Below are 144,179 nucleotides of genomic sequence, written 5' to 3'. Positions count from 1 at the left end.
TGTATTGTTACAGCTGTTACAAATACCCTATTTTGTACAATTTATTTCAAAATATTAAGCAAGTTTTGCGCACAAGGGTAAGAAACATATTACAACGTCATGCAAAATCCAGCAAATCACCGTGTGCAGAATTTTAAAAATCATTCTGAAGACGTCGGTTGTCTGAGAAGCATACTGAATTCATCATCATCTTTCATTTTTAGCGTCATGACCTGGTTATATAATCTCAGACGAGCATCAAAGCTTGAAATTCAGGTGTGTCTCGGTGAACTTGACAAAGTAATATCCCATTCAATAGATCCTGATCTTATACACTCCAGTGCTGTAGCAGCATGTAGCAGCAAGCATCTATTATGTTGATATGTTCAAATCTACCATTAAAACCTAAGAGGAAAAAGAAACATCAAACAAGATGAAGGATCAGCTATTTTATTGGTTTTTCCTGTTCAACCTCTGTTTAAATGTGACCTTGCTTCATGTATCCAACAGTCAGTCTCATTGGCTGGGTTCGTTAAGCCACGATTATCTCACCACATTGGACACTGCGCTGGAGAAGTGGCATGATTTATTTTACAATTGTTTATACTGTTGTGTGAAATGAGCAGTAGTCAATGCAGTCATCCTCCTCAACAGCAGGTGTCGCTACTGAGAAAATGACACTGCTACACTCCAAGAATGGAATAAGTCTACTGAAAGTACTTTATATATATTCAATTCAATTCAATTCAATTCAATTCAAAAATACTTTATTTATCCCAGAGGGAAATTAAATGTTGATGTAACTCAATTAAATCAAGGAGTTATTATAGATGCTGATGGCTGTGGGCAGGAAAGATTTCCTGTAGCGGTCCGTTTTGCATCCAAACTGAAGAAGCCTTTGACTGAAGAGACTCTGTTTTCCAATAACAGTCTCATGGAGAGGATGTTCAGGGTTGTCCATAATTCTCTTGATTTTATGCAAAATCCTTCTTTGCATTATTGTCTCCAGAGGTTCCACAGTCGTCCCCAGAACAGAACCAGCCTTCCTTATCAGGTTGTTGAGTCTTTTTAGGTCCCTGGTTCTGATGCTGCTTCCCCAACAGATGACGCCAGAGGAAATGACGCTCTCGACAACAACAGACTTGTAGAAGATCTGCAACATCTTGTTGCAAACCTTGAAGGACCTTAGCTTCCTCAAGAAGTACAGTCTGCTCTGTCCTTTCTTGTAGATGGCTTCACTGTTGTGTCTCCAGTCCAGTCTGTTGTCCACATGAACACCAAGGTATTTATATTCCTCAACCACCTCCACTTCTTCTCCCATGATGGAAACAGGGTTTGATCTGACCCTGTTTCTCCTGAAATCTACAATCACAATCTAGACAAGGATAGCTCTTTAATTGTAGCATCTGTGTTTTGTTTTTAAGCAGTATTTGATGTAGTTGTAATACATTTGAATCAATTTACCGTCTTGGATTTTGATAGGTCGTACAGATGCCTTTAGAGACAGACCTCTCCATTCTATATGTTGTCTAAACATGTCTTAAAAAACTGTGAGGTGCATGACTAACCAAAACAATAACAATGTGACCAGCATACCAGATACTGTTGTGTCAATGTTGGTGTTCGCCCCCAATTTGCAACAACGTAGAGCACAGACATTTAATTATTTACTCACCTGTGATCACTTACGATGCCCCATATCAGCAAGATGACAACATTTGTCTGTGCCTTGGAAAAGCATAACAAATATCTGGTTGGAACTGATTTCAAATTCAAAGGAAAATAAATCTGTTTTACCAGCTGTTCTTCCCTTCCAAGCATCATATAACTGGTTATTGTCAGGACTACACGACACAAAAAATCAAGACAGATGGAAGCTTTTAGCATCACTTTGCATCGATTATGCAAACCTATGTACTTTCAGGTCATTATTCAGAGCGCTGGATTAACATTCTACAGTGTTGTAGTTTGAACCCAACCAGGACTTTTTCAAAAACCAAACCAAATAGTTGTAAAGCCTCTAACTATCTAACTGTGAGTGAAACATCAAGTGAGACTCAAAGTAAACAGGTGGTGAATGAAATCAAAGAAGTAGAAAAACAGCTAACAGATGGTTTTCTTAAACTCAGGTCTCACATTTCCCACTTCTCCTTGAACCACCTACTGAGGACATTGTGGCTTTGTTGCATGGCATCAAACATCGCCAAAAGGCACCTTTGTGTAACTCAGAGACATCAGGGACTTTGACAAAACTGCAGTAATTGACCACTAGTAAGCAATGCTGTAATTAAGGATGGTTGGATGCAGTCATCTATATAGACACAATCAAGATAGATCATGGAAAAAAATGACGGTTTGGGTTTCAATGACCTAAGTCTTTGTCAGCATGTTTACAAAAATTTGTTTAACATAAGGAAAAAATAGCAACACTGATTGTTCCAAACTGGAGATGACCAACAGCTCATGTGTTAAACTGCTGTTTTATTGACCCATCCGCTCATACCACCTCCACATATGCAGGCTTTGTAGAGTGCTATAACAGTGTTACCTCATTTCTACTGGCAAGTCATCCATTCTATGGCCAATGGACGGCTTTGTTGCTTGAATATAAACACAACTCATTTTAGGGCATTTGCTGAAACAAACAATAGGCTTGACAGATCAGAGAGTGATAGCTGGAAATGGCTTTTATGTTTGTCTGGGCCAAAATACCAAAACAACCCTGTTGAAATTATTAAAAGAGGCTGAAAACTACACAAGGAGATAAATGTTGATTCTCAGTGGGTTCAGATCTATAAACATCCACCGCACCTAAATAGGTAGAGGAACAGAAATATGATTTATTGATCATACTGACAAAATTCTGTTCACTTTTGGAGCAATTTAAATCCTCAGACCACATATTCAGATAAACTTACAAGTTGTCTCTGTTGAATATTTTCAAGTTATCAGAGAGTGAACAAAAACCTGCATCATACAGTGCATCAACATACATATGAAGCTGGCCACGTCAAAGAACGAGACAGGCTGAAGAGTATTCTCATACTCTCGCTGTCTCTCCCAAGCCTTTAACAATGAACTATAAAAATAGGCTAACTTCAAGGACCTCACTGAACAGAACTTACATAATCACACACGTCACTGAATTACATCACACACCATCATCTGTCCTGCCAGGCTGTATCTGTATGAATGGGGGTAGGGCTTTGCCTGAGTGTGTGCACTGCATGTGTTGTGCTTGTAAACACTAAATCAGTGCTTCATCACCACATTCCTTCCCCATGACAAACTCACAAATGAAGCGAATGCTCTACATAGTCCTCATGTCTGACATTGCCTCTCTGCCTCCTAGAAAGACCATTCAGTTAAAACACCTTCAGCTCAGTTCCAATAACTAAACTGATTGGCTATTGCGGCGTGGGGGTTTGTGCAGAGGTGATCTGATTGGCCCAGGAGGAGCGCTGATTTGCATAAATGGAACTTGATTGGTTGACTGCAGAGTAAAAGCATTGACCTGTGTTTAGTGCCACAAGAAGTTGGATTTCAGATGTTGATTTGATGGTTCTCGGCCCATAATATGGCTCCAAGTTGGGCGAGTATGTGAGCTTCACCCCAAAGCAACAGTTTAGATTCACATGATCAAATATGATAATTACATATTATACTGTTATATTGTTGGAGTAATCTTGCTGATATTTACCAAAAAACATTAACTGACGTGACGTGGACTTTGAAGCCTGTGTTTCATTACACCATTCACATGTACTTCCACAACCATAGGCTATTTCCATTCTCATTGTCTTTATTTAGTTACACAACAAGCTAAACTATCCCATATCCTCGTTGATATGACACAGAATATAAGTCACGGTTGCAATTAAACACAATTTGCTATAGATAGAACTTTCAAATCTCCATCTGGTTTATAACTTGATAATTTGGATGTTGTATTTCAGTGACCTTCTCTATTTTTAGCTTCTTATTATTCCAAACGTGGCATGTCTGAACTAAAGGTGGGCAGGTTCAGAAAGCAGACAGCTTTTAAAAGGGAGCAATGCTGCAGTACTACAAACAGAATCTGTTTTGGCATTGTCTTGATGAAATAAGCAACATATTCTTTGAAAATTATGTCATTATGTCAAAACCTGTAAGTTCTATTTTGCATTGGTGCCTTCACATTTATTTATAAGCACTAATCCACTGCCATACCTTCACAGATGTGTGTTTTTTTTTTTAAATAACCGTGCACTGATAACAGCCTAGCTTGTTCTCTATCACTTTGGCTGGGAGGACAATGATTCACGATTTAAAAAAAACTCATTTTTGATTTAGATTTGTCAGACCAGAGGACATTTTCGCCTCAGTTCATATAAAATGAGCTTGGCCTAGAGAAAGAGGCAAGTTTTTTAAATTTTTATCTTATTTGTTTAGATGATATATTAAATGCATGAATACATTTGTTTGTTTGCTTAGAAGAGTTTCTATAGCTGCATTTGTGAATGCAGTGAATTGTGTTTTGTAAATGGTTTTCAGGAGTGTTCCTGAGCCCAGGCAATGATTACCATCACAGAGTCATATCTGAAGAGCAAAGCAATTAAATTTTGATTTATTGGCTTGTCAATGATAAACAGATATTTCTATGGGCTCTCTCTTTCCTGTAGGTCAACAAATCTCCAAGTTACCTTTCTCAATTTTTACTTCTGAAAGTCTCGACCTATTTGGGATGCCCCTTTTTTAATACATATTCATTCACGTTACTAACCTGTTGCCTAATGACCTGAATAAATGTTGTACCAGGTATTTTTAAACATTTCACAATTTTTCCTGATTTGTTGCCCTTATTTGAACACTTTTTCTAAATAGAACTTCTTGCTGGTCTCAAATTCAAAATGATTCAATATTAAGTAAAAACAAAACAAAACACACACACATACCTACACACTTTTCTGCTTTAATGTTCAGTATGTTGTCTTTTTTTCCAAACACAATGAATTATAGTATTTAAATGGTTTGTAAATCACTGCATTCTGTTAATATTTCTCTTTTTCCCCTTAAAAAGAAGTTGTAATTGCACCTACTGGGATCCACAAATGGTCTCTGCTCCCCAGTTTGTCAACCAAAGGAAACAGCTCCACCTTTTATTTACAGCATCATAAAAATGCGTAAACGGGCACTTAAAACTATCTAATTAAAACCACCCCCGGCCATCGCCGCGCGCCGCCGCTGGTCCCACAAGACAAGATGCTGTTTTTTTCTCTTCTGATGAATAAAATTAAGCTCACTCTCCCCGCTACCCTCCCTCTACGGCTTTCTCTCGCGCCCTATAAAGCTGCAACAGCTGATCTCGTGCATTACAGAGAGCCGCAGCTCCACGCGCATTGTAAGAGAGACAAACAGAGAAGGAGGAGAGTAGGGCAGAGAGTGAAACGGAGAGTTAGCGACGGGAGGGATTCAATCTTCTGGTCTTCCAGCTGCAGTTTTATTTTTCAAGAGCAATATTTTTGAGGAGCCGCAACTATTTCGTTTGAGAGGCTGATGTTCTGTAAAGGTCTCGAGACGTTTCTTGGACTCAGTAGTTGTTTTTATGAACCCCGTTAACCCGGTTTCTCTGTAGCCGATCGCAGTCTCAACTCGCTGCTCAGTCTTTGTCACTTGTTTTGCAATCTTGCTTTTTGACAAGAATCTTGTTGACTCGCCTGCGTTGGGATTTTCAGTGTGTGTTGCTCACATCTGAGTCAGATTTAAACCATAAAACTGCTCGTTCCGCTTTGGTTTTGCCTCCGGAGCTGAGCGGACAGCGGCGGTCGAGAGGAGGAGAGTCTCGTGCAGAGAGTAGCTGTCCGGTGCTGAAACCACGAGGCTGCAAAGGAGCACATAAGTAACTCTTTGCTGGGAGCTGTCCAAGTGCTGAAGAGCATCAGGAATTAAGCAAACAAGACACGAGGGACATACGTTTCACTTTCCATCTTTAAAAAAATAATAATAATAATTTCACGGAAAAGCCATTAAGGACCTGATTTATATTTTCATTTTTCACCTTTTAGAGCCCCACAAGTCTTCCAGAGACGAGTTGACAGAGTTAAAACAGAGTATTTTTCAGCGTAAAGTCAAAGAATTACACGTTAAGATAGCCTGCATGTGACAAACCTCTGTAAAAGCCAGTATTAGATACACAAAAATACAGAAGCAAGTGAGGTTCTTTAAAAGCCATGCCTCCACATTTGAAGCTATTTGAAGGGAGGAAGCAAACGCACTTTTAGCAAAGAAGAGTAAATTATATGCTACAAATAGACGGATTTGCATCACTAGGTCTTGACTTAATTTAGACTTGGGTTAGAAAAGAAAAAGAGAGCACGTGCTAATTGTATGAGCATAGGAGCAGCAACTGTCCCATCATGCCTCGATCTTTCTTAGTGAAGAAAGTGAAACTGGACGATTTCTCTGCTGCTGAGCTGGAAAGATCCTACAGTCACAGCCGGAGAGAAGAGCTCAGTCTGAGATTCCATCATCACGACAAAGGTTAGTCACCAACACTCACACGCACTCGCACGACAACTATACATCACCCGATGTACATTTTTCATCCCGAGATTTAAAGCATTAGTCATGATTGTTTTAGGGGGAGGAGGAAAAGAGAATTACGGGGTCAAACTCAGGTGAAAACAAAAAAATATACCCATTTTAAGCTCAAGAATTCTGGTAATTAAAAATGCTCTATTCCTTTGAATCAGTGTTATGTGCAGAAATACATCATGGTGCTGGCAGGAGGTCAGAAAAACTTATATTTTCAGTATATTGAAAACCTCACATGTTGATTGGATATATGTGCAATGCAAAGATCAGAGATCAAGGCAGAATTGCATGTAAACAAAACAAGTTTTTGTTCATTCCAGGTTGTTGTGTACTCTTAAGTTTCAGTCTTCTTACTGTACCAGGATGGACTGCATATGTAGTCTAAGCCAAAGAAACTGCATTACTCTGTTAGCCCAGTTGAGCTGAGCATGAAAATATTTCTCCTCATGGAGGAGCAACAGGGAGCCACAGAGCTGGGATGTTTGCAGAAAGCCATGCTAAATATTTATGTAACTTGCACATATGACTGGGAATCTCCATTACTCTGTTGCCAGTTATGGTATTCAGATGAGTATTCTGTTCAGAACCCATGTCTCTACCAATATTTCAATAATGGTCTCTCAGCCATATTGACTGCTGATGGTTCCCACGCACTGTATAATCCCTGATGCTCAGGCTAAATACAATACCAAGTCAGTGAGTCTCAGTCAAATATTCATGGACATGTGTGGAAAAATGGAAAGTATTACAAGTACTGGGAGTTAAATTTATCTTTCTGTGTACTCTGGGCAGGGTATTTGATGAAAATATAACCATGGTTAAAGTTGAAACAGCATTACCTATTAACTTGGATACATAAAATAGATTGTCTTTAATCACAAACTTCGAACAGTGCTCTGCAAGAAATGTGCCTCATGTTGCCGTGGACTTTACATCATTCACTTACCAGGTAAACAACTATACAGTAGACACACATTTATTAGCTCATTTTTCCATGGTACACTTCTAATTTACGCTTGAATATTAATTAAAGGACTATTTGGGTCTTGAAAAGCATCTGGTTGTGATGCTGAGAAATGGTAATTATAGACATGAGCCCAGCTGCCCCAAAAAAGTCCAGACAAAAGAAAGAATAAGCAGAATGTTATCATGCATTGTCACGGGCTTAGACCATCTTGTGCTGGGGCCCCATGCTGATTTGTTACGCCACTGAACAGGCAGCTGTTTTCATAAAAATAAGGTCTGACAAATATCTGTCAAACATAGAATGATAAGCTCAGAACCCTCCAGATAGAGTAAAAACTCGATGATTAAAAATACGAGACTTCAATGCAATTAAAATGAGTAGCCAATTGTTTGCTAAACACTTTTGTTAGGCGATAATTTGCATGGTTTCTGTCAGGTCATCTCTGCCCTCTAGTGGACTAAAAAGAATGACTGCAGTTTAAAGAGCGAAAAAAATTCCCTGTTGCTGCACAAGGACCTGCATGTAATGGTGTTTGTGCAGCCAGGTGGTTTTCACATTGGGCCAAGGTCAAACGAAGATGAAAGGATCCGAGGCTTTCAGATGACAGGTGTGAGCAGAGCAGCATGCAGCTGCAGCAGCAGTACTGTGGCAAGCATGTAAAAGACAGAGGAAGCTATCCTCTGTTATAAATAAAACAAGAATCTGAGGGAAGCAACTGCAGCTTGTTGCACACACAAAAACACACACTCGCATTGCTGTGTTTCTGTCAATTCGGCACATTTCCCAGCCAGCCTGCACAGCTGAGTGCACAGCATCACACACATACAACCCCCCCCCCCCCCTCCCCCACACACACACACACCGAAACACCCACCCACACACACACACGCACACACACAGACACACACTCTAACACGTGCACACACACGCACAGGAAGCAGTCTGTGACCTACAAGTGTCCAAAACACGCAAGTGTACATCAGTCTCTGCTGGTTTGGATCAAAAATAAAATTGTAGCTTGCAGCTTTTTTCTTTTTCTCTCTTTCGTTTCCCCTCCACTTTTCTCTCTCTTTCTAACTCTCTGTATTTCAAAGACACATAAAAGAGGGATGACTTGGGTTTGAGTATTTAATCTTTAATAAGCATTTAGAACAGCTATCAGCTCTAATGCCGCTAAAGTACTTTGAAATGAATGCTGAGGTGACACAGTGAGATAGAGATGGAGACAGAGACAGCCAAACAGTCAGAGACTGAACACAGATGCAGAGACGGACAACAAAATAACATTCACATGTCTTTTTATAAAAATAGAAAAATAGGGAAAAGTAATGGAAAATAGTCTGATCGGAAACAGAAACAGCTCAAGTCTTCTTTGCAACTTATGATTTTGCAACCTAATACCAGGTGCAAGCTTGTTTTTATCTGCCAGTCAAAACAACAGTATTTTCAACAGTAAATTTAGAACAAATAGCAATAAATGTTCAACTTTATTCATATATATTTTTTCAAACCTTATATTTACCAGTGTTTGAGCCCTTAACAAATTCATTGTCAGCGGTGTCATAAGCCTGAACACATCTGCACAAGTCAAAATGTCCCATTACAGACGGGAATTATTTAGTGACAATTCCCTTTTTTTGGCACCGTCATCAGGCAAAAGTACAGCTGAGACGAGCTATGGTTAGAGTTGAGCCTGGCCGTTTAATTGGACCACCATCCTTGTCCCAGTACACATGCACAGGAGGGGCGGAGAGTTATCTAGTGAAGTATGTCCAACGCTGTCACCCTGACCTTGTTAGAAACCATTCAACTGTTCAAGACATTCTCTCTGTGTGGGATTGTACATGTAAGCCAAATTCACTGCACAGTCCTTGTTTTTAAGTTACTTAAATGCTGAGGTAAAAAAAAAATCAGGATTTTAGAGCAGAGCGACAGTCTGAAAATACTTTAAGTGACTACGAACTGACATGTAGTCTTAATGGGCTGATTCGCAATTTCTAGCGCATTTAGTCATCTGACAAAATAAAAATGAAAATATGTGAATGTGAGTAGCTTTTTTGGGGGGGATTTGGCTGTAATGATATACTAACATTCACTGTTTTTATGAAAGATACAAAAATATGGAACTTCGGAGCACATATACATCACATAGGCCCATTTTAGTCTAGTTGTGCATTTACATGCATAAGTCATCCAATCCCCCACTACATTATCTTGGTGTGTTGGTCCAGTTTGGGGAAGTACAATTTCATACAAATTGGTCAGGCTAACGTGCTTACATGAATTTGGATGTAAGATTTTGGTCTGACTAACACAATAACTTTTTTGTTTTTGTTTACTAGTGTCATGTAAACATGCTCATTGGGATGAAACTTGCAGAACAAATTTGTGTTCCCTAAAAGATGATTCCTTTCCAGCTCAAATAAATTAATTCTTCATTCTAGATGCCTTTATGTCAAACTGTCAGTCCAACAAATGAGAAGCTTTCTTTGATCACCATTTCTAGGACAAATGTCCACAAAAACTTGATTATAGATGCTGACTGCTCCATCAAACACTTACAAGCAGTACATGTTAAGATCTCTGAGACTGTACTGTACCTCAATTTGTGCAGCTCTAAGAAATTTGCCATCTTTACTCATTTAACCTCAACTTGAGGTAATAGTTAAAGGAAGCAGATGTACATATATATGGTTCATCTGCACCTTTTTAACTTTTCAGCAGTTGCCAGCTGCAGTTTGCAAGGTAAAGTCTGCCCCAGAGGAGCTGCTCAGGGATGACCAGTTCAGGACTGTAACTGCACCAGAAACTTCCAGTGTCATTATGGATCTGCACTAATTCTTAAAAAAAAAAAACTGATTCTGGTTAATATGGAAATAAATCAAATCTTGTTTCTGTAAAACAATAAATACAAAACACAAAAGGTTTGAGAGTGCAGTGATAGAATATTCATGCTTTTCTATTTTCCACTCCATGCCTTCCCATCTTCCTCTTCCATTTATTTTCTGTCTCTATTACTATGTCTTAATTAAATTCAAAATTCATAAATAAGCACGAGAACGGTGTGCAGCAGTGCCAAAACAGCTAACCACCATCACCACACTGAACATAACATCACTTTATCTCTGCTACATTTTTCTTTCTCTTGTTCTTTCTTTCTTTCTTTCTTTCTTTCTTTCTTTCTTTCTTTCTTTCTTTCTTTCTTTCTTTCTTTCTTTCTTTCTTTCTTTCTTTCTTTCTTTCTTTCTTTCTTTCTTCTTCCCTTTCTTTGTGACTCTCCTTTCTCTGCAACCTGTCTCATCTTCTCATCATATTATCGATCAACATCTGAGCTTTTCTCAGAACTGCATCCTGAAATTATATTACCAGCAATAGTATCTCCTGTACTGTCTGTGTCTTAATGCTCACAGAGTGCTAATTGAAATGGAGAGCTATTGATCGGTAGATCCACGGGAGTTGTGGCTATAGGTTATTAGCTACTAGTCTCTCCTCATGTCTGTTAGAGTTCAGCCTGTTGAGTAGAGGCCAATAATAGAAATAATGAAGCAGCTGAAATCAAAACTTGCCAGCAAAAAAATGATCAATTTTGTCAGGAGGTTGCAGGTTGTTGAGGAATTTGCAACTTACAGGCAAATGCAGGAACTGTTTAGCTCATAAGGGGAAGACTGTCAGTGCCAGTATGCCCACTGAGCACTAGGCCGCCCCCCGGCTGCTGTAATAGAGATGCTCTGTTCACATCAGCCTAAGTTTTGACAGCCCCGGGGTCTGACTTTGTGCAGTGGTAGACCTGTCAGGAAAGGTGCAGCTGATGAAGAGCAAGTGTGCTCAATGAACCCTCCTATGAAAAATAAAGATTTCCCACTGAGGGGAAAGTGTCTCCTTCTTGCTGCCAAAGACATAAAAGCATTTTACTATCACTATAAATACCACACTGTTTCCTTCTCCTTTTTCTGCTATATCACCTCATAAAAGTGGTGTGAAGGAAGGCAAAATATTGTCTTAAAGCACAATGCACATGCTGTTATTATGGTCCTTGATGGTTCATTTAATATTTGGTCACTTGACACCTTGCTGAGCTGTCATCGTAAATATTATCTGGACAAAAAAAATTTCTCTGGTGTTATAAAATTAACTTATCTTTGTTGTTACTAATATGTAAAATCATTTACATCCCACTTTGTCCTGAGGATAATCGGAACTTTTTCAAGATATTAGATCAATATTTTGTGGACAAGCTTGTAGCACTGCTTTCTCTGTCCAACTTTGGGTGTGATAGGATCATAACTCGTTTTTCTTCCACTCAATGCCGGTACAGCTTGTTTTGCAGCCTGCAGTCTGAAGGGCACAAAGGTGCTCAAAAGCTAATTCTCACAACCCCCAAAAAGCAATAAAGTTTGATACATTTCATGATCTAGAAGGCAGATGCAACATAAGTCCTAAAAAAGTATTATTCTAAGGGGTTTGCGGGCTCCATATAATGCTGAAATAGTGATGCTGAGAAAATGAGCAGCCTCAGGTTTTAGTTATACTCAACTGCAGTGTATTCTTCTTGTAGCACTCATCAATCATCTCAGCACAAAGTTTTTAATTTATAATAATCTTCCATTTCATAATCAACACGTTTACATGACACTGGGAAAATTAATTATTGTGTTATACCAACCTAAACCGTATTTATTAAATATGTGTGGACTTGCTAGCCTGACTGAAATCGTCCAAAACTGAGCTTCCCAGATAATGCAGCTGGGTGTCAAATCCCTCCTGCATGTATATGCACAACCCTAGACCCAAACAGGCCTTGTGCAAATAAGACTAAGCTAGTAACAACAAAGAATAACCACATAGAAAATAATAATAATAAAAAAGTGTAAATTAATACAGCCAAATTTCCAATAAAGCTGCTCTTATTCACATATTTTTCTGGTTCTTTTGTCCAACTGCTAAACATGTCACAGACTGTAACTGAATATCAGCCCACCAAGACTCCAAATGGACTTTTGGTCTTAAAGCATTTTCAAACTGTTGCATTGCCCTGATAAAATCCTGATTTTATAACCTTCTGACAAAATCATCATTCAAGTTACTTAAAAAAGCAGTCAATTCAGCTATACTTTACATTAAATGTTGTGAAAATTGTTTCACACTCATCACAACATTATGGCATTTGGACATACTTCAGACAAAACTCAATGCTTGATTAACTATAGTTCGACTTAACTGTGCGTGTTAACATACTAACTGACAGACTTCTTCTTTTGTCTCCTCAGGCTACGTCAGTGATTATCTGAGTCCAAATCCTTATGATGACGTGGTTGGAAGTGACTCATCAGTCATCTCTAAAGTACCCTCACCAAGCCCCTCGTCAATCATCTATAGCCACATTGACAATACCTATTCTACTATCCATGAGGATATCCATGGCGATTCGGATCAGCCGGACAGTCCGAGGTCTGAGGTCTCGTCATCAGCTGGTGAATACATCAATGGGGACACAGCTGTGAGCGAGGGATACACAGTGGATGCTTTTTTCATCATGGATGGGCGATCACGAAGGAAAGCCCCAGGAAACCCGAGAGGAGCTGCCCAGAGGCACTCCTGCAGCGAGTGCGGCAAAACCTACGCCACGTCTTCAAACCTGAGCCGGCACAAGCAGACGCACAGGAGCATAGATAGCAAGATGGCCAAGAAGTGCCCCACCTGTGGGAAAGTTTACGTCTCCATGCCCGCCATGGCTATGCACCTGCTCACCCACGACCTCAAGCACAAGTGTGACGTGTGTGGCAAAGCGTTCAGCCGGCCGTGGCTGCTGCAGGGCCACATGCGCTCACACACAGGCGAGAAACCATTCGGGTGTGCGCACTGTGGGAAAGCCTTTGCTGACCGGTCAAACCTGCGTGCCCACATGCAGACACACTCAGCCTTCAAGCACTACAAGTGTAAACGGTGTAACAAGACCTTTGCACTCAAGAGTTACCTGAACAAGCACTACGAGTCGGCGTGTTTTAAGGGGGCTTTGTCCCCGCTGAGCTCACTAAGTGAATGATGGATTCATGAACCATAACTGGGGTTTATTTACTTTATTTACATCAGAATCTTTTCTGCTTTACCCCAAAAGAAATACTTGAGTGCTACAATGGAGGACTGAGGCATATGACAAAAATAGAGTGAAGACATGTCTGTTTTTCTTTTCAAGAACCCTCCAAACTATCTGTTATTTTTTTCTCTCCTCATCTGGGAGTCAAATGAAAAGTTTTAAATGCCTGATTTAGATTGTCACCTGCTTCGATTAAGATTTGTCCCCTTGAGGCTCTGTGAAGATAAATAAAGCACAGCACATCTAGCTCACCATCTATTTATGTCCATATTTATCCTCATCAGATTTTTCAGCCTATGAGGAAATGACACAAAAGCACAATTGCTCCTCCATCTCTGTCTTTCTGTGACAGGCACCTCACAGAGTCGAAAGCATGAATCATATCATCAGTTTTTGTGCGAAGACATCCAACAAACTTTAATATGTTTTTTGCTTTTAATAATTTGAGGATGCATCTGGTGTCCTGCTTTTAGTGAATAGGGCCCTGTGCTGAACTTATGAGGAGATTAAAAAGTATCACAACAAAGAAAGCACACGTTATCTTCTGCAAGTAAACAAGATACTTGTAAAGATTTTCCTTTACACTAACCAACACTTACAATATCCTTGTCTATATACATTGCTATTGACATAACCACGAAGAACTGTGAAAAATAAGACGAACAAAAATGCCATAAAGTGGTAGCACAGGTATGTGAGTACACATATGTAGGGAAAGTTATGTATTCATAAAACTCTGGACATTTTTTTTACTTCAAGCACAAATGCCAATGTTACATTTGTGCTTTTTTGATTGCAAACAGTGGGAAGCGGAAAAGATTAAGGAGACAAACTGGGCTTCCAGTTCAGAATCAGATGGTTAAATAAACACACTGAAAACACCCACCAGGGTATTCCTTAACAGTATTTTCTTATTTCCCAAATCTAATGTTTGGTTTCTATTTGCTTATTTATGTCTGATGGGGATTTAGACATTGAAAATGTCCTTATTGTCCTCAAAAGGTTAAACCTTTTCCAGTGTTGTATGGTCATTAAGTAGCCAATGAGCAACTTAGTTTTCAACTTTGAGGTTTTCTTATGTGTCTATTTATTGGCGAATTTATTTATTGATTGATCTGTTTTTATGTTTTTGCATTATTTTGCACTTTATCATAATTTTCTGCCTTTGTTACAAATATGCCAAAGCATTTGACACTTTCTAAATACTGAGTACGTTTTTACTTTTGTCTGCCACTTTAATTATAAAAAACTTGCATGCAAAAATAACAATAGCCTAAATGATGGAATCTATGCCAACTTTTGGGGATATTTTGCCAAACCTCTTATGTGACTGGCAAACTGAAGCAAATTTCTGTCTCGGGCAATATTTCATTTACATCTGACAGAGCAATAATGCATGATGTTTTAGAAGAAGAGTCATAACTGCTTGTAACACCTTGATTTTTTTCAACTACTGCTATTCTATGTAGTTGTGATAAATGAAATTTCAGGGAATTAGCAAATGGAGTTAGTGTTGAATGATGGAGGGTTGGGTTTGGAGCTCTAAATTTACAGGAATTTACACAGTTGTGATTCCTTGAGGCTTTTTCTGTGACTTTTGTGATTGGGAACTGTTTGATCAGTTGTAGAAAGATTGAAGCAGAGACTGCAGAGTCAGTTTTCTGATTTTTACCCTCTGCAGCTTTTGTATTTCATATTATCTTTAAAAAATTGCCTGCTCTTTGCAATTATATATTGGCAGCATTAGATTATTGACAATTATGTTTGTACAAGCTATTAGGAGTTGCTGAGGCTTCCAGGGATTCACAAAGAGGGTTCAACTTCTTTAGACAGAGGGCTCTGGGTTGGGTTGGGAAGGGACTTTTTGTACATGGTTTATGCACTGCCTGCCTCGTATTATTATTCTAAAATATTGTAGAAAGTAGAAGGTAGATCTCTGGTGCTGAAACATGGATGGAAACAAAAATCCAGAATGTGAACAGATACAAGTTTGGTTCTTTTCTGCTAAGGTTGCATATTTTCATTGTGAAACACACAACTTAACAATAGCTGAGGTGCTAAACTGAGGTCTGTTTGACCCTCAGGAATCAGAACAGATCCATGCTCACTCCTTGGGAGAAGTTTCGTCACTGAGTTGGTTAGCATTGCTGAGCTCTGTTTATAGCTTGATTCAATCTAAAAATCGCTTTTGCTCCAGGGGTTTACATAAGACATTAATTCACAAACTCTATGTGAGAATTCTAAACCCACCAAAAAGCAGAGTTTCGGGCTGTTTTTGTTCTTGTTTTTTTCCCCCCTTTTATCATCTCCGGCGGTTGCGAGTTTGCTGAGGTGATTCCCAAAACAATTATAAGGATTTTGGAGAAAAAAGAGGCTTGGTCGATATTTCAGCACCAGAGAGCATTGCTGAACACTTAGATTCTATTATGAACTACTGTAGCCTACTATAGCCACAAGCTAGTTGAACTATTCTTATATAAAAGCACTTCCTGTTACGAATTATATCCAACAACATTTTTTCAAACATAGTAGCACAATGAAAGAGTTTAGATTCAGGTAGAAAATGCCTTGTATGTAGAAATAACAACCTCTTTCTCATTTTTCTATCATGATGAATAAAAGGTAAAAACAACAAAGATGCTGACATAACACCTGCTGTGTTGTCCTTAAATAACACAAGAAATATATTCAAAAGAATCACACCTCCAATATACAGAATGCTGTGCCATTTTTGAACGTATTTGTGAAAGCATCTACACCACACCTTTTTTTAGAGCAAATGAAAACGCGACTATTTTGCGGCAAGAGGCCTTGTAAATAAGAACTGATGTGACTTTGGAGTCTGATAATTTCTACAGATCTGTACAGAGTGATGGTGACGATGATTATTTTTTCCGGATCTTCCTGCTTTGTTTTGAGTTCTTCCTCTGAGGTTTTTGGGACCTCCAGTGGCCGGTTTGAAACAATGTAAAGCACAAAGACAACACTGGGCATTTTGTTTCACTTCCTAAATAAAAGCTACTTTTAAAAAATGTCACGTGTTGAGTTTTTTCCTGCTTTAAATGAACACTTAATCACAGAATGAAAATGCTGCCACGGGGCTGGGTCAAGCTTTGAAAACCACTGGATCGTTCTTACTGTATCTCCAGCATCTGTTTGATGTAGAGCCTTCTTACATGAAGATAAAGACCCACATATTTCAAAGGCCTAAGTTTATCCAAGTGGCTTCCTGTAGTTTCAAAGCTTAAGCTGAGATGAGAGGTTATTCCATCAGACTAACCAAAGCTCCTCCAAAGCCATAAAAGACAAACAGCTGTTCCCATAGGCTGAAATGTACTGATTGAGAGGAGCATACTGGGTTTTGTATGTAAATGCTGTGCAGTGACCTTTTTTATAAAACATTCATCCAAGATAACTCGCCTGCAGTAGAAAAAAAATAAAAAAGTATTGTTTACTAATTTTTCTCTATGATTGTACCCCCTGGCAAATTTGCAGAGGTCAAACTCTCTGCTCTCTGTGTGTGTGTGTGTGTGTTTATTTACACTAGTTTCCAGTCATGAACAGGGAGGCTGATGTCAACGCAAACAGACAACAGAGTGACATGTGTATGCATGTATAAAAGGTACTTTATGTGCATATCTGCATATTTTGTCTTTTTAAAGAAGACATTTAATTTGCTTCGCACCATTAAACAGGGGCATAAAGGCCACCATACAAGAGGCAACAGGTTATTACAAGGATGTAGTAAACATGAAATATTCTATGTTTTTGGTAACACAAAACCTTAGTATTAAAGCTTTCTGTGATCTCTGTAATAAAAAGATACAAGTGGATAAAATAGTAGAATTTATATGGCAATTATAGTTGTTACATAAAACCATAGACTGTATTAAGCATGTTCATGTGAATTGCAAGTGTTTTTTTTTAATGAGATCATTTGAAAGGAAAGAAGGTGGTACCTGTCGAGCAAAGAGTGGTTTGTGTTTTAAAATCTCTGAAAACCCATTTTTTAGTATGGTGGTTGTAAATCCCTGTTAAACTGAGTAATCTCAATGAACAGTTGTTTGCATGTGAACTGCAGAATCTGCAGGCAGGGATAAGATTTCGGATCTGTGTTTGCAGCCTGAATAATGTTGCTCAGTCATACTTGAATGAGCTGCAGTTGCTTGCAGGTGTGCAGTCCACATGGAAGGCAAAAGAGGTGGATAACACGCGCTAACACAGCAGCTCACAATCAGGGGCAGCTGCTTGGTAAAGATCCAACAGTTATTGTGTTGAGTCGATGTTTTGTCTTAAATAAGCCTCAATGCAAGCAGCTATGTAAGGGTTTAGTAATGTATAGCGGTACATGGAGCTAAATGCTAACAACCAACCCACCTAATGAGCTGTCTGATTAACAGTGTTACTAATACACTCACAGGAACAATGTTGATAGGACATTACTACTTCCCAGAATTGGGTAGCTGTAATGCTCATCATATATCTTAGCATGCTAGATGCTAATTAGGAGTGAAATTCAGTTGCATTTAGTCAGATATAAGCCACTAAATCCCATATCTATAATGGACCATACTGACTTTAACCCAGCCAAGCCTCGTTAATCTTTAGCTTCAGACTAAATTTAGCATGACCAACCATCACATGCCCTTACTGAATTCCAATGATCTCCATATCAGCGTAGCTTGGGCCACTATTGGCCACAAAACATCACTTAGACACTGTCTGGCTAAAATCTGCTGGTATTTATATCAAAAGATAAATGACCTTCTTTTAAAAGGTGATTGATTTTCTCCTATTACTGCTGAAGGTATTGATTTTTTATGTGCTGCCTTTGTTCTCTAATGATACTAATTCTAGTATTCACTGGACCTGAAAAAGGCTTTCTAGCTATTATAGCTACTATCAATATGTGTGTGTTACACAGGCATGTATGAAAACAAGCTTTATTTTACTTTACACACTACACAGCAGTCTGAACTGGTATATCCCTTCTGCAACGGTCGGAGAATCACAGTTGATCAAAGAGGTGATACAGTACATGGAGGACATGAACAGTATTGCATAAAGTGCATAAACAGAACTCGGCTTTTGATGATCTCTTTGAACTTCCTTGAACATTTCTGAAAGGAAGTTTTCATCATCTCTCCATCATCAGCACAAATTTCTTGAAACAAAAAAGGGGCTTTTAATGATTTCTTTGAAGTTACCCGTTATTTCTGGGATAGAAATATTGCACAGCAAGAGCAAATCTTTAAAATGATTTGGTGTAAAGATTTATTGCTATTTTTTTTCTTAATTCAAGAAGAAACTGGAATAAAAATCCCACTGTACATGTTTAAAAAATATGGCAGCCAGGAGTGGCCATACCTGCAATTATTTACTTTGATACCAATATCTCAGGATAACGAGTTGAAATTCTGTTATCTCTTGCTAACACAGCAGTCTTTTCCAAGATAACAAATTGATTCATCTAATTTTCATAAGAAATAGGCCTGTAGTTTTCTCGAGATCATGACATGTTATCATAACAAAAATGCAGTTTGATTTCTTGAGGTCACAAGATGATTCTGTTGAGCTTGAAAATGTGGTTCCTGTGTTAATACCCTTTTTCATCGTTCATCATTGCAGTCATGACACTTGAGAAGAAGCTTTAACATTGAGTCAAGTTATGCATGTTAAATTCTGTGTAGTGTAATGAGTTCAGCAAATGTCTGAGCATAGATAAGAGTTTAGCCCACTCTGCGTCAGCCACTTGCTGACCTTCATGTTTGCGATGCCAAGAAAATGAACTTTACAAGGCTGTGCTAAAAAACATGTAATATTTGTTATCTCGAGATGACAACATAAATTGTTTCATTATCACAAGAAAACAGTCCTCGTTATCTTGAGATAATGATGTAAATAACTCATGATCTAGAGATAACAACATTAAAATTTGTCATTAAACATGGCAGCTCTTGATTTCTATCAAACTGTAAATAGTCGTGGCACCATGCTGCTGGTTGGTTGGTAAGCAGTGAACAAGCTCAAAGTTTACAAAATCTTAAATTAATTAGTTCAAGTTAATACTTCACCATTTGAAATTATGGACAAAGTTCATAGTCCTAACAATTTCTCACTTTTTTATTACATAGTGCTATGAAATACTGGATCGCAGACAACCCGGCTATATGAGCAGATGAATGTGCATCTCTGCATTTATCTATCGAATTACCTGCATAAAATTTAACTGTGATTTTAAAGAAAAAGCCTTTAGTGCATGGCCTGATTTATCTAATCAAGTTTAACAGAGAGCATTTGAGCTCTGCCAGTCATTTTTGCAGGTTCAAATACAACAACTTTGCCCTCAGAAGTTACATGCATACTGTAATACCACATGTAGTGTAATTACTTTTCACAGACATTTTTCTTTTGTCAACATTGAAGTGCTCTCAATTATCAGAAACTGCAGAGTTCAAATCAGTTTATATACTGTATATCATACATCAATAATACATCAATTAAATTAAGATCTATTTAAAACCATAATGGCCAGTGCCAGTGACTAACGTTTCAGCTGCACAATTAACCTCACACTTAGGTGTGTGGTTTGCTGAACTGCTGCATTGTGGTTACATGTTTGTTTATTTACCCCAATAACCTTTCTGTTGTGGTGCAGCAGCTGTTAGGACAATCATTTTTTAACATGGGGATGGCCCTCATAATGACCATAAAGACAGAGTTTTGTGTGAAGAGTGAAGGTATGAAATTTACACAGCTGTAACTTGACAACAGTTACCTTTAGAAAGACATTCAGTGTCAGACTTCAATAAAGCATGTAAACACAGGGACAGTATATTTTTCAGCATTTTCCAACATGCCAGATTACTAATTTTTTTTTTAACATTAAAGTTTTTATTTAATTATGCATACACACCTAAACAAAACATTCAAACTAGAAAACAAACACTGACACCAACATCAACAGACAGTATATTATAGCCCTGTACACAAAGACCTCCTGCACATAGACTCTTCTTTTGTTTTTTTTTTACATTTTACATTTTGCATTGATCAGAACCATATCTACAAATTTTCATTTTCCATAACTACAAAAAAATACGTTCCCAGGCCCTCCTAACATGTTCCTCTTCATTGTTAACTCTAGCCAACATGCGTTCATATTATGCAACTTCTGACATCATTTCCATCCACTTTTTAACATCTGGGGCGACTGTACTCTTCCATACTCTGAGGATTGTTCGGGCAGCTGTGACCATTCCAACTTTTAAAATCTCTCTTTCATATTTAGATATATTTAGGATTCCTGTTTGGTCCCCTAACAAACACAGTTTTGATGATACAGGTACTGATACCCATCCATTTACTCACATGGTTCAATACTTTCTCCCAAAACGGGTACACTAGTTTACATCCCCAAATCACATGTAAAAAAGTCCCTACCTCACTCTGACATTTCCAACATAAATTATTTCCTATTAAGCCCATTCGATGTAGCTTTGAAGGAGTAAAATAAAATCTATGAATTATCTTATACTGAATAAATTTCCCCTTAGCCTCTCTCATGTGTTTCCATGTATTTGATAAGATATTCAACCAGTCTGCCTCACTTAAATCACACCCTAGGTCTTTCTGCCAAACAATCCTCAGATTTTTACATATATCTTTTCGTAAACCATTAAATGTTTTGTAGAATATGGCTTCTCTGTGTGCTATACTGGGTAGGTCCAAAACTTCCATCAGTGTATACTTATTATGACTAAATTTACCCTTTGTGATACAGTCTCTTATTTGCAAATACTTTAAAAAATTACCTTTATATTCCAGATTATATTTTTGCATCATATCAGAAAACGATATTAATACTCCATCCACACACAGGTCGCTCAGTTTGCGTATCCCTCTTACAAGCCATTGATTCCAATAAATGGGTTTCTTCCCAATACGGATGGCTGTATTATGCCATAGAGCGGCATAAGGTTGTCTCAAGTGGGAAATACTATACATCTTGTGTGTGTGTAAACTGCTTTAGAATAAGACAACACTGGGTTTGAAAAATAATTACGTCCAGGAATTGTTACACCGTGTGAAAAGACATCCAGAGGTTCAAACGGACTAGTTAGTTCCCTTTCAATTTTGATCCAGATTACTATTTTGAGGCACTGTAACGTAAATACATGAATATCAGTTAAGAATGCTTCTGTTTTACGTTGACAGACAACATAAACAGGTTGCAGTTAAGTTTTCTTAGAAAGACGTATTGTGACTATGAAAGTTTTGTCAGACAAACAATTTGTTAAACTTTGTGCTTTCCTCCCCAAGAGGTTCAGTTTGTAGTTTTTAACCCTGTATTGGAAAAAGTTCCATGAAATTTTGGAACAAGCATTCAAGTCCTGCTCAGGATAAAATGCATAGTAACCTCACCTACTAATCCCAACATCACCACTGAGATTTTTTTTTTGTGGCCTTCAAAACTCTCCCATATTCCCATTGGCCTTTACTGTCATTGTTAATCTGAAACCCCTGAAGCTAGCATGCAGAAATTAGATGTTGAACATTCTTTTTAGAAATATCAAGACTTTATGTTAAATATTCAAGCGTAGCTACTTTACAAGATCAAGTTTAGAAGAGCTGTTATTAACCATTCAATATTTGACATTTACGTAGGTGTTCTGCGCTGTAATGTCATAAAATATTACCACTTATGTTAATATGTATCAGCACAATGTAATTAATTTCTACGATAGCAAGTGTGTGACTTCCTCTGTATACACTGGGTTGGAAGAAAGAAAAAGGCTGAAAAAGACATAAAAGAAACGCCACACACTGTGAATATTTTATTTATTGCCCCAAAGCATTTAAATATGTTAATTTCTGTTTCTCATGGTGCCTGACCTTTAAGACTTAAGCAGGTGATGGTTTAAATAGTTCATACATTGTCCCTGTGTACCTATCACCTTAAATCATTCATAAATCAAAAGGACACTAAAACTCAAACCTATCTACTGCACACCAGAATCATCACCGCCCTGTGTTTTAGATCTGTTTGTCTATGAGAGAAAACTGGCTTTTAGGAGTTTGTATCAGTTTGGTGGTTGAGAATACACTTTGTCAAACGTGCTGCAGTAGCGTAACTGTTGTTTATACCCTGAGATACTGAAACTATTTTCATCATCACTGTGTAATAATACTCTAAAGACACTGCTAGAAACTCCCACAGCATTAAAATAATCTAAATTCAGGGGCGGTCGGTGGCGTAGTGGGTTAAGCAGCCGCCCCATGTACGGAGGCTACAGGCCCCGGTTCAAGTCCTGCACCAGATGGCCCTTTGCTGCATGTCTTCCCCCCTCTCTCTGCCCCCTGCTTCCTGTCTCTCTCCAACTGTCCTATCATTAAAAGGCATAAAAAAGCCCCAAAAAATATATATTAAAAAAAAAAATCATCTAAATTCCAAAAATGGTAATGACAGACCAATAATGAAAAGGAACAATTTAGGCCTGCTTTATTGCATCATTCAAACTACCATCAAAATTGAACTTTTTCATAATGTAGGCTGCAGCTAAGAAGTTGTTGTTTGTTGTAGCAAAGTGGGTTTTGAAAACAGTAACATTCAGGAAGGGGAAATTTGAGTGTCTTGCTTCTTCCTCCAACAGCAGTCAACATTAGGGTTTAGACATCTGAATTAGGGTGAATATATACTGTATATATATAAAAAAAACATGTATTTTATGGCTTTGGGGTGGCAGGATGGTTTAATGCTGGGGCCTTTCTGTTGGTAGGTTTGCATGTTTTATGTTTGCTTCTAAGGTTGCATGTTTGGTTAACTGGCTGTAAGATTGATTTTGAGCCTTTATGGTCATCTGTCTCTCCGTGCTAGCCATGTAATGGAATGGAACAATACCTGAAAGCTTGTTCAGGCAGTCAGCTGCTGCTTCATGTGTGGTCTGCCTCACCCCCCACATGTCATCTATCCAACCTACCCCTCCAATCTGCACAGTCTGTTAATGCTGCAAAATTCCTATTTCACCCCATGTTGAATCTTTGCTGTCTTTCTACTCAGCTCCTTCACCAACTCAGCCTCCACCTGTGGACTCCAGGGCAGAAATTCACTCATCACTCCTAGATCATATTGAGAAAACATGTTCAGAGGGCGTAATGTGATCAGAGCCTAGACACCAAACTCCAGTTATATTCTGCAATAAAGATATATAAGTTTTTAAACTTGAGTTGTCTGACTCCACTGTCCAGAGTGTGCCCAATATTTCACACAATATCAGCTGCAGAGGGCTTTAACTGGATAAAGCAGGTATGGAGGGACAGATAATGGTCTTTTGAAAAGATGTCACTTTCCAAATATGGGCAAAAGATCTGACACTGCTTAAAGGTTTAATTATGTTTGGCAATTAAAAGTTAGTGTATTTTTTTTTTTTACAAAATGCGAATAACTTGCTGGAGGCTATTTGTTGAGAACACATTTCAAACACTGTAATTTCATGACATCGTGCTCACGAGACTGTCCTCTTCAAAACATTCTCATGGATCGTATATTCATGTAAGTAAATAAACAAGACCTGTAATTATGTGAAAAGATGATGCAACCTTTTGTGGTTGTGAGAGAAACTGCATGTAAAAATGACATCCATGAAGGTAACGGTCAAGTTCTAAGAAGAATGTGTTATTAACTGAAGCTAACCCAGAAAAGGGTAAAAAAACAACAGCTGTCATGTTGTTGTAAACCTTACATCACACAAAGGTGCATGAGTGACAGCGAACCTCCTTGCAAGCTTCCTTGCTCTTTATGAGGACTTTGTGGCTTAATGAATGAAATACTTGAGAATGACATCTGTCTGATGAGGAACACTCTTACGAGTGGTATTTCCCTCCCGGTGCCCGTAGGCGTGGTACTTTACAAGACGTGTTATGGGTTGTATTTATTGGTATCAACAAGCAATCAATATATGCCAGTTTCAATCGTAAAACTTGTGTTCAGTTTGTAACCAAGCTTAAGGCTGCATGAGGCAAAATGTTGCGAATCACATTGATTAAAAGTACATTATCAGAATAAAAACTAATGAGTATACAAAAGATTTTGTCAGATAAATTAGAAGACTCTGGCAATGTGTGCATAATTTAAGATTTTAGGACAGAACCAATAATTGTTTGGCTTTAAACACACGGGTGAAAAGAGAATGAGAGCTATAGCTATATATTTTAGATGAAATATTTTTTGTCTGCGCAACTGCCCTCGAGCATGTTTACCTCACAGGAAAAAGTGAATGTACATTCTCTTTTTAAAATATGGATATTTATGCCCGATGATATCACAGTGTCGCTTTAATAGGGCCTTGGAGGGCAAGTGACATTCAGTGTCTGTGGGTATATATGTGTGTGCAAATGGATGAATATGTATATAAGCTTAGAGTGTAATATCACGGTTCAACAATCTGATAGAGAACATACTGTATGGAGGGCTTTTATAAGCGCCCACACATATTCATTTAAGCACCTACATGCAAACACCTGCAGCACTAAGGTGCATATTTGTGCATGGAAATAAAAGAAAAAAATCTATTCATGTTTTAAGCATTGCAGTCACCTTTACACTTTGCAAAAACACAGTTAATAAGCATACACCAGAAGGACTGTACTACTAGTTTCAGCAACCACAGCTGAACTGTTTAAGTAATAAGCCAAAAATATTCCCATTGTTGAGTGAAAACTTGCACTCTTGGCTGTTGTAATTTGTGTAATATCCAATATGCATGAGCAGTGTATTTTAGGACCAGCACCAAACAGTAAACATGTGATTCCAGACTGTTTTCTATCTGTAAATAATGAAAAGAATTTGACGACGGGCAGCAAGACAACCGACTGATTAACAGGTACATGATTGGGTTGTGCAGTAACCATGCAGGATGAGAGGATAGGGTCAAAGAAGAGAGAATGAAAGGAGACAGCGAGAGGAAGAGACAGATATAATGAGACATAGATGGAGAAAAGATGGTGCAAGTCAGAGGGGCAGTGAGGAGGAAAGAAGTGTCAGTAAACGCTGAGGAAACTCAACCTGAGCTCTAAATGGCTCCTTAACAAGGGGCTGAGACAGCAAAATTAAATTATGTATCCACACACATGTACTCACAGTCATATTCATACTCACATGCACACACAGACACCCACTGGAAACACTTCTCTTTATTGTTGTGGGCTCGTGGACAAACATGTAAACTCACGTGTTTATGTTGCTCAAAGTGCTCGCTTTGCCCTGATACATAAATTTAATTGCCACAAACATGTTGCCTGCAAATATGTGCACCCTCACACGAACATAGCACCGACACATTTAGATTTAACAAACTCTCTCACACACAAACACACACCTTACTTTGTGTCTGTGGTTAAAATGAGTTGGTATGTGTTGCACACATGAAAGTATAGGCCCCAAGCACAGATTTAGCTTCACACACAGTGATAGGTCTTTTAAAGGGGTGTTTCACACCTCATCGCATTTCAATTAGAAACTAAGACAGACACACACTCACACACACATACATGCACAGAGAGCCTGACAGTCTGTCCGTTGGGTGAGTAAGATTCATTTGGATTCTCATCTCTTCCCTTCTATGTGTGCCCTTTCTTTTCACTCTTCCTCTACTTACTTCCCCGTGTATATTCACTTTCTTTCCTCTCTCTTCCTCCCTTGCTTTCTATCGTTCTCTTCATATCAATGTGAGTGACAGTGATTTGACCTCCCGGGTAGTCATTGGAGGCTGTTGCACAGACGGTAGAATAGGGTTGGTTTTCCCCAGGGGCAAGTCAGCTGATGGCTGGAATACAAGGAAGTCCAGCAGGCACCTCTTTAACAAGGCACAACATTAAGTTATAATACTACCACCTTTGAGTGGTTTCGCTAGTGACATTATCTGTCTCTATCTGTCTTGCATATAGTCTATCATAAAAGGGTAAGTTTGTTATAATTTTTTTATACTGTTTCAACTGTGAGTTGATACAATCTGTCTTTAGACTTCTAAATTTGAAGAAGTTTAAATATGAGAAACAGAAAAACTTGGGGAAGATTTGTTCTTTATAATAGACTAGCATGTCTGTTGACAGTCCGGTTACCTGCCAACAAGAACAAGAAACTAATGTACCACCCCACCCGATATACTTTTCTGGAAGACCACAGATTTCGAAGTATATTCGAGCCATAGTACACTCTACTACAAACCATTCGTGTGAGCACTTAAGGGCCTCCTGCAATGGTGCCAGAGGACCATGGTCATCTGCAAAAAGCAGAGATACCACAACTCAGTTCTTGATCCAATTCTCGCTGCAGCCTCACCTTTAAATTTTGAAAATCAGTGAGAAATAAAACATGCCTTCCAACGAGATACCTTTGTGACTAAATCATGTACCAAAGAAAAGAAGTGTGCTTGTGTGACGGTCACAGTTGACCATTAAAGACCAAGAGTGTGAGGAAAGGAAAAAGACTGAAATGACTGATAGACTGCAACAATAGTCTATAAAGTTAGCTTGACTCATATAACAAAATAATGATGCATAGTCTTATGTTACCTTATCATAACAGTCACAGTGCAGAAATTTGATTTCACATGTGGGTGATGAAGAACCATCTAGACAATCAAATTTGTGTGAGTGCAACCAACAGAGCGTGTTCATATAAACGTAAATAGAGACAAACAGACTCGGGTGCTTCTGCAGTTACGCTGCTGTTAAAGTCCCTCTCAGTTTGCAATGCTTAAAGAGCACCATATCAGTGGATCTCTCCATAAAACACTCCCATATAGCTGAGTTATAAGCTGCAGGTTTTTCTCAGGTGAAATTCATGCTTCGACCAGGCACAGCCATCTTTGCAAAGCATTTTCGTTATCAGTGACAATGATGAGTCTCCACAACATTAATGCAGTCATTGCGGTTTAAAGGTCCTTTTTATGTTTCTTTGGAATGAATCATTCACCCACTTCAAACTGCCTCAGGCCCTGAGCAATAGCCTTGTCAAGTATGACACTGACTGGATGAACGATTGTTGAGAAAAGGACAGTCAAAAGTCACGATCCAGTTGCAAAGGAAATTTAAAGCAAACTATTGAGAGAAGAAAACATATATCATGCTTGTTTCCATTAACAGATTTTGGGTTTGGAGTTATGGCCCTTTCAGACAGAACACATCGATGGCACTGCTTCGCTCTGAAATCCATTATTTATAATGGCTTGCACCAACACAAAGACAATTAGTGGCTGCAACGAGCAAAGCACACAAACAGCGCAGCGGGTAGCTCTGTGAGCTCTTGATGCACCATGGTCTGAGTAGACTGAACTTTGACTGACGCATTGAGATGAATACCTGCACAGCCAATAGACGAGAGACATCCATTCAGGCACGGAAGACAAAATGGAGGAGAAACTTTGCACCTCAGTTCCCTGATATTTATGGCTCAACGTTCTGTATTGGGAGGAAAGCTGTACACTGTAAATATGTTTCAGTTCATTTATGCATTTCAGGTTTGTATTTCAAGGAGGAATTAGATTTAACATGGCCTATGTTCACAGATATATAGAAGTTTTAGAACTAAAGAATGAATATTTAGCTTTGATTAAAAATGTTTCATAATTAAAACTAAATATTTATCCCATTGTTAAAATCAAAATGACGTGCTAATTCTTCTAAAACTCAGTGGCATGCTTGACCAGAACACTTAACCTGCCTGAAAGGGACTTAGGCTGCACTGTGTTGCCAGCTAGAGGCAGTGTAAGCTCCATTACACGTAACTGTAACAAATACCGAAGTCGTCACTCATCAGAAACAAAATTAGGAGCACACAAACAAAATAGATTTTAAAAAAGAAAAAAAAGACAAGTCTTCAGGAATTATTTTCAATGGGCGTGTTAGGATGGGCATGTAGCGGCTGGATACGCAAGGTAGGAGGCTTGAGGCAGAGGTGGTGATGAACCAACCGGGTGTTTTATTCACCAACATTTACATCAGACAGACTTTGATATAGACACATACTGCGGACCAGGAGCACTGTGGTCCTGGCAGCATTTCTAGCAACAGGAAAACTCTCTGGTGTGTGTGGTACAACTGGCAGCCTTATATCCTACTCTGGCTCTACCAACCAAACCCCTAGAGGATTCCTGCTCCTCCCATTATACATCCCCAGAACAACAACACACAAAAACCTTAAAATACATTTACCCTCTATTATAAAATCAATCAATTATACTTCCTAGCATGTCTAAACCATAGTACTAAATCTAAAAAAGACTTCTCCTAACTGATTCTGGTGCACTCCCCCCTACACCAATCAGCAGATGTTATGACCCGGAACCTTCAAATGCTGCAGACTAAATGTAGGGACTCTTTTGCCCGAGCACCCTGGAGAGGAGACATAGGTGAGTGACTTTACACACATATTTCTATTACCAGACAGCATAGTCACAGTTTATCACATCCTTTAGCTAAATGTATACTTATCACAGAGCCTTCAGGCTACTAACAAACTGGATGTTTCCCCTTTACAGGCCTGGTCCCCCCTCATTCCCCGCTGAGGGCAACACAGGACCCGCACACCCACATGTTGTCAATACACACATTCATTAAAACACATTACAATTTGTTTGTGCCTCGTTATTTAACATATTACTCTTGTGACCTCCAAGACCAAAAGTCAGTAATGAACATTACCTTCATTACAGGGCGTATTGTGTTCATTCGTTCGTGTCAGAGGAAGCAGAGGTGGGTAGAGTAGTTGCATTCAAGTAAAAGTACTGTTACTTCAGAATAATATGACTCAAGTAAAAGTAAAAAGTAGTCATCCAAATAATTACTTGAGTAAGAGTAAAAAAGTGCTTTATGAAAAAACTACTCAAGTACTGAGTAAATGTTGAGTAACGTCTGATTTATTTGTTAAATTTGTTAACAACCATTCAATCAGACAGACGAAATTACAAAATAATTATCTTTAGGCAAATTAGAGTTCATCCATCAATAAAATAAGTTTTAATTAATTAAAGCTGCCGTCGGCAGGTTTTCAAAATTCCGAGTCTAAAGTCGGAAAATGTTCGACTGATGCAACTTTCAGGTCCCTCCCCCAACCTCTGCCAAGCTCCAAACCCCTCCCCCTCTGTGGACGAGGTTGTGCACGTGAGTTCACACCAGTGTGCGCGCACACAAGCTGGGGGCAGACCGCTTCTTTTTTTTTCCTCTTCTTCGAAATTTTGGATGTGTAGGCAGTAGTTGCCTCAGCAACCGCCGAGGCTGCGTTCCGCTTGGCCTGTCGGTACCCATCAGCTGCTTCCAGAGTTCCACTGGCCAAAAAGGCCCGATAGAACTCCTTCTTCAGCTTGACGGCCTCCCTCACCACTGGGGTCCACCAGCGGGTTCGGGGATTGCCGCCACGACAGGCACCGACCACCTTACGGCCACAGCTCCGGTCGGCCGCCTCAACAATGGAGGCACGGAACATGGCCCATTCGGGCTCAATGTCCCCCACCTCCCCCGAGACATGGTTGAAGCTCTGCCGGAGGTGGGAGTTGAAACTTCTCCTTACAGGGGATTCCGCCAGCCGTTCCCAACAGACCCTCACAATACGTTTTGGGCCTGCCAGGTCTGACCGGCTTCCTCCCCCACCAGCGGAGCCAACTCACCACCAGGTGGTGATCAGTTGACAGCTCCGCCCCTCTCTTCACCCGAGTGTCCAGGACATACGGCCGCAAGTCCGACGATACAACCACAAAGTCGATCATCGAGCTGCGGCCTAGGGTGTCCTGGTGCCAAGTGCACATATGGACACCCTTATGCCTGAACATGGTGTTCGTTATGGACAATCCGTGACGAGCACAGAAGTCCAACAACAAAACACCACTCTGATTCAGATCGGGGGGGCCGTTCCTCCCAATCACGCCCCTCCAGGTCTCACTGTCATTGCCCACGTGAGCATTGAAGTCCCCCAGCAGGACGAGGGAGTCTCCCGGAGGAGAGTGCCTCCTCCAGGGACTCCAAAAAGGGTGGGTACTCTGAACTGCCGTTCGGTGCATAAGCACAAACAACAGTCAGGACCCGGCCCCCCACCCTAAGGCGGAGGGAGGCTACCCTCTCGTCTACCGGGGTGAACCCCAATGTACAGGCGCACAGCCGGGGGGCAATAAGTATGCCCACACCTGCTCTACGCCTCTCACCGCGGGCAACTCCAGAGTGGAAGAGAGTCCAACCCCTCTCGAGGAGGCTGGTTCCGGAGCCCAAGCCATGCGTCGAGGTGAGTCCGACTATATCTAGCTGGAACTGCTCAGCCTCGCGCACCAGCTCAGGCTCCTTCCCCAGCAGAGAGGTGACGTTCCACGTCCCAAGAGCCAGCTTCAGTAGCCGAGGATCAGACCGCCAAGGTCCCCGCCTTCGGCTGCCGCCCAGCTCACACTGCACCCAACCCCCATGGCCCCTCCCACGGGTGGTGAGCCTGTCGGAAGGGGGACCCGTGTCGTTTCTTCGGCTGTGCCAGACCGAGCCCCACGGGCACAGACCCGGCCACCAGGCGCTCGCCGGTAGGCCCCATCCCTGGGCTTGGCTCCAGGGGGAGGCCCCGGTGACCTGCGTCCGGGCGAAGGAACACGGTGTCCAATTTTCTTCATCATAGGGGTTTTTATGAGCTGTTCTTTGTCTCCCCATGAGCTGTCACCTTACTGTGGTGGGGGGGTTTGCGTGCCCCAATGAGTCTGGGAGCTATGTTGTCTGGGGCTTTAAGCCCCTGGTAGGGTCACCCATGGCAAACAGATCCTAGATGAGGGACCAGACAAAGAACAGCAAGAACAGCTCTCTCTGTCAAAATAAAACATTAAAATGAGGCGTACGCGGGGGGATAAAAATAATGACAGAAAAGTAACGAGCTCATTGTAGCCTAATGTAGCGGAGTAAAAGTACAATTTCTTCTTCACAAATCTACTCAAGTAAAAGTAAAAAGTATCGTAATTTAAAACTACTCCTAGAAGTATAATTTTTTCAAAAACTTCCTCAAGTAAATGTAACGGAGTAAATGTAACTCGTTACTACCCACCTCTGTCAGGGACTATTGGGCAAGTTCAATGTCTAGAACAGGAACAAGCAGATCGTTCATGTCTTCAGTGATGTCAGTAACACATTCGCTACATCAGTACTGTTAGGTGTTTCCATTCCCCCTTATGTGCCTGAAAATGTTCGCAAATGTGAAAAAATCTACCTCAAGCAACCATGAACACCTTTATGCAACAGAATTTCCTTAATCCATGAGTAAGATGCATTGTTTCCAGATCTCAACTCGTGGTGAGCACAACGAGCAAGCTAGCCAAATTACTCATCGTAATACCTGCCAAGGATCTTGACCATCAACATTCTCCGCTTATGATGTTCACTTCAGCTTGCTCTGTAATAATTCTCAATGCACTGGGGAGAAAAAGTCCACATCCTACAACATCGTGTAGTTGCTGTTGAACTGTTCTGAGGCAGATCAGCATTGTCAATCTGGTTTCTTACAACGGACACACAAGTATGAGGAAAAAGACAGAGGGCACACACAAGTTAAGATGGAGTGTACAGGGTGTACGATATAATCTGTGTGTGTGTTTATGTGTGTGAAAGAGGGATTAAGAATAAATGTTTTCCAGAGGGAGAACTATTGTCTGTTCATTACATATAAAACACGCTCCGGCCTCTCAAAAACACAAACATTGAGGGTGAGACAGGTGTTAAGCATGACAGGAACATGGATTTCACCTCTACTCAATACCACTGATCCTGTCTTCTTCTCTGTCCTCCCCCTCTTATCTTTACGCCACTGTCCTCCTCTTATCCACAGTTCTGTCTTTCTTCATCCCCCCCTATTTTTCTCTGATTTTTTTTTTTTTTACTCGTTGCTTGTGCAACCAACAACCAACGATACCGCAGCTCTTAGAGGACACACATCCTCACACTTAGAGAGCGTATGTTTCCTTCTCTGCTTTACAACAAATGTCAGATTCCCGTGCTTTGCATTTGTAGGACTTCTCAGCAGATGCATCATGTGAAGCCTTGCTCTGTTGCTTCTCACGCCCGCACAGATTTGTTTTTTTGGTTTTTTTTAGAGGAAAAAAAATACCATTTATGTGTGTTATGTTTTTTCTGTGATCTCGCTCTTTCTTTAATGTGTCTTTTATTGCACCAGTACCAAACAAAGCCCTCAGGCGCTGCGCACTCACACAAGCACACATCCAATGTACTGCTGCTCTCTACCTCATACACACTCATTCTGAACACACACACGCACACACACAGGCACATGGGACTTATGGAAACATAACACAGTACAGTATGTTTGGCTTAATGTTAAGAGATCACATAATACAATATAACTGTATATACAATCATAAACATGCATTTACTCTTGGGCATGGGCAGAAACACACACACTGGTTCCACACTGTCGACATCATGATTTAACTGTCAGCGAAGGCCTAATTTTGCATCGTTTGTCACTTTGCTGACAGTCACTCACACACAACAATAACTGGTTGAGTGTGTTTAACTGGTTTTATGAGCAAGAAGCTGTATCTTACTGTTAGCTGCCGGCTACAGAGCGGGCACACAGACAAAGGAGAATGGCAGACAGAAAGTGGAAGAGACAGAGAAACCAGACATTGCAAATAAGGGAAGAGAAAATGGCTCCGAGGATATATATATATATATATATATATATATATGTGTGTGTGTGTGTGTGAGAGTGTGTGTACCCTGTTGCCAGTGCTATTAAAGTTGTATTGCACAGGGCTTTTAGAGCATCGACCATCAGCCAAGTAACTTCAGCTAATAATTTTTTTAAAACCTCTGTGCTTTGTGCATGTCAGGGCTCTCCAGTATGTATATTATGTGTGTGGGTGGTTTGGATTGTCAGCCTGTATTTGTACAGTAAGACCGTCACATGCATGCTCAAATGAGTCATTTCATACATTTGGGCAACTGTCTCCTTATTTTTCACTCTCAGGTCAGGTCATGAAAAGACTTGTGGAGTCGCTGTCAGTGTGCTCACTTACAGCACAAACATCCAATTACCCTCATCAGCCCATTGTTCCTAATAACTTACATTGTATGTCATTACACCTTACAGTTTACATTCAGCATCCAAACTTGGTGGCACTGGATGCTGAGGAAATGGCACTTTATGATCTGAAGTCAAGAGTACAGGTCCATAATGCCCTGTTCACACATAGACTCAGAGTGGCAGACTTTCTCTGAAGCCTGAAGTTTACAGACATGTTTACCAATGATAGTTTAATTTACATACAAGGAATCAGCTCTGATTAGGCGGTCATTTTTTCCACTTTCCACCATAGTGGTTCTTGATAAAGTAGTTAATTTCCGGTGTAACGTGCTTTCATGCATTGCTTTCCTTATTAAGTCCAAAGGGCTCATTAAAGTACCTCTGTATGTCAAGATAATTGGGTAAGTCGCTGACCACTAAAGTATGGTCCAATCTGTTTCAAGTACTTTAATGACACAAATCGCAGTGGCTGATTGTGTCAGCATTGTCATGCTGCCACATGAGATTAGAATTTCAAGAAGCTGAAACTTTGTTTTTCATAAAATAACCAAAAAAAAAAAAGTCCTGAGGATGGACCATGGGATGTTATTTGGCCATTCCACTGACAATGAGTGAGAGTCTGCTCTCAGCTGCTTGGAAATACTATGTTTGGTCCTTTTGGTCCTTTTATGTAAGAGCCCTCTTTTTTGATAAAAGTGTAAGGTCAGATGTGAAGAAAAGTAAGAGAGGACAGTGTGCTTGAGTTCTGTCTTTTTCTTCCTTTGGATATTTAAACACCTGTCCAAAAGAAACTCAATGGTGTGCATGAGTTTCCATAGCTTTTCTACCAACTGCAATCGCAGTCGGTTTTTGGTTGCTTTTAGCTCTTTTAGTATATAAACTCAAATATTAGCTCACAGAAAGCTTCATTATAGAGTCATGTGAAAAATAAAGTATTTTCAATTTGTCAGGCACACTTCAATTATAAAAAATCATCTGTTCCTGCCAGTTCTAAAATGAACTGACTCACTGATAGACTGAGAGACTGACAGAGTTACCACAGGGAAACAAAGGCATATACAGTGACAGCAACTACATCCAAAGCAACATCAATGATCTGACAACTGAACAAAGCAACATTATATACCGATGGAGTGATCAGGGGATTAAGGACAGATGAGGCAATTAGTTATGAAGCCAGGTGTTAGAAGACTGCAGTAAATCTAACAGAAATTAACCGAAGCACAGGATCTTACCAAATTAAAACACGAAACATCAAAATATGAACTAAAGAAAAAACAGCACATTGGAAAACGAAAACACAAAAACCCATGGATCATAACACCTATAACCATTCCCAGATTGATGGGCAGCAACAATTACTTCTCAAAGGTCATTGCTGACGTTCTTCCTCCTTGGCATTGTGTTACTCAGACCTGCAAACTGCCAAAACCTCTACTTTTACATGGGTGGTCACACTTGCTGATTATCAAGTTAATTAAGGGCATTTGATGAGTAGCACTTGGCTGCTACTTACCATTTTAATTCCTGTGGAAGCAGTAAGGGTGGATGAAGTTTTTCCACACACAGCTTCTACATTTTGGTTTAGTTTTTGTTCAATGAGCAATTATACTGTGTTGGCTATGAGTTGTTGTTCATCTGGGGTTGTATCTATTCGATTTTAAGACCTCGTAAGGACCAATTGATTTAGGTTTTTATTTTATTTTAATGTCCTGATATGTAAAACTTCAGAATTGCAAGGGGGTGTACTTTCTTTTTTAAAATAAGTGAGTATCTGGCCACAACAGCAAGAAAATGCACACAGATATATCACTTGTGGTAGGGACAGAACTAAAAGTTCAAAATGTGGTTACACTACACAACAGCAAACTAAAACACAGTAAACTTGATGCCAAAACGTACAGCAAGTCTTTAACATGTAAGAGCAGACACATGAGCAATCTGTGGATACCTCTACAAAGTGTATCACATACAGGTGAGGATATACACAGTTCTCCACTCTCTTCATCACTCATCTGTCGATGTCACAGCTATGTTACGCTAGCAGCTGAGAGCCCACACAAAGATTTAACTAAATCACAGAAACTGTTAAGTTCATAAATTTATGAGAATTTTACCTAAACTATTGTTTAGCAATTCGGTTTGAGTGTACAAATTTAGTGATTCTGGAACTGCAGGCAAACACTGCTTTATTTTCAACCCTTGTCTGCCTGAATGATAGTACCGGCAGACCCTTTTTCTTCAATAAAAGTGTTCTGTTAAGGAAATCCTTTCAATGAATCCTTTTACTTATATTAGTGAGTAACGGGTTACATCAGCATCGTGTACTTCATTTGTTTAACTTTTGTTCAAGGTAGAGTTTTAAAAGAGACTGTAATGAATGATAATGCATCATATTGTATTTGACGTATTTTATATTTTGACAGTATAATCTGTAACATTTTGTCCATAGTTCACTATGTTTTTTGGTCAAAATTTCAGTTATATGTTAAGTTATTATAAGTGTGTATGAGAAAATATAATAATGTTCATTTAGTCAAGTCAAGTCAAGTATATTTGTATAGCACATTTCATTTACAAAACAATTCAAAGTGCTTTACATAAAATAAAAGCATTACAGCTGGGAGTGGAAGAAGCATAAAAGTATGTAAAAGAATATAAATAGAAACAAATAAAATAATTAAAATGAATTGAAATGATCAAAAACAAGCAACAGTCTAGATAAGTTCAAAGATAGCGTGCAGGTTTCATGCATAGACACATGAGAAAAGAAATGTTTTTAACCTGGATTTAAAAATGCCTACATTTGGTGAAAGTTTAATCTCCACTGGCAGTTTGTTCCACTTGTTTGCAGCATAACAGCTAAATGCTGCTTCTCCATGTTTAGTCTGGACTCTGGACTGGACTAGCTGACCTGAGTCCTTGGATCTAAGAGCTCTGCTAGGTTTATATTCACTGAACATGTCACAGATGTATTTTGGGCCTAAACCGTTCTGGGATTTGTAAACCATCAGCAGGCTTTTAAAATCTATTCTGTGACTGACTGGAAGCCAGTGTAAAGATTTTAAAACTGGTGTGATGTGTTCACATCTCTTAGTCCGAGTTAAAACTCCAGCAGCAGCGTTCTGGATGAGCTGCTATAGTTGATTGATTTATATGATTTAGTCTATAGTTGTTTTTTGCCAAAGTTGAGTCCTGCCAAAGTTTTGGATTGTAAGAGTATTTTTCAAGGCATAACAAGGATCCTTCAACACTGCACCAAACAAAGACAGCATAATGTTGCCGCTGTGTGCCATTTCAGATTGTGTGCCAGAGTATTTATAGAAAATCAAGCAGTGAATATCCAGGATTTCACATTACATGCACTTATTTGCCTTGTAATTTTCCTTGTAACACACTCTGTAACACATTAACACAACAACTGTTTTGCACAGAAATCATACAGCTTTGACCTAATCATGTTCACTACTTCAGAGTCCAGTCATGCTTTGAATGAGTGAGAAGGATCCCCTCTCCCAAGCCACATGTTTATATATGGAAGCAATCAGATCTGCCCTGTATGTGCCCACTTTCATAATACATATATTTTTGCAGATGGATAATGGCGAGGAAACTCTCCACTGTTCACCTCAAGGTGACTGCCCAAAACCGAGAAACCAACGCTTTGTCTGTTAGATAATGCAGAGGACAGAAAGAGGGAGTGAAGTGGAGGGAAACAGAGGAGAAGAGATTAAGAGAGAGGCAGGGAGATGGAGAGAGAAGGGGGAGTACATGCAGTAAAACAGAAAAGGACAGACTGAAGTCATTCAGGCTTTTCCTCCCCCTGAATAATCCAAGTTTTGTCCAAATTTAGTTTGAGATTGTGGAACATCCAGTCCTTGACATCAGCCAGAAAGTCAAGTAACAGCAGCAACTGAGACTGAGACTGAATCTCTGAGCATGTTTCCATCTTTCATTCAGCTCTCTGGTTTCCTTCCTTACTTCTTTTACTCCTCCAGCATCTCCACCAGATTTTGAGTAAAAAAAGGTATCTAGATCTTTGTGGCACGACAGAGAAGACTGTAAAATTCCTATACTTAATACAGACACTAAACAAAAAAAAAGTCAGATTTCAATAATGGATTCACTTTTCCACTATTTTAGGGTCGACTGGTAGAACTAGCACTACCAGTTTATTTCAGTGAAGCAACTCTTAAAGGTGGGGTCTGTGATGTTTTCTGGAGCATTTTTGATCATATTGTCTGAAAACCTCCTCACGACCCCATTGCACCCACTAAAATAGAATGTTTGGAAAAAAAACAAAATCTTTTAGTCCATTGTAGAGGGTGTAGCCAGAGGAAATGTCTGACCAATAGAAGTAATGATGAGAGTTACTTTTATTGGATTCTGACACACCAATCAACCGTCAGCCCCCCTCCCCCCTCCCCCCTGCGCATTCACAGACTCGTGACTCGGTCATGTGTTTTGAAGGCGTGGTTTCGAGGGGTGGGCTGAAGGGAGAGGCAAGGTTGTGTATTTTCAAAAATATAGCTTGCTGGAACCGTTTTTCCAAGATCTCAGACCTCACCTTTAATATCAAGAAATTATCAAATGTTCCATGAGCATGTTTCTAGCTGGAGGGAACTATCCAGAAAATCCGATTAGACAAAGGGTATGTGTCTGTTTGAGCAAGTTACTTGTTTAGTTTGCTGTGTATTACTCAGACAGTGCACTGAGTTACCGTTACAGAAATGGAGATAAATTGATGTCAGTATCAATGTATTATTATCAGTATTCAAAGTGTAACTAATATGCTCCAGCTGTTGGTAATTGTTCGACTACTTTGTAGCCACAATGTCCACAACTTGTAATGACTTGTTAACTCACCAACACACTCACCAGACAGGCAAAAAGGCACATTTTTTCTCTGCAATGGCAAGCTTTGGGTCAAACTTTGTGTCTGCAAGATGGACGCCACGCTGTCCTCACACAAGACGTCTTCAACAAACTGAAATGTAAGGAACTATGCAGGAAAACACGTCCTGCTCAACGAGAGTTTGATGCACCAAGAAATTTATTTAATTACAGCCAGGCCTGTCTTGGATGGTGGCATTTGGCAGGGCAGTATTAAACAGCCGCAGACGTTTTAGGTAGAGTCCCCTGTCTCCGCCTCTTCCTCAAAATGTAACAGCGGCAAAGCGTCACGGCGGACAGCATACTCAGTCATGTTGGGGAGTCCAGACAGTACGCAGCAGCTTAGGGCACTGCGGAAGATCTCCATATCACACACCTCAGACCACTCATCCACTGTAGAGTCGTAGTACTCAACATTGTAGGTAGTGGTAAAGCCATTGAAGCCCCCAACAACAAGGAGGTGGTCTTCAATTACTTCGATGCCAAAGTTGCTGCGGGGCGTAATCATAGAGGCCACGGTTTCCCAAGTGTTGGTTTGTGGGTTGTAGGCCTCAGCATTGCGCAGACGGTTGTTGCCGTCAAACCCGCCAACCTGCAAGAGCAAAAATGAAGTGACACGACATGTCATGATCCATTGTTATGGTCTGGACTCTATCTTTTTGAGGCTGTTTGTAGATGTTCTCAATCTCTAAATGTTGTAATGTTGTAAAATGTAAATTTGCCTCCTGCCCTCTTCTCTAACACTCGGTTCTAGTTTGGTGCATAGTTACCACCTGTGTTCCGTTAATCATCACTCCCCTCAGTATTGGTTTTCTTTGTTCTTCTCTGCATACAGTCCTTTTTCTTTTCTGCTTGGTCAGCAGTTCTGACCTGCCCGTTTTAGTAGTGTTCTGGATTTTGTTACTTTTTCTGGATACTCTCTTCTGGATATTAGTTTGCAAGTTTTTCTTAATTTTCTTTTTCTTTTGTTCTTATCTGTCAGCGTTCTGTTTGTGTTAACATTTGAGTCTGAAACCTACTCCTCAGCACATAATTGGTCTTTTAAGTCTTTTTTTTTCTTTCTTGATAAATACCAATTTTTCTAAGAGTGTCACCCCATTTATTAGGAGACTAAGATGTGCAACATTGTGTCTGGTTGAACAGAAAAAGAGTTGATGGGACAGTTCAGTTTTGCAGGTGACAGCCTAAAACAGAGCTATTCTACAAACACAGGCACAACTAGCTTATTTCAATTATGAATAAAGCAGTCTACCAGAAGCAAGACGAATTAGTGCAGAACAGCGAACAAGCAGACCTGTTGATAACCAAGATTCTGTAGTTCATGAATCACATGTGTCACACACCACTTATATCTTGTAAGAACACAGGCTGTAAAAGCATTAATCTGATTACCAGTTCAAGTGAAATATTTATGTGCTTACCAAAGTTTAAAAACTTCAGTTTTATCATCTTTTATCCCATCTATTCCATGGAAAATAAATGCTGTTTTTAACACTTTGTTGTACTGGATTAAGCATTTGCCAGCGTGACATATCATTGCACAATGATGGCATTTAATTAATTCGCATTTCATCAGTTTAGATCCATCCATTTGCTGTTTCCTGTGGTGTGCATGCACTTCTGACATACTAAAAGTCCTACTAAGACCGTTTTTATACATTTAAGATTAGATGGAATTTTTATTGATATGGAGCCAGAAGTGTTAAGTGTTTGGTCACAGCTTGTCAAGCTAATTGTTTGTTTTATGCAACTTCCTGGCCCACAATGAGGCCTCTCTCCAATAATCTGAAGCAAAAATTACTCAAAGTACTGGAGGCAAATTCCAGAGGGGGGGAACAAAGCTGTCAGAGATTACAGGAATCATCATTGGAATGAATGGACTTACAGTTTATTCGTATATGAACACAAACGTATGTAGAAATTATATGTAAGTGTTTAAGTGCATGACTCCAGATTTGATTTTGTGGCATTAAAACAATGTATTGTACAAAGATAACAAGTCATACTTAACACTGATAATTAAACATAAAGGTCTCCCTCTAAAACAGGTCTGGTACCCAAAGCTGTTTAAGTAAATGAAGACCTTGGCCTTTATTTGAAAAAGAGCTTTCTGCATACTAAAGAGCTAGAAAACTAAACATTTTCTCTAATTAGGATGTGAAGACACTGAAATTAAAGTTGAGAGTCTGCACTTTAAGCACATTTCATCATATGTTTTTACAGAAAGCTACATGAAGGAAGAAATATTTCCTCTTTTTAAATAACTGTACCACCGCATGAGACTTTTTAAAAATGTGAACAGATTGGCACTGATATCTTTGTACAAATGTTGGTGATTTCCAGATTATGACTTCTGATGAATGAGGTTAACAGTTTTGACTCTGAGTGAAAAATTCTCAATTGAATGGATGAATACCCATCAAATTAGGTTTCCTAAAGCTCATCATCTTTAGCGGAGCTAAATGGTGAATAAATGTAGCCAAAACATCAATAATCAATCAAATTAACAGTTAACTGTGGTCGGAAAATGGATTTGACCATTACCACCAACTTAATGCTGGTAGACCCCTCTGTGAGTCTGATTGGCTTAAAAGCTCTGCTGATGAAAGCTTTCAGACATTATAGAACGCTTTCTATGTACCCTGTGTGTCGGCTGTGTTTCCTTCACTTACTGCATAGACATGCCCTGCATATGCAATGACTCCTACTCCACTGCGCCGCTTTATCATGGGGGAGATGATTGTCCACTGGTTGGTCTCTGGGCTGTAATACTCCGCTGTCTGTAGGCACTCTTGTCCGTCAAATCCACCACAAATGTAAACCTGAAAGAAGGGACATTAGGTAGTTTTACTTTGTGTTCAAAAGCTTTTGTTTTCTGTATATTTTAGCAGTACAGACATATGTTATTAAATTAAAATACCATATAAGGGTTGTGGTTTGTATTTACAAAGTTCCGTCAGAAATGATGACCATTGTGGCACAATGTTACTGAAAGTAATTGAAACTTTTCATTATGTGGACCTTTCTTTTTCACAAGAAATAACTTCTGTTCCTGGTTGTTTAATACATTTACTCTGACACAACTCTTTTTCAAAAAGTTCACAGACTGTTTTTCTTTACTGTTCGTGTTATAGCCTTATAGGGCAGTTTTTTTAAGACACCAGGAAAATCTCTCACTCTAATGACTCCCAGCAGCTCTTTCAGTCCACTCACCTTGTTGTTGAGGGCTGTGCAGCTGGCGTCACTTCTCTGCTCATGCATTGATGCAATAACACTCCACTGGTTGATTTCAGGTCGATAGTACTCTGCAGTGTTGAGTCGTGTGTGTCCATCATAGCCTCCCATTGCATAGATGCATCCGTTCAAGACAGTCACGCTCACATAGCAGCGGCGGTAGTACATAGGTGCCACCTCATGCCAAGTGTGTGTCAGCGGGTCAAACCTGCGTACGCTGTTGAAATGCTCGACCCTATCAAAGCCACCAATGCAGTACACATACCCATCGAGGAAGGCAGCACCATGATAGGCACGAGGACGCTCAAGATTGTTTGTCACGTTTGTCCAGCGGTTAGCCCTGATATCATAAGCCTCAATGCCGTTGGTTGGATCACCACCGCTCCAGCCCCCAATGGCTAATAGGATGGTACCAGGCAGGCGGGGGCGGAACATGGGGTTACAGATCCCAAAAGAAGAGAGTCTGTATGTGACGATGTGGGATATAGTTCTTGTGGCATTATCAATCATAGACAGGCATTCGGTGTTGTTGTTCACCAGCTCATTGGATAGCACATTGGTCCTGATGTACTCTGCACCCAACAGGGCCATTCTGACCTACACAGAGATAACAATATAAAATCCACAAATATAACTTTATGGGCTGTAGCATATAAGGTAAAATATTCAAGTGATTAACCAACATTTTAGCATTTCACACCATTTTATAAATATTCTAAGCTCCATGTGTCCTGGCCCCATCTATTCTACAGACCCAAATTTGAAAAATATTTATACCCCCTCAAGGTAGGGTAGCTGTATCATCTAATTTTCTCATTGTGAGCAAATTCCATGACATGACCAGAATAAGCTTTCTTTTGTCTGCCTGTCTACAGAGCTTTAAGCCCTTTGACTCCTAATCAGTACTACATCTTAAATTCAGAGTAAAATCTAATTCAGATGCTTGCATGTGTTATGACTAAAAACAAATTAAAACTGAGACTGAAGGCTATGTTGTATTGATTTGTGGAACTGGACAGTTAAATAGATAATAAATAAACCAGCTAAAGAGATAAAATAAAGAAAGAGATTTTCATATATTTCCTGTTCAGAATTTTTGGGGCATGGCTAAAATCATGGCTTCCTTTAAGGTGAGAAAAAGTCTACCCCATCCTAAACACTGTGATGTTATAATGGACATAACACAGCGCAATGGCCTCACATAAGCCAACCATGCCTATAAACTGTATCTAAACTAATCAGATAATTGTTCTGCCATCATGGAACAGTATCTCTCTTGGACTATAGAAGACTGGGGTGCCGACTTTATAATGTCAAGAAACAATGGCGTGTAAAAGAAATGGCTTGATTGTGTGAAGAGCAATATTGAAACGCAGCACAATTACAGATGTTGGACGGGCCACAATCATCTCAGATAATCAAATTAATGCTTTGTGGGTTAAAGGGCCAAGAAAACTGTTTTGTTCTGTGGTTGTTCCAGGACTGTAGCTACACTTAGTGAAGTAACACTTAGTAAAGCATTGATTTTACATTTGTAAGGATCTAACTCTAACCCAAGATTTGAATACTAAATTAAGCATATTCACAGAAGTTACTGTACCTTAGATAAGAGAGCTGCGGTGTGTTTCTCGCGCTCTTCTGGAACATGGGCGATCCACCTCATGATAGCCTCGTACACAGTGCTCTCCTGCCTCACAATGAGGTCATCTTTATCCACGATATCAGTGAGCTCCTCCATGGAAAGCTGCAGGAACTCTTCACCGGCCACAACCTCCTCAAAGTGTTCAATGATGTAGTGGTAGGCCTTGTAGCGCAGTTTGAGGTGGATGCAGATATTAGTGAACTGCCAGATCCCGACAGAGTTTTCTGGGCACAGTTTCCCCTCGAGGAAGTCACAGCAGGTTTGTATGACATCCATTACATTGAGCTGATCAGCAGCTAGAAGAAGTTCCTGGACATTGGCCTCTGTGACAGAAACAGAGCCGGTGTATGCATAGTTGAGGATGAGCTGCATGATGTCAGCAGACAGGCCAGGGATGTGATAAACGTTCTGGTCTGGGTTGGACCAGCGTGTGAAAAGAGCTCTGAGAAGACGACACAGAGGAGAATTGCATTTTTGAAGAATACAGCATGCAATATTTTCCTTTCTTTTCTAATTTCATTGCACTCAAAACAGATCCAACAAAGTGACAAAAGTGGAACAGAGACACAGAAAAACTGTGAAGCTTAACTGATGAGTAGTCATATTGGGTCTTAAACTCTCATGAGATCATAAGTCATGAAATCAACTGAACAATTGACTTTGAAAAATGGAGATGTTAGAAGATTGGATGATAGATTAGTTCTGTGATTTCCAACCTAAAAAGTCAACCTAAAATTTTTCTCTTCAAAATGTTTCTCATCTTTACAACCAAGGCATTTCATGTAAAAAAGCTGGAAATGTACAGTCAAACCCTGATGATCCCTTATACACATCAACAAAAATAGGACTTTATTTCCCTTGTGAGGCACGTTCATACTGCAAGTAAATTGCTGCATAAAGACTGGGAGCCAGTAGCCTGGTTGAATGAATACAGAGTAAACTCTGTACAAAGTGTATTGAATTTATACATTTATCATACAAAAAAAACAAAGATACATCACAGTTTTATGCAATGCAATACAACAAGCACTGCCACTTAAAGGGGATATATGATAGAAAATCATTATTTCTGTGCTTGAGAACATATATTAGTGTGTCTAACATCACTACCGATAAAAAAAATCACAACCCTGGCATTTTGTTTTAGACCCCATTCCTTAAGTGAGCCAATCAGACTTGCATGGGAAACATACGTCGCTCTGTAATGTTATCCAGCCTCCTCCATCTGTATATCCACTTAGCTTCAACTTCAGGTGATGCTGCATTAGCCGTACCTTAAAAATAAGAAGCTGAAACGCTTTTACTTGTGTTTTTTTTGCTTTAATATTTACTACAAATCTCACTGTTAGGGTGACTAACACTCAAGGTAATTTAACTAAAGAAATAAATTAGTTAAAAATGTTTTACCAGTCCTTTAATGTACCAATACTTTTATGTTTTATATCCAGACAAGCAAATTGGACTTCTAATTGGTATTTTTCTTAAATTGTTTTACTAGTTGAAAGTTCAAAATTAGTTTAAAATCAGTTTAAGATTACAATTTCCATTTGTCTTTGAAAGCACCATCAGTAACTTACTGCTCTAACAAAAACAAACATTTATATGGCATTTCAAACCCGACACTGTTGGTCTCAAACCACCGTTTTTCAAATGTAACGCTTATTTACTTCCTTATGTCCACCAGCTCCGTAATATAATATGTGACAAATCAATTTTATTAGAAATGATTCAAAATTTCAGTTTATTCTTTATTCTTAGACTCCCAACATTAACTTAAAAAACAAAAACATGTTCTGTGCAAGTAAAGAGATAAATCCATCAGATTTCCTTACCGAAAGTACTTGGTAATGTTACAGAGGATGACCTTGTGGACCTGAAATTCAGCATCCTCCACTTTGATGACTGCATCACATAATCTTCCCTCCAGACGGAGTTCATTAAACACCGAGCTTAGCGTGTGCGAAGACTGACCTTGTTCACTCATCTTGAATTTTGACAACATGAGAGTCAAACTGGCCCAGTGAAGGCAGAATTGTGAACACACTCATAAATCATCACAGGATTCCAGAATGGAACCACATTACATCACAATAACATGACAAACCGAACATTCCTTCATATTTACATTAAAAAGTTCTCTTATCATGTCTTTAGCATGACACTGTACTGATTTTTACTTTTACAAAAATCACAGAACAACATTGTTTAACATTCACAACAAGTACAGGCAGCTTACTTTATGTTCCCTATCATATACAGAAAAAAAATATTAGTATTTTACTATTAATTCCAGTTGCAAAAGAGCAGCAACAAAACTATTCATTTTGTGTACAAAAGATATGCTGTTGGTTGCATATTTCAGTGCAGATGTTTCCGTTTTGATGGTTGATATTTCAGCAAAGGATCCTATAGACCACCATGGGTTGAAAAAAAAAACATATTTATTATTCATTTTCAGCTATTTGGTCTCCAACATGAACATGCCAAATGTACCCTGAGTAACCGATGTGTCTGTGCATGCCTCACTGGTGGAGCCATGAGTCCCTGATGTGCCTGGCAGTGGATGACTGTCTGTGTCGGGGGCTTCAGAAACTGATGTGCCTGGAGCGGCCCCATTGTCAAGTGGAGTGTCTAACTGGACACCTGTCAGTGCCACCTCCCTAATTATTTCTTGAATTCTTAGGTCTACTTGTAAGACCGCCAACCTCCTGCTGTCCTCCTCCAGTTGTCACTATAATGGGGATTGTGGCTCTTTTTAGTGTTCCAGCTCAGCAATAGGACTGTCCATTTATTATAAAATCTGGCTTTTTAATTTAGTTAGTTTTTGCTCTTTGACCTATGATTGGTATGTGTGTAGGAAAATCAGTTAAATTATTAATTGGAATTATATGAAACTTTATAACTGCTGGTAAATTGTTATTTTTACAATATGTGTAGCCTATAATCATTAATGCTAAAAGATAAATATCAAATGTGGATTGAACATTTGATTAAAATTGATAGTTACAATTTTTATGGTACTTAGATGACTAAATTAAATAACATACATTTGGAGGGAGATCCCCCCTCACTACCCTTTTAGCCTGGTGATATGTTGCTTGTCATCACACGCGATTGGTTGTACATCTGCAAACATTTCATCCGTGCATATATGGCCCATGGCAGAGCAATGTGGCAAAAAAGATGATAAGATAATTCTTTCTTGAAAGAAAAAATAGGAGAAAAGAAGCAGGAAATCATCGCTCAGGCAGGAATCGGCTCCCATAATTCATGTAAAGGAGCCAGCACACAGCTCATTCGGCCGTGACCGGCAGACTACTAGTTCTCAATATGAAGACCTTCGCTCGGACTTGTGGTTTTTTTGTTTTTGTCTCAGTTACTCTGCATTCCTCTGTTAACATGGCATTTACAGCCTCCTTGATGTACTGCATTTGAGGTTTATTTTTATGTATTTACTGACACTCTGACAACTTCCCTTTTCACTTTCTTTGGGTCTAGTTAGCATTGGAAATGGTACCAAAACTTGGTAGCCTATGAAATAGGCTCCAGGCCCAATTTAAATTCTTATTTATCCATCCATTTTCTATACCCACTCAATCCAGAAGATGGTCATTGGAAGGCTTCAGCCTATCACAGCTGCTTTGGTGAAAGACAGGGCCACATAGAGACAAACTAGACAACAACAACCATGCATACATACCAGTGGCGGGCCGTGCATTTCACACATGGGCCTTCAGTATGGTCGGCAACTGTAATAGGGACACCTCATTTTTGCGGGGGGTCAGGGGGTCCTCCCCCAGAAAATTTAGCATTTCTTAGATGCAATTTCTTGCATTTTAAATTGTGTCCCGTTTCAGCTCAATACAGAACCGTACTTTTGTTTCTAAATACGGGACGATTCCGTATTTCAAGGGACTGTTGGCAACCCTTCAGTGGTGCTCTGTCTGAATCAAATCCACCCCTTAATAAAGCCTATAAAACTACTACAGCAACGTGATTCATAAAATCATCAATGACATCACATTACAATATTATTAAGTAAAATGTTCAAATCTACTTGTGAAGAATTAATGCAGCAGGGAACACGCCCACACCCGTAAGCCAGGGGTATCGTTCGTAATTTGCTGATTGAAAGTGGCGAACAAATCCTTTACCGGCTTGTGTCAGGTTCGCTAACTTCGGAGTTAGCTGACCTTTCTTTACGATGTCCAGCTTCTCAGTAAAAGTCCTCTGGGCAAATGGCTGCAACAATAAATTTGCCACCAAATCAACTTCTCCTCCTCCTTCAGCCATTGATGTTTTGTATAAAACGGAAATCAGACGTCATGTCAAAATCTACCCAATCATCGAATGTGATTAAAATGACGTTTCCATATGTCTGCTTAGAGCCAATCAGACCACCTACGCCTGCAATGGGCTGTTGGGGGCCGTCAGAGACAGTCTAATAACATTGGTTCAGGGTTCGCTACGCTGTCTTCTACATTCTAGATGTAGTTAGGGCCAGCAGACCCGATTGTTCTGGCCTCCCGGCAGATTTGTTTGCCTGGCAACCAATGATAGCTGAAATATGATTGGTTAAATGCGTCAATATGAAAATATACGTCTGGCAGCAGCGCAGCCAGGAGAAAGGAAATGGACAGACAATAAAATAGTAAGATATGAAATGAAATAAAATATTAATTAAGAAAATCACAAACAGATGTTCATTTTATTTTATTTAAGATATTGTTTAGGCCAGCAGAGAAGGCCTTGCAGGCCCTGACGGCCCACCACTGATACATACATAAATTGACTCCTAGGGTCAGTTTAAAATCACCAATTAACCTAACCTGCAAGTTTTTGGACTGGAGGAGGAAACCGGAGAACCTATGCATACACCAGGAGAACATGCAAACTTCACATAGAAAGGCCCCAGCCGGGATTCAAACCTTCTTGCTAACCACTAAACTAAAAGTAAAGTAAATATATGTGGGCTTATTATCATTAAGTGAAAAATAGTAACTAATTTAAGTTTGTTCGTACTTTGTTCCAGATTTTATCTCTTTATAATACCAAAAAAACAAATTAAAACACCAATACCCATCTTTAGTGAAAAGTTTGTGAATTTTATCACTGCTAAATTTTAGTCCACATTTTCTTAAAGCCTTTTTTTGTCACATCTCTCACAGCCTTTGGTATCTGCCAGAGAATTTGCACACAACCTACAACATCTGCGTGTTTAGTAACAACAAAGAGTCGTAAAGTCCCTCCATTTTATAGTGAAGTGGGATTCATCACCCAGCACACTGGTTTGGATGGTTTCAACTTCATTTAGTTTCCCTGAAAATAATGAGAAAATATATTGGAAATCTTGATATTGATGCTGAATGAGAACAAATTACTCATATTCCATGGTGGAAACTGCTGTACAAACTGCTGGAATATACTTCACTGATTAAGCTTTTAAGAGGAACTTAATGTTTATTCATGTTCAACAAACAATTCAACATCTTGAGTATCAATATCTTGAGCCAAATGTAATACTGTTGGGTTAATTCATAGAAGAGCCATTTACAGGGTTCATCAGCAAATTAAGATTTATATAAGCACAAGTTTTTCCCAAAAGCAAAAAACACATAAAAAAAAAAACATTACTAATCCAGCTTGTTTTTGATAAAACATACTTAACTCACACAAAATGATTGTACATTGATCCAAACATATGTGTAGGCATTCATGCAGGGTGATAATGTGCACAAAGTAATGCACTATAAATAACATTTATTGCCAAGAAAGCTGGCCCATTGCCTATTTTTAAAGAGCTATCTTGCTCAAAGGCGAGCACAACAGGTAGCCAGAAATGTAATTAGTTAATTAGTCATTGGTTGACTGAGTAAGGACCCCATCCAAAACTAATGTGAAGTCTCAGTTCATGACATTTTGCTCCAATAAACAGGAAATATTTGCATCTGTGAACAGTGGCATGAGAGAGGGCATTGTGTTGATGAATGTCTGCTGAATACAGAAATTATGATACACAGGATCTGAGGTATTCATGAACACATTTCATCAAAACTGAACTTATTTACAGAGGTCACTGAGCTTGTTTTCAAATCACTGGCCCACTAATTTGTCTTGAGGGCAAAACAACAGATTAGAATGTCAAAACATTCATACACATGGCATGAGTAGAAATTAAGGCAAATTAATTTTTCACTGTTCCACACAAGCAAAAACTATCACTATAAATAACTGCAACTGACTGAGTGGTACATAAATATCAATGACTGACAGGTGTGTCGTGCTTATCATGAAAATTTTGTTTAAATGGAGCCATTGAATATTAAATTACAAAAAAATAGGAAATAAGAAGAGAAGCTTGTGCACGCTAATTAGAAAATGTTGGCATCCTGAACAACTCCACGATCATTGTACAATTTATACCAGAAAAACACATCTCCTTAGCATTAGCCCTAAGTTAAACCACCCAAACCACTTGCATTGCAGTTTTTACTGTGTATAAGTTATTACACTGGTCAAAATTTCTTTTACTGGTCAAAATGAATATTACAAGGTCCAGCGTGTTGGGCGGAATGACAGATGCAAAAGGTCTACTTTAGAGCCAGGGGTTGTCCCTTCTGGGCCACAGTGGTAAATGGCTGTGTAAAATGGCAGAAGGGCAAGGAGGGCAACATGAGGCAATTTTGCAAATAAGATGGTTGATTGATAGTAATGAAAACAAGATTCTTATTTCAGTGCTATTCAAATAAAATAAAGCAGGATATTGTAATGCTCTGAGAAGCTAGGCGCGACTGGAAAAGTAATGCTGTGCTACAAGAAAATAACCAACACACAACAAAGTACAAGTGAAATACAGCATCTCCATCAGAAAAGTATATACCCTCAAAGCACAAACTGTATCACACACAGCAATAAAAGCCCAATCACATCGGCATAATCCAACAGAAACACATTGTACATGGACTACGATACAAATCTGCAAAAACACAGATAGGCCCACGCAGTAATTACTTAAAAGATCAGTGATAATAAGAAAGTTTGAAGCTTGGTTTCAAACGTGGGCACAGTTGTTATTGATCTTAGCAGACAGCTTGCTGACATGATAACGTGACGACGTTGGCTTAATCTGTGGGCTTTCCACTTGCAATTCATCACTTTTCCACTTCACCCTCACCTGTGAATGGTTAAAGTTAAATGTTTACAAATTTTTCACAGTTTCATGTTTCACAGTGGCGGTGACGTAGCCATCTACAAGTAACAGCCTGGTGACACTCATGTCACAGTGTTTAAGCTTGGATAACCTTGAACTGCGCTTATCAAATTATGTGGTTGAGAATATATACAAATATATGTAAAAAAATAAACATGTCATGACAAACAGTGAAAACACTCATCACTCAAGAGGCTAATTCTTTACCACAAGTATCTCAGCAATGAACTAAAAGCTGTCTGTTTTTTAGTTTTTTTGTCATATTTCCAAATCACCTGAGAAATCATACCTACAAACGTGATCTGCTTTGTGCCTGAGCTATCTGGCTTCAAACTCAACATTGCTCAGGAGAGATTGTCGCCATAAATTTTGCTTCATGCAATAAAATGGAAATGCAGCCTTATTTGAAGTTTATTTCTCTCTTTTTTTCTCTGAGATTAATCAAGCATATGCATGATTAACTGCAATTTTCACTAAACAATCCTCGGAGCTTCTCTCAGTCATTATCACTGTCAATAGGACAGTGTTAACAGTCATGAGGGAAAAACAAAGAAACTGGAGCAACAGAGTGTATGAAGAACAGAGATCTGACTGGACACTAATGAAGATTTATGTTGCCAATATGAATCGTTGCAAGTATATTTATGTGTGTCTGCATACTTTGAGAGAAAGGACTTCAATGGCTTACCTCAGGAATAGCTTGATAAATGCAAGTCGAAAAAAATAAATTACACTTGTCAATTACAATTTATTCAACTGCTAAAACCTCAATTGCTCTCTCATCCACGTCATGTCTGTGAGTCTTGCTCACATAACATCAATCTGATGAATAAATGATCTCCTGCTGACTGTAATCACCTGGCTGAGCTACAGCAGTTTTAAACTGTGTTTAAATTAAATATATGGACTATTACAAGCAAAACGTGTGTCCATGTGTAATAGTCAAGCACATTTCTTAGCAAAAATTCACACATTTGTCCATTCCCTAATGCCTGGCTGTCCCTGAATCTGGGAACTATAAAGCCCCTAAGACTTTTGACCTTGATGAGCCTCAACCTAACCACCAAAGTAACAAGGCAGAAATTAACCGTTAATTTTCCACTCTTCATATTCTGAAAGTAAACAGGCATGCTGTAAAAGAGGCAGATGTATATTTATTTATTATGTTTTATTGTATTTATTTTATTGTACAGCACTTTGGAAACCTTTGTGTTTATTTAAACTGTGCTTTATAAATAAAGTGGATTGGATTGGATTGGATATTATCCCTTTATCATATATCCATGGCAACAGGTTGCTATTTCTTTACACAAGTGAACATTTTTCATGTGATATTTTTCACAAAAGCTTTGATAATGAAACTTACATTCAAATTTATTGCAATAAATCAACATCCTGTTTTGAATGTTAGCAGTTGCTGCTATAGATAGAGGCAGTGGGTACTTTCATTCTCCACCACTTGATAGACTCCACAGCAGTCTTTTTAAACCAGTCTTTACACAAGCAGAGCCTGCATTTTGAAGCATAAGGTATGATGGTAACATACAATGAGTCAGCTGCTTGAGTTTGAGTCTTACTTGAGAATATTTTTTGCCTACATGGCAACCATGATGTTATATTTTTGTTTTACACTTCTTGTTTTAATGAGTTATTTGCTTAGAATTGTGTGGCAAAGTTCCTGTGCAGGCTTAGGAAAGTATCTGGTTTTGAGATACCTTTGAGATTTTGCACGTACTAATCCAGGTCACCTGCATTGCTTCCTATTTGTAAGTAGTCAAAAAAGAGGAAAATGGCCTACTGAGCTCCTCTGAAGCTGGAAAGGGGCAATTCCTGGCCTCATTGATGCAAGTGAAAACAACTTATAACAGACATTTAAAGGACAGATATAATTCAAACCATGCACTTAGAGTCTCATCATTACAAGTTGTGGATCTTGTATTTATCTAATCTATAATCATTAGAGATGAGTCGTGATCATGATTATGAAGGTTATGTCTCTATGTTTTTTAATGCAATAGGTCTCTGTAACTCCTTTTCTTTAACCAAAAGATTATTTGTTAACCATGGCATGACAATAAACGGATAAATTCAATAGAATTTCAATATCAATCTGAACCATCACCATTAAGGAAGGCAATGACAGATTGTTCTAGGGGGCTGCACAAACAAAGTTTTTGATGTCAAATTCATCCGAGGTATCTAATGATCACATTGTGTTGACAGAGAGGAGGAAACACAGTGAGCCAAAGAGGAAACAAGGCGACACAAACAGATGGACAATGTCTGCAACCAGGATAGAATATTTGAACTATTTTAGGATTTTATTGAATTAGCCATTCCATATTAGATCCACCTGCACTGCAAAGTCTTCTTTTTTTCAAATATGATAAAGCAAAAATGTTTCTATATGTTTCTTTGCATGTTTTCTGGCTTTATTTGTTTAAGCCTGTTATTGAAGTGACAGTGAGTTATTTTAAACTGGAAGGTGCGCAGTAAACAGGAAAGATAAGCGACACAAACGTGTACTTTCTATGGATCTTCTTTTTTCTTTTTTTTTCCGCTCAGAGCAATTTCACATGTGTTGAAAAGACTCGGTGCGAAATGCAGCAAAGTAGGAAGAGGAAAAGTAGGTCTGTGGTGCTGCAATGTCCTCTTTAAGAAAAAAAAAGAAGAGAAAAGCTGATGGGGCAGAAAAGGCAGCACTCTGATCCATATTCATACTTCCATTCATTTAACTGAGTACTCTCCACAGCTGTTGATTCATTTTGAAGAATCACTTCCTCGTTTTCAGGAGTGTGTGCAGTTGGTTTCTTTTGAATAATTACATAGTTAAGGGGTTTTTCCTGTGGCTGTTTGAGTGCATTGGTGTGACTTGTATAGAAAAACACACATAGGTATGGTGTCTCTCTACCCTGTTCCCACACATGGGGGAAAATACGTATTCACTTTTAAGGGCTCTTTTTCATTAACCTTTATTTGTCCAGGTTAAGCTGGCTGAGAAGACGAAAGCTGTTTTTCATTATTTTCTATTCATGCACACTCACACAGGGGTTGAGCTTAACTCAAAGAAACCCTCAGTAATATTTGTTTCAAACAACACTATTTTGTCCCATGTTCACACCTTACCCCCAAGGCAGTAAACCTGAAAAACAAATCTGAAGCTTGGTTCTATGGAAATGTGTGATTTCAGTAGGATGAATTATGTAAATATGGTAGCTACATGACAAAATACATAACTAACATATACATATTGTTCAGTTTTAAAGACACACAGTTTAGAAATAGAAGAAAACCAGTTGTTCTTCTCTGAAAAATCCTGATGACTCGTTATAAATCAAAATGCTGTTGCAGCCTCCGAAAGGAAACAGCAGCAGTAGCACTAACCTCAGAGCTTTCTCCTCCAAGCAGATCAATATCACTGTAATGAATTGTACTCAAACACACACAGGTATTTTTCATTATTACTGTGCTGTGTTGCCTTTTGAAGTGTAACAGAGTCTACCGGAGAGCTAATTTAGCAACACTGAGGGGAAGAAAAACCCAACAAAGAACATTTTAAAGGGTGATCTCAACCGATTTAAGTCTCAGCTCGTGCAAGGTTAAAAGGAAAAAGCTGGAGAGGCTGAGGTATCTGTGTGTGAGAGTATGTGTGAGCCTTGGGCAGAATCAGCAGTGCATGTGCAGGTGTGTTGTCACAGGTGTGTGCGTGCGCGTGTGTGTGAAGGGGCTCGAGGGGATGTAGCAGCGGCTTCCTGCTTCTCTCCGTCACTCCCCGAGAAATCAATTCCAGATGCAGCAGAGCTTCTCTCCTCCTTTTGCTTTGACTCTCTCACAAGACTTTTCTCTCAAATTTCATACACACATTACTCTTCTTCATCGCTTTTACATAAAAATCAGCTACAGTAATTTAAGGAATAATCAGACATAACATAAGGTTTTCTCATCTGGTCCTTACATGCATTTAAATGCCATCTGAGTAGATGGTAATATTTTAGATAGAATAATGCAGTGGTAAAGTTTGTAAGAATTATAAAAAAAAAGTTAAAAAAAGAAAGATTTACTGTGAGTGAAGAACAACCTGAGGTAAACCAGATCTCCGCCTTTAACTAATTTTCTGTGGAATGATTTTTCAGCACATCCTCGTCCCTAAGCTAGCTAACAAACTGTTCCCAAGCCGACTAAGAAACTGTAACTTTGGCTTAACAGGCAACAAAACAGCTGACACAACGACACACACGCACACACAAGCACAGCACTATATTACCGGTCCACGAGGGAACTAAACTGCTTACAGGACACTCTGAAGTCCTTAATGACTCGGGGTATGAGGGTGTCTGTGAGGACAAACAATTTTCGTATCTGCATTTCCACAAGTGTGTGTGTCCGTGCTCCCGAGAATAACTTAGTTGCATGCAGGTGTTGAGTCTCTGAGTGCCAGGTAGAAGCGCATGCATGTACGTGTATGCCTGTGTTTATGTGTGTGTGTGTGTGTGTTTGTGTGTGTGTGTAAATCAATAAAGCTATAGTTGTAATAAGCTGGCCAGGCTGTTGTGACAGTATTGCATCTGTCTCTAGAGAACAGATAATGTCTTGTGTAAATTACTTCGACAGCTAAATTCAAGAGTGGTTCATTTCCTAAACGCACGCACACACACACTGTGTTATTGTTTCATAATTGGATATTGGGATACTGAGTTGAATAAATAATCACCACAAAATTGTAACTCAGTATCTTGACATCAGAATATACTTGAGCTGCAAGATAATTAGACACTAAGCAATGAAATGATGATACAAAACTACAAACTATCAATTCTTTGAAAATTCATGATGGAGACCCTCTCTGCAGAGCTTATGGACCAATATTGATTACTTCCAAATCACTTACAAACTCATAGCTTACAAAACCTTTAAAAACAGTTGGTGAAGCAGAACTTTTAGTTGAATTCTTGGGCAAATCCTTTGGAGATAATGAAATATTAAAAATCTGTGTCAAAACAAGAAATCCTAATAATTTTGTCTTGTTTATTTTGCTGTGTTTACAGCACCTCATGCAAGGTCAGACATCCCCTACTTCCACTGCATGTGTGTAGTAGTGGTTTTACTGCACAACATAAAACAGAAAGTTTGCTATTTGGGCTCAGAAGGAAAAAGAAATTAAAACTGCATGTTTTAAACTGTTTTTGCTTTCCTACTCATCGACAATCATTAACCTGTAAACTATCAGCCTGTAGATATCACAGCTCGGCCAGGTGTCGGGGAATGAATAGAATGTAATATTTTATTGTCTGCCCGAAAGAATAAAAAAGACATTTAGTGTTGTATAAACTCCCTGTTATACCAGAAGTTGAACACATTAATGAATTATCTTGATAAGAAAGTGAACATTGATGTTTCACCCAAAATGTATGTAGTTTTGCAGAGTTTGTTTCTCTTTCAACCATTTAACCGATTGAAAAGGCTGCGCCTCAGGTACAGCAGGACAACAGGTTCTTCTCGAATTTGAAAGTGTGAGTGTCCTTGGGTAAAACTCTGAACCCCAGACTGTTCACAATAGCAGGGGGACATCTTGCCTTGCAGCTCTGCCACTACTAGTCTGTGAAAAATGAATGACACATTTGCTGTGTTTCCATTCAAATTTGAAGTGAATTTGAAGTGAAATTTTGTTCAGAACCAAGACTCCCCACTGAAGATTGGTCCCGTTTTATGAATTTCTTCTTATAATACACTCCAGTGCATATCAAGATAGTTTGGGTCCAATACAATTCAGAGACAAAACATTCTACAACAACAATCCCTGCAATTTCTTTTAACGTAGATATGTTGCATTCTACTTTTCCATTTTTATTTTTCATTAAAGAAAACACATAAATACATAAGCATTTGATCACTCAGGCATCCATACAAGTTATATATTTATGGGGATATATGTCAGTTTATATAGAAGTGAGTCTGGAGTTGCCATATGAGCAACACAGGCCATTTTCCAAGCACTGCCAGAACTCATGATTCTGCAAGTTTAGCAGCAAGGTCATTCACTCCATACTTTGCACCTTAATGACTATGTTTATCCAATCAGTCTTTGTTGGAGGATTAAACTGCAGCGTTTCATGTTACAGCTTTCTTAATGGCTGACAGCGATATCGTAATCAGATAGAGCCCCTATCTAATGGAAGTATTTACCCACTGAAATCAGTCACACCAAACCTGAAGCTACCTTCAGATCCCTCCTTAAAACCTTCACCTTTCACTTGTCTGATACCTTTAACACACATTTTATTTTTGTGTTTTTGTGATCATCCAACTGGCTCAAATTCACCTTATCCATTCTTGTAAAACACTTTACAGTATTATAAAAAAAAAGTATGAAAAGTCTTCAATGCACATTATTTGTTTTGATGCTTTGGTAAAACCACACAACCACCTGCTGCTTAGTGGTTACTGTGCTTCATATGGACAGTTATTACTGCCACACAGTTTCCCCGCTATGTTTTGATAGCTCGGTGGAAAGAACAGAGGAGCAAAATGAGAGAAAAACACACAACAAAATGTCAGAAATTTGGAACATTTCCAAACAAAATAAAAACAAAAATACTGTAAAACATATCCATTGTAAAACCGAATTAATTATCCAAAAACGCACAATGTAAGTGATTCAGTTTCTCCAAATCCCAAAGTAGCATTTCATGTTAGCCTTTTAACATAAATCCGTATGATCGTGAGTTAAAATGGATGCTAGTGAGGTACATATGTTAACTGTGGTCTGGGCAGTGCCGCACTCGTGATGACATCTCACAAAGTGAACACTGAGGTTAATCCGGCAACCGTGGTGCTTATTCACCTCACAAATGGCTATAGTTTTTTTCCACTTCACGTCCTTCTTACAAAATGTTGTTTGTTTGTTTTCAAGAATGTTGATTTTATGGCATATTGTGAACTATGTCAGCATCAGTTGTTAGACATGTTTGGTTTTACTTTTCAAGCAATAATACTCTGTGCAGAAACTATAGCAAACCATTATGGTGTGAGCCAGTCCACAAAGAGTTTTTCCTGGCAGAAAAGCACTGGCAGTATGTCGGGGCAATCCCTATCCCTGCATCCTGTCAAAAAAATACTCCCACTCATGACAGTGTTGACTACGCAGCTCACAACCTGCTCATATAGTGATAAAAGCACAACACACATGTAACTTAAACTATGTGGGCAATCTGCTCTTTCGTATGGGCTCTTCTCTTATTTCTTTATTTTGTGTCCAACATCATTTATATTAAAATCTGGATATGACAAGGCCATATACGATTTTATTTTTTATTTTTCGGGTTATTAAGGTGACAGTTTCAGCCTATCTGATTAATTACTTGAAACGCAGCAAAAAATAATGGCACTGGCACCTAACTGAAAAGTTCAGACACTTTCAAATGCTGCCATACAAAAAGAAGACATTATGGCACTATGGAAAGATATGATTTTCTATATGTGGCCATAGGCATCACACTCTCCTCACTGGGAATTATTTTAAAAACTATACTTGGATGCATAAAAGCCGTTAGTCAGCTGACATTTAGTCATAAAAGTGAGCCATCTATCGCTTTATGGAATGTTTCAGTCTATGTAGGGGGGCAGGTAATGATATTATCACATTTTTAATGTTTAAATAAGGCTTAGATTTATATCAGTGAATTTTTGCACCCCTTATTAATTCCAATGGGATAGTTGAATGTGAGCACAGATTCTGACTGACCCATTTTGTAACCTGTTTTTTACAACAGACAGACACATTTTTCTCATATGAGCATCTAAAAACACTACTACCCACCAATGATCATGGCTCATCATTCAGTTTAGACATTTATCCAGAATGCAGTCATAGATGTTGTTTCAAACTAACTCTTCAGCCTGCCGTTGAGTTGACCTTCTTCCAGATAAGCTGCAGACTTTGGATCCATTAGTATTTTGTTTCTTTCTTTCTGAACAACTAGTGGCCCATTCCCACCCCATGGCCCTGTGGTTTGAGAACCCTGGCTTGGAGGACCTTTATTATATGGCTGTAATAAACAACCTAATGTTCGCTAACCAGAAGTAATTATTTATAAAGGATCTAAGCCAAGAACTGTCTACGTTAGAAAAAAAATGCACAGATGCAATATCTACAAGAGAGGCTGCATCCTCTGCTCAAAACTAACTTTTAGATAAACTGACGGATGAATGAGGAAGTTAAACCAAACAGAAAGAAGACAGGTGTGCCCAAACTGTGACACCTGTGAGAATGTTCATGGAGAGTGTTAAGCTTAAGGAACGCTCTCACATGTGGGTAAAGATAATGCAGAGGGAGATAAATCCACAGACAGTTCCCTGGACAAGAGAGATGAATGATGAAATGATAAGAAATAACAGCTCAGGGTATCTAATGGCTTGTTTCCTCTTCTCTCCTCTCCTTTCTCTGTCTGTGCATTATAGTGTTTATCTTAAGGCTTATCTTGGTCATAGCTGTCTATTTGTGAAGGTGAATCATCCGTGAGTAGTCTGGTGGTTTATTATTGGAACAACCATTAGTTGTCTGTTTGACTCCATGCACTCTTTCTCTCACAGACACACCGTTGGACACTCTGGCCGGCCTGTTGTTACTCTCCTTTGCTTTTATCACTCATAGAATATACATGATGTTACTATTACTGTAGTGAAGTAGAAGAGATGAGAAGAGAAGCCAATTTCCTACTGCATACAAGTGTATCTGAGAGACACAGAGACAGAAAGAGTCTGTGTATGTGGTCTTATGTATACATACAATCATTTATACACATTGATATATGTGTATTTTGTGTGTCTAGAACTTGTCTTTCAACAAATGTGCCTATATCTGTGTAAGTGTATAGATTAAGTATAATCTGTTTCATTATATACTTGAATGTATCCACATTCGCTGAAATCTTATATCTCTGAAATGTTTTGAATCCACACCAGGCTTTTCTTCAGTCACTTTTCTACATCATCATGAAATTTGCATCTTGCCTACCTGATGTCTATTTTATCTGAGCTAAAACAAAGAAAGAGCAGCTATTTTAAGCTCTTTTCACACATGCACTGTTTGTCATTAATCTAGTGTAAACTGAATATGTTGTTGTCAGGTGTGAATTACTCCCCTGGTGCTTTTCAGTGAACATTTTGCCACAGCAAATTGACTGGATCAGACATGGTAACTTAAATGTATTACTTTCAAAATGGCAGAATTCTGAACTGCTGCAGTCACTGTTATTGACAGACATGCACAGTAGCAGTGGGTTAGCTTGGATTATGACAGCAAAACAGAGGAATCTGAAATTGGGTTATTGGGAAAAAGCGTTTTTTACCTACAATGATTAGCTGAAATACTGTCTATGTTTCACAGTGTCTGATCCAAATGAATGAGGGAAGAGCTGTAAGTGAAGCTTCTCCTCTATTTCTCTCTATATATATCAATATTTTCAGCTGCTCCCAAACACTGGTAGTTGAACACAATCCTGTGTGTTTGTTATCCTAATATGAATTTGTGCTGCAAAAGTATTTTTTGTTGCATGAAATCAAACTCTTGAAGGACTTTCAGAGTTTTGTGTTGTGACTTCTCATTCTTGTCACAAGTTTTCCACGAGTTTATGACAATGTTACAGTGTTACTATAGCACAATGAAACTACTACAAGTACATACTTGTTACACAACATTAAACATATAGATAAGCGAAATTTTAAGCTGCTTCCATCCACTGTTTTACACAACCACTGCTTATTTGTCAAGCCAGCATGAATTGTTATGGCAGCATGACCTGTTTTTGGGAGAAAATGTGACTATATAAGTACAATAATGTCATACCGTACTAGATGTACATTTTGTATAGTGTGCACACCATGGCTCTATCTGACACACGGGAAGCGATTGGCCGTCCTGAATCATATAATTTAGCCTCCGAACGTCTGTTTAGTTTTTAAGACGTGAGGGCTAACCGTGTAATGTCCTAGATCGTTGCCGCTGAGATTCAACGGACATAATTCAGCGAAAAACCATCTGGTGAGTACTGAAATATTGACTTCTAAATTATTATTTCAAATTTGGGTTTTAGCATTTCCATTTCTCATGATCTTAGCAGGTGGCAAAGTTTTTTGCTGCTTGTGAACTTAAGAAAACGAAGCAGGGACGTTAAATGTTGTAAATGTTCGTCTAATGTAGTTTTTTGCTGCTTGTGAACTTAAGAAAACGAAGCAGAAGGGTGAATGTGTTTGTTTGTAGTTTTTTGCTGCTTGTGAACTTAAGAAAACGAAGCATGAGGAAAGTTAAATCAGTCGTACGACGCTTCCTATTTGGAATGGGGAGCAGGGTCCCCGTTGAAGGAGCGCAGCCTCCGGGGAGGGCCACTTGTTGACGTTATGAGAAAGAAATGTGGGGGGAAAAAGGTTAAAATATCTAAATGTTTGGGTTCCAAATAGGGGGTCCCTTAGTTTAAAAGACATATCAAAGTTAGAAGAAAAACTGAAGAAAAGGGAACGGGAAATAATAAGACAGAACAAAATTCAAAGAGATTGTTTACAAAGGACAGAGGCAGAGACACGAGGTGAGAGATATTCACAGATACAGATTCCATTTACATGAGTTGAAACCAATGGCGGCTGGATTCTAATCTCAACGCACCAACTCCTTCACACACCTCGTCTACCACACCCTGAACATGACTTTTGCTAACCAATGGAAATTGCAAACTTTAACATGCTTCTGAGTTTTGTTTCAGCCAAGAAAAGCAAACGACTTTAAGACACCAGAGGACCTGGAATGCATTCCACCTGATGAGGAAGGCTGCAGGAGAGGTTTGACAAACTCGCATTGAAACACATTTATTGGACACAACATAAATGTGCTGCACTAGTCTCATTCAGGCCCACACATCCCACTAGAAGAACACACATCATATAGTTGGGAAGATTTAAGCCCCGTTATGAAATCATGAAAGCGTGCAGCCGATTAGCAAGAAAATCTGATCAATCTGGTTTATGTTTCTCACCTACACTGCAGTGGTACAAAAAAAAAAAAAAAAAAAAAAAAAAGAGAAAAAGTGACATCTGTGTGCACACCCAAAAGAAAATCCAGCTGGTAACTAAAAGCACTTCTAAAAAACTTTTGTTGTTTGTCCAAAGAAAACACTGTACTCAAACAGCCTTACAGGAGGTCTCCAAGTCACTGTGGACTGTCGTAAGTATGATGTTTTTCAAAGTTTGTGAAAATGTTGTCATCACTCCAAAATCAGACTTTAAACTTTGTAAGTCAGTTAAACAAGAAGCCATAGATTCTTTGAGCCTCTTAAGACAGCAGGAGTCATTGTCCCGGATGATGATTCTCCAAAACACACACCTTTATTTCCTGATAAGAAGATCAGAGATAAAAAATCAGCCAACACAGTGGCGTGTTTTTCAGGGTCTGCAAGCAGGTAATGCAGCCAATTAATACAATATTTGTTTCAATGGTCAACTTTTTCATACATCTACTCTGAGGCTCCAGGTTTACACAGGAAGATAATTCTGGTTTGCTTTCAACTTCAGCACACGAGGCCATACATTCACACGTCTGTTTCAAGAATACTGTGAAAGCCAATGAAGCGTTCAGACAGTCTTGAATCCTTTGTTTTCTCTCCAGACACTACTTCGTTACAATATGCTGATGACCTAAAGATTTGCATCCCACTTTGCAGGTCTATTCTGATGTTGATATTCTATTCTCACACTAACAACTCAGATCCTGTCTCTCTCTAGGAAATGCAAGCGAGGATGCCGCTGGCTGCAAACAGAGCGTCATTCCAACACACTGCCACTGATTTGTATCAATTCCTGTTACCATTCCCAACTTTCTTACAGCAACACAGCCCTTCGCCACACCACAGGAAAAGATGCTCCAGTGCCACACAGAAAAGGAAGCTGTGTCATGTGGACCTGACGATAAATCTTTCCTGCCTGAACATTTCTTTCCTCACTTTGCATAAGTGACACATGGGTTGAACCATGTGTCAAAAGGGGGGAATAATGCCATAACCCAACACTGTTTTCACTAAAGGATTTTCAGATTTTCTTCAAGTTTCATCAATCATGAATGGTTTGTGCAACGCATAACAGGTAAAACAAAACGATCACACCAACTCACCCACCACAGAAGGACCATTAGAACACCTGATGATAGATTTAATAATTGCTTAGTAATAGATCGACGTGTGGTTGAACTGAATTGAAGTATTCCCAGCAAAATACCTAAAGAGGCTCTGCTAACAGAGATTATTCCCAGCTCACTTTGTCAATTCTGCAATAACCCAAATTAATACATTTCTTGCTATTAACCTCAAACAACATTGTTTATAACACCCTGCCAGAAAATGACACTCTAAAATCAAAATAGGGTAGTGTTGTGAGGAAACAGGACTGCCATGGACAAAAGCCTATTGTCCTTATGCATATTGGAATAAGGAAAACATTTAACATACACATGAGACCTTTTGCAATTCTTTTACACACGGAGTTTGTAACCAGGCCACTCCATTCCACTCACACAAGGAAATATGTTACAATATCGCAAAACTTATTCTGTCTCTCTGTGTCAGCAGGTAAAATCACCACCAGCTTCCACTTCACGCCATGATTTCCAGCCTGACAACTGAGTGGGGGTGGAGGGCCTGAGAAGGAAGCACCGGCATTCCAAATGGTAACGAGATCCATTCCAGGGCCTTCTGATGACGCATACCGCTGTGAAGATGGCAGAGAACGACGCGGGTTCACGCCAACCACTGAAGGAAGATCCCCGAGCCAACGGAGGAGCCAAGCTGCCAACCGGAACGACAAGGAGGAACACACGCCGAGGAGGAACAACACGAGGACGAACGGTGCAAGGACGCACAGACGCCAAGGAAGATGGATGACATCAGGAACGAACGGTGCAAGGACGCACAGACGCCAGAGAGGACGACGCAAGGAATCAACTCAATAAACACCAACTAGACGTGTTTCAACAAACTTCACCATGGCACGTATTGGTGTGGAATTAAATATCCAGGCTCGGATATGTACAAACAACTCAGTTATAGTCAATGGGTCACTCGACCCACATGGCTCCCAATTTAACATGCTGGTAGATTTTAAGACGGTCAAGCGGACCTCTGGAACTGAAGACAACCATTCTGATGAATATGAGAACATTACCGGCATCATCAAACATATGCAAGATGCCATTCAACCCCCACCAGCAGTGAATGACTTTCTAGGCTAAAATCTTAGAGCCAAGGATGGCCATCACGGTTTTTAATAATAATTTTCTTTTTGCTCTGCATCTTAATTCCATGCGTGTTAAAATGGCTGTTTGATGTGCTCATAACAAAGATGATTTACTCCTCCATGTATGTTCATGTGTATGCCAATAAGGCCGACCAAAATTCAACCCCTGTTCACATTCCTGTCACCAAATCAGACTCTGATGATAACATTTTGTAAATGTTTATTTTTATTTTCTTTGTTTTGCTTTGTGTTGGTTTGGTTTTGTTTGTTTGTTTTTATATTCCCATTATTTTCTCTCTTGTAGACAACCGCCAGGATGATATATTTTTCAATCTGTGTGAATTAGTGATAATAGTTATGACTATTTTTAATTTTGTTCCCTTTCATTTTTTTAATTCCTTTTTATTTTTCTTTAAGGTTGTTTTGTTTTCTGTTAGTGATTAGTTCTACTCAATTGAAAGAAAGTGGTTGGTGATTTCTAAATTTTATCTTTTTAAAATTCAATTTCAATATTGTTTTCCTTTAGTTTTTACATTATTTCATTTTATTCTTCTTATTTTATTTTTTTTATTCTTAAGGTTGTTTCCTATCAGTGATTAATTTTAATCAAAAGATGGGAATGTTATGGTAAATTTGATGTCTGCTAACCACTTGTCTTTTAAAAGACACCTTGTTGTAGACCCAATGTCTGCAGACCATGTGTCTGTTGATTAACACATTGACAATAATCATTCAAATGACCATTGTCTCCGGATTCTGCATCTCCCCAAAGTGCGAGACTTTCCCCCAGGGGGTGTGGCAAGGAGACAGTTGGAGAATACACACGGTGTGTTCTTTCAGGTGTCACCTGAAAGAACCAAACCCTCCTCTTTCTGTATAAATGCATCGTATTTCCTTTGTTCTGGGTCTCTTCTCACCACGAACGCTGACTGGTGAGGACTGACCTCTTTTGCAGAAGAAAATAAACACGTGGCCGGCCGGCACAAACATTGAAAGTCTATATTTCACTTCTCATCAGATGTAATAGGATGGTAAGCAAAATCTTAGTAGGGAGTTAAGACAATAATTCCATAACAACAGGCACGTTTAAATGAGGCAAGAGCAACATTAACGAAAATGTGAGCAATGTCTGAATACTTAAACCTTAACAGAATGATGGAGCTATAAATATTACATACAGTATTGCGTGTCTGCAAAAGGTGGGATAATCCATTATTTTGGATCTGTCAGCTGACCAATCAGGGAAGACTGGGCCTTTGGGCCTTCAATGTAGATGAGCCTAAACAGAGCATTTCAGATGGACGGTAGCGAGATGCTCTGCAGCGGTGTACATTAAGCGGTAATGTACAGTACTGTATTAGTTTGTCAATAAGCACTGTTACAGTGGTAACTACAAGTGTCACTAAATTAACCAGGTCTGAAATTTCACCCTTGAATCCACAGCGGGCAGGCCTACAACATCCCATAGTATTTTTACGTTTACACTTGTGTCTTGTAATTTTGACTTACTGTGAGTTTTGTCCCTGTAATATTTTTGCCATAGAAAGTCCATGTTAATTATCATGTACTTCACTTTGACTCTATCCATGCCAGCAAAACACCTTTTAGATTGAGAACTCTAAGCTGTGAGCCAAACGAGGAGACAGAGACTGTAACTGTCAGAGGCTTGGAGACAGTGTGATCACATCTCAACAAGATGGCACCATTGGTGTTAAAACATTTGTTTTAACACAGGTATAACGAGATGTACAATGTACAAACGAGAGTTATTAAGTTTTTTTGTTTAAAACACTAAAGTGTTGTCAGCAACTGGTCAACCCTCAAGGATCAGTGAGGTTCTGCCTGCCTTTTTTATCTAATTTCCCTTCTGTAGCACAAAGACACTGTGATACTAAAACTCTCCCCTGAGCAAAGAATCAAAAACACAATGTGCAGCCCACAGGCAGACATCTGAAACTGCCTTGATCAGCATAAACCGTCATATTCTAAACTGTCGGTCACTCAGATACATTGTTTTATTTCAATTTAAGTTTCTGCCAATTAAAATTTACAAAACAAGGCACAAAGGATTTTCATTCCTCAAGTTTATTTTTACACTCCACACTCAACCAGCTGAAATCCATGGCGCTGTGCCAGGCTCACCTCTCCTCCTGACAAACACATATTACCAACACTGAAAATGCCTTCAGTGATATCAACCAGGTAAACACCTGCACTTCAGCCTGTGATTTTTTTTTTAACCTCCTATTTCTCCTCAGCTTTTTGACAAGGAAAACAAAGCTTTTTTGAGACTGCTGTCTACCTGCTGAGACTGTGCCTACAGCATTAACCGGTGACACGATTAACTCATTTTGAATCTGTGAAAGTTATCTACGAAGTCTTCGACTTGAGTAATCCTTTTCTGTGGAAAAACCGTTGTGTGATACAATAATCCATAGTAAATGTTCGAACTTTCCCTCTTGTGGACACTGAATGAAATATATTTAAAGCCGTAGAGAAATCCATCAATCCATCCATTTTCTGCCTCTTATCCAGGACAGGGTCATGTCTGCAACAGTCTGAGCAGAGATCCCCAGACCTTCCTCTCCTCAGTCAGCTCAGCCAGCTCTTCTGGAAGCATGCTGAGGTGCTCTGAAGCCTGCTGAGAGATATAATCTCTACAAGTGATTCCTGGAACCACCCTGATACCTCCTGCTGGTGGACATGTCTGAAGCACCTTTCTTGGGAGTCATATGGATGGCAACCTGATGCCTAGAGTAACTCAGCTGGCTCTTTTCAGTGGGGGGGGGGGGGGGGGGGGGGGGAGTAGTGACTCTACTCTCAGCCTCTGCCTGTGGGCTGAGCTCCTCCATCTTTACCTAATGACCCACAGCCACCCTTCAGAGGAAGCTCGTTTCAGTTGCTTATATTTTTCAGCTTATTCTTTCCGTGGCTACTCAAAGCTCATGACCATAAGTGCAGGTTGGAATAAAAATCGACTGGTAAATCGACAGCTTCGCCTTTTGGCTCAGCTCTCTCTTCAGACTGTAACAGTGTGCACATTGCTGCAGGCACTGCCCCAATCCAACTGTTAATCACATGCTCCATTCTACCCCCACACTTGACTAAGACTCCAATACAATCCACTCTTTTTCCAACTCAGGACCATGGCCTCAGACTTAGAGGTGTTAGTTCTCATCCCAGCTGCAAACTAGTACATGCTGGAGGTCTCTGCTCAATGAAGCAACAGGACTATGTCATCTTCAAAAAGCAAAGATGCAATCCTAAACCAACCAAACTTTAAACCCTCCAGACTTTGGCTGTGCCTTGAATTTCTGTTCATAAAGGGTTATGAACAAAATCAGTGGAAAGGGCAGCTCTGGTGGAGTCCAACATGCACTGGAAAGGAGTCTGGCAATACCAACAAGCTCTTTCTTCAGCTGTGCAGGGACTTAATGGCCTGTAACTGAGAAACCATATTTCCTGAAGCGCCTCCCACAGGACACCCCAAGGGACATGATCCAAAACCTTCTCCAAGTCCTCAAAACACATCAAGACTGGCTGGGCGAACGCCTACTCACCCTCCAGTATCCTTGACAGGGAATAGATCTGGTCTGATGCTCAACAACCGGAATGAAAACTGCTCTTTTGTGCAAAAACAGAAAAAGATTTTGTCTTGAAAATATGAATTAAGATCACATGTTCTGGTAGAAACTCACACGAAATGGATATTACATTCACCTTATTATGCTTAGAGAAAACATAATCGGGCTGCATTGTATTTTCACTTTAAACATATTTGCTGTTACTAATTAACTGTATGGAAACTTCATAGAAACAGGGTTGATTTACTCAATTCATTACTTTGTTTTACTTCTAATGGTCTAATGTTCTTTCTGGGGTATATGGTTATGATCCTCCTGACAGGAGAAACCACCAAATGTTTTTATCAGCTTGTCAGTACCGAGAATTTACTTCACTCATTTATTTTGACATCATACTTAGTATAATCCTTGTTTACAGTTTTCAGCTTTTCATGATTTAATTTAGTCCTATATAGTTTTCATATTTTCACAACAACTTCCAGATAAACTTTATTTATCTTTGTTTAAATGATCATTGATTTGAACTGGATTTATCTCGCCGCATAGCTGCACGCCCAAGAATCAGACTGGAAATAAGTCTTTCTCTTTTTATGTTTGACAAATAAGCCATTCATTAAAGAAAATTAAGGCTTGTTGTTATTAACATTTATCTCAGAGGATGCATATCTGCATACGTATGTGCAGATGTATGTGTTGGAGATCTTGGATCGCACTGATTGCGCACACAAACACAAAACACTCTGGTGTGTGTTCAGTGCAGAGCACAGGAGACTGTTGCTGTTAAAAAATGCACATCTTGCTCTGTTGCACAAGCTGCTGCCACTGCTGCATGGCAGACAAAGTGGGTCAGTACACACACTCACAATCACATGCACATGCATTTGCACACAAGCACAAGCTCAAACACACACACAGGGATCTAGGGACATTTACCCACTTGCACCAATATGTGCTCTCTTAATAAGTCTACCCATGTACATATACACACTCATCAACATCCCAATGAGAGTGTGCTCCTCTTGCATCTGGAAATATTCACTGTGCTCCAGCTGTTCCAGCACATGGAGCCAATAGTGATGAAGAGGAGAGGAGAGGAGTAAAGAAAATTAAAGGAATGGGGGATGAATAGAACAGAAGTAAATATGAAATGAAATATAGGAAAGGACCAATGAGGTGTACACTATTAAAGTGGATGAAAAGCATACAAGAAGAAAGGAGAAAGGAAAGAAGTTTATTTGAAAGACCATGTGGGAGAAAAACGAAGGGAGAAGGAAAGGGAAGAAGTAAAAGTTAAGGGAAGAGAACGAGCTAAGGAAAGGAGATTTATAGGGGAAAAAATAGGGAAAAAAGAACAGGATGAAAGAAGCAGAAAGGCTAAAAAATATCAGAAAAGGGTAAGAAGAGGGGAGCAGAAGACAGAAGATGAGGATGACAGGAGAATACATTTAGGATACAATGGTAATGGAAAAATGAGAGGACAATAGATAAGGAAAGTAGGAGTGCTGGAGGAAAAATGAAAGGATAGAAAAGAAAAATACCAAATTAGGAGAAGATAAAAGACTCCAAAGGTAAGAAAAAGAAAAGAACAAACTAGAAAGATAGGGAAATGTAGAAGAAGGAAAGCAAAGAAAATCAAATAAAAGTAAAGGGAAGGGGGAGGGATGGCACAGGAAGAGAGGAAAGGATATGAGAGAAAAGGAAGTTAAAGCAGAAGAAAATGATATGAGAATAAACTAGGGCCAAGATAAGAGAAGAGGAGAGGAACAATTAAACGGGAATAAGAGAAGTTAGGAGAAAAAAGTAAAGCAAACTAAAAGACGAGAAGAGAGAAGACCATAAAAACAAAGAAAAACTGGAGGACAATGGATTTTTGTATGTATCGTTGTTTCTTTATTTTTTCTGCCAGATGTGCCTCTTGACTTATTGTTGTGTAACAGAGGAGCTGATGGCAGTTTTCAGCACTGAGTGTCCAGTATCTAATTAAATCACAAAGATGCCTGCGAAAGCTTTGGCACACTAATAGTGTTTATTGGACCTTAAAAACCAGTGTTGCGTCATCTAAATACTCACACACGCACAAAAATACAGCCTTGAAAAGTCACAGAATGATCTCCAACAACTAAATTGCCAGCCTCCACCTTGAAAGACATAACTGGGGGATGCGTTCATATATGTGTGTGGTGACACCACACACGAGCATTTGAACGCACACATGGTGTTGTAAAAACACACAGGCACGGGTAAATAGATACAGAAAACTGAATGTGGACTCATTTCTTCTTGAAGAATTTAGTTCCACGTCACATTATTACACACACAAGCAGTATGAAATCAAAAAATGACTTGACTTCTCAAGGCCACCTGTCAGCAAAAGTAAACCATCTGGTTTTGAATCAATCACATTTGTGTTTTCACTCAGATCTATACACACATTAATTTTACCAGTGATCATGGTAGTGATCTAAAACCTTTAGACATACGTATGAATCCCTATTCAGACAGAAACACGGTTTCCATTGAAACCAGCTCTGATTAAACTTCTGGAAATTCTTTGATGTCTTCAAATGTGTGTATTTAGTCTGTGTTATAAAACATCCATGCTTTGAACCCAATACTAATAAAAGAAATGAAAAATCTCACATTTGGAGAAACTGCTTCATACAGTAAGTCACAGACACTAAAGCGTGATACATTTATTTATCATAGATTCAGTGTCAGAATTTTTAAAATGCAGGTTATGCATGTTCACCTAAATAATGCAGTGAGGGCTTCTTTGTGATGCAGGAAAAGTTCCATTAAATACAGAAATGCTTTTATGTGGTATCTCTGTGTCCCTGAATGTAAAAAAGTAATTATTTTCTATGTCACAAACCCACATTTGTTCTCTTCTTCAGGATGCATTTGTAAACTATGTCCCATTCTTAGAAATCTAAAAATAAAGATATTAAAATATAACAACAGATGGGCAACCAGCTGCATCCAGCAAAAAAAATAAAAAATAACTAAGCAAATGTGCAGTTCATTTGCTGTTCAGTCAAGAGACATTTATAGGAGGAAAAACTGTGCAGTGACGATGCTCTCCATGAATCTGTGCATCTGGGCGTGAGCCCTCACACACTGTCCTGTAGATTACCTGCCACAGCTCATCTGCAAATTCAGCATCAGTCTGTTGAGATGCTGTTGCACAGTCAGCTACAGAACAAATAAACTAAAGGAAACCCTCCAGTTTTTAACCTAATTAATGTGTCAACATTCATATTTAATTAGCATTTAACCTTGTAACTGCAACATACACTGCCTGGACCCCCCAAAAAATCACTCTCTAATTTAATGTTGGACCACTTTGATAAGCTTCTGCAGTAACAGTAAGAGTAGGAACACGGCATGAAGTCTTTCCAGCACATCCCAAAGATTTTCAGAGGGGTTAATATCTGGACTCTGTGGTGAGAAATCCATTTGTGAAAAATGATATCTCACATTCCTTGAACCATCATCAGGGAAGAAAAAAATCAATTGTTGGAAAGACCTGGTCATTGGGTAATATTCATTCAGCTGACTTCATTTTTGGGGGGATATGTTGCTGAACCTAGAACTGGCCAACTGAAGTCATCACAGATCATAATGCTCTTGCCACAGGTTTGTATGCTGGACACTGTAAGCATGATGGATGCAGCACCTCTTCCATTTTTCTTACCCTGATGTGCCAATCACTCAAGAACAAGGTAACTCTTGAGTTAACAGATCACATGACCTTTTTCCATTATTCAAGAATCCAATCTTTATACTCTAGCAAATTGAATCCTTTTTATCTTAACTACCCTCACTGGTATGAAGTTTTCTTAAAACTACACAGCTTTTTAGTACCGGCACCTGGAGTTCTTTTCATTTATTTAAAAAAAACATAACATTGCCATGAATCCGATTGATTGTGTTTGGCTTGATTTCACCAAATGTTTAAGTGATCTCCAGTCATGATCATTGAGGATTTTCTTCTGACCACATTTTTTTCTCACAGGGGGATGTTTCACCACCATACTTCCAGATTTTAACTAAAAATTTAACCCAGTTTTGATAGTTTCAGCATTCTGAGTTGGCTTGTGGCTTGTTTGCTTGCTACATCTTTTCCAGAATGTGTCCCCTGACATGGTTGTTTAGGAAATTAATGCTGTTCCTTGCATCATTAGGCTTCAAATAATTAGTTGTAATATGAAACATATACATCAATGCAGTACATTTCCAATGACATTCTCTAAGATATCGTTCTCAGTTAGATACTGGTGAAGTGAAGTGAAGTGAAATTTATTTATATAGCACTTTTCATCAACAAGGCGATCCAAAGTGGTGGTGCTGGGGTGCTTTTTTGCTGCCAGGCATGGAATTTCTAGTAGTCTCAAAAACACAGATTCTGACATCTGTGTCTTAAAATGTAACAAATACAAAACCAATAACATCATCTTGAAACTTGATGCTCAGAGATGCTGATCCAACCAGTCACATGGCAAAACCTGACATAGTCGTGGATCAATAGATAAACAACTTTTGTTAGGCCTATAACTGTCCTTGAGTGCCGAGATACCGCAGTTCACAACTTTGGTTCTCAGCCCCTCACTACACCGTTGCCTTACAGTTGCATGACTTTTTTGTGGCTTCTTTCACATGACAACAAATTCATGCGAATAGCTGAACATTTGCAGCGCCCACGTGGAGATTTTATTTCTAATGACAATGGTGTTCCTCTTTTGTTCAACATTTACATGCTCCCACTGACTCAGATTATGTGAAGCTACAGAAAATGTTACCACAGTTATGTGGACAACATGCATCACCACATCACTCAGGGATTAAGTGCCTCAAACAGCAGGCTGATCCAGAATTTCCTTCTATTGAACAAACGAAAAAATGTGGTCATTGTCTTCGGAGCCAATGAAGAACAGTTAAAAATCTTTGCTTAACTCCAGTCTGTAATGATAAAAGCCACAAACCAAGCCAGAAATCTGGGTGTGATTACATGACCTCCAACAGCCTGCTATCACCTGAAGAATACTGTGAGTGTTCAGGACTAAAGTACTGTTACACCCCCCCACAAGCTATGAAATGTGCTTTCTGTTGCACAGGTCAGCAGCTTGAGGACCAGCAGAGTTTACAGAAGTCTCTTCCACGAGGAAAGCCACCAGCAAAAGAACTTCAGACAAACCAGAGAAGTGACAGTGGTAATACATTAATCAAACAATTGTCCTTTAGATGTACAGAACAGTCTAAAGTGACTTTGATGAATGATACTCATTTCTTAACTTTGATTTTATACCAAGATTTACTAAACAATCTTCACAAAAGTTTCTAGCAGCTGATATGTAGGACTCCACAACCAACATGATCCAGACTTATGATTTAGATGCAGGTTTATGTTTACAATTCTGTTGATTTTAAGTTTGAACGTTCAAACACATTTTGTCTTGTGTGAAAAGTTTGTCATAAAAGAGAAAGCCCACATCATAAAGAGCTGAGAGAGTATGGAAAAAGCACCCAAAGGAAAAAGAAATGCAGGGATTTTTGCATTTAATTTGACTTTTAATTATAATTATACTCTGTGAGCCCAAAATTTCATGTTTCATCTCATCGGCTTCATTTTGTTTGTTTGTACTTTTTTTTTAAAACCACATTCCAGTCAGTTCCATGTCAGGGTCGTAATGTTTGTTCATTTTAAATTAATGTTTGAAATTGACAAAAAATAAATAAATAAATGTTGAAAATGAAAGTCTGATTTTAAGCTTGAAATTTGAAAATCCCCAAAATATATTCAAAGTAAAAAGAAAATAAATTTTATTTCAAATTTTCACTTTTATGTAATTTTTCTTTTTCTTTTTCCTTCAGTTTCAGAATCTCGTTTACTTTGTTTTCTGTTCAAAATCTATTTTTACCTCTAATTCAAGGCGAGTTAAATAGTTTAATCTGCTCTACTTTTCTTCCATCCTTTGGTAAAACGTATTATACCTTTAACCTGCACACATACACGACACCTGCACCATAAGAGCTTAAAGGAATGCATTTAACACGGACGCCGTCGGGCTGTTTTTAGTCCTTCAACATCGTGTTCAGTATTTTTTACACATTTAGATTTTCATATTTGAAAAGATGTAAAAAAACATTAATTAGATTTAGATTTGTTTTATTTTTGTAAAGGATTTGTTTAAGGTTTTTAAAGGTTAAAGTTTTATGGTTGGGGGTTTGGGAAAAAGACACTCAGAGGTCAGAGGTCAGACTCTTTCAGGTCATTTAAAAAGCTGGAGGAATCTTTTCTGGACAGAATTCTTCTTTGCCTTCTTCGTCTGAGTCTTTCCCATCTGCTCTTCCAAGCTCGTTATCCTTTCCATCAAACTGTCAGCAATTTCCTTTCTTCTGCTTTATTCTCCAGAGTCTCCTTCATAGCTGATAACATTTGTAGAAGGCCAGACTTTTCTTCCTGCCACTGTTTTCTCTCATTTTCCAGCGATTTTTTTATTTAATATCGCAGCTTCCTTCATGCTGGTGGCTGTTTTTATTTGTTCTTCCAGAAGATGGGTCTTGTCCTGCTCCCACTGTCGTTTTTGTCCATCGAAGTCTTTCTGGATTTGGAGGAGACCAGTCTTCATTTTGGAGTTTTCCTCCATTTGTACGGCTAAGCTGGTCTCGGCTTCCTTTGTCCTGGACTTCTCAGTCCGGATTCCAACTTGCTAATTGTGCAGGTGGCGTCTGCATTTAGCTTCTCTTTCTTTAGTAGTTCTACGTGTAGAACGGCGGTGGCTTTTTCTTTCTCATCTTTCAGATTTTGTAGCTCATTCTTCAACTGCTGCACTTCATTTGAAAGTGCAGCGTTTTCCTTCATGGCGTCCCTTTTCTGGTCCTTCACTGATTTAGTCAGTCCAGTCTTTATTTTGCTGGTTTCCTCCAGTTTCTGAGCTAAAGAACTCTCAGCTTCCTCTCTCTTAATCCTTTCTTTTTTAACTTCTTCTAGCCGTCGGCATGCAGTTGATGAATGCAATTGCTTTGATTGGTATAAATGGGCATGAAGCCTCTCTACCTCATTCAGCAAAGATCCATTTTGTTGTTGGAGAGTTGAAATCTTCTCATCTTTGTCACCCAAGGTTTTATAAAACTCCATTTCTGGGATGGTCAGAAAACTTTGGGTGCCAGTTAGGTTCCTATTTACAGTTTTTGTTTGGGCAGCTTCCTGGTTAGTAGATGTCGTTACTTGTATGAGTTGTAGAATGTGATGTATATCAAATGTAGAGGCTGTTTTTTTTGTCTCAGCAGCTTGTAGTTTTTTTTTAGTAGACTCCATTGTGTAAAGATCAATTTTGTTTTTGGTGTCTAACGATAGAATTGATATGCGTTTGTGCTTTGAATCAGTGTCTGACTGTGATAACAGAGATATACGGTGGCCGACACGTGCAAACGCGCTGCAAACAGCGAAACAAATCCAACAGTAAAATGCTGCAAGAGAAAAATGCGGCAATCACAAAAACGACCGGAGCACACGCGCTGCAAACATCAAAACACATGCAAGAGAGAAACGCTGCAAATTTCAAAACACATGCAAGACAGAAACGCTGCAAACATCAAAACACATGCAAGACAGAAACGCTGCAAACATCAAAACACAACGGAAGTTCGCCAGGCCACTAGGCGGTCTCGACCTGTGGGATAGGGGATATCTATGGGAGATCTACCATATTAATGAAAGAGAAGAAAGTCAAAAGGTACGTTGTCATTTATGTCTTTTTTAAACACTTGGCCGTAATCTTTTACCTTATAATAGCGACGTAACTCCGCTGCTCTTCTATATTTTTCTCTTGCAGCATTTTATTGTTGGATTTGTTTCGCCGTTTGCATTGGTTTGCACGTGTCGGCCACCGTAGAAAAACCTTGGAAAAACAGAGAGGAGACAGTGCTAATGGCATGTTTTTTCCAGCATTGAGTCTCCTGGTGTGGACACATAAGAATGTGAACAATTACGCCCATAACGGAACAAGTTACTTAGGTGAATGTGTGATTAAAAAGCAAACATATTCCGGGCCTAAAACCTTAAACCTAAAAACTGACCTGAAATCTGACAGAGAAAATTCAGATTCTATTCAGACCACTTGATTTTTTTTTTTTTTACTAAATACATCTGTAAATATGTAAATTAGCTCCACCTCCATCACTTGTCTGGTTGCAACTGCTCACCCTCAATTCGTTTGACTGACTCCAAGGATCCCTATTATTGTGCTGCTCATGTTGGATAAACCTTAACCTAAAGTAGTTTGTAATGTGTGAGAGATTAAACAGTGAGTGATAGCAGAAATATCATTTCAAAGCACAGTTACTTATAAAACAGCACTGATCAGGACAGGACTCTATCTTGACTCTCCCACTTGACAGTAATGTGTTTAGCGCCATCTTTCAGCCCCTCCAACCATTAAATTATTGTAATATGTAAAGCAACAGTTGATTTGTGACTATTTCACAAAATGCTGTGCCACTGCGTTCTATTATGGAGTTTTGGAATTTTCATGTGCAGTAGCATTAAAAATCGGCGTACGGTGGCCGACACGTGCAAACGCGCTGCAACGACGAAACAAATCCAACAGTAAAACGCTGCAAGAGAAAAATGCGGCAATCACAAAAATGACCGGAGGACACGCGCTGCAAACCCCAAAACACATGCAAGACAGAAACGCTGCAAACCCCAAAACACATGCAAGACAGAAACGCTGCAAACATCAAAACACATGCAAGACAGAAACGCTGCAAACATCAAAACACATGCAAGAGAAAAATGCGCTGCAAACTTCAAAATACAACGGAAGTTCGCCAGGCCACTAGGTGGTCTCGACCTGTGGGATAGGGGATCGACTATGGGAGATCTACCATATTAATGAAAGAGAAGAAAGTCAAAAGGTACGTTGTCATTTATGTCTTTTTTAAACACTTGGCCGTAATATTTTACTTTATTATAGAAGAGCAGCGGAGTTATGTCGTAAAAGATTATGGCCAAGTGTTTAAAAAAGACATAAATGACAACTACCTTTTGACTTTCTTCTCTTTCATTAATATGGTAGGTCGAGACCCCCTAGTGGCCTGGCAAACTTCCGTTGTGTTTTGAATTTTGCAGCGCATTTTTCTCTTGCATGTGTTTTGAAGTTTGCAGCGTTTCTCTCTTGCATGTGTTTTGATGTTTGCAGCGCGTGTGCTCCGGTCGTTTTTGTGATTGCCGCATTTTTCTCTTGCAGCGTTTTACTGTTGGATTTGTTTCGCCGTTTGCAGCGCGTTTGCACGTGTCGGCCACCGTACTTTTCTCTATATGCTGACATTTACAAAATAGTACTGATCTCTTGCCAGCAGTTTTCACAAGCATACTTGTCAATCTGCAGTGGTAAAGGTACATCATAAAGATGCCGGCTTTCTCCACAAGCTTGTCTTCAAAACTCCCCTCCATTTTTACTGCTGTCGATCCTATGACCCTATATCTGGTCAAATTTGGACCAACACTGCCCTTATCAGTCTCCCACATATTGCAGCTTGTAAACGTTTAGCTATAATTTCCAAGGATGTGTACAACTCATGCTCTAAACAAACGCAGGATACGCGAGGCATCTTTTATAAACAAGCTTATCTGTAATCAAAAGCAGGTATATTCTGGCATTAGAAGAATTTTCAGAGAACTTCACTGGCCAATCACAGGTTAAATCAATCTGATCAGGTGATTTGTTAAAATGACTTAGATGTGAAGAGTAAATGGATTAGGCAGCTCGCACTCACCCCGAGGAACAAGGATTTGATCCCTGTTGATGTTGTTTTTAGCACTTATGAAGCAGGTACCTATATCTGCGTAGCTTTGGTTATTTGATCAATTCCTGAGGGAGTGTTTAAAAGTTACAAGATATCTTAGAGTAAAAAAATATATTAGGTATTAATAATTATTTAAAAGTAATAAAACTACAGTTTTTGATTAATCTTTACTGTGTAGTTTTGAGAATTATTCAGTGTTAAGTCATACTGGTGAGATTTCTCTCACTGTGGTCATATTTTTTTGCCAAACATGGTGACAATTACTTTTTTTTCTTTAACTCATCCCTTTAAAATCAAAGTCATTGTCAACTAGAAGTCCCAGCAGACACCTAAATTGGCTTTTGTGGATCTGAGAGGACCCCAAAAGGTTCATTTGATCAGTGTCCTGTTAAAAATGACATTTCCACCATTCATGTTTCTTTCATTCTTTCTCACTCCCTTCAGGTCTGCAGAAGAGGTAGCAATGTGACATCTTATCCGAAGCCAAGGGGGTGAATGACATTCCCAATTAGAAGCCTCTGATCCTCCATCTCTTTGTCTCTTCTTATTTTATTTCATTGCCCACTCAGTTTCAGTTTCATTCTCCCTTCTATCACATCGTAAAACATGTTCCTTAAGTAGTATTTCTTTTTGTTCTTTCAATCTGTGTCTCAGCTCTTTACATTTTCCTGTGTTAGACCCTGCCTGTCTCTTTCACCCCCATTGCCACCCCTCTGTCATCTGATCAGTAGAATTAATGGCTTTATTTCCATCAAATCGCCATGGTGATGAATCGTGTCGTTAATCATCATATCGCTGGGGTGATGGATTGTGTCATTAATCAGGGTTTTTTCTTTCTCGGCTACACCAGCATGTTAAAGAAAGCAAACGCAGACATTGGTGATTAACAATTAACACACACACACGTGGCACCCTGCAAAGCTGGAGCATAGCCAGGCTGCACAATGACTTCGTCTCTGTTGGCTTAATCAAACTGTCACTTCTGCGCTCAGACCAAACACATTATACACACATATTATTTACAGAAACTCATGACAAAAATGCACTGTAAACATCACATAAACAGAGAACGTGACCAAAGTCATGTGAAAACTAAGAATTTCAGAAGTCAAAGCAAATTATTAAACAACTTGAACAGTCTGGGTCTCAGCACTGAAGGTTTTTACTTTACTTACAGCGATGCGAGGCTACATGTCCCATCATTCAGTTCAAATTGAGGGGTCTACAAGAGGATAACTGAGGTGATAATAACTGCTGCGCCAAAAATACACGCAAGTGTACTTTTGCTTTTGTTAAACACTGTATATTTTTAGTTTGTCAAGCTTCTAAAGCCCAAATCAGTCAAAAGGTTGATTTATAACTCTGACTTGTGAGTAAATAGCAGTTTCATACAGCTTATGCTTGAAGAAGCTGATGTTAATTATCTAAAAAAGACTGCAACAAGCAAACCATATGAGGACAGTACGAACTTGCTTTTGTTATTTCTAGTGGAGAATGACTGGCAGAGGTTGTTGTTTATGAATGAAGAAACATGAAGTTTGTAAAGTTTGTAATAAATAATATTTACTCCTTTTTTTCTGTTTTTGTTTTCTAAGAGAATAAAAATTTGAGTGCTCATCTCTCTGACCCCAACACGATGTCACAGCAGTTTCTGGAATAAATACAATGTAATCTAATAATTCTTTTCCTGGGTCATGACTTTTTTTCTTTTTTATGTGTGGGTACATGGACATGAAGATAACATGTATAGGAGTACAGTTTCAATGAAATATACAAAACTGTCACAAAAGGAGAGTTTACTAGTTTTGACTTTCCTTAAGTTCTCTATTTGGAGGCTGGAGGGTGTTTAGTTGTACACATGACCATCAACCAGGACACCTGAGTTTGTCTCCTGTCCAACAAAATATATTGTACACATCTTTAATTTCATGCTTCACTTTGGATTTCTTCTACTCTTTGCTGTGGTTTCAGCTTGTTGTTTTAAGTTGAGGCACCTATGCCAAACTGTTAGGTTTTGGCTTCAAAAGCTACAAAGTATGGGTTTGGAAAACATAATATTTTGCCTGATAATAAACTCTTAACTAACCCTCTACACATTTAACACGTCATAAATCTTATTTTGCTGCCCCATTTTCAAAGATATAAATGTGGTATAGGTAGAAGAAAAACCTCCCAATGCAAAATATATTACTCTAAAGTCGCGCACAATTCATATCCATCTACATGGATAGAATGATTTTCATTAATGCCTATTTCAAGATTTACTTTAAGACTGAACTGATTCATCAACCTTTTGCTTTTAGTTATTTGGCGATATTTTGTGTTGGGCACATTGAGATATGAGAACCCTAACCCTTTACTGAAAAACTCTGAAAAAGTGCACCTTATTTCAGTGCACACTAGGGAAATTACACAGAAGGTATGGGAAGTCAAAGGCAATCACAGATAGATCTGAAAGATTATTTCAGAATATTTCATTATTATCTCTTTACCTATTACTGTTTATCACTGTGTCCTTATTCTTGGACACTTCCTCCAGCTCCTCCTAGGGGATCCCAAGACATTCCAAGACCAGAAGAGATATATAATCTTCTCGTATAGGTCTACCCCGAGTTTCCCTCATAGAAAACGTCCCTAAGGAGGCGTCCAAGAGGCATTCTGGTCAGATGTCTGACCCACCTCCTGGCTCCTTTTAACACCAAGGAGCAGAGGTTCTACTCTAAGCTCCTTTTTCGTGTCTTCATGTTTGAGCTTAGCACCATTTCAATGAGTACGAGCGCACAGACCTTGCAAAGGAGCTAATTTTGGCAGCCTATAATCAAATATCTCATCAAAAAACCTAGAGCGGATGACCATGACCAAGGAACTTAGACAGCGTGGTGAATGAGAGCTTTGCTTTCAAATGAATATGAAGCCACCGAGACTATCAAGAGACTCATTTCACTCAAGACAAGCACCCACTCAACAATCAAGTGGCTTTATTTGGCCTTCCCTGTTGAGTTTTTCAAATTCACATGTCAGCAGCGTTATTATGGAGCATCATCACTCTGCTGCTGTGAGGACGTTTTCTTTTAATTGCTCCCAGCTTCATCTGGAATGTCCCCATTGTTAAAACATATTATTCAATCAGAGACACTAACATGAGCAGGTGAACATGCTGAAGTGTCACCATTTGATTCCATGATAGAAATCAGGACGAATAATGTAAGAAAAACAGAACTGATGAGTGTTTTTGTACAGTCAGTGACAAAAGGAAATGCCAAAGATCTGTCTTATACACCTTGAATCTGTCTTTCTTTCTCAGCCTCTTTCTCACTCCATCATCATCCATGTACTTCATGTGTCTAACTTTCTCTGAACCAGCCTGACTGTCTCCCACGCTGCTCTACAAAAAGTAGGAATTGATGAGAAAACGTGCTATCATATCTAAATTGCTGATTAAAATCAAAATGTGTGAGACACACATACGCACACACATCTGACAAACACACATACAGGCATTCTTTCCCTCAATGATCTCAGATGAATTTCATCTGAGATCATTGCTTCATTAGTGAAGCTCTAGTTGTTCAGATTGATTTAATTATTAAATCATCTATGCACTGCGTGTGTGTGTGCTTGTGCACACGTGTTTGACTGTGTCTGTTTATTAGTGTGAAAGAGAGAGATTATGCAGTGATCTTGGCTGACATTGATCAGCCCAGTCTAATTGGGAGCATCTAGCCGTGTAATTGATTCTGCTACACTTCACAACTAGATGAGTTTAGCAACATCAACACGAATTCACACTGATGAACTGAACTGAACCGAGTGGTACCAAGCTAAACTGTAAACCAGAGATAAACATACCCCAAACTGCTACTGCGATGATGTTTTTGGAGTTTTTACCTTTACAATCACCCATGTAAAAATTCTGGTTGAAATTCATTCATATCAATAAAACTTGCAAAGACATGTGCATGTTATCCAAGTGACTTGAGCTGGTATATTAGCAGCCATGTGTAAAAATGTCACAAATGTTGGAGCTCAGAGTCCGTCCCTCATTTCAGTGTGTTAATTTTTGTGTGTTTTGCCACTTTCTACTATCATTTCCATATGTCAATAGTCTGTTATCCACATTATATGTTTGCCTTAGAAAATGCTAATTTGTATTGCCCAGAGGAAGTGCATTATTGCTGGATAACTGCACGTCGTGTATAAAAAGTTGGAAATCAATATGACAGCTCACTCCCAACACATAGTACCACTTTAAGCTGTAGCATACTGGTTGTCCGTTGGGGTTATTCAGGAAAATCGAACAGAAATCTAACATATCTGTGAAACCTTTCTTTCAGTATCTGGTGTGATCCACTAAAGCAGTGGTAATTTGAACCAAAAGTATCCAGTAACTGTTGATCTGATCAGTCCTGCAAATCAGCCTGGAGGATATTTACTCTGTTCTTTTACATTTACACATTTAGAAGAAGCTTTTATCCAAAGCCACTTACAATAGAAAAAAGGAGAATTATCAATTGAGTATATTTTAAAGAACAATTTACAAAAACAACAACAGAGGGAGCAGAACGAAGGAGCCATGGGGTAATATGGGTCTTTTGTACAGAACAGCTTCACTTCTTGGACATTGATGGATTACTTCACAAGCACATCGCTTCAGGTGCTTCCACAAGATTTTTTACTGAATTAACATTTGCCATTCCATAACATGAATTTTATACTTCTTTAACTATTCTTTGGTAGAACAACTTGTCTGGCTGCACGGCTCACTTTCTCTTTAGATTAGGTTCATCAATTCTCATTTTTCAGAATTCATTGTCCCATCAATGATGAGAAGCTGTTCTGGCCCAGATGCAGCACAACAGACCCAAAGCACAATACCATCCCCACTATGTTTTCCAGATTGGATAACTTTTCTAAGCTCAAATGAATTCCTGATAAATAATTCCTTTTCGGATTTCAGGTCACATCAGGAAACTGGAAAAGATAGAGTCAGTAAGAATAAAAGAAAATGGCAGGTTGTTTTTCAGTAAACAGCAAACTGATCTTCAGTATTTCAAAGAAAGTCCAAACTGGAATATTGCAATGTGCCAGCATTCACATCTGCTTTGCAATTTCAACCAATATGCTGGAATTGCATCGTGGGGATGGGCTGAGACTGCCTTTTCAAGAGGCTGCCATCTTTATGCACCTGGTCAATTTGAATGAAAAATTACCTGGGCAGCAGCTAAGTACACTGGCAGGTCAGCACAATGCCGGGAAAATGGTATTCATGGAAGTGCCAACTTTAGTGCGTGTGTTTGTGAGTTTTAATCTGTGCATGTGTGTGTCCTGAAGATTAGTCATGCTCTTCTGCCTCTGCAGTACTTCCTGCCTCTCTCTCACACACACACACACACCTGCATCCATCTGGCCAGTCCCCTCTGTTAGCAGAGGTGTGAAACAGAGAAAATCAGTCGAGTAAAGGAAGGAGTGAAAGGAAAAGGAGCAGAGGGATGGAGGGTGGAGAAGACTGTGGGAGGAAGAGGGAATATTAAAGAGATAAAGAGGGGGATACATGCATGAGCAGAATGAAGAAAAGGTAAAAGAGCGGGGAGCGAAAGAGTGGGAGACTGATATTAAACACCAGGGAGCTAAGTGAGCAAATTCACCTGCCCACTCCCTCTTTTTCAGTGTCTGTCTCCCTCCTCTCTCCTCCCTCTGTCTTCCTCTATCATCTGTTTCTTTCCTCACCTCCTACTATCCTAATTAGCTCCAAATCCTCTTACATCCTTCGCTCTGTTCATCTTCCTCCTCTTCATCACTGTCTCCCCCCACTCTGACTAAAAAAATCAGGTTGACCTTAATGAACAGATGAAGAGAGGAGGGGAGTGATTGCATCCAGGGAGCCCCAGAAAGGCTGGATCAGCGCTTTCTGGATCAGCGTTTGTTTACTCAGGACTCCCCCATGAAGCTGTCAGAACAGCTTTTTGCCATTTTATTCTTTTTTTCTGAGGCAAAACCATTAGGTGTGAGGATAATTTTGAGGTCCTCTTCTCTTTTTCAAACCTTTTTCTGCTTTGTTAAGAGGAAGCACGGGAGGGGAGTCGTTAGTTTTTGCATTTTTTTCCGCACTGTTTGACAGTGAGCAGTGACAAGAAAGATGAGAGGAGGCAGGGGGAGATGACACAACTCAGGAAAGACTTGAATCCACAAAACAGAAATAATATGAATCAAAAGGATACAAGCCAAACTGAGACACCTATATATACAGTGTACAGCATAACTGTAAAACTTGTTGGAATTCATCTGAATTGAAAACAGTTGCACACATTTCGTGTCCTAATTTTCAAAGTCCCATCCCTCTCCACCACTCCAGCGTCCTCTCAAGTTGTACTATTGATTTAACTAAGACGTTAATTTATGTTTTTAATAAGAGGGGTTTGGTGCGTTGGCAGAATTCTAATTTGAGATCCCCTGAAACGACGTCCTTGTTAATAAAACATCATCCTTCAAGTTGCAAAGCTGCATCCATTTTTCCTTCTCTTCCTTTTCTTTTTTTTTGTCCACTTGATGGTGCCGGGAAGAAAATTAATTAACAATAAATGTCTCTTTCAAACTGGACACCAACCAGCGTCATGTTTTGTTATTTCAGATGGATTTGTACCACCTCAATGACACCCAGGTGGTCTGACTACTTTTTGCCAATTTACCAGCACTAGCATGGGACACAATGAAAATTGTCACCCTCTGCCACTCTTTGTCGTATCAGCTGAAAATTCCACTCATTTCTGTTAAAGCAGCACTGCAGCAACATGTAGTCAGAGTTGACTGGTAGAAAAGAATTAAGTAAAAGATACAAAAATGTGTCAAACACAACATTGCTGCAAACCTCCAAGCTGCTTTCTACTGTTTCCCAACAGTTTTTGAGGTAAAACTTGATGTCAAATGTGACAAATATTAAGTAAATAAATACATCAGGACAGCTAACCCGTTTTCCAACACTGAGCAAACCATCAATGAACACTATTAGCAGGTTAACACGCTTTAAAATAGAAACGTATACACACTCGCATAGGTGTTGAAAGAGAAACAGTCTGTTAAAAGTTTCTTTGGCAAACTTGTTAGATGTTATCAGTTTAAATATCCAGCAGAGCATCATTAGAAGTCTTTTGCATTGTGCTTTTGTCGGATGTTAACACACCTTTACTTCTATTTTTGATCACTGCTAACTCCTGAGGAAAATTATCCGTTATGTTCTGAAGCTACAACAGTTACTACCCTTGTCTGCTGATCAGTGCTGAGCAGATTTTGCACAGTGGAAATAATCAGAACCTAAATATTTATTATCTGAATAAATATAAGCATATATTATACATTTATAAAGCAGAAAAGTGGTAGCCCTGAAAAATAAAGCTAGATTAAAAGTGTTTATGTGTGTGGAACTCAGTTTAGTAGTAAATCTTTGTGTTCATCCCTACAAGTAACATAAAAAAATAAATTATACATTATAAAGATAAATATATTGATTATAGAAGCTTTTGGAAATTGCATATCTGACATTTAAACATTGGCTATTATTGTAATTTACCAGTTTTGCCACAGATCAGCAGGCCTATGGTGTTATAAAACCCCAAAAAGTAAACTGCTAGAGCTATTGACAGGAACTTCAAAATTTTTACTGACGAAGGTTTAAACATTGTTTTATAAACCTCTCAGCCTTTTGCACAGTGAAGCCAGGCGTCCCCAAAGCAGCTGAAACATGGACTCATATGACCAAAGAACACATGTCAGCATCTTCCTGTCTGTCTGAAAAGAGCATCTTTCCAGAAAACTCCATGACATTTTTGTGCAGTTGTTACATGGCTCCCCTCTTGTGCAATACAGTTTTAGGTATTTATTTCTGGATGCAGCAGTGGACTCTGTTATTTGGAAACTGCTTTCCAAGGTATCCCTGAGCCCATGTGGCTTTACTGATCAGGACAGCATTGCCATGCTTTTGTCATGCATTGTTACCTGAGGTATAAAGGTAGCATGCATCCAACTGTGGTTTTTGCCTTTAGCCTTTAAACACTGAAATCGTCCCCAAACTTCCTAGAATATTTGTGAATTATTACATACACATGATGTTGGAAGACCATGGCTCTTTGCAAGTTTGCATTGAGAATTTTTTTAAACATATGGATACTTTTCTGACAGCGTTTGGCACACAGTGTTGACTGTGACACATCCTTGTTTGGAAAGACTATGAAGTTGATACTTCTTTTATACCCAGTCCTGACACCAATCACCTGTCACCAGTTAATGTGCTGATTGTACAATTTTCAAGTGCAGTGTTGCTCTTGTTTTCTGAAATGTTTGCCTCTCTCGCTACTTTTTTTGTTGCATTGTAGAAAACTTCCAAACATTCTTGGAATCAAGGTTTATATTTTCTTTGTGAAAACCTTCAACGTAAGAGGTTTCAAATGAAAAATGCCAGTTTCAAACAGTTTGTTTGTCTATTTGTTTTATCCTTTATTTGGCCGTCGGAGTAAAAGTAATGATGCAACATAAAATTGAAGCATCCCGACACAATTATTCATTGGTCATTTTTTTCGCCTCTACTGAATTGTCAGTAAATAATAGCGTTTTTCAGTCCTTCTAAATAAAAGAAAACCGAGTTCTTTCCAGATTCAAGATTTTTACAAATGTTTACCAATTACAGGGAGAAGTCTGTTACAAGACAAGGAAAAACATTGTCTATCAACATTTTGCCAGTCAAGAATACAAGTTAGCCACTGTCTGTATTTTTGCCAGACTTGTCATTTCTGTAACATCTGAAAAACAACGTCGCATTTGAGCATTTTTTTTACCAGTTTTGGAAACTTTGGATAGTACATAGAGTCACTATCTCATCACCCTTACTTGTTCATCACTCCACACTCTCCTGACTCCAATCCAATCAAGCATCAGAGAAATGTGCCAACAAAAGCTTGATCCAAGGAGGCCCCAAAGGGTTTTCTGCCACCATCCCTATTTTAGACACCAAAGGACGTCCAGAGGTCCCGTGTTAATGCCCAGACAGGGCAGAGCTGCTCTAGTGACAGAAAGGAGACCTTCAAAATATCAAGTAGGCTGTTTTCTTTTTTGTCTTATTGCTGCAGTTGAAGCAGAGTCTAACTTCTCTATTTGCTGCAGAAATTACTTGAACTGTTAAGTTGATTGCTTAAAGACATTTGGAGAGATTTGAGACAGTGTTCTGTCAGCTATTTACAGAGTAGAAGAAGTCTGCTGTCCCACATAAATTCAAAAACTATCAGTATTCAGTTTAACGTGTTTAACCTTTGTAAGTTTGTGTAATGTTTATTCTCTGTTGCAGATAAAAAGCATTCAAAAGTTTGTAACTTTTTTTCTCTACTACAGCATCATTCGGTGGAATAGCTTCACCCTCTTGTTCTGTACATCCAACGTCCTTAGTCAGTCTGCAAAGTGACCTCACAGAAGCCTGGCCAGTGAGATAAGCCCACACCTTTCTCTCTCATCCAGCTCTCCTCCTCTTCCTTCCCACATTCATTCGTCCTCTTCTTCTTTCCTCTGCCTGTAAGATTTCCTGCCCTGTGTCTCTCCTCTCAGCATTTTGTGTTTAATTTGACACTTTCTCTCCTCTCATCCCTGTCTTGCCTATTTATTCTCTTCCCCCTTTTCTGCTATTTTATCTTTCCAGCTCCCTTGTTCTCTATTTGTCTTTTTACCAGTTAACATACAGGGAATCACAAAAGTGAAAAAACACCCCCAGGAGCTGTTTTTCTTGCCAGCTGTGTGTGTGCATGTGTGTGTGTGTTTGTCTGTCAGAGGGGGGATTTGTGCTGACTGGTAAGGGTAAAAGATTCATGACCCAACAAAGCCTGTCAGGGACACACACTCGCTCACACACACATAAACACATACTCAATTTTGAGACCAGGTGAGTCTGCAGATTTCGCTCGTAGGCAGAGACAAATGGAGAGGAAGGCTTAAAGAAAATGTAAAAAGGAGAAAATGTAAGAGCATAGCAGGTGGAGAGAAAAAATAAGCAGACCGGGGTAAAGAAAAAAGTAAGAGGAAGATAAGAGAGAAGAGACACAGAGGAAGAGGAGGTGGTTCGTGAAGCATAAAGGTCTTTGAGCCATTTAATACATGAGGGATTTCTTGGCTGTGATGACACATCAGAAGAAATAAACAGAGGAGAAGTGGAGGAAGCACAGTAGCAGAAAAAGACTGACTCACTTTTCAAATCACGACTCTGGTTTACTTTCATCTGGTCACATTTGGGAAATCCTGCATTAATTTGTTGGGAATTCCCAGTGAACTGATTCAAAATATCAACAAGGTTGAGGCGGGTATGCGCAAAAGGGCTCTAAAACCAATAGTGAGCATCATATGTTGCATTTTATTTATCTAACTAGCAGCACACAGCAAACAAATTCTAATGAGAAAAAAGATTTTTATTCTCTTAGTGGGCATTTATTTACGCTACAAACACCAGTTGCATGTTTTCATCATGTTTTCTGATCTTTCTTTGTATGTTAAGGAATGTGTATGTCCTTTGCACATGTCCATAAATGTACAGGTGTGGCAGTGTCTGAAGATGCACCACCTTCTCCGTCGTTCCATCAAACAGCAGCGGAGAGGCTCAGTGCAGCATTAGAGACCAAAGCATTATTTTATCTAAATACATTCACCACCAGCTCCGTCTCTCTGCTCCTTCAGAATCAATAGTCATTACACTCAGAGTGAATTGATCTCTCAGCGCTGTTTGCGGATTTCTCCGACTGAACAAACAACAAATGAATTCCGGGCCATCTGTACGAGCAGATAGTATCAGGTGAATGAATGTCGAACGAGAATCAACCGGCAGGGGAAGTCGAAGAGAAGTGGAGGTCACATGTAATCTGATCTGCTTGCTTTCAGGACACCACATTAGTAATACTGAGATCTATATTGTTTACCTGGTTAGTATGTTGGAAATAAACCACAGGCAAGACTAAACAACAGCCGATTTACTCAGTTTTATGTGGTGGCAATGGAGGGAGGATTGGAGGGTCAGAGATGAGAAGCTGAGATACAGATGAAAGGGAATGAGACAGAGAGGAGGTGTGAGTGAGTGGGAGAGTGAATATGTATAATTGAAAAAAGACATCACAAGAAATCTTAGCATGGCTTTTGAAAATAAGTATATACAGAGTGTAGATTCTTGGTACTTCACAGAAACCTTGCTTTAAGCACTACCTCAGCTGCTATTGCTTTTAGAGGCGTACAGTTATGATTTAATCCCCCAAAACACGTTTAATGCAAGATACTGTATGAACTGGGCAAATGTGTGAGTAAACCACACAAACCAAACCAATCCATAAGCTACATTTTTAGATGTTTTTCCCTTAACCATGCTGTTTAATTTCATTTCACAAACAGGGTCATTTTAAGTCAGATGACCCTCAAGACAAATGATCTGTTAAGGTGTGTTCAGACTAAACATGAAACAAATGTTCACCTCACATCACCCTCATGAGTTGGGCCACGCAGTGTTTGTTGGAACAAGCAGATATTTGTTCATTGGAGAGGAGTGGCAGGGGTTGCCTCTTGGCAAAGTTTATTTCCACCATCAACAATGTGTTCGTTAGCAGGTGCAGATTGTCTTTGTCTTTGTGAGTATTTTGAGAAGGAAGGACTAAGTCCTTCAAAGGATTTTTGACATCGAGACAGTCTTTCAGTGAGATTTGATGATGTGGCATCCTAGATATGTAGCCATTAAATATCCTTCCTTGACTTTTAGAAGCATGTAACTCCAGTTGCTGCATGGCGCCAATCATAGTAATCCCAAAAACAACAAAAGCACAGTTGTTTCTCGCTAGTTCTAGTCCAAAGTTGGTTCATGGTAAAGTGCAGCTGACAGCTGAAACAAACTAATAGATACAAATTTTTTAACCTTATCCATTAGTCCAAGAGATCCATCAAATCCATCAGTAACTTTCGCCCCTGGTGACATAGGAAGAATCTCAGGATGAAGAGAACGTCTCAACAAACCATTATGTGAATTGTTTGCTCAAATTAGAAGATATGCATTGACATCCACTTGCATTGCCTTACGTGAAATCGATTTTATCCATATCTTTCGAATTGCAATTCCCTTTGCTTTTGGTCTGAACACATCATTATCTATTGCATCGTTGAAAAATCGGATGAGAATCAGCACCTCCAAATCTGAGACCATGGTCCTCGGCCGGAAAAGGGTGGAATGCCCTCTCCGGGTCGGGAATGAGATCCTTCCCCAAGTGGAGGAGTTCAAGTATCTCGGGGTCTTGTTCACAAGTGAGGGACGAATGGAGCAGGAGATTTACAGACGGATCGGTGCGGCGTCTGCAGTGATGCGGGCTCTGCACCGGCCCATCGTGGTGAAGAAGGAGCTGAGCCAGAAGGCGAAGCTCTCGATTTACCGGTCAATCTATGTTCCTACCCTCACCCATGGTCACGAGCTGTGGGTAGTGACCGAAAGAACGAGATCGCGAATACAAGCGGCCAAAATGAGTTTCCTCCGCAGGGTGTCTGGGCTCTCCCTTAGAGATAGGGTGAGAAGCTCGGTCATCCGGGAGGGGCTCGGAGTAGAACCGCTGCTCCTCCGCATCGAGAGGAGTCAGATGAGGTGGCTCGGGCATCTGGTTAGGATGCCTCCTGGACGCCTCCCTGGTGAGGTGTTCCGGGCCCGTCCCACTGGGAGGAGGCCCCGGGGAAGACCCAGGACACGTTGGAGAGACTATGTTTCTCGGCTGGCCTGGGAACGCCTCGGGGTTCCCCCAGAAGAGCTGGAGGAAGTGGCCGGGGACAGGGACGTCTGGGTCTCTCTGCTCAAGCTGCTGCCCCCGCGACCCGACCCCCGGACAAGCGGAAGATGATGGATAGATCGTTGAAAAAAACTTTTAGATGCACCTCTGATCAGCTGTATCTATCTATTGTGTTCTATAGAAAGGTTAGTTGCTATCTCTGATATGTCACTAATGTTGCTTTATGAAGGAAATTATCAATAAAAGATGTTTGCATCGAGAGATAAAAAAGCTAACAGGGCACCACCACGAATAGATGTACAGAATTTTACCAACTTTACCTGTATTTCATGGTGTTACACTCATACACTTTGATCATATTACATATCATTTACACTGAAACTGCATCAGTCACAAAGGCTTATGAAGCTGAACTTCCCCATGAAGAGGCAAAGACTCACACACACATCTCTCTTTGGCTGCTGCTCTTTTCTCTGCTCTCTCCTCCCCTCAGCCCTTCACTCCGTCATGGATCAGAGAACATGTCCCAACCTGCTTTATAAGCAACACACGTGCAGCATGTCACCGCATGCTGATGTGACTTTACAGCTACAGCCTTGTACAGTGTTTGTAACCATCCAGCAGTGATTTCAGAGGGGTGTGAAAGCTCACTGGTGGTTGATGTGTGTCCTTTCCTTAGTTGAAATTGTGTGTGAATATTTCAGATGGGACAGACACTCGTATTACCTTGAAATAATGGTGAGAGTGAGAATATGTAGGCCACATGCTTTTCTATATAGGTTTTGAATTATTGGAAAAAATAAATGAAGTGAAAGACATTTTTTCAACACTTGTAGACAATAGCAAGACAGTTTTTTTAGTGATTACTTTCATCTTCTTGTTGGTTATGTTATTGTGTCTGTCTCTTGCTGTAACATTTTGGTCCTTGTTTCTGCTAGCTTGTATGTCTTATCCAGAGTACTGGGATTTGTAAACAGGTCATGTGCCATCAAGACTCAAGAGACAATGTCTACAGCGCCTTTATGTCACTTATGCCATGCAAAGACAAAGCCATAGGTCTAAAAAAGTGAAGCTAATGAGTACGTGCTTGAAGTATCACACCAATTAGTTACTATACTCTGGGTGTAAATAAATATCTGGCTCTATTTGACTTCTTTCAAAATGCATAAACTTTTAAATTAAATACTAGATCAATGCCTTTTTTCTCCCACTAATCAGTGATATTATCAGCTACATTGGTGCTCATCAGTGTGTTGGAGAACATTTTAAAAAGACTAATAATGTTTGACAAGATGTCTGTATCCTCCAGTCTCTACGCAAAGTTAACATGTAGAACGGAGGGAGGTTGTGTTTCACAACAGTGCAATGATTTGGCATTGCTCATCTCTTCAGAGATGAAGGTAGAATCTGCCTCCGACTACTCAGAGCTCTATCCTGCATCTCCAGTCACTCAGATAGATCTCACAATTTAATTTCTCAATTTTCTGTGACAGAAGTAGCCAAACTCTTTACTCACAGGTAGAGGTACTAAGGAGATGTATTTTTAAACAGTGTTGTGTGAAGTACTTATAAGTCATCAGTGTTTTACCTGCATTAGACAGCACTAAGGGCACTTTCAGTTTGGAGAATCAGAAATTAATCCTGACAGGCGAGCTAAGCTAAAAGCTACTCAGAGGGGATTTGTGAGAAGAGTGAATTTTTTACCATCTAAAACCACTCAAACATGAAAAATTTCATAATGTTGAGTGACACCGAAACATGTGACACATTTTGGCCAAAATAACATAGAAACACTTCAGCGACTTCTTTTTCTTCCTGTTCTGTACACCTCCATTCAAGCGGATCATTTCATGGAGTGGACTGACCCCCAGGACTCCACTCCGCTCCTCTCCTCCTAACTATCTGCCTCTTTTGAGATCTGCTGTACTGCACATTATTAAAGTACAAAAGAGTATACAGTGAACAGTCTGAGAACTCAAACCACACACCGAATTAATAGAAATATACTTAACAGGCAGTTTTATTCTCAAATAGTTACATTTGTTTGTCTGCAGGATTAACCATGGACAATTGGAAGGCTACTGATCCCTCTTTTAGGCACAGTCTCATCGCAAGTCGTGTGTTGAACTGGTCCAAATTGTTAAAACACACACAGCAGAACATAGCAACAGCTGACCGGTTAACAATACCATTAATAACTCACGTCACGCGTCAGCTTAAACTTCACTGTCGCTTGTAGATTATGAAGGCAGCTGATGATACTGAGAGAATCAGAATACAGTCTATATAGTTTTTTTCTTGAAGAGGATCCATCTAACACTTATCTTAACACAAAAATTTTGGTAGCACCTAAGTGCTGGACTCGCATTGTGCTGGGAGCCCAATTCAAGGATCAGAAGCAATTTAACAAGAAAAAGAGAGAATTTTATTTAGTTAGATTAACTGCATTTTGCTTTTAATTCATATGAAAGCATAAAGTTAAAGTTTTCATAAAATCTAAAAAATATAAACATCAACATATTGTAGAAGAAACAAGAAAAGTGGCAAAACAACTAGACAACTAAACTAAACACCCTGTCTATACTAAGGTCAATGGTAAGATCAAATGTATAGGTGTGATTCTACAAAGGAGATTTTTAAAACCTGAACATGTCATATCGCTTTCAGCCTCTCGCACAGTACAGAGTGTCACATAACTGTGCATCTCTGATAACCCCTGGGCCTCATTAGCCCAAAACGGGCCCAATCCATACAGCTCTATTAATACATAATACTCATTACTCTATGTGTACATTTAGGCTGTGTGTGTGTATTCATTGTGTGGACACTTGAGACTGACCTCCTGTGCTTTTCACACCTGACCTCTCATCCTCTCTGTCCCTGCTTCCCATTGGGCTCAACCTCTGCTGACCTCACTTCTGTTTCCATGGAAACCAGAGGAGTTAGGAAGTAGCCAAACGAGTCTTGGGGTCCTCTGATCAGGCTCACACAGTCTGGCTCTTTGGGTTCACGGACCTTTACTGCTTGTTTAGCTCAAAAGTAATGAAAAGATTGTTTTACAAAAAACGTACAAGAGAAAACACTCAGAGGTCTGAGCACAGCAACTGTTGTTATTCTGTCATTTTTTTTGTTGTTGTTTTTTTTTTTGGACTTTATTCAACAATGGGTACACAAGAAAAGGGGCAGAGAGAGTGGGGGAAGGCATGCAACAAAGGGCCCGAGTCCAGGACATCCAACCCGAGCCTGCTGCATCGAGGAACTACAACCTTTCTCAACCATGCTCAATCTGCTGAGCTAATGATTAGTTCCACATTATAACAAAAATAATCAAAATCATGACCAGGCACTGACAGTTATTATATAATGTGAATCATATACACATGAGGGACAGTCCTCCTCCCAACAACCCAAAGGGTCATTCATTCATTCAGGAAATAATGACCTATAATTACATTTAAAGAATAAGCAACCTCAAGTGGCCAAAGAGTAACTGCATGTGAAGAGTCAAAATGGTATCCAATTTCATGGTGGTGACTTCTGGAAAGAATGTGTTTTAGTCCTGACCATGATTATTTTTTTAAATCCTGACCAATTTGTTTTAAATTCCTCATGCTAACCGAGTGATGTTAGTGCCTAAACCCTACCGGGAAGGGACAAAGTGTCAATGTAACATGTTGACGTATCACGAGGACAACCAGCAAAATGGCATCCATGAAGGCAATGATGGTATTGTAATAAGAATGTATTTCAACTCTAACCATATTTACTTTCTAACTCTTATAAAATAATGTTACTGGCTACTCTTTACTAGAATGTGACAAAAGTGTTTATGTAAAATGTTACTGACTCAGTGTAAAACAGTGTCATATTTGGGTGTTAAACTTACGTTCCATGGTTGAAAGTTGGGATGTACCATCAATCCATCCTATTTCTAAATGCGCTTTATCAAATAATTTGGATTTGGTGGGAGTCTGGAGTTTATCCAAGCTGCCATTAGGCAAGAGACACCCTGGACAGGTCGCCAGTCCATCGCAGGGCCTTTAGTTAGTTTTTAAATTCTCGGCCCAAATCAACACAGATAGTGAAAATAATTTGGATAAAATCATTTATTTTTTCATTTATTTCTCCTTTAAAGCGATACAATGTAACTTCTCAAAAATCCCACTATGGAGCTCCCCCTACAGGCTTGGAGGTAATGTACGGTTACACTGTCGTAAATACAACACCCTTTCGCTTTCACATTTCATGTTTATTGACGAACTGGCGAGGAGTCAGAAGGTGCAATCTATGTCGACCGAGAAGGTAAGATTAATCAAATGTACCTGGGAGCGTGAGAGGGGTCTATTTGTTTTTGCGGTAGGTGTGCCAGAAAGCAAGTCGAAGTACTTCCGCTCAGCTCCCGGGCCGGTCCAGCAAAGTTACACAGCGCAGTTTTTCCAACTCAGACCCCCGAAGGGCATAGGAGACAGGCCAATCGTAATATTAAAACTCATTCTAGCCGCACAATTTTTTTCAAGCTGTTATTTTAAGGTAGAAATGTTACATAGTATTACTTTAATGTAAGAGAAAAAACAAGATATGCTTTGTACAAAACAACCTTATTTTAAGCTTGTCATAACATTACGTTTGAGCATAAATTCAGTCACATAAATGTTTCCAATGTATCCGCAAACAGATCCTCTCTGTAAAACAAAATATAAAAATACTGTTTCAAAAGACTTTTCAGTTTATTAAACCAAATACCAACTCAATTACTTTTCAGCACTTACACAGCTTAGCAATTTATTTTCTGCCCAACACAATTAAATGTAAATTAATCGTGTCAGTTTCTTGCCAAAGTGAATGCAACGCAACAAGTACACACCAGAAAAATATCAGAACCTGCTATCCTATTTGCTGATTATGAGCTGAATACTGGCTGATACCAATGTCAGGTCGATATATCTGTGCATCCCTAATTGTTATCGAATCATCCACCCCCTACTCCTTCCTCCTTATAAAGGATTTTGTGGCTTGTTAAAGGAAACACTTGAGAATTACATCTGCTCCTATGAAGAAACACTATAATTCCCTCCTGACGGCTTTAGAAGTGGTAGTTTGGAGTAAACCCCTGTGGCGAGTATTTATGTTTATAAACAAATAACTAATTTGGTTGTTTTGATTGGAGGAATTGTTGGGCATATACCTATGCCCATGATTACAGACTCAACATGTTCAACTTTAATACAATGAGGAAAGTAACATTTTAATCCAATCCTGACCCCAAAGTCATGTGATATCTACAGATTTAGTATTTTCCTAATAGGCATAGGACCTCTTGGTGCATCCTGTGTCGTTTGGCACCAGAACCCTGTGGACAGATCCTTTTGGCCTTATGAGCCAAACAACATGTCTTCAGACTCTTTAGTATTCAGCATCGTAACTGACTGGTATATATATATATCATGCAGTGAAATAAAGGAAGTTGAGCTTTGCTGCAGAAATCCCCAGATTTTGGGCTTCACTGATTTTATTGGCATCAAAGGAAATGGATGGTGATAGAAAACGTTCTGACTTGTACCACCTGTCTTTATTCCGAAAGGCACAGAACTGTGTTTTATTTTAAAAATAAAAAGTTACTTAAGCATGAACATGCTTGAAAAGGCAAATATGCTATCAGATTTGATGCACTGTATAAAAACAGTACATGCCTCACTGACTTGGTATAAACACAGTGTGAGAGTTAGTTGTAATGAAAGATCAGTTCAACCAGTGCAACCGTATGTATGCCAATATGGTTTTAGTTTTTTCAAGAGAGGAATCAGTTATATTAGGCTTCACATATACAGACAGTAATTGCCTGTACAATCAGTTTATTGCTGCTGTTAGTTTTTGACATGGGACCAATTGCCAGCCTTATCCTCTAACAGTCACTCAGGGTGTAGTCCATCCCTGTGCTGCTTTTACGCACAACACTGCATATCCTACAAAGGTTAACGAGAGCTCCTGCAGTGAAAATGCACTTGATCTCCACAAATATGTTGAAGAAACACGAGGTTTCGCGTCACTGAAGGGTATTGCCCATCCTGAGGGTCTAAATAATTACTGTGCAAAAGTTGTTTTCCAGTTGGTTTGATGTGATTTCACAGTTGCACGTTGGGTTAAGAGTTTCTCCCATTTTCCCCTGTACTAATTTAACAAGTGTCATAACTAAGTTATGATGTCTTGTTAAGCTTAGCTCTCAGTGGTCTGGGCCTGCTCAGTCCCCGTCTATTATATTAATCACACATAATCTGATTAACACACACACTTCATAGAAGACACCAACAACGGATAGCAAGTAAATTTTACGCTTGAATTGGATCCGTCTGTGTCGAGTGTGTGCGCGACACAGCAAAGTACTTCTTCAGAGGCAGTGGAACAAGTTTTATAGCAGGAACGGATCAATCTGTCTTAAGTTGCTGGGATCTATCTCATGTCCTTCATTTGAAAATGCCTGGCAGAAAAATGCGGAGAGCTGGCAAATGTCAACAAGCGTTCAGTGTTTGTTGCTGTGGGTGTTTGTGGGTGTACTTCTACCATAGTGAGGACCAACACCATGACTGAGTGAGCGTCTTTTTGTGTGTACGTGTGTGCCTACAAGTGTGGGTTTGCGTGAGAAATAGGAATTTGTTGGCAAATGTCAAGAAGTTGGCATTCTAATGGCTGGGCTGACAGATGATCCATAAAGCTATGAAGTGATTGGTTTGGGGATTCTCATTCATTCTAATGCTGCTGTCATAGTGAAGCTGTGTGTGTATAAGTGTGACATTGAGTGTAGTGCAAAGTAGTGAAGTTGTGAGGTTGCAATTAAATGAAAACTCTGTATAACTATGTATGTTCAGATGCATCGAGAAAACTCTGATGGTGTATGAAGTATGTCTGTCTAAACTCACCCTGTATCTCCCTCCCACTGCCTAGCCTTATCTAAAAACAGTTATTTTACTTGATATCGCTTAAGCAATACATGAGCAAGGAGCCTAATTCGTGACATTTGAAAGCTCAATTAGGTTTGTTTGTGAAACTAAACTTTTTTACATTTGGCATGTACTTCATTACATGTTCACATTTCTTTAAAAAAAAAGTTTAAATCAGCCATGTTATCATACTTAGCTTCTATTCTCAACTGATTTGTGCAAATTCAAGATTCAAAATGGGCCTCTTTTTCTGCGCCCAAGAAGCAAAGTAAAACAGCAGCTGTGTCCAAGTAAGCTGGAGAAGGTGAAAGTAAACAATAGTTTGCTTCAATTACAGAACAAAGCAGTAAATTCAGGGAAATAACATTTAAGTCACTCCTTGTTTCATTCCAACACCTCCAATTAACACTGCCTCGGGTCTGACTAACAGATCTTCAGCCAGCCAACAACGACAGACAGAGAAATTTGGTAGAAAATTAAACCTTTATGTTTTATAGCCGTTACACTCTGCAGTGTTGTTGGCTAGTCTGTGCTCACCTTTTATCAGTAAGTAGAGATCGGTTGAACGGCTGTAACAAAATCTATTGATGGACATGAGTTGAATTAGAAAATGTATTGTTTGGCAATTAGACTCCAATCCAATCATCTCGTATCTAACTCCCAAAGCGAATACAACATAAGAGAGGATGGAAGCAAGATTAGGGAAACCATGTTAGTTGAGACTGAATTCAATAAATGCACCTGAAAAAAATGCAAAGAACAAAAGCTTAAAGGTCTATTGAACGTCTCGAAAAGATTCACCAGAGAAAAGTCAGACCACAATGCAGGAAACGAGAAAATATGGCAAAGAGTTTGACAAATGGACACACTTTGGGCAAGTAGAGAAGCACAGTCCGGACATGACTAGATAATAGATTGCTGAAAATATGATTGTGACTGCAACTTAAGCACAATTACAACGAAAATTATGCTGAAGAGGGAAAGACGGAACATTTTGAGGAACAAGGATCAGACTGATTGGCTTAAAAAACCAGCAGGCAAGAAAAGATTGGACCAGAGCAGCGACAACAGATTAAGAATGAGGAAGGAAGAAACCATCGCAGAATGAAAAACACATAAACTTCATTCCCAAAACCTGCAGCTAAAAAATAAGAAGGAACAAATGAAAATATAGGGAGGGGGCAGTAGATGCAGATAAATACAGGAACTTCAGGTGGATCATACGCGATTATTAGCAAAGTACGTGTATGCGTTTTGGATGTTGTCAGAAGTCATGAGCATTAAACGAACGGTCTCATCCTCTTTCCCCCATTTTTACTGCAAACTGAAAAAAAAGGGGTTGTGACTGATTTGAACAGTTGAGTTATGCCATAATACGTACAATTACATTTATCATTTTGGATATACATGGGAAGGAAAACAAACAAACTCAAAAAGCCTGCAGACTGCCTTGAATATTGGAATGGATTTTTCCCATTGATCACAGATGTCAGTAGGGGTACAGTACAGGTTTACCTTGCAGAACAACCTGGCAGTTGCTGTTGCTGCCTCCATCAGTCAGTTTGTGTTTGAGGATGAGTCCCCGTATACTCGTTTTCATTGTCTAGGTAAGAAATATGAAAGCCAGGATCGGTTTCTCCTCCTTCATTTACATCTTAAGTCATGTGTCTTTCTTGATTTTGAGGGCTCAGTAAGAAAGAAGGTAAGATGATGATTGCTGCTGTATTTAAAAAAAATGCCCAAACTGGTACTTTTTTCAGCTGCAAGAACGTGAGATCGAAGTGGGGAAAAATTGCTGGATCCTGTCAGAATTAACATTGAATTGTGTATGGTTGTGAAACAGCTGCTTGGACAGTGTTCTTTACTGTGTGATTCAAGTATTTTTAAAACATTAAGGCAAGGCAAGTTTATTTGTAGAGCACAATTCGTACACAAGGGAATTCAAAGTGCTTTACAGCTACATAAAATCACAAGAAGGCAAATAAAATCATTCCATAAAACATAAAAAAATCATCATTAATTAATTAAATTAAAAGCGAAGAGTGGAGATAAAATACTTATATAGAACGGTTTTCAGCCTGGATTTAAACATTGTCAGAGTTGAGGCCTGTCTCACATCTTCTAGAAGACTGTTCCAGATGTTAGGAGCATAAAACTGAAATGCAGCCTCGCCTTGTTTAGTCCTGACTCTGGGCACCAGCAGGAGACCCCTCCCTGAGGTTCTCAGAGTCCCAGTTGGTTCATATGGCTCTAACATGTCAGAGATGTACTTTGGCGCTAGACCATGAAGAGACTTGTACACAAGCAGAGCTGTTTTAAAGTCTATTCTCTGAGCGACAGGAAGCCAGTGCAGGGACCTGAGCACTGGACTAATGTGGTCGTATTTCCTGGTTCTAGTCAGGACTCGAGCAGCAGCGTTCTGGATGTACTGCAGTCCAATTAATCAAATTAATTTGGATCTGAACTAACCCTACACTTTGGGGACAGAGAGATACAACAGCTTCAGTTCTCCATGTGAAAGGACCGTCTGCTGGGTAAAACAATAAAAAACAACTTATATAGTACACACCAAAATATTCTAAATATGCAGTTTCTGCTGATTTAAGGGGTATTGCTTCAAACACAAACCACCATCGACAGAACTTAATATTTTATGGATAAGTATATTTTTCATAAAATTAAATAATGAACTACATCTTCTATCATGAATTGAATATTGGTTCAGGAGCTTTGCAAAGCATTGCATTCTGGTTTCAATTACACTTTACCCAGAGTCCCAACTTTTTGGGAATTGTGGTTGTCAAATCGTGGAAGAAAATATAAAGGCAGCAGATGTAAAATGACACCGGTGCTGCAGTCTAAAACTTGGATGTAGTAGGCGGCTTTACTGTGGTGACTCATGACTGAAGCACCTTCGACTGCCAGTGTTGCTGTCGTTTTAAAACACAACCTTACCTAGAAGAGGGTTGTTCGGTTAGTTTTTCCACACTGGCCATGTAGCAGAATGAAACCAGGACTTTTTTTTAACATCACCCTTTTGTGTTTGCAACAGGACAAACAGGAGAAACACTGCTGCAATGAATTTTTTAAAGCTTCAGGTTTTGTTATAAATGAAATCAGACAGGAAGTTAAACCACCTCGAGTCAGAAAAAGGCTTAGTTAAAATCTATCAAAGACAAGCAGGAGGCCAGGCACCAAGAGAAACAAAAGATTCAAATCATTCCTTCCCTCTGTGCAAAGAAGTCAGTGTCATCATTGTACTAAGAGGATCCAGAGCCTTGAGCTTATATCCATGACCACAGATTATGTTATAAATAAAAAGCTAAGAGTGGGCATGTCAACATTTGATTACGCTGTCACAACTTTGGACATAACATTAGTTGAAATCCAGTTTTAGTCTCATTCCACAGCAGATCCTCTCAAAGTTGGAATTGACTTTCAGCTTAAGTTCCACTCTGTCATATAATCAAATAGTTTAAATGCTTCAGATGGAACATGTCAAAATATCTTCATGTTACACACAAATACAATTTCCTTCTTTCCACACTAAAGATGGATGACTATTTATATAGAGTTCTCTTTCTCTCCTATATGGCCTCTCTATTTCATATGTATATATAGAGTAAGAGTGGTGAGTGGTGGGGGTCTGTTGCCTCATGTGCTGTATTGGGAAAATGATGTCTGTCAATAAAATATGATCCTGAAAGTCCAGTATGAGTCAGAGATCAATAAGTTTTAAGGCCTATCAGACCCCAAAACAATAATTTTTTTTATCCTGACTTAAGGTTCTTCTCAATTCAGTTAAAAGTTTGAGATGCCACATTTTTATGAAAGATGTTTAACTGTACAGTCAGCTCTAAACAGATATGTAACTATGTCATGTGTTTTTCAAAACTTTATGAACAATTGCATGATTTAAATAATTCCTGGCAGAATTTTTGTCACTTTGAGCACATATGCTGCAGCCCTGAAATTTTCAGGACATTATCTATTGGGGCTGCATGTGACCCCTTGTATCTAACAGACATGGTGGTGACATGTTTACATTATTTTGTACAAGAATATACTCAGCAATCCACCCCACTAAAAATAAGAACCAGCACAGAGTATATGAATTAGACAGAAAGTCACATACAGGAGTAACATTGAGAATCCAGTTATTTTCAAAGTTAAAAAATCTCTCTGCAGACTCCCGATCATAACACATATATCACTACACTGATGTAACCTGCACCATAAAGACCAATAATCAGCCGGTCAGATGATTTTACCCATGGAGAGTAAGCGGTTCGGCAGTTGAAGAAAAACAAAACTGGTGTTATATGTTATTCTCTGGAGAATCCTTTGATTGTGGATAAATCCAAATGTATGTTGTGAAATAAACACTCAAAAGCAGCGTCACACGTTTTGGCCCCAGCTTTGAACAGACAGCTCACTTTTAGTTTGCAGTAAGGTAAGGTAAGGTGTTGTAAGGTAACCTGTTTCCCTCTATGTCCATTCTTTTTGCTAAGCATGCCATGACTCACTGCTGTATATACCACATAGAAATGAGGTTGAAATAAGGCTTATAAACGTATATTCCAAAATGTTGAACTGTTTCTTCAAATTTTTCCTGTCTTGGACAGAGTGCACGAGAGTAAAAAAGGGTGTCATGTCCCACTTTGTCACCGAAAAAGCAAAGCAAACACACAGCAAGAAAAAGTTAATGAAAAATCCAGAGGAAAGGAAAAAACTACATGCACCGTTTCAAATGTGTTACATTTCTCATACACTCGATAATGTTGTATGTCATAATCTAATTTTTCACATGTAAAAGTGTTCTTATTATTGCTGTGAGGTGGCCAAGGTTGTCTGACAGTTGTACCACATGAATGCAGTGCTGGATGTGAGGATTTTCTGCACACTAATAGTTAAATTTGTGTTTAATTATATTGAGCTTTTATAAATTTGTAACACGAGTGTTGATGCAAGCACTACTCATAACCTTCTAATTACATCAGCTTTGAAAACATGGATTTCTGTGTCCAATGTCATGAATTAATCTAACCACTCAAGTTATTTTTCTTGTGTCTCTTATGTGCTTACATGAGAGGGATACTGATAACATTCATTTTATTTCATTAATTTTGAGCCTTAGCAGACCGATCATCACAACTATTACTTTTGTCACGATGATTACCATTGATTTTCATGCATTTCTTTTTATTTGGCACTGTTCCAAACACAAACCTTAGTTCAAAGAATCAGCACTCAACTTATTTTGTCAGTAAAACTAAACCCAATGAATGAACTAAAATAAAAGTAATTTTGTTATGGCCCAGTGAAAGTGGAGGTGCCGCAGCTCCTTTTATAGACAACACTGACTGTGTGTGAGAGAGTGTTAAAAGAGGTGAAAAAATAAAACCCATCAGACAGACCCCTGGAGCAGCTGTTGTCCCCTATGTGCCCAATATTTAACACACGCATACACAGATATGCAGCACTTTTCCTTCATGCATGTTGCTACCCACCTTACCAACGTCCCCTGTGTTTCCTTATGTATTTCAATTATAAGCTGAAGTATGCACATAAAGACCAGAAACACATATTCATGCATACATTTTTATCTGCAGCTTCACAAAACCCAGAATCAAATGTTGTGAAACAAATCTGTTCTGTTAAGTGCGACTCATCTCAGACTGTGAATTTAGTGATCTTGGTCATCATTCAGTGTTGAAATTATGGTTTTAACACCTCCAGACAGCTGTGAATTTAAACCATTCCCCTCCACACCTGCTCTCTCAGCCCTGATCAAACCCAAATTTACCTCCACCGTAAGCTCATTAGAAGACCTAAGGGGAGTGTGCTTAAATGTGTGTTCATGAGGACCTCAGCTACCTCTCTTTTACCTCACACAGCTCCAACGGATACACACAGTATCAAATCTCCCCTCTCCTAACCCCTCTCTTCTCTACAACTTTTACCTTTCTGCCTCATCTTATATTTGCTCTCCTCCGTTCTCAAACTCTGATTGTCTCCCTGGGGGTCAAACGGACAGATGCGCAGTCCTGTCCTTTCTCCAAACACACATAAGAACACATTTCCAGAGGCCAGTTTTACAGTGCCTATGAAAACACAAAACACAGCTGTAGAGTACAAACAGAGAAAAGGAGTATGAAAGGAAGACAGGAAAATGACTGATTTATCTTCATAACTGCACAAAAAAACAGCAGTTGGTTTCTAAGACTTCAAAAATCAAATCAATCTATCTAGGAATTATCTTATTTAGATATTGTAAATACAAGATAATCTAAAATTAATATAGCAGAAAACAACAATATGCTATGCAATAGTGGTATAATCACATTGTTAGCTGAATATGAAGTCACATTCCCTCTGTGTATGTTAATCCAAGCCTCTCTGTGGCAAAAGAGGACGGACAAAAGACAAAAATCAAGGATGAGATTGGATTCAGCACTGATCTGTCCTGTGATGAGGAGCCAAACAATTTGCTATGGGCTAAAAGTTTGTCTCTGGTTTCAGTTTTGGTTTTGTCTGCTTTAGACTGAGATGCTGCTCTAGATCAACATATTTAGGGAGTTGGATGCCAGACATAAATGGAATGATCAGTCACTTCTAACTAATATACCCCATCAGCATTGTGCAAGTGCATCGAGGTGTTCAAGTAATCAGTCTTTGTGTTCTCCAAAGCAAATCAAGAGGTGGTGTTTGTTAAATATGGAGCATGCTAGCATGAGCGGACTTACCAGCAGTATTTCATTGAAGTGCCATCAAGCATGTTTATACGACACTAGAAAGGCTAGAAAGGCTGATATATTGTGTTAGTCTGATGAAAATCTGACTTTCACTGTGTATGTCAACGTACAAGTACAACCAAAATCTCTCAAAACCGGAATACCACACTCAGATAATGGTTGAAGCTTCATTTAGCCCTGCATGTCTACCCAGAACTACACTCAGATGGGTCGAGGTGCTTTGTACCAAAATTTTTATTTGGTGCATGTATTTTATGAAAAAAAGAATGTAAGTGTAAATTAATTGAGCTAAATTCCCAATGCTGCTCACATTTAAATGTTTTTCTGTTTCTCTTGTCAGGTGGCTAAACGTGTCAGAAATTGTGACTGAAAATCAGCCCCTTAGGACTCTGTGTCAACTCTCAGTTGCTTTAAGCATTTCCAGACTGACACCCGATTTTATAACCGCAGCATCATCGGACAAAATCACCATTCGAGTAACTTAAAGAAAAAATTTCTGTGCAGTGACTTCGGCTATACTTATAAGTACGATGATCTCCCACAGAGAAAGTTAGAAGCAGCTGAATGTCTTGAATGTTTTGTCACACAATCCACAATTTCACAGACGTACTTAAAAATCCATTCCCCTCCTGTGGTTGCATACTGGGACAAAGAAAACACTAATTCATGATAAAAACTGAAAAGCACGATTATGGATTAACAATGCACAATTAAGAACTTGTTGAAGTCAGCCATCCCACTGAACATTTTTTGGTTACAAAGACATTTAAATGGTCCATAAAACTCTAGTTTTTTCTCGTCATCTATTTGAAGGCATTGATTAAATGTCCACATTTAGCCTAAGACTTCACCAGAATTGGCAACATAAATAGAAATAGTATGTCCTGGAATCAAACTCGACTCCCTCACTTTCGTAGTGCTTCTCATAATATTCTGAGCTTCACAGCTGTATAATTACAGGCCCCACACTCCAATACTGCCAATTTCAGGGAACATTCTGTCTGTGCAGTTATTGAAGTTCCATCCATTCATTTTCTCTACCCACCTAATCCAATTCAGGTGGCGGGGGGGCTGGAGCCTATCCCGGCTGCCATTGGGCGAGAGGCAGGGTTCACCCTGGACAGGTCGCCAGTCTATCACAGCCACACAGAGACAAACGAGACAAACAACCGTGCACACTGACTTCTAGGGTCGATTTATAGACAACAGTTAACCTAACATACATGTTTTTGGACGGTGGGAAAACTGTCACCGTCTAATGTGGCCTCGATATGTTTTAAAAAACGTCAACTCAAGGAGGCTCGTTAAATCACTCACATATTTGAAGTTTAGAGACAGACGTTCTCAGCAAAAAGAACCTTAAAACTACAATATGTGGTAGAAGGTACAGTGAAGCTCACTTTTGACAGCAGAAATAATTCTGGCGAATGGACGATGGTGTCTGTGGAGGTCATCATGCAAAAAACACTTAAATGTCTGAACAAGCAAAACAATTTTTGCAAACCATCGCTCTGTATACTGAGAATCGTGGTGTTAAAACGTGTTATTGGGAACTTTGCTACTCAAAAAATACTTGGTCAGGCCTCCAGTTGTTGGCACAAGTTTGAGAACAAGGTGGTTTTGGCTAAAAACTGTCAAGAGAATTTTTTTTAAATGTCCAAGACATCGGTGTTGCATCACATCAAGAGATCACCCATCAGTACTTTAAAAAGTTTCATGCACACTATACTACTTGACCTCAGTTGTGTCAATGGATTTTTTGTGGACAGACAGTTTTTTATGCTTATTTTTTTTTTTTTCAGAACAGTAGAGTGGAAACCGGTGTTTGTCTGCTTTATAATTTGTTCCTCTATTACTTCTAAAAAATAAATAAATAAACAAACTTTAAGGCTGATGCCAAAAGAGTTTTCTTTGCCATTTATTCACTTCTATTCTTAAGAGACATAGATGTTAATTCAGATGTGAAACACAGTCAGTACAATAAGTGACAGTCAGCAAAGAGAGTGATATAGTTTATGACAGCCACCTAAAAACACATCACAAAACACATGCATGGAAAAACCCATGAACCACTTGTATTAGCATACAGCTTAAGGCTCGAAATCACTGTAACAAACATATGACGTTAACAAGTCTTTCAGGATATTTTCAGACCGGAGGGAAGAACAGCACAGTCGAATTTTCACTTAAAGCTCAGCTCCGGGTTTTATAACTTAATAAATAAAACATTTAGATTCAATTCACAATCTGACATAAACAGTTTGTTATTTTCGATTTTGGCATTTATGCTCTGTGTTAGGATTTGAAAAAACAAGACTAGTTTGGATTAAAACTAATATCAGGTGAAAAGTCGGTAAAGCTTATTCAGGTAGGGGGTTATGTTTTGGAAATATTAGGTGGAGTAAAAAACAGCCCTTAAGTATTTGCAGCTGTGAAGTGTTGCATCAGGGGAGATGAAAAAATAATAAACCAGAACTGAAAAACAATGAAAGTGGGGCATAAAAAAATCCAATATATGAAATGTTTAAAACATCTGAATCATGTTCAACATCTCTCATTAGTAAATAGTTGCACTACTGAAATAATGTGGCTTTTACTTTATATAAATTCATAATAATATCAAATAGAGTATATAAGTTTAGAAGCACTGAAGTCCAGAAATCACTCAGGAAACACTTCTGGCGTTTGTAATCTTTCTACAACTTTTTTCACTCAAACCTGGTAATGTGCTTCGATCATTTTTTAGGGCATGTGCCAGACAGAGAGCAGGGGAGGTGCTGGTGTAGGTGTTGCTCAAGTTGAGCATGTTTTTCAGAAAGAAAAGACAAAAAGATGATGAGAAAGTGTCTTAGCATGCCAACAGCCAGAGGCAGGAATTAAATCCTCATTAGGAGCTGGCTCCACTACCACTCGCTTGTTGAATCTGTGCTTTCGTGTGTTCATTTACGTGGCACGAGTACAACTACACAGTAGCATCAAAGGCATTGGTCAAAGGTTTCAGCCGGTGATTAGTAAACAAAAAACAGATTTACAAGATTTTTTTGATTTTTTTTTTCTAAATCAATTAAGCTTGTATGTAAGCACCATGGATGCAGAAAATAAAACCACTTTATAAGTAAAGCCAATGGTCACAGACACAAAATACTGCAGAAGGCCAGCAATGCACCACACAACAGGAAATGCTCCTCTTGCAATGTCCTTTGTTTATCATTTTGGTACAAAGATTAAAAGGAGCAGCAAGCTGCTGTAGATGTGAAGGCTGATACCACTCATATCAGTCCAAGCACAGCAAAGCATTTTGCCAGTAAGTAGTCCAGACAGTAACCTTCAACAAAAGTGCAATTAGTCATGTGTTTATCTTGGCGCTTTAGGTGTGTTGGTTGGGAGCTATCCAGCTACTATAAGTTCAGCATCGAGGTACTTCTATGTTTCAGACATTTTAAACTACTACTTTGACATTGGTTAACTGACCAGACACAGCATTTCATTTGCAAAAATGGGATGTTTAGGGATGCTTTGTCTACATCTGGTAGGCCAAAGTTAATCAATTCATTTTGGTTGATTCTGGAAGTATTAAAGTTAATGTCATTATTGTATTCTGTGTAACTGCCTAATTTGTGCAACATTATTACCAGATTATCCTGGTTGTTCTTCCTGCTGGCATAAGCAGACATATAATCCGCTGCTTTTCAAATCTACACATCCTTTGGGCATATGAGGAAACTACTCAAAATGAAATGGAAATCAGATTTATTCGTTTGTAACATTTTCAAACAAAACTATAAACTCTGGGTGCAAAACACTGGATTCTTGCCAGTATAGGAATGAAAGTCCTTCAAAACCTTCAGATTGCCGCTCATTGCGAAAGACAACAATTTTTACTGTTCCATTTACTCAATAATATTTAACAGACATTCATACTATCCAATAAATATTTAATATTTAAATTAACAGCCAATCATACTGTTTCTCCTACAATAAATAGCTGGACTGTTTAATGTTGATAATGAGGCGATGGAAGCACTAAGACCTTAAATAAACCAAGACTTTAAAAGAAGATAAACCACTAGCTTGTTTCTAAAGCTAATATTTTCTCTGGTCTAACGCACACATACATTCAGTGAATTCAATTACATTAGATAAATACGCTTAAGGAGTCCTAATTTGCTTTTGGGTCAGCTGACAAGATACCATCTTTTGATTTGTTGATTAGTAATAATAAGACATTTGATTTCAGTAATCAAAAAAAAAAAAAAAAGAGGCCACGAGGCTATAAATGTGTCTCTGACTGCCTGTCAGTGCATTACTGGAGTATTGCACACAGCAGACGGTTGATTTCAGTGCTGCAAAGCAACAAAAATACATTTTCAAAAAAAAAAAAAAAAAAAGGGCAGACTGCCCAGTGAGTTGTGCAAACATGTGACACATTTATATCTGATGACAGAGCATGGGGAGTGAGGAGAGTGTTGTGACTCCAGTGAAGTTGTGTTAACAGCAGCAGCAGCTTAGCTACATGCAAGTGAAAGCTGATAAATATTTCAGAGTGTAAGTCTACACACAGGACATGCATTGCCGTGTGGAGAATACCCCCCACTTCCTGTACAGCTGGGTGTACTTCAGGTGGAAGCAACCTCTATCATTAATATTCACTTTTCAAGTTATGAAACTCTGTGATTATGATGGATCCAACAATAACTACAGCATGTGCAACGCCATTTGGGAAGGCAACTTTTTCCTCATCAAAAACAAAAAAATTGTATTAAAAGAAAAAAAACTTGGTCAATCAGAATATCTAAACTAATAACTGTTTCTCCATCAAATTAAGCCTTAAAAATGATTTCAAACTATAAAACACTTGAAGGAAACGTGATGCAGAGAAATCTATGTACTCTAGCTCTGTTGACGGCAGTTCAGGGTGGATGTTGGCCCAAAACTGCTAAATATTTCAAGAATGTACATGTACTAGTGTCTTCCCTGTATTCATTCAGCAATGGTGGGCCATAACGGCTTTAAAAATGCTGTAGAAAATATTTTTCAAAAAAAAAAATCTAAAACAAAAATGTCAATACCTCAATTCAAGCAGCCGTGAAAGCACGGCTGCTTGAATTGCTTGCCAACAGTGTGTAATGATCAGGTTTCGGGGAGGTAACAGCTCCTTTTGTGTGTCAAGCTCTCGCATAAATGTAACTCGCTGACACCTGAAGTAAAGCAATTAATACAAGGCTCACAGGCAAAATCTCCCACCCCCGCTGACTGTCCTCCTTTACTCAAAACCAGAAGCTTTCAGCAGAAAACACCGGTCTTTAATAATTTGTATTCGTGTGTCATCGTGTTGGTTATGTGCACTCTTTGCTTTTAGATATGGCTGCTGATCCAACAAGCGCACTGAAACTGTCAACTGAAATGCACGACACAAGTGTGACATTCTGAAAACAAGTTATCAGCAAAAATAATCAGCTGACAAGAAAAAAAAGACACGTGTGAAAATGGGATGACAAAAGGAGCACATGAGAAGCAGCCGGAAAAAGCGAGATGTGTTCGTGTCTCAAATGCATGGACAGATTCTGAGATATCGGGCCTCTGGGCGATGACATGCCTAAACCCCTCACCTACTTCGTTAAAGAGACGTTAAAGAAACTTTTCTTTATGGTCCCTTTTACATTTCTTTTTGGTAATTTTGTGTCGCTCAGTAGCCCGTTTTTATCCACAGATTTTTATTTTTATTTTTTTTTACACTCATTGTGGTCTTTTGACTTGATTGACATGCTGTGATATTACCACACAGGCTCTTAGTACTTTGTTCAGTTGGTTGCACAAATCCTGAGGTTCACTAGTGTATAACATTTGTTCACTGTTGTAAAGCAGAAACAACCTGTTTGGCATTGAGACAGCTCCAGAATTCCACCACGATCTCTGCAGGTGAGAGGATCATCAAGTCTGTGTTTGTGTTTGTGTGGATGCATGCTGTTGATCCATCATGGCAGCAGATGATTGTTGTCATCGTGTTTTGCACATCAGAACAGCTGAAGTAACACTTCAGGTCCCCAGTCCATGGCAGTCTGAGCCACAGCGAACACAGCTGCCCCGAGCGTAGCCGACAGCCCCCACACGGCCATTTTCACCATCCTGTTCCCCGTCCCCCACAGCTGGCCTCGGTCCCCGGGCAAGGCGGCCTCCAGGCCAGTGTGTCGAGAGGCTATGAGCATAAAACAAGGGGAAGTGGTCAGACTGCGAGGAGCAAACATGCAGGGGCAAAAGGATTAATAATGCTCAACGCAGAAGCTGCATTTCATAATGGGATTGGAGGCAAAAAGGGAACTGAGGGGTGGTTAAACACCAGGAATGAAGGCAAGAAGGGCGCAACATATCAGTCCATTACTTTAAAGCACACAGTACAATCTAATGACCTCTGCACAACAAAAATCTGAATACCAACTTTAACTAGCGTCATAGGTTTGTTCCTAATAGGTATGCAACGTGAAAGCAATACACAATTATACAGACATCTCCACAGGCTACTGAGAGAAGGATCATGTGACACCCCGTTTCCAAATATAAATAATAAAATTGAGAATTAAAATTGTTTCTATTTTGAAAAACACACACACAGTCCCAACTTTTTTGGCACAAAAGAAATAGTTGTATTTTTCCACTTGTTTTATTTCTTTATATCATTATTTTTAAACCAGCCAGGAGATAATAAATACCAGACTCCTCTTTTGGGAAAAACAAATGAATTATAGCCTCCAAAACGACCATGAAAGCAAATGAGTTTGAAAACACTTTCAGCGATAAATGAATGTTGTAACCTTCATAGAAGTTTACTGAAGTGCTGCATTAAGGCTTGTTAGTTTTAGCATTTAGATGCAGCTCGTGAGTGCAATTCTTAAATCTGGAATTTCAGTTCATTTCATTGTGGTTTTACTGTCTAATTTAATATCCATGTTTAATGGCCGTAACAGCACGTGCATTACAAAGCTTGGCTATTTCTGTTATAACTGGGATGCATAATGACGGTCAGAGGTGTCAAAACTTTTAGCGAATGTGACAGAAATCGAACAAAGTAAGAGAAGCTCATGTACATGTGTGCAGTGCAGCTAAACACAGGCAGCGCTGAGAGCATACAGCAAAGCAACATGAAGATAAGTTTAGTTTTTGTTGGTCTTTTAACCAACATCTCTACATAAAAGTATCAAATTTCTTTCACCTGGAAATCTGTCATTTCAAACAATTCCTTAAAACTTTCTCATCTCAATTCTACCTTTGTTCTTTTTTCCCTCTTAGGAAAGATTATTCAATACGATTGATAAAAAGCATGGATATCCTCGCTGAGATGATGTATCGAGCCGCTTTAACAGCGGATGGCTCCGATTTACAATTTTTATCTAAGTTATTGAGCAGGCCGAAGGATTCGAAAAGGCTTTTATGAAATGTTATATACCTACAGTGTTATGAGGACGTGTGTTCTTGGTCTACAGAATTCAACAGCACAAAAAGAAGTAAAGACATTGTTTTTTTCTCTTTGTTGAAAATTAGTGGGAATAATATGCAGAGGGGGCATTATTTATTACAAAGTAATTAGGAATTCTCCCCTTTTGATTTGCATGCTTTAGATTTCCTTTAACAGAAATTCCAAATGCAGGATGCACAGTTAAATGACCTTATTTATCTTATTTTCTGTAGTCAGAGGCATACGGCTGTAAATCGTGCCTCAGTGAGGACACAGGATTGAACCACCTGCTGCACACAGAGGAGAAGCTGAACTGAACTTGTGACTCAGTGTCAGCATTGTGGGAAAAATGTGAATGCACTCATTTTTGTGAGCAGGCACATAAAGGAAGGTTAATAACTAAAATAATTTAACTCCAACTGTGAAATGCTGATCATAAATTGTTTCAGGAATGGGCCTCATGGCATAAAATTGTTTGCCACAGTGGAATCAGGGGGTTATATAAATCGATCTTTTCTAAGTCCAATATGCTTTTCATTATTTTCTAATTGCATTGGCCTGTGGGAATAATTCATCTCTTCGTTTTTTTTCTGCCATATTCAAATTTGCACTTGATTGGTCAGACGGGGGTGCTACAACATTTGTTTACTTGTTATAGATTGGCCCAAAGGGGGAGGTGTTTACTGTCGTCTCATTCAAGAATTACGTCTTTATTGTGAGCACCAAAAATGCCCGAAAGTGGAGGAACCGAAGCATTTTGGTTGGGAGTTTCACATTCAATATACATCTTTGTTTGCCAACCAAAAAACACTATGCAGCGAGAATGCACTTCTACCTCACTCATCTACATGTGTGTCTGCACTCTCTGTATGTGTGGAGTCAACCTTCAGAGAGTTTAATAAGATTATATTGACTATTTTTACCATGTCTGGAGGTGGTGGAGCCCTGGGCCCTGGTGAGGCGTTGGAGAACAGAGTCTGGCCTCTGGTGGAGAGTGGAAAGCTGAAACGCCTGGAAAGTGCTGATGGACAGGCTGGAGAAAAAAAGCAGAGGAAGAGGGGAATGGAAAGGGAGAGTTAGCGAGCGATGAAAAACAGTTAGCTCTGTGAACATCTGGAGCGACATGGGAAGATGGACTGATGGGTAAAGTGATGGATGAAGGCAGGTGAGGAAGAGAATGGGAGACAATTTGAGAGAAATGCTAGCTCAGTAGTTCCTGTGTACAGGAGGCTACTGTATGTGTGGGAAATGAATATCTTTCAGTGTGTCAGTCAAGGTCTTGTGCCACTTCCTGTTGTAAACAATGACAGTAAGCTGCACTGAAGGACGCTGACAGACAGAAAGAAACTGATAGCTGTGGATACACAGTGGGAGTGTGTGCTCATTTCTCTGAGGTTTCCCCAACAATAATGATTAAAAAAAAAAAAAAAGGAAAGTGGGAGCAGGATCACTAAATGAACTGTTTTGGGAGCACCTTTTGATGACGGTCAGGAAATGTTTTTAGAGCGCCCCCCTTTGGTCCTTCCAGGAATTACACCACCATTCCCAGCTCAAAAACAGTTTCTTGTGGTAACCTTGAGTCGTGTTTAAATTATTTCACTAAACAAAGCAGAAATCAACTTTAATCAACAATTTCTCATGCAGAAATACTTAAAATCATTAATTTTCTAGCATCTCAAAAAAAGAAGTTGTGCAAGCTCTCTTTTGTATGCGATCAGAAATTTAATATCTTAAGATTTTAGATTGAATAAGTAAAAGGCCTCACCTTGTGGTAAGGAAAGGTACCTTGGGCTTTTAAATTTAATGTCAGACCCTGAGCTTACATTGGTAGTTTCATGTGAATGAGAATGCAACATAATGTTTGAGCATGAGATTTTTTACAACAAAAGGAAAGCACATGAAATCTCATTAAGTCCCTTTAAAAATACTTCATGATAAAGGACAAAAGTAGACTCAAACATATATTTATTTGAGGCTGTGGCCTGAAACAAAGCACTGTTCTTTGCAGCATTTGGATGTAGATACAAAAATCTTTGTAATTAACCCTATTGAGCAAAAACACCATGACTGGCAACGGTAAAAAAAGCAGCAATACAATAACATGGGGCAATCATGCTTTGCAATGTACAAGTGCTTGTCTTTAAAACTGACAGAATGAAGTTGTTATTCCAAGTGTCAGGCAGCAATAAAGCAAAGATTTTTTTACCAAAGTGTTACTGTGGGAAATAACCCGCTCTGAAATCGCATGGGAGGGGAGTTGATGCAGGACAAAAACAGCCTACATGAGAGTGAAAGGCAGCTCCCCTGAGAAGAGTGGACAGTACACAGTTGGATTAAAAAATGTGCCTCTCTAATAGCAGTGTAGCAGTGGTTTGTGCTTTTTCAAACTGTCGAAAGAAACAGCACAGATTTCACAGACTACCATTGGAGCATGCTCAGGTTGCAGCTAGTTGTAAATACTCTTTGCTTCGCAGACCATCATCTTCATAATAAACACCAATCTTGATGCCTACTACAACTCAAACTGCAGAAGAATCCTTATGTGGGGTTTTTTCTGAAATTAAATGCTGTAACAGTGGAGGGACCTGATGAAAACGCTAGAGCTCACCCTGCTAAATATTTTCTTTCTAAAAATTTCTGGAGGCTTTTCTTTGTTTTACTGCAACTAAAATAAAATTTGTATGCCTTGTTCAAATATGGGAACAATTGCAAACATCTTTATGTAAAAAAAATGCTTTATACCAATAAGTTGCTGGTTGAAAAATCCCTGAATTTTCTTTTAAGCAGTATAACCACATCAGCCATTTTTTAATTTTAACCGTTCCCTCACCTCTTGCGAGACTGTAGCGCTGCCCGTTTAGCAAGCAATGATGGAGGGTACTGGTCAAACAGCTCCTGGGCCTGGCCAATCAGAAGTTCATAGGGTAGATCCTCGGGTATGCGGGAGAGGAGGTGGTGCACCATGGCCATGTCACACTCTGTCTTCTTCACCTCCTTTTCTCTGTGCAAGACAATCTGAGGGGGAGAGGAAGGAGGATTTAAGAGTTTTTGATTTAAATTAGATTCCACATTTTGTGCTGCTTCTGGTGCTACAAATATGGCACAGCAGTGAAACAGGCAGATGTAAAGTTATAGCTCCGTGCTGGGCCCTGAACTCAGCCTTGAAGGAAACATGCCCACATTTTACTTTGTTGTTTCACACACTTCAAACAGAGCCCTCCCTCTGCACAGCCCCTAAACACACACACAAACACACACACAATATACTAAACCATCTTCAGCCACAAACAAGAAAAATGTGCACAGTTATACCTACTGTTAAACATGCACAAAGTCTATAGTTAAAAAAGCCTCTTCAAACATAAATAGATCAGTGAAGAACAAAAAGATGCATGTATAAAACCAAATTAAATTATCTCCACAAACACATTCATGTTTATAATAATGAGAATAAAGCAGGGCTTAGTCTAAATGTTTGTGTTCTTCTCACAAAATCCCCCATACCCATCAGCTCTCCTTCAACTTCTATCCTCCATCTGTCCCTCCTTTTCTCTGTACTCCTCTTTCTCATCTGTTCTTTAGGAGGCATCTAATTAACCAGCCTGGTGACTTCACAGTACTCTGCCTCATTGTGAATAGGAGTGTGCGTGTGTGGCAAGAGGAATTCGTGTGTCTTGGATTAATGAGAAAACTATCCCACTGACTCTTCTGTTTACCGTAGCAGCGAGGTAGATGGGCATCAGTGGATGTGACGCCAGGAAGAAGTCGTACAGTCTCAGGGTGTGTTTGAAGTCCGACAGGACATGGCCGTACCATGTGATGAGCCAGGAAAGTGCAAAGATGGTTCCAACTTCCGCTCTAAAGAGAAAAGGCAAAAATACAAAGAGATGTAAACAAAAACAATCCGCAAATGCTGAAGGAAACACTTATTTTTCATTTCTGTATTTTAATCTCACAGTTCATTTCCCCCTTCTTAAAACTAATGACATGAATTAAAAAAATCTTTATCCATCCCAAAGGGTAATTATATGACATTAATATTTATAGTATACATACAAGCTTTTTCTTTAATTTGGATTATTTTAACTGTCTTTTGTGCACCTTAAATTGTGATGCTGTTGAAAGGTGTTAAACTTCAACCAGTAAAGCCTCCCCCTTTGTGAGTGTGTTTTAGCCAAGATAGACAGTGTAAACATAATTTGAAGCCTACAACCATTTAACAGCAATATACATCGATCAGCCATAATATTAAAACCGATGATGAGTAAAATGAGTAAGTCCACTAATGCTGAAAGAAGCCCTGTGCCACCTAAATGAACTAAAAAAAACAAACTTGCCTGTAACAAAACGGATGAAAACCAACAGCTGATTGGAAAAATGAAGATGTCAAAATGAATAACTAATAGCATGCTTGAAAAAGAACTAAATAAAAATATGCACGGTCTAAAAAAAATACCACAAGATTCCTATTATTTTATTTTTTTACATTTGGGCAAAAAGGAAGTCGAAAGAACCAGAGAAAGGAATAAGTGCACGTTAGCATGCGACATCAGAGGCAGAGGTTAAAAAATCTCACAGTATCCGATAGCCTGTTATCGAGTACATCTACACTGTGCCATGGCTGCAGTGGATCTGAGTAAAAAAATGTGTCACTCCAACTGTTTATTTTAAGGTGCTTGACATCTAACATTTTGGCGCCTTTCCATGAGCATCTGTTGACACTTAGGACATGCATTTAGTTGCAAAACCAAACACCCGAGCGCTGCTTCAGGCACAAATGTGGATTTAACCCAAATGCAAAAGGAAGTCTCAATACCTCGTTTCAGATTTGGTGCAAAAAGCTGGCAGTCAAAGATGCCAATACTTCTATCTAAGAAGAAACAAAAACCATCAACAGATCCACCAATCTACTAAGTCATCAACCTCAAAGAGAGAGCTGTAGCTGTTGTTCCAGGTTATTATCCATAGCCATCAAATTATGAATTTTCTATTCACAAAGCTTGAGTGGCAAACATAATCTTTTGTGTACATATTCCAGTGCTCACTAAATAGAAATTGCTGTTCTATGTAAGGTGTATGTCTATTATAAGATAACAGTGGTATAAAATAAACAGGGGGGGGATGACAGTTTTACTTGCAAATAAATGAATAACAGTGTGACTATTATCAAATATTTAATGTTCAGGACCATCTTAGTGGCATGTTTTTGCTCAATTCTGAAGTAGATTAGAAACTGAGAGGGTGTTGATGAATATTGCATTGGAAGGAAGAGAAATGACTGCTAGAAGGAGGCAGTGACAGATGAAATAAAGTCACTGGGAATGATGAACAGAGGGGCAACAAGCATGTGTGATGAGAGGGGCAGGAAATTTAGATGAAGTAAGTGATAATGCAACAAGAAAGAAAGGGAAGCAGGAGGAGGAGAGAATAAAAAGGTAGAAAGGAAGTGAGAACTAAAAGCAGCAATCCAAATGCTGAAGCAGGATGTTATTTTATCCTGCTGTCGTTCTCCAAGTGCAATGTCTTGTTTCAGCTGCTCCGTATGTTTTTATTTGAAGAGACAGGTTTTGCAAATATGCGAGATGTCAACAGAGTATCAATAATGAACAGGCAACAAGGGACAAATGTACTGTAGATGCACACAGGCATAAATATTAAAATACTTCAAAGTTCAATGTATTGACTTTTAAACATTCCCAGACCCAGTCTTCACTGAAAATATGGTTAACCTGCAGTAGCTGGTTTCATCTAAACAAGCATTATTTGTTGTTTAAATAAACTTTTTTCAGCTGATTTTCCAACAGGACCTCAGACATTTGGTAAATAACATAATATGCAGTCCTGATGGGAAAGTCAAGCCTCCACAACAGCTGTAGAACAATAAGATGCTGCAACTTCACAGTGAGAACACTATAGATGCATTTGTAGTAATATTTCAACACAATCCTGGACCCTTCCTCCGGCTGTAAAGCTTATTATAGAAAATCAGCACTGTGGTGCCCTCTAGTGGCCTTCACATCTAATCAAAACGACCCAAGAGATTTTCTCTGTCTATGAGTTTCGACCTGATCATGAAGTCATGTAGTTCCATATCGACCTGTTCCAGTATCGGCATGAGATAGTTTAAAATGTGCTTGGTGCTGTCCATGGTAGGGTCCATGAAGTCCCTACACAGGGAGAAGACGGACAGATGTTAGATATATTAACCAAAGGCATTTTTTGTTAAATAGACACTCCAACCTAAAATTCTTTGGTTCAGCAGGAAAAACACACAACCTGATGTGATAACTGGACAGTATGTCCAGCATTGCGATGGCCATCCGCTCCCCAACCACCAGCAGCAGAGTGACAGCCACATCGTGGTAGCCTTGGTAGTAGTGGAGCTGAGAGTTGCTTTTCAACACCTGCAGTATGATATCAATTAGCTGCTCCTGAAGCACTGCCCTCTCTGCAGCTGGCATCCCTGTGAGACGGCAACGAAATAATACATTCATAACATGCAAACTATAAGAGGTTTAGCATAACATATTTGATTCTAGCCCCCATTTTCAGGCTTTTAAACACACCCCCAACTGCGCTGTTTGGTTCATTTACAAAGGATATGTGCATAAAATACAGATCTAAAATTTCCTCGGGTGTAACTTCAACAGACCACGTGTTTGTATATACACATCGTGTTTGAACATTTATCACACCTTTTAAAAGAGAAATAATGTTTTGAGTTCAGCTTCTGTTCAAAGGTTCTTTTCAAGCAGGCTTTCCACTGGTTGAAAAAAAAAAAATGAACCCAGTCATGACTATAGTCTGAGTTTGAATTAAACCAGCCTCTGAGATGATTTTTGGCTCACAACACATGAAGCTTTAACTCTTTTAACACTTCATTATCTATCTAGCAGATAACTCACCATGCTGTTGGAAGTACAGGGGTGGAGATTGATAAATGGCACACTCACAGCAGAGATAACACACACACAAATATATATATATATTTATATATATATTTTTATACAAACGGTCAAAAGTTTTAGAACACCCCAATTTCTCTAGTTTTTTATTGAAAATTATTACTTTAATGTCTCATTGCACTCTGAAATGAAATAAAAGCATAATACAAATAAGCATTTGGAGCTAAAAAAAAAAAAAAAAAAAAAAAAAAGAAATCATGGAATCAATTTATGGAGCAAAATGTATTTTGCCACCTTTGGCTGATATAACAGCTGAACACACTCGTGGCATTCTTTATACATTAGAAATAAAATATTCTTCATAAAGTTCTTCCCAACTCTGTTGCAGAAGTTCCCATAAATGTGTGGCACTTGTAGGTTGCTTTGCTTTCTCTCTTCTGCCCAGTTCATCCCAAATCAGCTCGATGGGGTTTAAGTCTGGAGACTGTGCTGGCCACCCCATGTTTTCAAGTTTAGCATCTTGTTCTTTTTTCCTGAGGTAGTTCTGGCATAGCTTGGACTTGTGTTTTGGTTCATTATCTTGCTATCGGATGAACCCGTGACCCACTAGATGCATACCAGAGGGTATTGCAGTGTGCTGCAGAATGCTGTGATAGCCGTTTTGGTTCAGGGTGCCTCTCACTCTCTCACCGACCCTGGATCCAGCAAAACAGCCCCAGACCATCACACTTCCTCCTCCATGTTCGACAGTTGATGACACACTGTGGGATCATCCTTTTGCCTACTCGACGGCGTACAAAGATCCTGCGTGATGAACCGAAGATTTCAAATTTTGATTCATCAGTCCATAATACCTTCTTCCAGTCCTCAGTAGTCCAATGGCGGAGCTTCATGACCCAGGCCTCTTTGTCTTATTCTGACATCTGAGCAATGGCTTTCTTCTTGCAACTCATCCTGTCAAACCTGCAGCTCGAAGTCTTCTCCTCACAGTTGAAACTGAGACTTGCTTACCACGACCTCTATTAGGCTGTGCTTGAAGCTGTTGTCCTGTGAGCCGCCTATCACGCAAACTGTTAACTCTCAGGAACTTGTCCTCTGATTCAGTTGTGGCTTTGGGTCTTCCAGACCTCTTCCTGTCAGAGTTTCCGCCAGTTTCTGAGGGCCTTTTGATGGTGAAGGAGACTGTACTCACTGACACCTTGACTTTCTTTGTAATTTCTCTGTAGGAAAGACCTACATTTTTAAGTCTTATTATGGTCTGTCTCTCTTCCATTGTTAATTGCCTTCTTCTCGACATTTTTGTAGCAAAACACTACTTTCTGCAGTACAATACTGTTGAACTGATGCTAACGAGGGTATGGTATCACAGTGTGTTCCAACACTACTTCTATGTAGACGGGGTACTCAAGTAATGTAGGAACACCTGTAGGAATTAGTAGCACCAGCTTTAAAGGCTTGATCAACCTTGATTGTCAAAATTGTTAACCCATTTCGTTCTCTGAAAATAATTAATTCTGAAATTTACATTATTTGTCAGATTTGGGTAACCTAACCTTTTGTTTTAATCTCTGGCACTTCACCACTTACCTTTGTACAATTTCAAGCTATTCATTGGAACGACTTGCATTGCAATAAATAAATGGGAAAATTGGGGTGTTCTAAAACTTTTGACCGGTAGTGTATATATATACACATATAAAGCCACCTTTAGGGAACCGCTTCATGGACCTCCTGACATCCAGGACTACTTGGTTATAATCCTTGTGGTTTTCTCTCACATCTCGACCTGCAGCAGGAAAGACAATGCTGCCTTTATTACCACAGTTACCATATTGCTTACACTAGCCACACACTGCATTATGTAGTAGCTGTTGAAAAGTAAATATTACCAATTGCTTCACTACATTCGTTATTAAGGTATACAAACCAGGTTTGTGTGGTAGATCATACACATTTATGTTCAGTAATTTGGGCCACACTTTTCTCCTCAGTTCATCAGTGAGCAGACCCCCTTTAGTGGCTGCAGCTCTCCTCAGGGTCTCGATGTCCACTGGATCTCTGTTGATCCAAAAGTAACAATTGCATCATGTTCAGAATGATGCACGACAAAAAAAATTCAGCATCCACTCCAAAAAACATACACCTGTCCTCAAATCCCACCTTACATTTCATAAATGGACCACACAGTTTACAGTGTACACACAAGCATCTTCTCAACACAGTTTTAAATGGTTTAAAGAACAGTCCCACCATACAGAGAGCTAAACTACAATAATCTGTTAATCATTTATTTGCCTTATATCTGTCAACCATGATGCACAATGTATGATGGCAGCATGACCTCCAAATGTCTTAGCTGAGAAGACAAAAAAAATATTGTTTTGTTGTTGTGCAAAGCTTCTCATGCAGTCTCAGCTGCTTCCTTACTAAGGATATCATGAGTGGTGTCAAGCTTCTCCTCTGGACCCATGTGACTTAGTCACCAAGTGGGAAATTCTTTTAGCATATAGTGACGAAAGTCACCGTCTGCAGATAAATGCATACCATCTAATTGTGGAGCAAGAGATTGACCAAAAGGTGTAAGAGGGATTCCCATTAGATATGACAGACTCTGTGGCCTTCAGCTGTAGGAGACACTTTATAAAAATGGAAATGAAAAATACTCATGACTCTAACAAAGGTGGACATTTCCAGGAAGATTTTCTACCAGTACCAACTTTATCCACCAGTACTTTAAGTACTCATCACCAGGCATCACCACTTTTATTCAAGTTTATCCTGTGTCTGACAAGGAATTTAACTAATTGAGCACTGAGACACCAGCTGGTAGGCAGGATGGGTCTGAGATATAAGGCAGGTTACCAAGACGCTTTATGTCTCCTCTCCAAACACCTGCAATGTCTGGGCTTTGACAAGAGCAACTGCCACCAGTGCTGTAGCATTGGACTTATAAGACAATCTTGAGGAATCTTACTCCCCAGACCAAAGAGCTGGGAAACTAATTTGTTTGTCTGAGGATATAGTTTATCCCAAGCTTTAAAAGATGGCTGTCTGAATCCAAATTTTCCCATAACAGCCACTAAATACTTCTACTTGACTCTATCAAAAGCCTTTTCAGGGCCAATTGACATAATACAAATATGGGAGTAGTTTTGGAGGCGGCATTAAAATGATCAAAAAGCCACCTGATGATGAAAAAGCAGCAACCAGTTTCAATAAAGCTGCTCTGGTCAGGATCAATTACGAGAGGGAGAACTTGTTCCAGCCCATGTGCCAGACGCTATAACGGTTTTTAATGTCAAAGTATAATTAGCTATATAAGAGTTCAAGTGAAAATGTCCTGTGAATGAAGAATATCAAGCACTATGTGTAGCAAGATCACTTTCACCTGATCAAAGCCTGATGGATGTCAGCCAGCTTCTGTTTCCTCCCACAGTCTGGTTCTGTGAAAAAAAAACGACAGATTAAAAGATGAGAGAGGGAAGCAGCAGGGATGGATTAGAAATAAATGTTTGAGGAATAAAAGAAAGAGTCACAGGAGGGTGAACAGAAAGGGGATATTAGGACACAGAGGGAAACCTGTAAAAGGTAAAAAGAAATGGATGGAGGTGGAACAGACAGATAAAAATGTCTGGGGAGAGATGGATGGAGCAGAAAGACATCAAGGAAGGAGAGATCACTTTGTGGTTATAAATAGAGGGAGTAATACTATGCTTTAAACCATTATACAGATACAAAACATGTGAGGTTTCAGAGGGGCGGACAGATTATTTTGTACTGTGTCAAATATCCCTGTAATCAAACATTTTATGTATGACTTTTGCAGGAAGTCAACAAATATGCCCTTTGTTATTTTATTCTATTGGTCATCAGACAAACATTATGTTTCAGGATTTTTCACGATAGAAAGACATTTCTTTTCTACCAATCATTAAACACATCAGGATGAGTGACAAATAGGGTTTGTCAAGTTGAGCATATCAAAAATCTCCTGTTTTAAAAGCACGCTGTTGTTGGTTTTCCATTGTCTAAACGCTGTGAGCATAATTTTATTTTTGCAAAAGGTTGAATGTGCCCAAAAAAATGCCAAATGATGCAAGCAGAAAAGAATGAGAAGAAAAACTCATCAGAATAATTAACTTTTTTTGCATTTCTGAGCAACATGTCACACTGAAACACAAGATTACATATTATCCAACATAATTTTACTGCATATTAAGACATTTTCTCAAAAAAAATGCCAATTGACTTAAACCAGTCACACCATGTGACAATGTTGCCTCAACAAATGATGACAACAAACCATTATTCTGAACTCGTTCTAACTGGATTTTAGTTAAGAAATTATATGACTACAATGAATGAGAATGAAAGCACGTGTTCAAAAAGTGTGTTTGTGTGTGTGTGTAAAGTGTAGGGTGGAAAAGACTGCGCGTACTTAGAAATGTCTCCAGTGAGTAAGAACTAGCAAAATAAAACTATTCAGCCTTCACATTTCCACATGACTGACTTGAGTTTCTCCAAGTCACAGTAAAATGTGCTTGAGAGCACGCTAATATGAAGAGTTACTGCATGTAAGTTGATGGGGAGTGTTTTTAAAGCAATTTTAATTATGTGGCACAAAGTTTTGACAGTTATACCACATTCAAATTTCTGCTACAGCATGTATGTTCTTTCAAAATTAATTAATCTCAGGAATTTAACACTAGATCTTTTTGAAAAAAAAAAAAAGTATGTATGGTAATCCTATATAAATTCAACAATGTAATCAAATGAATCAGAGACTGATAAAGAAGTTTGATTTATATGTTTGGGGTGCTTGAATGACTTGAGTAGTTAAACAGAGTGTTGAATGGAGTTATAAGACTTGACTATGACTAAAATAACCATTTCCGTCTTTCCTCTGCCTGGCTGACAGCTGTAATTTTCTACGCTGTCCGAGTTTACCGAGCGTCCTATCTGGCTGACAGACTGCCACGCAAGCAGCATTTGGAGTTCACTCTGACAAAACCTTGTAGACAAAACGACATTGGGTGGCAAGGTACGGGTTCGGTGTACTGAAGACAACCCGAGATTCATGTCTAGACTGTCACCTGGCCGCAGAAATGTTATTACATAAAATTGGATGTTGCTGGAGTCTGAGGCCATTACAGTTTCCGTTTATACAGATACTATGAATATATAAATAAATTAGCTAAATTTAAGTTGTAACAAAAGAAGAAAGCTTTGTGGGCTGAATCTAATTGTCTTTATTTAAACACTAACGTTAGCTACCTGTGCTTCACTTACCTCTTGTGACAAATCCATTCTCATTCACCTCAACTCCTCCATTTTGTTTCTTCTTCTTATATTTTCTCATCCCTTTTAATAGGCTAAAGAACGGCAATGTTTGTACAGTCCCATACGAAATTAAAGGAATAAAAAGTGATTCTAGACAGGTAAAAAGGTGCTGATATTATCTGTAACGACTGAGCTTCAGTCAACAGCTGTCGCTGAGTGAATCAACCTAGCAAAGCTCGTTACTACGCTTCGATTGGAGAGAAATAACACGTGACCTACTAGTACGTACACTATTGGTCCAACACTGACAAGCATCGCAACCTTACTTGATTGTAGTTTTGTAGTCCTGATATGCGACTAGTGGTGGCGATGTTGGTTTCACAAAAACACTGAGATCACTAAAAGTGGCTCAACGACTAATTCTAATAGTTTAAACCGTTTTAAACTATTTCTTACAGATATAAATAAATATAATTTAGGGTATAATAGGGTATAATTTCTGTAAAGTAATTCATAATTAGAATTACATCAATGACAGAAATAACACTGTTTTGGAAGAAAATCACACGCAGAGCAATCTTAAATTCAATGAGTGCTATTGATCAGTTTGTTCAATCTGGATCGAATTAACGCATACTTAAAGTATTCTGATGACAAATTAACAGATGGATTAATACTGTAAGTAAGTAATAAAACAAATCAATTATCACAATAACAAATTATTATTAGCTGTTGGTGTGTATACATGCATGTAAAATATCTCAGATATACATATTTTCTCCAAATTATGACTCCTTTTCAATAACGCAGTGCTTGTACAGTCTCCAGAACCAACGGTTTTAAATAAAATAAGGACATGGTTTCCAGCTCAGGCACATAAAGTCATCAGGAAGTTTGATCAATTTTTTCTTGAAATAAAAAGGCAATACATTTTTCACACAAGTCATGATGATGTTATTCTATTCTAAGTTTTTCTATTGTTTATTTATTGCTTGTTGTTTATTATATTGATTCTAAAATATGCCACATCATGGTGGCAGCAATGTGCAGCAGCTACAGTCTTATTGTGTGTATTTTGTAGTTTTATAGATTTATAGATTTTATAGATTTGTGTTCAGAGAGGTTTCTTTAGCTCTGTTGCAATTAATAAAATAATGTGCAGCAGGTCATTCCTGCCAAAAGCGATACGCAGCAACATTTTACGATGAAGAACTCTGAATTAACAATTAATGCAAAAGAAATTACTTTCTGCAGCATTATGATTTCCCTTCTGGGATTAACAAAGTACTTTTTCATTCATTTTCACTCCATTTAATTATCATTTGCTTCGTCTGATAAGTGTGCTGAAAAGTCATTTTGATAATAGTCACATGATTAGTCAGATAAGAGGCCTAAAAGCAATATAATTATGCTCAATCAGAAGTCCATCATTTAGTAAAAAATGGTCAATTCCTGCCCCAGATATGCCATTATGGTGAGAGCCAAATGCTGCGGTGAACCTTTAAAATGGCCTTTTAGAAAGCAGTGGGTTACATCACAATGTCTACCTTTTCTTGACAGTCTATCAACACAATATTGGTTTGATGGTGTACATCAGAATGATTGACAAAGTGCACACCAGCTGATAAACAAAAAACACACAGATGGCATTTGTGTAATGCTTTTTTTAGAACCAAAACAAGCAACTTTTAGAGGAATTAGGTGAAATACTGAAACTAGGATTGAAAAACTTTATTAAGGTAACTTGTTTGATCAAATTGTTTTTTTTGCTTAGGAAGTTTTCTAACTGTGTGAAATAAACCAGGACCATCTGAGGGGAATACAGAACAAAGGTAGTAAAAATATATGTATTTAAATATATGTATTTACGAATACGAATACCTTTATTCGTCCCACAATGGGGAAATTTTCATGTTACAGCAGCAGCAATAGATAAAGAAAAATACCAAAATAGTAAAGGAATTAAAATAACAGTATAAACACTATAAATAATAAACAATATGGGACATATATACATAAGTATATACAGTGTTTTAAATTGCACAGTTGCATATATATTTGCTTGATTTAGGCTGATTCTTGTTGCAGTACCGTTGTCTTTTCCTTATATCCTATTGGATTTCCCCTACCACCTTTCCTTGACCTTTTTCCATCGAGGTTAAAGCAAGGTTTTGTGGAATAGGTATAAGAGGTATCTTTTTTTGGACTATTCAACCACATCCACCAACTGGGGAATCTGACTAGTTGATATTTACTTACCACATAGCAGAATTTGTTCTCCAAGTTGCCAGGAAATGTAGAATATGGATGTAACTACAACTGGTTCCATATTTCCACCTAAAAAAGACAGGGCCCAATTTCTTGATGGAAGGATAAAGTTGTCTCTGTGTCTTGTTTTTATGTTTATGCATTTGGCAGACGTTTTTATCCAGAGCGACCATATGTTTCTTATGATGGGAGATGCTTTAGAGATGCTTGACTCTTATGAAATTTATTTTCAAATATTTAAAAGGCAGTTTTCGCAATTTGTTGGTTCTAAGTGGTCTAATCTTATCCTCATTACATATTAAAAGAGTCGAGGAATAGCCGCCAATCCGGAAGTTGATTAGGAAAACGTCTCGATAGGGGGATGTCTGCTGAAAACACAGATCTGGCAACCGTACTGGCAAATGCACCTTGAGCCTCACTAGTGGTGAAACGCCTTGCTCATTACCAGCACTGACAGGGCAAAACTTAAGGTGTCCCTCCACTGTTCGTTTACCCCTCACTGTGAAGCGACGGAGAGAACCCGAAATAAACGAGTACTAGCAATGTCGTGCAGGTAGAAGCTGCGTGACTGAAGCCGCATAAATGAGCGAGAGGGCTGAGACAAGAGGGCCCGCAACGCGCAGGAGGACAACCATCTCCGGCTCTGGCGGTGGACCGGCGAGCCTCAAACAAGCCAACGCGGGCAAGTGGCACGATGGTGGGGCAAAACCTTCCCAGTATCCCGCTAAAGTCAAAACGGTAGCAGACGTTTCTGAGCATGCAAGTCACAACGGGAAAGTGGACAGAGAGGTGGGGGTGTCAGGGAAGCAGCAGCGCACTAACAGCCCGAAGAAACAGAGGAGTGCAGTGGAAGATATCAACGACAGACTCAGGTAACCCTTCATTTTATATAGAAAAACATTATAACGGTCCAACGTTAAATGCGGAAGTAAACGGTGACTGTCAAGAGCAGCTTTTGTTTTATCTCTATAGGTCTTGTTAAAAACTCTGTTTTTACATCCACTATTAAGAAGAGACTGGTGTTTTAAAATGAAATTAGCTTCCTTTGCTGTTTACTTTAGCTAACTGCCACATTACAGAGGTTTGTTGGTTCACACTTCCTGAAGCCGTCTATAAATGAATTAGGACTTATATTTTCTGACACAGACCCAGTTACAGAAAACCTAAATGCTGCCATCAGTGATAATCCTTTTTATGATAATCCTCTGCAGACTAACATTTCACCTTCCCCTCATTAATTCAGGAATTTCAAAATATAAGCTTTGCATATTTCTTTTGAAGCAGATCATTTTCTGTCCACTTAGGCACAATGTTGTGTAGCTATTTGCTGAGTGCCCCTCATTTCCACCTCATATCCAAGATGTTCTAACATCAGTTTGTTGCATAGTCACAAAACAGTGTGGTGGAACTGTCAGTACTTTAATTTGGATGACTCTGTGTTTTTGATTCATCAAGTTTTTATTCGCCCAGCAGTCAGATTACTAAAAGAATAATCGGTAGATAAATGATTCACGAAATAAGTCGGGTAATATACGAGCAAGAATAGACTCGGTGGTAGAATACACAATAGCCTGACCCTTACACTACACATAACCATTAGTTTTATTGTTTAACACCCTCCGATAATTCTTTGATAAGTCTTTGAAACTGTCATTTCGTTAGGTTGAAGCTACACCTAGTAATTCACATAAAAGAGTGGAGCTTGAATTTCCACATCTATTTGACTCAAACTAAAAGATGTGACGACCAGCGTCCCAACAGCATGTAACACTCAACATGTGGAAATCAACGCTCTTAATGAGGCACTTGTGAATCAGTGTGTTGTCCTTTTCCTGGGAAATGGACTGTCGCAATGCTGCAGTTGCACACAACTGCTGTCTGTCTGCACGTTCGTCTGCTGGTTTGACTGAGTGCTGTTGTTATCGTGAAGTTTAAGCTTATAACTACAATGCAGGTATTTGTTTTTTGGTCTCATTTCATTATATGCTACTATAGCCTTCTGTAGGTCGCCATATGCCCCTTTAATGATACACATGCACCTTATGAAGTTGAGCTGTTTATTGGCAATTGACACTGTAACCTGTGATTTAAAACATTTAATTTCCCTCTTGCCTTTAAGGCTTTATAAACTACAGAAATAATACTTGTTTATATGATTTCCTAGGTTTTCTTACCCTCATTTTTTATGTTCCTATCTTCTTATTATATGTTTGTGCTGTCCTTCCCTCCAATAGTTTTCATATCTTTTTCTTTTTTTTTAACTCTCCATCATGCATGGTTGTGAAAAATTCCTGACTGATGAACACACTCAGTTCTTTCGCAATCCTGACAGGGATCAGTGCCTTTAACATACATATTTACTACCCTTTCTTTGCCCGGTGGAGTTTTTGAAACAAACATTAGCTCACTGGATGTGATTCATTTATTGACTCAACCATGAGTATCAAATTTGGTTCATGTAAAAATAAACAACATTCATCATTCGCATCTCTTAAATACTGAAAAGTTGTGAGATTCACTTAAATCTTAAATTCTAACGTGCATCCAAAGTAAAAGTTAACCTACAGTAAATTCTGGGCTTTTGAGGTTGAATGTAACACGGATACTTCTAAGAAAGTACTTTGAAACTATGGCTGAGGATTTAGTCACTTTTAAGTGTTTGATTTACACAAAGAAAAAAGTCACCAAACTCTCCTCTCTTTTCCTCAGCTGTCACGTTCTACAGGAGTCCCTCTTGAGCCCAGCCAGTGGCTACAGTAACTACAGAGGAATCCTCAACTGGTGTGTTGTCATGCTGGTGAGTAAAACTGTGCATCCATCGAATACAAAACGTTCCACTCCACTCGTGGCTTTCAAAACATCAGACCTCTAGCAGCAGGCGAATTTGGTGGTTGCTTCAACAACAAAAGCAAAAGTGCCGGCCCACGCTAGTGTCGTACACGCCCAACTGCTCGTTTCTGTGACACTTTGAATTGTTGTGGTGTCTGATATGTTATCTCTCGTAACATAAGCAGATTAAACACATAGTTACTCACTCGTGAGTTTTGCTCCAGTCCTGTTCACTGTTTCCTTTGTTTTGACACAAATTCATTTTATATTTGATGGGAGTTTCCGCAGTAGACATTTTAGTAGCTTCATTTATATTCATGGTATTTTATGTACATTGAGATTCTGATATATAATCATATAATTTTGAGTTCCTACATAAAATATGGCTGGTATGGGTGCAGGGAGATTTCTGGTTTCTCATATGTACAGGAAAGAGAAAAGTGAGGCATTTTACCCACATCTATTGCTACTATGTTATTATTTTATTTGACTATCACTCACATCTAAAGATCAATGGTCCTCTGATCGATAGGGCACACGCATTAGCTGTCAATTTTTCTACTTAATGATTTGATCAGTTGTCACTAAAAAGCTTGATCAAAAGAGCTGATCTTTTTTTTTTTTTTTTTAGTAGAGAGGAGAACTGTAACGGCTCAAGAAATGCATGTTGGACGGCAACGTGAGTACTCAGAGCTGGAGTTAAGTCAAGTTACTTATTTATTTTGAGCTATTGAGGCTTCATATTGAGGTCGGATCTATCTCCAGCTCTCACACACAAATAAATAATGTTCACAAGAAATAAAACAAATTATCCTCACTTGATCATGTCAAGCAGCGGGCAGATGTCAACAATGAAGCAGAGTTTAGCTGCATGGCTAAGATGGCTTCACCGGAGTTGACTACATGTCCTTGTGTCCTTAAGTTAAATTAACGTTTCCAAATGAGTGTTAATCCGTCTAAAATGAGTAATGGGCAGACATGGAGCTTGTGTCCCACAGTCAGGGTGCATATTTTTCAAACTGGCCCAGCTTAAATCTTGAAACCGATGTAGCTATATTCCTGTGTCGTTGATAATATCCGCACGGCGTCATTTTTGCATGAATGAAATCACTGCGAGTCACAACAGTCACTGAATCAGTGGGAACACGAACACGGGTTTTCTGAAGCATCCAGTTGTTCTCCAACTGTACTGAAGAACAGGTGTCAGTAAGAACTACAAGGTCACTGCTACACAGTCCTACATAGAACCAATGGTTGGGACTAGACCCGATCAGGCCTCTCGTAGACAAATTTAAGATAACGTGGTTGTCGCTACAGAATGGGGGGGGTTCTTTGACTACGAGTTCAAGGTAAGTTATTTGTGTCAAAGTTGATTATGCTGTTTGGCTGAGGTCACTTCAGGCAAACTGTTTTTCTGTAGGAAAAAAGAGCCTCTGCCTTGTTTCTGTGAAGGAATTCAAGTGTGTTTGTTCATCTCTAAAAGTTATCTGTAGTTCTCTGTCTGGAGGAGGCAAAAATCCTGTTATCTGCCATCCAAATTAAATGGAAAAGTTTGATTCAGACTATGATTAGGATATCATACATCTGTGCATGTTTCTATTAGTATGCGTGCTTTGCATATCTGGGCCTACATGTATGATTGGATACATGGAGATTGTTAGTCTATGTAAAATATGTGAGTGTGTATGTAAATTTCTGTGCCCCTGTTATTGAATATGCGGATGTGTTTGTTTTGTGGGTTTTTATTTTCCACATCAAATCAAATTTTTCAGTTCTGTGACAGGATTAATCTCGTCTTTGTATGTTTATATTGCCGTAACAACCACACATTCCACTCTGTGGTCGCCAGCTGTCTCTGCTCACTTTTTATAGGAAACCTTTGGGATCCTACTGTTTGAGTGTAGAGTGGAGAGCCTTAGATGTGCTTATCTGTCCGTCTCCATATGTACATTTCAAAGCTTTGCTGTTTAATATGTCTGTTGCTGAATTGTGCATGTTTCTAGAAATGAAAGATTTAATATGTTCTCATCCTTACTTCCTCTTCATACTCGGCACTTGATGAACGGCCTGTTTTATGCTGCTGGGATGTTTCTCTCTGGTGACTGAGGAGTCATTGGAAAGTCATTCTGAAAAGCACTTTAAGTTGTCTTCTGTCTCTCAGCTCATACAAATCTATTAGAAATTTTGCCTTCTACAAATAGACCCACATGTATTATGTACAAGATACAATATCAAGTCATCCTTGGTTAAATGTGGTATGGGTCGCTGGTACACTTGCTGCATCGTGTCATTGTTTGTGCTGAAGTGCAGCCCACCAAATATTTGGCTGAAATTACGATAGACCTGCAAGCTCCATTTTTTTCTGGTCAAATGTTTAATCATTCAACTTTTAGTGGCACCTGTTTCCTAAATCATCTTAGTGTGTCAGGGTCCAAAAGTTCAGCCAACTTCTGTATCTACTTCTATTTTTATCTTACCAACAACACACTTCTGATTCGTCTCTCTTGTCCTCAACGAGGAGCGCTGACTGTTTCGTTGGATACGTTTGTTACTACAGCTTTATTAAAACTAGATTTGCAATAAGTTAATCATGTGAGCACAGTCGATTAAAACTGAAAAAGTGATTGCATATTGATGCAGATGTTCTTAAATGTAATTGCATGCCACCAGGATGAAGTGGCTCTTTCATCAGGAACTCGGGGTTCGGTTAATGTACCCCCTGCTGAGGTGCGTTTGTTCTTGCCACCTACCGGCCTTCTCTACCTTTGCACACTGACCTTTCTGTGAACAGGGATGATAGAAAAGACTGGTGCAATTGAAATATTGCAAAATCTCATTTTGCAATGCTCTTTTTAAAAAAAATGTTCCATAAAGACCCCTGCCCCATTCATTCTGTTTCTACATGACTATCCTCTTGTCCATGTTGAAGGTTACTGAGGTAAAGGTTACTAGTGTGGACAAATTACATTGTTGGATCAAAAACCACATTGCTGTGGGGTCTTGGCAAACCAAAGTGCATCATTACTTTGGCATGAACTTACCATATGCCATTAACTGCCCTGTTACTCTAAATACCTTTCCCACAGTGAACGTCACTTCCATTAAAAATGATCTAAAGATGTGTAGAATATAAAAACCTGTCCAGTGTAAAGTGTTGGCCTCTAATTTGAGTGAGTAATTAGGTGAAATCTCAAAGCTGAGATGAAGCTGGACTTTAACCTTGGACTCAAATGCTCAACATAATCATAAAGTAATTTAGTTGACGCTGTTATAGCAGCAGCGGGATGTGATAACAGGCCGTGTCTAATGGCAGCAGGAATACGTTGCTAAGATTAGATGTGAAACAGACATGAAAGATGGGAAACTTTTCCGTTGCTGATGTTGGCTTCTCTCAGCTGTGCACCTGTGTCTGTGTGTTTTGTGGACAGCTAGTGTTTTTTTTTTTTTTTGTTTTGTTCTTGCTTTGAACAACAACTAACTCCAGACATGCAGAGAAAAAACAGTTAAACCTGCAGGCCAGTCACAAGTAGAGGTTGTTGAAAGGGAAATGATAAGCAAGATTTATAGCTAAGCATTTTTTAGCCTATTAACAAAGGTCAGACTCATTGGAAGGCCAGATGCGCAACGACTTCAAGCTCTTGAATATTTGTCCTGTATGTTTCTCGCTAACTCTCAGCGTTTTTTCTTTATTTGTAGGTTCTTAGTAATGCACGTCTCTTCTTGGAGAACATTATAAAGTGAGTATGCAGATATACACAAACCTAAATTTAGATTTATTTTATAAACACAACCGCTTGTTTTTTTAAATCCCTCCTTTGCACTGATGCAACTGGCCCCTTACATTTGACCTCACACCTGCATTCCCCTTTAATCTTTGCCCCTGAAATAAGCACTTTGTTGCATTTTATTACACAGCATTGATTGTTATCTTGATGTAATGAAAAGATAAGAGCGTCTCCATCTGAAACAACTTAAAGTAAATTCATTACTAGAGTGCAAATGTATCTATTCTTTGAATCAAAACAATTATGTCAGCTTTAGATTATTAAGATGATTTCTTTTTTAGATTAGAAGTTCAGTTTGGTTTTTTTTCTGTTCACCTCCTCTCATCCCATAATTATACCACTCACTGTGATATCAAAAGGGAGTGAAGTTCAGCTCACCATAATGTAACTATTAATGCAACCTTATATTAAAATGATGCCTTGTTGGATCATTAATATTAATTTCTCTTCTCCTTCTCCTCCTCCAGGTATGGCATCTTGGTAGACCCTATTCAAGTGGTGTCTCTTTTCTTAAAGGACCCCTACAGCTGGCCAGCAGCTTGCCTAATCATTGGTATGAAGCTTTTATTTTACTGAATTACTGTAATCTAAACGCAGCGTGAATGTCTTATTTCGTATTTACGTCCGTCGTGAAGGTGCATCTTGGGTGATCTGATCAGAAGTGGACAGCTCTAAGTGCTTTAGTGTTGTACCTGGTTCACCTGGTAGGTGAACACTTTTGATCTGATCTCACCTCCACAACACAAGACAGAAGTTAAGAAGTAAAAAGGCTTGTTTTTATACTTCTGCCAAATGCTGGCCATTTGTCATATCACCAAATACACATGTTGTTCCCTTACAACCAGATGTTCAACTGTGACCTTTAGAGCAATGTTCCAGTTGAACTAAACATACGATTGCTGTGTTTCCCACTCCAAAATCAGTGTAGATGAGTTTTGGATAGTTGTTTTTTTTAACTTATTTTTGGCCTAGTAAACTGTGTTTCACAGCTTGTTAATGTCACAAAAGACTTATCTGACACAGTTTAATGCTTCAGTGGTCCAGACGCTCAGACATGGCCAGAAGAAGCATAGTTGGCGATGATCACCACTGACTACCTCGACTGTTTACCTTACTTAATGGTTTAAAAAGGGATTGTTCACATCTTTGAGTTGCTGTGGCCCATGAATTTCTTTCTGCTTTGGGTTTTAGTGTCCAACGTGTTCATCTTAGCAGCACTGTATACAGAGAGACGTCTGGCTGTGGTAAGTCCTTACTGTAACGTTCACCGCTTGTGACCCACTACTCAACTGTGGATTTCTTGAACCACGGTTTACGATATTCGATATTTATTACCTATTTTCATTAGATATGACAGTACATTTTGGTGATACTATTTTCATATACTGTAAACAAAATGGGGTCGATTGATATCACTCTGGGATCTTTCATTATGTTGGTTTGAAGCAGGTGCCTTATAGACACAGTTCCACTCCTTTTTATGCCCGCTGTTCACTCCGATGATGAACCCACTGCTGATCCAGATTAGATGGTGTATATTGTCCAAATCGTCGTCGGCGAATATCAAAATGCTGTCGTTCTCTGAAAGCAAGGAAATATATGATCACAAAAGAATGTTTCCAGTAATAGGACACTTTTCCTCCATCATCCTTTCTAGGGTACAATCTCTGAAACTTCCGGATGGATTCTTCACATTTTCAACCTGACATGCTTGTTGATATTTCCCTCATTTATAGTGCTCACTGTGACCTCCATGACCCCAGGTATGTTTAAATACTAGATTGTGCATTAGATTTGCAGCATACATGACCCTCAGTGTCTTGGGTAAAACTTTTTATGTGTGCTTTTTGATGGTAACACAAAAATGGTGTTTACTTAAACCAAAGCATACAGGCGCTTTTCATCTATTGCATCATGATCATTTATTGCACGTAGTTAATTGGCTCTCGTGGTTGTCTGTGCATCTGTGTGCCAGTGGGTGGTGTGCTCTCTCTAGGAATCTACACTGTGCTGTTTCTCAAGCTGTACTCTTACCAAGATACCAACAGGTGGTGCAGAGAAATCAGAAAAGCCAAAGCCAAAAGACTGACACGATCATGTTCATGTAAGTGTATCAAGATACAACTCATGATTGCAGGATTGTATTTTTATTTTACTGTCGTGCTCCAACACCATCCAGCGGTGGCTGAGGTTCACTGAGGAACGTTGTAAATCAAAGTTGTGTAACCTGAGTAGCATTGTCACTGCCTGTGGTTTAGAACTATTTTTTTTTTTTTAATACTTCATTGTGTTCATTCAGGAAAATGTGTTCACAAATGAATTATCATGACTGTTTGTGAAGTGATTGTGGTTTAGAACTATTTTAGGCCTCGTTTCCACTGTCAGTACGGTTCGGGTCACTTCGTATCGGTACGGTACGGGTCGGGTCGCTTTGGGGTCAGCTTTGCGTTCCCACGGCACAAAGGGGACCCTCAGGGGTGGGCGGAGTGCGTGTCGAAGCGTCACTACGTCGACCGCTCCGAAGCTTCTTCAGCTTAATGCGACACTGGCTCGCGGTCCGGTTGAAACCACTCTCTGCCATTTTTGCAGCAATCAGCTGGAAAACTTTTTCGTTTCGCACAGCGCCATCGAGCTCCCGCTGCACAGCCTCCTCACCAACAACGGAGAGCAGAACCTGCACCTCCTCAGCACTCCAGGCTCCTCCCCAAGGGAACTGGTCCTGTGTGCTAGGTACCCCAAGCAAAAATACACAAATGGTTACAAAAATGGTAACGGGTACCATGGGACCGGTACGCTTTCGTGGTAGTGGAAACACTGAAATAAGCGAACCGTTCTGAACCGACCCGTACCGGACTGCATAGTGGAAACGGGGCTTTAGGCTGCATTATGACGGAATTACAATTATTACCGAGTTTTTTTTTTTGTTTTTTTTTTTCCAGGTCCCAATGTGGCACAGTTGAATGGGTCAGCAGTTCATTCACACGTCTCCTACCCAGGCAACCTCACACATAGAGGTGACCATGCATGATTGCGGTCTTGAGTATAATAGATCAGAACTTCAAGCAAGAACACATTACTTTGACCAGTTCAATGGCCCAGTAGTTTTGTATGATATTCGCTGGCATAATGGAGCAATTACATGTTACAAGTTTTAAATGTAAAAGATATTTAAATCTCAAAATGTTTTACTTCAAAATCAAGCTTGCTCTAGAACTTAATGTAGTGTTGTACATTTGCTGCTGAATAACCAGTTGTCCGCACTTGTGTGTTTGTCTTCAGACGTGTACTACTTTGTTTTTGCCCCAACTCTCTGCTACCAGCTCAACTTCCCACGATCTTCTCGAATACGCAAAGGGTTCCTGATAAGAAGGCTTTTTGAAATGGTGAGAGTAAATTATTACAATTGTTCCAACTTATCAGTTCATGGCCCAATTAAGTTGACTCTCAATAGTATGCATGTATGCATATTTAGTTTAAATCCTAAATTTTTCTTTGTTGCAGCTTTTTCTTATGCAGTTGTTGGTGGGATTGATACAGCAGGTTTGTATGATAGTCACACCACATGCACAGCACAAGCACGCCAAATGTACACCAGATTCACGCTTTATCAGTGTTGCAAGTTCTTTTTTTCTTTTCTTCACTCTTTTGTTGTGCTTTATAGTCATTTTAACTCATTTTCTAAACCCAGTTGCAATGTGTAATTTGATTAGGACTTACCCAACAAGCTAACTTTCACTGTAATGCTTATTTTTTCTCTGAATATTACATACATTAGTTCAAATATACCATTATATAAACGCAGTCAAACTTTCAAAAACGACACAGAATGATTGAAGTGTGTTTCTTTCAGTGGATGGTTCCTACTATTCAGAACTCAATGAAACCATTCCAGGTATGTGAACTGTTTACACTTACAGATACACACTGTGTGTATTTATTGCAAAAGAAAAGCTTTTTTTTTATACAGTTGTCTTGCGTAACATTTGGCCACTTTCCCATAACCTTGTTAACACACTCTGCCCTAAATTGAACTTACATACTACGAACAGTTAATAGTCGCTCAGTTTTTTTTTTTAAAAAGGGAAGAAGGTTTCTGTAATTTGTGTTATAAAAACTTATTGTTTTATTCCTTGTGTTTCACAGGAAATGGACTTTTCCCGGATGGTGGAGCGACTGCTGAAACTAGCTGTGTGTATCATGACAGAGCAGTGACCTTTGTGACTTTATTTAACTAAAAACGAAAAAAACACACACACCACTTTACCTTATATGAGCTGTTCACATCACACTGATCATTATCAGTGTCTCACTTGTTTATTGGGGCTCTATGTATCATTATAAGAATTTTTTTGGGTCAGAACAAGCCACTTGAGGTGAACCGTGTTGCTTTCGAAGTTTTTATGTTATTGGACGAAAAGCGACAGTAGAATAACCTTACCAACCCAGACACCTATTCCTCTCCATTTCTATCCCAGGTCCCTAACCATCTGATATGGTTAATATTCTTTTATTGGTTTTTCCACTCCTCTATGAACTTTGTGGCAGAGCTGCTGCAGTTTGGAGACAGAGAGTTCTACAAAGACTGGTGGTGAGTGGAGATCTTACAGTATTCAGTGGCATAGCGTATACAGACACACTGTGTTTAGGTTGAAGGACACTCTTTAAAAAAAAAAAAAAAAAAAAAGCTGTGAACTATTTAAATCTAAGTACATCACTGAAGTCATGGTGGTGATTATAAGTACAAGTAGTTCCCATACAAACAGTTACACATGAGGATAGAAATGTATTTATTTGAAAGGTGTAGCATTTATTCAGAGGACCTGATAATCTCGAGATCAAACCTTTATTTATTTATAAATTTATTTTGGTTATTTCAGGAACTCTGAGACCGTCACATATTTCTGGGCCAACTGGAATATCCCAGTACACAAGTGGTGTCTGAGGTGAGCACCAAGCTTTATATGGGATTTATCTAACTTTTTGTCTTCAAAATGGACACCACTTTTTGATGTTTTGGCTTCACACTCGTTGTAGTCTGTATAAAACACAACGAGTACAATAGCAAACCAGTCAAGGTGGGTTTTTTTTTTTTTTTGTATTTTCAGTTGGATTACAAATGCAAATATGGTGATGCCTGTGTATGTATGTATGTCTGTCTTTTATAGACACTTCTATAAGCCAATGTTGAGAAGGGGGATCAACAAGTTTCTGGCTCAAACTGCTGTTTTCTTGGTTTCTGCCTTCTTCCATGAGGTAAACAAACACTGAGTCTTTACACAAGACTCGCAGGTCTTTACACAATATTTTAGTGCCATTTATTTTCATGTTCCTGTGCAAAAAACTGTTAGTATTTCTTTTATCACTGCCTCAATTGTTTTAACCACTTCCTCCTAAAGCACCAAACAGGATGTAAATTGTTGAAATGTCTGACATTTCATTCTATGAAAAAGGGAGAGGGGGGGGGACTTTTTAAAGTGGGTAAATATTACTGGTCACGATTAGTCAGCTAATTTATGTGTATTAAATGAAAATCCATTGAAACTGCTTGAATTTATTTATTTTTTTTTAAAGGTAAAAGACTGGCAAAAAAAGTCCAACTTCACTTTATAACTCAGTCATCTCAAGCAACTTTTTTAGCAGGATTTACGGAAGTTCATGTAATAGTGCTAATGCCGTTTCCAAAAACCAGCTTTAAACAGCTGTGATTGTTATTGAGTGTTAGGAGCATGTGGGCTCTCTCCCCTCACATTTACACACTTAATCATGTGCAAACCTTCTCTCCTTCCTGCTCAGTACCTGGTGAGTATTCCTCTGAAGATGTTCAGACTGTGGGCCTTTATGGGGATGATGGCTCAGGTAAGACACACAGAACCAAAACCTTCTCTAAAAAGCTGCTCTCAGACTTCTTTACAGACCTGTGCTCACATGCTAACCTTTGGCCTTTAATCCTTTCAGGTTCCACTGGCTTGGTTTGTGGGTCGTTACCTAAATGGAAACTACGGCAATGCGGCCGTGTGGATCTCGCTCATCATTGGACAGCCAGTGGCTGTGTTGATGTATGTTCATGACTACTATGTCAGTCATTATGAGAGCACTTCATAGCACTGGACAAACGCATGTTCTCCTTCGTAACAATAATGGACAATGACGGAACGCTGATTTGAAGCTGCCTCAGCTTTTATCTTTGCACTTCAGAGAACTGGACCACAGAGTGTGGGGAAGTTATCTCGGATATTCAAACAACACGAGAGGTGCTTGGTATTGAGCTCTAGTTCACTTTCATAGGCCAAACATACTGTTCCTCTGTCAGCCTGGAAACCACAATCTGTTCATAGTTTCAACTTCAAACATTTAATTCTGGGCCCAAAGTGAAGCAGCACAGGAAACAATCAGGATTTATTTAAGCTGATTTTGCTCAACAAAATCAAATGAGCTCCAGCAAAGGTTGCATTTAATAAATCTCTACTGCTTGAGGTTAACGACAGTTTGTTAAGCTTAAGAGAGTACTTGAACACTGCTTGAAACCACGAACTTCTCCAGAGTTGTAAATGTTTAAAAAAAATACACTCACGTCAGTTGCAACGAATGTTAACCACTGCCAAGCGATTAAAAGCTAGAACATGATCCTGCCTACATGAAATTCACGTTTCGATACCGGTGGCCGAGAAGTCGCCGCTTGTGTATCGCAGGGAAACTCGTGCATTCGAAAGCCACTTTGCTTCCATAAAGTAAGGCTTGAAATTCCAGTTCTACATCTCAGACGTTGTCAGGTTTCCAAATTGACCAGTGACATTTTCTAACATCTATTCTCTATATATACCCATATCCCTTCACCTTTGGTGCAATACAGTATTACACACAGTGAATCCAGTTGTTAACCATGATTGAAAGAAGCAAGGTTCCCTTTACTGACGAACCGAAGGGACATTATTTCAACTTTGTTTGTACAATCATGGATCTGTTTCTCACCTACAATCAATGCAAACTCATAGTTTAACACTCATGTTTGTACTTTGCCTTGAATTTGTCTTTGATCTGCAGCTCAAGTTGTTTGATGATTTGCTTATTATTTTGAATTTCTCTTTGTTCATATGACTGTTTGCAGTTCAGTTCTGCCACGCTGACAATTTTGTGCTAAACCTGTGATTTGAGGCAGTGTTTGATTCACCTGTTTGGAACCAATTCACCTTTTTTTTTTTTTTTTTTTTTTTTTATTTTTGCACTTTGCAGAAATGCATGCCGTTGACGCGAGCAATAGATTTCTATGAATGTATTCTCCGAGTTTAATCGATCATGTAAAGAGAACAGCTTTTGTTGCACTAATTTGTGTGCCGTATGATTTACGTGGTGACATTTTGTTAAATTGTGCAAGTTGAAAGGATGAAAAGGAGATTCTCAAACGGCCTCTTTCTGTTAGATGTTCCAACAGTATTCACATTAAATGTATTTCTTACTTTGATAACGGTCCACTGTTGCCATGCGGGTTAATACAAGAAGATGCTTTATTTAAGATTTGATCTTAGAAAACAAATTTGAGCTTTTCATATGAAACAAGGGTTGTATTTTTCTCCTTATTGATCACGTTTCAGGGTATCAAACATCCTAAATAACAAGTGCCTGCTGTAAAAAAAAAAAAAAAAATGAATAATGCGCTTACATTTTAAAATATGCCAAATACTTAGAGAAGACATTAGAAATAGGAAACAGACTTTAACCTTTTTCAGTGTAGCGAGTAGACTCATGGGGGGGTTTGGGGGATTTATTTGAAATTCGTATCCGAATGTAACGAAATGCTAAATTTTAAAGCAACTTTTTTCTTTGTATTTTACTTGAAAATATATTATTTTATGACAGTTCTGCATACATTTCATCATGTTCTAGGTATTTAAGTTGAATGTGTGTTAGTCTGATCCACTTTTATCGACATAGATTGCAGCTTTGCGACAGACCTGTCAGTTAGTGTGATGCTGGTTCAGCCTTTGTGGCGGATGCCACAGAGTGACCATCCGAGGACTTTTCTTGAGGTCGCACGTCTTGTTTACTAAGTCAACAACTTTGTGTGTCTAAATGGCGAGAGCTTTTTCGCCACCAGAGTTGAATCAGCAGAAAAGTGTTCTCACCACAGCTTCTTACACACCATGTGAACTGTTGATGAGTCCAGTTGAAAAAATCCAGCTTTGCATTGAACATTTTAAGAGTTTATTTATGACTGAAGTAATGGATACGGGATGTGAAATTAATGTATTGCCAGTTTTGCTCATAATGTAAGGGGAATCTGAGTGAAACCATGATTATTTTTTGAGAATGCAAATAATTTTCATCATCTTTCATTTAAAATATTTGTGCTGTTTGATAAAGATGGTTTATATCTGATGAAAAAAGCTGGTCTTTTTTTCTTAGAATTTTTACAAACAAGCAGTAGAGCCTAGTAGAACAAGCAGGAATCAGGATTTCTTGGTCATTTAACAACCTGCAAACAGATCAGTGTCTACGACACACTTTAACTATTGACCAATGTCTTACCCAACTATTAATGATTTCATTTCTTAAGTACTTTCCTCTGACAAGAATCGCATCTTTTACAGCTGTAAGGACGTATCAGTTCATAGAAAAAAAGCTTTATTGTACAGACGGCAACACCTAACTTCACAAAATCGGAGCTAAACCAAATCTGGGGCACGGTGAGGCTCCAGAGGCTCTATTGCTGCAAGAAACAAACACAAATATCAAGAAGTGAAAGTTGTCTGTCGCCGACGGCTGCCATAATGCGGAACAATATTCTTCTGTCTACCTCTAATTGAACAAAAACATGAATAGTTATCAGACTGCACATACTGTCTTGACTTTGGCCTTCTGGTTCTGGATAGGCAGGTAGAGCTTAAACTCTGCAGGGAGTTCATCATCAGAATAGAGTCTGTCTGTGAAATACACCCTCCTAACACGACAGTTTGCATGAATCTAAGAAAAACAGGTCAAAATGATGGCGGGAGAGAAGCAATTAGAGATTGTATAGTCCCGTCAGAGCAAATAGCATCTGAAGACTGCTGACTCATCTGTGTGCCGACCTGTACACGTAGTGTTTCAGTATAATTGGTTCCATAGGCCCTCCTGGTGAAGTCTGACAGGTTGAACTGAATCTGGTTCCAGCCTTCATCCAGCCTCATGGGCATGGTGCAGTTGAACGGATTCACTCGGGTCGTGCTCTGATAGTTACTTGCCCGAAACCTCCTTCGAACGTTTTTATCATCCAGCACCTGAGAGAAAGAAATGAGGAGGCAGACGACACTGGTGACCATGAATTTATAGGATGTCATCAAGGAAAGAGTGAACGTGTACCTGGACTTCAAAGGTGAAATACTTCTTAAGGTTCTTAATGATCATGGTCAAAAAAGGAAGCCTGATGCCGAGCGACTTCTTGGGGTCTGCGGGGCATGTTATATAGGTGGTGCTGCAGGGAGGGGAGAGTTGATTCAAGTGAGACTAATGCTTGATTAAGTGAACCTGAGCTGATAAATGAGTCAACAGAAGTCACCTGACGTTTGTTCCCAGAACCTCCAGCACTGTCGAGTTTATGTCCTTGTCTGTCATTTTCTTGATATGACCATTTCTCACCTGGGAACACACAAATGATAAGTATTTTTTTGTTTGTTTTAAATCAGAAATCAAGCTGTTCTTACTAGCACACTGCAGACAGTTATTCAGAGGCCTAAATTTATACGATGTAATATGCTGTACAGGTGAAAACAATATCTCTTTTGGTTTCAAAACCAAACCATGTCTGAGGTCATTTAAAAATAATGTCGCTGTTACACAAACAGCCGCCCATGTTCATATTTATTAGATATCCTGCTTTGCACACACAATGTACTGGAAGAGAGTGCAAAATCACTGAAATGTCAAATGATTCCTGACAATGTAAGCCAACTAGCCATGACTGTATTAATCCTAAGTTGACCAGTGAAATATTTTCGATTATGAAAAATAAAATAAAAACTAGGCTTCTGCATGTTTACTGAGAACTCAGCCTGGACCACTGCAGTGAATGCATAGACCTGATAGTGAAACACACAAGTTGAAGTGTGATCACATTGGGTTGCATTTGTGCAAAAGCACTACACTGCCTAACTGAGGACTTCCAGTCTCTAGAAGCGTGGCATAAAAGGAATATTCCAGCATGGTGATCATCTGAAGCATACAGAGGTATTTGGCCTGTCCTGAATCTTATAGAAGAAATATTGGTTTTCTTAAAAAGAAAAGCAGAGCAACAGAATGCCCTGCTGCAAAAGGCACATGCAAAATCAGTGCTCCATGTTGAGAAAGAATAAAGGCTGTCACCAAAAAACGTTTAAAGTTTGAAAAGAGGACAACAGGAGAATCTGAGTAACTTACCTGTACTTTGTATAGAGTAAATCTAAACAGATATTCAGTTAGTAACAACAGTGAAACGTTTATTTTCGGCATAGAAGTATCACACTTGTTAAGAGGTTATGCTATTTCTACTTATTTGATATTTAGGGAATATTACAAATGGGTGCCTTGCTCACAATGTATACTGTATCTTAGTCACGGAAACAACATTTTAATTAAAGTCAGTTGTAATGAAGGATTTCCTAATATCTTTGCATAAGCTGATCACAATTTCTGATCTTCTGGACATCAGTCTGGCTGTTATTCAGCTTCTTATAAGGGAGCTCAGTCTGCAGAGTGAGGAGTTATAATTAGGAGCTGATGGCAGACCTCAAACTGTCTTGAACAAACTACATCTTCCTCTGTCACTTTGCTTAAGTGTTGCTTAGCAACAGCACCTTTAAAACTGCATTGCTACAACTACAACTAACCAGTCAGAATTGAGGACTGGGGTGAATTTAATAATGTATTTAAATCAACTTAATAACATCGAAATAACACCAGCTGCCTCATTTTATTAAAGCCACGAGCCCCCGAAACAAAGTCCAAATAAGCAATGATGCACAAAATCAGTTATGGCCATAAGCTGTGTTTAGTTTTAAACATAACAACTAAACTAGTAAGAAACCAGAACCCCACCGACCAAAACTGATGGGTATTAAACGCTACATATAACTGACACAACACCCGTCTGTAGTTTTGACATTGCATGCAACATAAACATTCAAGAACAAAACTTTTGTAAAATTTGTCAAATAAGTTAATTGAGCCTGGCTTCATAACATCCATTCTAAGTCGCTGCTTACCGTTTTGTTCCATATTTCAAGTGGTTTACTGCCTAGGCTGTATAAAACAGACAAAAACCCGCTCTGGAACGTATTTTTAAACATCTTAAATCTGTTGAGTACAAAATGGTTGTGCCCAAGATATATCGACCAGGAATACCGTTGCTATGTGCCATGGTTGCTAACCGACGTTTGTTTACAGATTTTGTTTCCCTGTGAAAAGCCAGTGGTTCCACGTGGTAAGAAATAAATACGTAAGTAAATTAAACAATTGTTGTTACAGCTGGAAAAAAAAAAAAAAATCAACATGTCTTTCCTGGAGAAGTAAAGACACCTACAGAAGTTCCTACACCTACTATAGGTGTAGGAACTTAAGTTTTATAATTTTTTTCTCACGGATCCTTAAATGCTGGCACATCCCGGTAACCATGGTAACAGCTCATTTCAGCCAAAACCACAATCTGTTTCTCTTTGTGATGGGGTGCACTAGGTCATTTCCTGAACACACCCCTGTGTTCAGGCCACTACCTTCCCCTGATTAGGCTGAGGGCATTTAAAGCACCTGTGGCCTCCTGACTTTCTTTGTCTGCCTCTTTCTCCTCTGGCTGTTGCTGGTCTTGGTTTCCTCTCCCTTTTGGCCTAGTGTTACTGGTGTCTGCATCTAGTTGGAAGCACACCTTGCAGTGGCTTAGC

At 39.0% G+C, this 144,179-nt stretch overlaps 5 protein-coding genes across 5 annotated transcripts; 2 read left to right on the top strand and 3 right to left on the bottom strand.

Moving 5' to 3' along the window:
- The first annotated feature begins 5,375 nt into the window (after positions 1-5,375).
- On the top strand, positions 5,376-15,444 carry LOC142367603 (transcriptional repressor scratch 1-like). The gene is made up of 2 exons (XM_075449608.1): positions 5,376-6,498; positions 12,787-15,444. The coding sequence occupies exons 1-2, from the start codon at positions 6,375-6,377 to the stop codon at positions 13,560-13,562; spliced, it is 900 nt and encodes a 299-aa protein (XP_075305723.1). The 5' UTR covers positions 5,376-6,374; the 3' UTR covers positions 13,563-15,444.
- A 23,353-nt stretch (positions 15,445-38,797) lies between these two features.
- klhl10a (kelch-like family member 10a) lies at positions 38,798-45,425 on the bottom strand. The gene is made up of 5 exons (XM_075450366.1): positions 45,274-45,425; positions 43,400-43,883; positions 41,779-42,396; positions 41,238-41,387; positions 38,798-39,157 (listed from the first exon to the last, which is right to left on the bottom strand). The coding sequence occupies exons 1-5, from the start codon at positions 45,423-45,425 to the stop codon at positions 38,798-38,800; spliced, it is 1,764 nt and encodes a 587-aa protein (XP_075306481.1).
- Positions 45,426-105,679: 60,254 nt separating this feature from the next.
- LOC142367707 (TBC1 domain family member 20) lies at positions 105,680-123,644 on the bottom strand. Its single transcript, XM_075449726.1, has 10 exons — positions 123,422-123,644; positions 121,521-121,575; positions 120,060-120,190; positions 119,838-119,918; positions 117,504-117,690; positions 117,293-117,394; positions 114,944-115,085; positions 114,058-114,242; positions 112,151-112,260; positions 105,680-109,973 (listed from the first exon to the last, which is right to left on the bottom strand). The coding sequence occupies exons 1-10, from the start codon at positions 123,489-123,491 to the stop codon at positions 109,792-109,794; spliced, it is 1,245 nt and encodes a 414-aa protein (XP_075305841.1). The 5' UTR covers positions 123,492-123,644; the 3' UTR covers positions 105,680-109,791.
- Positions 123,645-126,074: 2,430 nt separating this feature from the next.
- On the top strand, positions 126,075-140,662 carry dgat1a (diacylglycerol O-acyltransferase 1a). Its single transcript, XM_075449915.1, has 17 exons — positions 126,075-126,552; positions 128,390-128,477; positions 132,206-132,246; positions 132,762-132,847; positions 133,486-133,538; positions 133,952-134,057; positions 134,270-134,398; positions 135,234-135,308; positions 135,574-135,677; positions 135,796-135,834; positions 136,145-136,186; positions 136,438-136,482; positions 136,770-136,882; positions 137,172-137,237; positions 137,460-137,547; positions 138,088-138,150; positions 138,250-140,662. The coding sequence occupies exons 1-17, from the start codon at positions 126,263-126,265 to the stop codon at positions 138,394-138,396; spliced, it is 1,575 nt and encodes a 524-aa protein (XP_075306030.1). The 5' UTR covers positions 126,075-126,262; the 3' UTR covers positions 138,397-140,662.
- On the bottom strand, positions 140,505-143,657 carry LOC142367893 (cilia- and flagella-associated protein 20-like). The gene is made up of 5 exons (XM_075449916.1): positions 143,508-143,657; positions 141,827-141,906; positions 141,631-141,742; positions 141,360-141,548; positions 140,505-141,252 (listed from the first exon to the last, which is right to left on the bottom strand). Exons 1-5 carry the CDS (start codon positions 143,589-143,591, stop codon positions 141,115-141,117), a joined length of 603 nt encoding a protein of 200 aa, XP_075306031.1. The 5' UTR covers positions 143,592-143,657; the 3' UTR covers positions 140,505-141,114.
- Positions 143,658-144,179: the final 522 nt, after the last annotated feature.

The sequence above is a fragment of the Odontesthes bonariensis genome, chromosome 18 (assembly GCF_027942865.1).
Source record: "Odontesthes bonariensis isolate fOdoBon6 chromosome 18, fOdoBon6.hap1, whole genome shotgun sequence".
Classification (NCBI taxonomy): Eukaryota; Metazoa; Chordata; class Actinopteri; order Atheriniformes; family Atherinopsidae; genus Odontesthes; species Odontesthes bonariensis.
Note: the sequence above shows the minus strand (reverse complement) of the source record. Positions and strands in the feature narration are given on the sequence as shown.

Coding starts and splice junctions, on each gene's coding strand:
- LOC142367603 (XM_075449608.1), top strand. CDS start 6,375: ATGCCTCGATCTTTCTTAGTGAAGAAAGTGAAACTGGACGATTTCTCT. Junction 6,499..12,786: donor ATTCCATCATCACGACAAAG/GTTAGTCACCAA, acceptor TTGTCTCCTCAG/GCTACGTCAGTGATTATCTG.
- klhl10a (XM_075450366.1), bottom strand. CDS start 45,425: ATGAGTGAACAAGGTCAGTCTTCGCACACGCTAAGCTCGGTGTTTAAT. Junction 41,388..41,778: donor GCACAGCCCTCAACAACAAG/GTGAGTGGACTG, acceptor CCCTTCTTTCAG/GTTTACATTTGTGGTGGATT. Junction 39,158..41,237: donor ATGCAGGGCATGTCTATGCA/GTAAGTGAAGGA, acceptor TTGCTCTTGCAG/GTTGGCGGGTTTGACGGCAA.
- LOC142367707 (XM_075449726.1), bottom strand. CDS start 123,491: ATGAGAAAATATAAGAAGAAGAAACAAAATGGAGGAGTTGAGGTGAAT. Junction 119,919..120,059: donor TGATCTACCACACAAACCTG/GTTTGTATACCT, acceptor TTCCTGCTGCAG/GTCGAGATGTGAGAGAAAAC. Junction 117,395..117,503: donor CTGTCCAGTTATCACATCAG/GTTGTGTGTTTT, acceptor CTCCCTGTGTAG/GGACTTCATGGACCCTACCA.
- dgat1a (XM_075449915.1), top strand. CDS start 126,263: ATGAGCGAGAGGGCTGAGACAAGAGGGCCCGCAACGCGCAGGAGGACA. Junction 128,478..132,205: donor ACTGGTGTGTTGTCATGCTG/GTGAGTAAAACT, acceptor CTTTATTTGTAG/GTTCTTAGTAATGCACGTCT. Junction 135,835..136,144: donor TGGTGGGATTGATACAGCAG/GTTTGTATGATA, acceptor TGTTTCTTTCAG/TGGATGGTTCCTACTATTCA.
- LOC142367893 (XM_075449916.1), bottom strand. CDS start 143,591: ATGTTTAAAAATACGTTCCAGAGCGGGTTTTTGTCTGTTTTATACAGC. Junction 141,743..141,826: donor GTTCTGGGAACAAACGTCAG/GTGACTTCTGTT, acceptor CCCTCCCTGCAG/CACCACCTATATAACATGCC. Junction 141,253..141,359: donor CTGAAACACTACGTGTACAG/GTCGGCACACAG, acceptor TGTTTTTCTTAG/ATTCATGCAAACTGTCGTGT.